The sequence below is a fragment of the Pelobates fuscus genome, chromosome 1 (genome assembly GCF_036172605.1).
Source record: "Pelobates fuscus isolate aPelFus1 chromosome 1, aPelFus1.pri, whole genome shotgun sequence".
Classification (NCBI taxonomy): Eukaryota; Metazoa; Chordata; class Amphibia; order Anura; family Pelobatidae; genus Pelobates; species Pelobates fuscus.
In genome coordinates, this window is record NC_086317.1 from 8527779 (window position 1) to 8671957 (window position 144179).

The 144179-nt window shown below is 45.6% G+C and overlaps 3 protein-coding genes across 3 annotated transcripts in view; 1 reads left to right on the forward strand and 2 right to left on the reverse strand.

Moving 5' to 3' along the window:
• Positions 1 to 11994: 11994 nt before the first annotated feature.
• FSTL1 (follistatin like 1) lies at positions 11995 to 74090 on the reverse strand. The gene is made up of 11 exons (XM_063446117.1): positions 73964 to 74090; positions 70876 to 70932; positions 30772 to 30876; positions 29917 to 30046; positions 27232 to 27267; positions 26927 to 27057; positions 20642 to 20760; positions 20054 to 20166; positions 15254 to 15364; positions 14481 to 14542; positions 11995 to 13991 (listed from the first exon to the last, which is right to left on the reverse strand). The coding sequence occupies exons 1-11, from the start codon at positions 73964 to 73966 to the stop codon at positions 13947 to 13949; spliced, it is 912 nt and encodes a 303-aa protein (XP_063302187.1). The 5' UTR covers positions 73967 to 74090; the 3' UTR covers positions 11995 to 13946.
• Positions 74091 to 97360: 23270 nt separating this feature from the next.
• Positions 97361 to 104038, forward strand: NDUFB4 (NADH:ubiquinone oxidoreductase subunit B4). The gene is made up of 3 exons (XM_063441882.1): positions 97361 to 97595; positions 102431 to 102577; positions 103879 to 104038. The coding sequence occupies exons 1-3, from the start codon at positions 97419 to 97421 to the stop codon at positions 103939 to 103941; spliced, it is 387 nt and encodes a 128-aa protein (XP_063297952.1). The 5' UTR covers positions 97361 to 97418; the 3' UTR covers positions 103942 to 104038.
• A 4567-nt stretch (positions 104039 to 108605) lies between these two features.
• The window catches only part of HGD (homogentisate 1,2-dioxygenase), a 51769-nt gene continuing 16195 nt past the window's right edge, over positions 108606 to 144179 (reverse strand). The window contains exons 5-14 of the mRNA XM_063446119.1: positions 143879 to 143938; positions 143231 to 143322; positions 142618 to 142652; positions 126171 to 126250; positions 124961 to 125060; positions 119061 to 119185; positions 118703 to 118807; positions 115937 to 116063; positions 114820 to 115001; positions 108606 to 108776 (exon numbers count right to left, since the gene is read on the reverse strand). Of these exons, the coding sequence (XP_063302189.1) occupies positions 108633 to 108776; positions 114820 to 115001; positions 115937 to 116063; positions 118703 to 118807; positions 119061 to 119185; positions 124961 to 125060; positions 126171 to 126250; positions 142618 to 142652; positions 143231 to 143322; positions 143879 to 143938 (1050 nt within the window). The 3' untranslated portion in view covers positions 108606 to 108632. The remainder of the gene's footprint in view (positions 108777 to 114819; positions 115002 to 115936; positions 116064 to 118702; positions 118808 to 119060; positions 119186 to 124960; positions 125061 to 126170; positions 126251 to 142617; positions 142653 to 143230; positions 143323 to 143878; positions 143939 to 144179) is intronic.

Genomic DNA, 144179 nt, shown 5'->3' on the forward strand with positions numbered 1-144179 from the left:
TACAGGATATTGTTTTTTAGTTATGCTTGATAAAAAGTCTCTTTTTTTCTTTTGCTGATTTTAGTATTTTTACAGGCGTTACAGTTTCCACAATGGAAAAAAACTTTTTGTTTTTTGGACCAGTCCTCTATAAATGTTTGTTTTTCTTCGCTATTAATAAAACTAGATGTTAAGATTTGCTTTAAATTCCTGGCACCTCTAAAGATGAATTTTGGTTTCTCTCCCAAAAATTCCTTGATATCGTGCTCTTGGTTAAGAATGTGCCAGTTTTTGCCAATAGTCTTTTTTAAAAAGCCAATATTGCTAGAATAGTTAAAAATGAAGGGAATTTGGTTTGACTTTACTATTTCTTTCTTTTCTTTATATTTCAACAGATCAGACCTATTAACAGTATCTATACTTCTAAGGCTTCTCTCAAGTATCTCTTCCTTATAACCCTTTTGCAAAAATTGTTTTTTTAAAAATTGAGATTGTTCATTAAAATCCTTTTGTTCCGTACAGTTACGTTTCAGGCGTAAAAATTGCCCTTTTGGTATGTTCTGTAACCAGGGATCATGGTGACAACTTTTAATATCGATAAAACTATTAATATCAACCTGTTTAAAGAAAGTTTTAGTTTTAACTTGATTGTTCAGAATAAAAATATTAAGATCTAAAAAGTCTATGGAAGTCGAACTGATGTTTTTAGTCAGTCTAATCCCCCAGTTGTTTAAATTGAGGTAGTCGAAAAAAGTAGTAAAATCCCTCTCTGTACCCTTCCATACCATAAAAACATCATCTATATATCTCTTGTAGAGGACCAAGTTTGCCCCAAATTCATGTCCCTGGTATACAAACGTATTCTCCCAAAAGGACATGAATAGATTAGCGTAACTTGGGGCAAACTTGGTCCCCATAGCTGTGCCACGTGTTTGAAGATAAAAATCATTTTGAAACCAGAAGTAGTTGTTAGTTAAAATCATAAAAATCCCGAGTTAAAAAAGCAATGTGTGTTTCTGAAAATTTCTTAGATTCTCTAAGATAAAATTCTACCGCTTCCAGTCCTTTCTGATGCTCGATGATCGTATATAAGCTTGTCACTTCGCATGTGACTAAAAAATATTCCTCTTTCCACTCAAAATCATTTAGAATACCCAAAAGACTCATAGAGTCCTTTAGATAAGCTGGGCAAGATTTAACCAATGGTTGCAAAAAAGAATCTATGTATTGGGATAATTGGGTTAAAACTGAATTTATCCCTGAAACTATGGGTCTTCCAGGTGGGTTTTCCAAACTTTTGTGAATTTTAGGTAGAACATAGATTACCGGAATTCGTGGGTGTTCTACTTTCAGGAAAGAATATTCATTTTTATTTAGCACATTGTTATCAATTCCTTCTTGGAGAAATCTATCGAATTTAGCTATTAGCTCCATAGTAGGATTCTTATTCAATTTCCTGTATGTATTTACATAATTCAATTGTCTTATAATTTCATTTAAATAAATATCCTTATCCATAATAACCACACCTCCGCCTTTATCGGCCGGTTTTATCACAATAGAATTATTTTGTTTCAGATCTTTAATGGCCTGTCTTTCTTTAGCGGTTAAATTCTGTTTACCATGATGTATGACAACAGTTATGTTTGGTCCTTTGTTGTTTTATTCCGTTATGGTTAACTTTGATAATTGAATTTTAGATCTGCACTGGTGGGGCGGGACTGGCGGGGTTCAACCTGACCTCTTACTACGGCCTCGGGATCCCCTCGCGGCCTGCACAGTTAAGTACCTCTTCCAAATTGGCCCCCCCACGTCAAATTATCAACTCCCCCGACCCGCGGTTGCGAGTCGGACACCAGTAGATCCACACACTAGGTGGAGATATCGCCCCTTTTCTGGCCTCTCGGGGCATGGCACCAACAATATGGAGCCACTATATGGCCCCCCCCATCAAACGAACAAACAGATTTATAGGCCTTGACGCTGCACGGGGCTCCATGCCTCAAACGCCATCCTTGAACGGAATTTTTAGGTGGGCGGGGTATGGCTCAGCGGAGGGACCCCGGGGCCGATCACCTTAATAAGCACTGTTGAGATGTATGCAAACTGCCTAATGTTAACGGGGTATGCTGATGGCGTGAGGTGGCAGCACTATCACAGCCAGTACCCAGACGCCCCAACCCGGACGATACCCCTCCTCTGCCCTGCTTACACCTTGGCTCTGGCACTCCGCCACGTGAACTCCCATTCCCCGGACGACTAATAGACGAGATGTACGCCCCACGACGTGGGTCGAGGGAGAGCGGGCACCGTTCTCTTTGGACGAACTTCTCCTACCGGACTTTCTCATCCCCCCGCAACCGACCCACCTGTAGATCAGGTCACCCTCTCACGACCTAGGGTCTTAGTTGCCTAACCCCCCGAAGCCCTTGAAGGGCCTGGGCCCACATACAGGGATAGTACCCCTTCCTCTCCCTCCCCAGCTCCCCTCCTTCACCCCCCCTCCACCCCGAACAGCCATGGCGACCACTTTCACCTCTGCTTCTCTGACCCTATTCTCGCATAATATTCGAGGTCTTAATGCCCCCGAAAAACAGCGACAACTATTGAGAACCTTGTGGTCACACAGAGCCTCGATAGCGTTTCTTCAAGAAACGCACCTCAAAGGCAACGAGGCCCCCCAGATACGGGATAGACGGTACCCACTGGGATTTTACGCCAACAACCCGGAGTCCAAACGCTCAGGCGTGGCTATTATTTTCGCCAATACGATCCCAATCGAGAACACTGCTTCGCAAGCAGATCCACAGGGGAGGTTTTTATTTGTAAAGGGCGTAATTGCAGCGCATAAGTACACATTTGCCACAATCTATTGCCCCAACAAGGGACAACATCGATTCCTGACGAAAACCTTGACACAACTGGAGAGGTTCTGAGAGGGAACCCTGATACTAACCGGCGATCTTAATATCCCGCTGGATACACGGATGGACACATCCGTGGGCACCAGTACCATCCCCGCACATTGCTTAAGGCAAGCCAAACAAGCTTTGGGAAAATCGGGTCTGGTCGACTGTTGGAGGGTGGCGCATCCCGACGCTAAAGACTACACATGCTATTCCGCAGTACACAATAGATATAGCCGGATAGACTACGTCTTCCTTGCCCAAGAATACCTCCCCTTCCTCCTCACATCCAACATTGGGATACAACATGACTCGGACCATGCCCCAGTACTCATCACACTTAAATCTCCGCTCTTCAAACCTCGAGAACGTCATTGGAAACTCAATGAAAGTGTATTGGGGGACACGACCTTCACCACCCAAATAGCACAGACATTGACGCATTATTTTGCTGACAACTACGGCACAGACGTGGCTCCCCTCACGGTTTGGGAGGCACATAAATGTGTGATCAGGGGACATTTTATCAAACTTTGCACCCAACGCAAGAAAGACCACGCCACACAGATCCAGACACTGACACGAACAATAGCGGACTTGGAGACGCAACATAAACAAGACCATACAGACGATACCTACCGCCTTCTCACCGACCAGCGTAGACAGCTCAGGGATTTACTTTCACAGAATCTGTTACACACCATCCGAAAGTCCAATAGACATTTTTACGAATTCTCCAACAAATGCGGGAAAATGTTAGCCCGCTCCCTGACACAGAGGCATAGACAGCAACATGTACATCAGATAGGGGGCAGGTATGGGACGGTGAAACGGGCCCCTCCGGACATCTTACAAGCTTTTAGGCACTTTTACGCAGATCTGTACAATATTGACGCTACCTCACGCCGTACGGACACCTCCCTACACCAGCATAAGATAGAGGCGTTCCTCTCTGAGTACGTGGGGCGAAGGTCCCAGTGGACGTAGCCGAGGACTTGGACCGCCCGATTACTGAGGAGGAACTTGCCGCAGCCCTTAAACAATCTAAGTCCAACAAAGCCCCAGGCCCCGATGGCCTGCCGACCACGTACCTGCGCAAATTCAAAAATATACTGCTGCCACATTTGCTGCAGGGCCTCAACTCCCTGTTGGAAGGTGGCAGGTTCCCTGTAGACACATTACACGCGACGGTGACGGTAATACCCAAGGATGGTAAGGACCCCTCTGACTGCGGGAGTTATAGACCAATATCGCTACTCAATGCAGATTTAAAATTATTCGCCAAGACCATGGCCCTGAGACTCTCCCGCATACTACCCACGTTGATCCACCCGGACCAGGTGGGCTTTGTCCCTGGCAGAGAGGCACGGGACAATACTATCCGAGCCCTCAATCTGATCCACTCCGCCCGGTCGACCAACACAAATTTGGTGCTGGTCTCCACGGACGCAGAAAAGGCCTTCGACCGGGTGGACTGGAAGTACCTAGAAGCAACCCTGCGTCATATGCAGTTCGGACCCAACATCCGCTCATGGATCTTAGCTTTGTATACTAACCCCACGGACGTATCCGGATCAACGGAGCGCTCTCGGCCACATACACCGACACCGACTGGCTCAGCATTCATCATCTCACACAAGGGAACCGACTTAAACCCCTGGCGGACATCTTAGGGGACAAGGTACCCACGGGACTAGACACCTTCCATTACCTACAAATTCAAGCATACTACAAGACTTTCCCAGCCAAACAATGCTTACACAGAGCCGCCACACAGTTTGAAACTCTCTGCTTAGCCTGGTCTTACCCGGATAAAGGGGTCTCTAGGCTATATGCACATCTTCTCGTTAGCGAACACCTGTCACATCCGAGGCTCCTACCTGCACATCTGGTGGAGCGGCCCCGAGATTACTCCCTTTTGGACATCGGTCAGAGACTCCATTCAACAGATCACGGATGTTAATCTGCCGCTCCAACCCCTCTCCATGCTCATACACCACACAGACATGTCGCTTGCAGCCTATAAAAAATCCCTGATAAAACACTTGCTGACGGCAGCCACATCACTGATCCCCACGATGTGGAAGCAGCGGGATGCGCCTACACTCCGGCAGTGGATGGACAGGGTGGGGGATATATATACTATGGAATCCCTTACGGCGGCCCTGCAGGATAGACAAGAAAAATGTACCCGGGTCTGGACGCCATGGCTGTGGCACATATCGGCCGCCGGGGTGGGGGGAGGGAGACAGGCAACCCGTCCCACCCCACCCTCGCCCCCCCTCTTTCCCTCCCCCCCTTCCCTTAGTCCCGACAGACTGACTCCTTAACTCCTCCGTAGAGACCCCCCCCCTGATTTCCACATTGGAAAGTACCGTATTGGGTACGGCCTAAAGCCGCTCTCGACCGACCCGAGCGACGAACTCACAGACCCGTCAGAGGGTCGACACTCTCCCATCCACCGACATGACTTTCTAACATCTAGTGTCCTATTCTAGATCACAGGGACCAGTCATGGATAACCCATTGACGATCTACTTAGCGGTGGCCCTGTAACCTTGCGAAGATGGCACGTAGTATTACTACAGACACACGGAAAGTCCCACATGTTACTGGGGGGAACTAAAGGGGTGAGACGAGAAATCGACTCGGAGTGAGATAGGATGAAAGTTACATGCAGCTACGTAACAGCATAACTTTGTAACACTAAACATTGCACAGAAATCCAGATAGCCTGATATGTCTTACAGTGGTCCTAAACGAGAGTTCTACAACGTCCTACCACCCCGACTGTACTAGGGGTTAACAAAATATGTATTGCAGTTGTGAATATATCGCGCATTCAATATCTTATGCAGTATCCTATTAACTAAAACTCTCTACTCCGGATTATCCTATGTACACCTGTTATAAGCTTGGTGAATTGTACTCATGTCATGTTTTTGCTTGTTATTGTTATAATACCTCTTGCTATGACATCCAAAATAAAATAAAGATTGTCAAAAAAAAAAAAATTCTGTTTATTCTGTATATTTGTTCAAGGGTTTTATCTTGTACAAATCCTCCAAACATGCTTTTTCAAACACCCTCATACTCTGTGTTTTTAAAAATTGGGTATAAAAAGTGGATTTTTTCTTAAAATCCGTATGTTTTGTTATAGACTCTTCTCTGTTGCATACTTCCACTACTTCTTCTTTTTGACTAAAAAATTTTTTAAGACATCACTTTCTGGTAAAACGATTAATGTCAATAAAAGCTTCGAATTTGTTTATTGGGCAGCTTGGTGCATACTTAAAACCCTTACTTAAAATTTTTGTTTGTGTCGGAGATAAATTAACGTTAGAGAAGTTAAAAACCTTTATCTCATTAGTGTCTTTTTCTTTTTCTGACTTATCTCTCCCTCCTCTATTTCCTCTTCTAGTATTCTTTGCCTTTTTGGTGTTTTGAGGGTTTCTCTTCCCCTCCACCCCTGGTCTAAAAAAATTTCCTCATTGTGATCGTCTCTTAATTTTTCAAATCTGTTTCTAGTTGGAATACGAAACAATTTTTCTTCCTCTGTTGTATAATTTCTATTCCCTCGTTGCTCACGTCTTGATTTTGGGTCACATTTAGGTGAAATTCTTTGGAATGTTTTAGGCCTGGTAGATCTGAACATTTGGGGACTTTTTGATCCTCTCTGTACTGCACTCGAATACGTTCTTTCAGTCCTAACTGGAGTTTTGCTTCTCTGTTGGCCATACTGATTATATGGTTTATAGTAATTATTTTGATGAACTTGGGTTTTGTGTGTGTACACTACCACACATAACTACAGAGATCCACACCTTCGGATCCCTTTCGAACTTTAAGATAAATACAGACAAGTGCAAAATTCTAGGGATTTCGGTACCCCCGACCTTGCAAACACGTATTCAACAGAGGCATACTTTCCCTTGGACTCAGACAGGACTGACATATTTGGGGATACGACTAGCCTCGTCACCCAAAAGCTTATACAAACTTAATTACCCCCCCGCCCCCTTATAGATAATATTAAACGAGACCTCCAAAAGTGGGATCTACCCTATTTTTCTTTAATGGGACGGATCAGCATTCTGAAAATGATAGTCCTTCCGAAAATACTATACCTTTTCCAGGCCCTACCTATTCCTCTCTCAGGTGCATTCTTCAAACAGATGCGCACAAGCTTTACTAAATACATCTGGGGCAACAAACCAGCGAGAATAGCCCACACTACACTGACCTCCACCACGGGCAGGGGTGGACTAGGACTGCCCCACCTATACAAATACTACGTAGCAGTATTGCTCACTCGATTAAAAGAATGGACAGACACCAACAGGAAAAAATCATGGTACACCCTAGAACAGAGCTTTATATCAGTCCCCCTACACTCCCTGCCATGGCAAACATGCCAACTCACAGCGCTCACCCCTACACGGCACCCATTAGTACACAACGTCCTCACGATATGGAGAAGATACAAAGACATATGGGGACTGTCACCCGGACTATCGAGACTCTTCCCGATAGCGGACAATCCTGACTTTCAGGGGGGACGAGGAGGACCACTCCTTGCCCGCCTCACGGGATCATCCACCCCAGAGATAACCGAAATGATCTCGGGGGACCCACCTACTGTCAAGATCATAAATAGACCGCACAGACATGATACGCTCATTGATGTGATAGGTAGAGCACGACTTAAAGCCTTCTTAAAACGAAAAGTCATCCCACGTTGGAAACAGAGAGCGGACACACCCTTTGAACATCTCTGGGGCCCAGAGAGTGACCCTAAATGCCCCCTATCTAAAATCTACCACATCCTACAGGGAACTGAGGGGGAACACAAAACTCTGCCATTCCAACAGAAATGGATGAAAGACCTCCGTGTACATATCTCTGACAAAGACTGGTCAGGTATCATGGAAACAGGCATCAAAACTCCGATCAGTGTAGCACACAGGGAGACTTTCTACAAAAGAGTCACCAGATGGTACAGAACTCCAGTTATGTTACACTCAATGTGGCCTTCTATCAGTAGCATATGTTGGAGATGCTCAAATGGTCAGGGCGATATAGAACATATTTGGTGGAGTTGCCGAGACATACAAGGTTTCTGGCTCCTTATACTTTCCGAAATAACTAAAATATTGAAGCCACCGACTCGCCTATCCCCATCCCAGGTCTTATTAGGCTGGCCTCGCACGTTTGCGGATCCCCATAAGCAACAGCTGCTACACCTCCTACTGGGGGAAGCAAATGCGCTTATCCCACTACACTGGCGGAACGCCAACACACCATCCAAAGAGCAGTGGGTACAAAGAGTAGAACGAACCAGAGAAATAGAGGAAATACACTGGTCATCATTGGGGAAAAGGTATAAATATCTCCGGAGGTGGGAGCCCTGGACAGAGTTCTGGAAACGACCCCCAGGTGAATTGGTTATATAGGCGCCCCTAGACAAGACGATCAGAGACCTAGACAAAATGGCAGATCACGGAACCACCTTATAAAATGACAGTACAAAAAGTTTCAAGGACTACCATTATACCAGGTAGAACCAGGCAGGACCCCGCTGGACCCCCCCCCCCTCCCCCTTTGTTACCCTACTACAACTCCCCTTCTACTGGCAAGTTGCCAACCCTTAGTTGTTCACCTACCCCTTAAACGGTATGAGATAGAGACAGTTACACCAGCCAATTGGGTCTTCACAAGAACTTCTAGCAAAACCAAAGTTGAACCCCGACATACTACTATAGTAGCACTAAGAGAACGATAAAAATATGAGCAATTGCACATAATGTTCTGTGACCCTGATATGTAATATTGGAATGTTCCCTCTTCTCTTCTGTATCCCATATACTTGCCTTTATGAAAATAAAGAAAAACGAAAAAAAAAAAAAAAAAAAAGAACGAATAAATGTTCTTCTATCCTGTGCTTCTTGTTATTCCCACTATTAGTATCATTTTTAGCAATGTAGTTATTTGGCATGTGACTAGGTTGCAGATCCTGTGCCAGAATCTTGCCAGTAATCTGCTTTGTTTGTGTGTTCTAAATGTAACTGGGTGAGAGGTTTCATTAAGTAATAATTGCACACGTGGAGGTTTTATAGTTTTTTTTTTTATTTGGTTGTTTATAGAATAAAAAACAAAAAAATACAAATATAAAACCAAATATGGACGTGTAGTATATGCTGAAAAAAAAGCTTTAGAAATACTAATAACGGGGAACAATACGCCGGGAACTTGAGATCCCTAAATTTGGAGTGAGCATTACTGGCAGTGAAGGCATTAATACTGTTGTTTTATTCAGACTGGGGAATTCCATTCATTATCTAAAAATATTGTTATACCTTTTACACAGTAAATCTCCGAATTCTAAACTCCATCATTGTTCCATTTCATTGCACAGTTCAGGACTGCGCCCAACATAGTTTGTAATATTAGATTGATTCATTCCATGATAGTGATAATTCGGGAGCACTGGGCGGCCTGAATTCAAGGTGTCACATTAACAAATCTCTGAGCTCACCTGCGTGCTTCTTAAATGTAGAATTTCTGATGGTGCATGCTGATTGGTTAAAACGGACTGCCTTAGAGGTCGGAAATAGTGGTTGATAGCCATTAACCTCAATACATATTGCACTTAGTTTGCAGCCCAGGCAACTGTGCTCCCTACAGCAGGCATAGGGCCACGACTGTGCAGGCAAACACTGATTTACTGAACCCACTTCATAACAACTTGTATCAAGTGTTCAAGGTATTAATTGGAAAGGCATAAGACGCTTGCAGATACAAGTACTTGCCATCCTGTGCCAGTCACCACCTCTGCCGTCTGCATGTGAAACCTAAACATAGCATTTTCTAATAACAAAAATAATAAAAAGGCAGGGAGGGGGCAGTGTAGATAATAAAATAAAGTCACTATGCATACAATCGCACACCTTAATACTAAAATAATAGACACATAAAAAAAACTAAATAAAAGATACAGATTTGGGCGTTTGCCATTAGTTAAACATAGCACCTTTAACGTGTATTTAAGGGGAATCTAAAAGAACGTAAATTGGGGCTGGTTTGGCGCATTAACTCTTATGCTGTCACATTAACGTGCAGAGACCTATTTTACTGGGGGTTCCTTCTGATGGGTTACATTTAATCAAACATCCAGTAAATTCCTACAGGTACAAACGTTTCTAATGCCTGGCCACAGTTGGTTAACTCTGGGTTAATCTGTCCCCAAGAATTATCGAGAACCGTATAAAACCTAGCGACAGATACTGGACTGCGCACGCTACAGCTTCTTAGATGCCATGAGAACCAGTAACACATTCTGGTGGATAAAACGCCATTTCGCGTTTGTAAACACATCTCTCCGGCACTAACTGGTCCCAATAAAAAATAAAATAACTGACAGAGTTTGGTTTTGTGCAGAGACCCCTCAGATGAGATATATTATCTCTATTCAATATCAAGCATTACTTACAAAGTGTCAATAAAGTGACAATAAGGCAACCAGCAAAGGATCATTCGTCCTAAAGAGGGACCGGTCTAATCTTGTGCAAATAAAATGGGGTCCAGCTACAGCTGAATGGATTTGGTTCTGGTAATGCAATTCACAATACAGCAAGCCAGTCCCAGGGCGTCTGGCATTATCAAATCTCACAATGCATTCTGGGTAAGGCGGTTACACACTGCATACTCAGTAGCAGAAAGCTATTATACAGTAAGTGTCATAATATGGATTCTCAGTGAACAGTGCCACCAATAGGCAATGGAAGGAACTGCTTGGAGATCCCCAGCTGGGTGCCTTATTGTGTGACAAGTCAGGGAGCAGACAGAAACGTGGCTGCATGCCACATGGAAATGATAAGTGATCTAATGGTTTTTGGCAGGGGTTAAAAACCCCCAAAGCCCCTTCCCTCTGGTTGCACCTATGCCCTACAGATTTTAGTTTTCCTTGACATAGATAAAGACAGATTTCCCTGCCGGTCCTATAGGCTAAGTAACGGGGCCTTGTCCTGATGGCCCCGCAGTGCAGGGAATCTGTGCCAACGTTTTAGATGTCCTTGGCACTGCCATGCTTGGATTTCTCCACCGTCTCCTGTTTAAACAAACAAATGACAAAGCAATCAGCACATTAATACACAAATGGAGTTACTGTGTTCACACTACATGTCACGTAATTACGAATGTTCATAGGGAAACCATATGCTGGTTGGCGAGGATCGAACGGCACGGAATACTGCCGTCTATGGAATACAAGGTCAGCAACAAGGTCAACAACGCCAACACACCATCCAAAGAGCAGTGGGTACAAAGAGTAGAACGAACCAGAGAAATAGAGGAAATACACTGGTCATCATTGGGGAAAAGGTATAAATATCTCCGGAGGTGGGAGCCCTGGACAGAGTTCTGGAAACGACCCCCAGGTGAATTGGTTATATAGGCGCCCCTAGACAAGACGATCAGAGACCTAGACAAAATGGCAGATCACGGAACCACCTTATAAAATGACAGTACAAAAAGTTTCAAGGACTACCATTATACCAGGTAGAACCAGGCAGGACCCCGCTGGACCCCCCCCCCCTCCCCCTTTGTTACCCTACTACAACTCCCCTTCTACTGGCAAGTTGCCAACCCTTAGTTGTTCACCTACCCCTTAAACGGTATGAGATAGAGACAGTTACACCAGCCAATTGGGTCTTCACAAGAACTTCTAGCAAAACCAAAGTTGAACCCCGACATACTACTATAGTAGCACTAAGAGAACGATAAAAATATGAGCAATTGCACATAATGTTCTGTGACCCTGATATGTAATATTGGAATGTTCCCTCTTCTCTTCTGTATCCCATATACTTGCCTTTATGAAAATAAAGAAAAACGAAAAAAAAAAAAAAAAAAAAGAACGAATAAATGTTCTTCTATCCTGTGCTTCTTGTTATTCCCACTATTAGTATCATTTTTAGCAATGTAGTTATTTGGCATGTGACTAGGTTGCAGATCCTGTGCCAGAATCTTGCCAGTAATCTGCTTTGTTTGTGTGTTCTAAATGTAACTGGGTGAGAGGTTTCATTAAGTAATAATTGCACACGTGGAGGTTTTATAGTTTTTTTTTTTATTTGGTTGTTTATAGAATAAAAAACAAAAAAATACAAATATAAAACCAAATATGGACGTGTAGTATATGCTGAAAAAAAAGCTTTAGAAATACTAATAACGGGGAACAATACGCCGGGAACTTGAGATCCCTAAATTTGGAGTGAGCATTACTGGCAGTGAAGGCATTAATACTGTTGTTTTATTCAGACTGGGGAATTCCATTCATTATCTAAAAATATTGTTATACCTTTTACACAGTAAATCTCCGAATTCTAAACTCCATCATTGTTCCATTTCATTGCACAGTTCAGGACTGCGCCCAACATAGTTTGTAATATTAGATTGATTCATTCCATGATAGTGATAATTCGGGAGCACTGGGCGGCCTGAATTCAAGGTGTCACATTAACAAATCTCTGAGCTCACCTGCGTGCTTCTTAAATGTAGAATTTCTGATGGTGCATGCTGATTGGTTAAAACGGACTGCCTTAGAGGTCGGAAATAGTGGTTGATAGCCATTAACCTCAATACATATTGCACTTAGTTTGCAGCCCAGGCAACTGTGCTCCCTACAGCAGGCATAGGGCCACGACTGTGCAGGCAAACACTGATTTACTGAACCCACTTCATAACAACTTGTATCAAGTGTTCAAGGTATTAATTGGAAAGGCATAAGACGCTTGCAGATACAAGTACTTGCCATCCTGTGCCAGTCACCACCTCTGCCGTCTGCATGTGAAACCTAAACATAGCATTTTCTAATAACAAAAATAATAAAAAGGCAGGGAGGGGGCAGTGTAGATAATAAAATAAAGTCACTATGCATACAATCGCACACCTTAATACTAAAATAATAGACACATAAAAAAAACTAAATAAAAGATACAGATTTGGGCGTTTGCCATTAGTTAAACATAGCACCTTTAACGTGTATTTAAGGGGAATCTAAAAGAACGTAAATTGGGGCTGGTTTGGCGCATTAACTCTTATGCTGTCACATTAACGTGCAGAGACCTATTTTACTGGGGGTTCTTTCTGATGGGTTACATTTAATCAAACATCCAGTAAATTCCTACAGGTACAAACGTTTCTAATGCCTGGCCACAGTTGGTTAACTCTGGGTTAATCTGTCCCCAAGAATTATCGAGAACCGTATAAAACCTAGCGACAGATACTGGACTGCGCACGCTACAGCTTCTTAGATGCCATGAGAACCAGTAACACATTCTGGTGGATAAAACGCCATTTCGCGTTTGTAAACACATCTCTCCGGCACTAACTGGTCCCAATAAAAAATAAAATAACTGACAGAGTTTGGTTTTGTGCAGAGACCCCTCAGATGAGATATATTATCTCTATTCAATATCAAGCATTACTTACAAAGTGTCAATAAAGTGACAATAAGGCAACCAGCAAAGGATCATTCGTCCTAAAGAGGGACCGGTCTAATCTTGTGCAAATAAAATGGGGTCCAGCTACAGCTGAATGGATTTGGTTCTGGTAATGCAATTCACAATACAGCAAGCCAGTCCCAGGGCGTCTGGCATTATCAAATCTCACAATGCATTCTGGGTAAGGCGGTTACACACTGCATACTCAGTAGCAGAAAGCTATTATACAGTAAGTGTCATAATATGGATTCTCAGTGAACAGTGCCACCAATAGGCAATGGAAGGAACTGCTTGGAGATCCCCAGCTGGGTGCCTTATTGTGTGACAAGTCAGGGAGCAGACAGAAACGTGGCTGCATGCCACATGGAAATGATAAGTGATCTAATGGTTTTTGGCAGGGGTTAAAAACCCCCAAAGCCCCTTCCCTCTGGTTGCACCTATGCCCTACAGATTTTAGTTTTCCTTGACATAGATAAAGACAGATTTCCCTGCCGGTCCTATAGGCTAAGTAACGGGGCCTTGTCCTGATGGCCCCGCAGTGCAGGGAATCTGTGCCAACGTTTTAGATGTCCTTGGCACTGCCATGCTTGGATTTCTCCACCGTCTCCTGTTTAAACAAACAAATGACAAAGCAATCAGCACATTAATACACAAATGGAGTTACTGTGTTCACACTACATGTCACGTAATTACGAATGTTCATAGGGAAACCATATGCTGGTTGGCGAGGATCGAACGGCACGGAATACTGCCGTCTATGGAATACAAGGTCAGCTAAACCTATGGGGTTACCCTAGAGCTCCTACACCCCTCCATTCCCACATACATTACCGGATACAAGGCATTGCTATTCTCTCTCCCAGAGGGGCAGACACAGGAACCCCCACTATGGGTATCAAGGTAAAATCTACGGATCTGATTTCATCTAAGTTTACAAATTTGGTGCTGTTTGTTTTGAATCTGGATGCACACAAATTGTATTCTCATAGCAATTCCAATTACTTGTCAGGTGACACGAATGTAAACAATCTAAATATACTCATTTTGGCCACAATAGCCGAATAGAGCCGGATGGTTATAACGTCACATCTCCTACCTGATGCTTTCTCAGTTCATCCACATATCTGGCCATCTCTTCCTCCGGCTGCATGTCCTTCCCTAGATAGAAATGAGACATTGTTAGAATAACTCACTATATTCACTGATAGCTCACTATATGCACAGATAGCTCACTATATTCACCGATAGCTCACTATATGCACCGTTAGTTCACTATATGCACCGATAGCTCACTATTGTCATAGTCTGATTAGCTCACACTATTCCCAACTCTATAATGCACTAGATAGCTCAATATATTCAAAGGCTCACTATAACTCAGATAATCATCACTATCATTCACTTAATAGATCAGAGTATTCACTGACTCACTAGATAGCTCAGTATATTCACTGACTGTACTTCACTAAGCAGATATATTCACTGACTCATTATACTTCACTAGATAGTTCACTGACACAATATTTCACTAGATAGCTAGCTATATTCACTGACTCACTATATTTTAATAGATAGCTTACTATATTTACTGGCTCAGTAAAGGGTGGCCCATAAGTCCATATATCCTATGTATCCAGTGTTTCTGTGTGCTGGATGGGTAGGGACTTATGGGCCACCCTGTACTGAGCCAGTGAATATAGTGAGCTATCTAGTGAATTATAGTGTAAAATATTCACTGACTCACTATATTTCACTAAATAGCTCACTGTATTCACTGACTCACTATAATTTGCTACATAGTTCACTATCGTCAATGACTGCAGGTTCTCGAGTTTTCAATACATTCTGGCAGCCATCTTGCTATGTTACCTTCACATGCCATGGCGGTGCACACCCAGTTTCCACAGGCACAAACACAGCGGTTACACTGCACCTGGGTCTCTGCGCCATCCTCGTAGGTTTCATCCTCCAAAGCGCACTCTGCGAAAATGAATGGATATAGCACAGTCACAATCAGCATGTGGGGGGCGGTGTTGGGTGGGCTGTACTCATTGCAGCTCTTCACAGAATAAACATTAAACCTGGCACCAACTACAAAATATACAGTGAACCCTGCAGCACCTCCCAGACTACAGATTGAACCCTGCAGATCTCTGTATTATAGACACTAAATCAGACAGCTCCCACTGGACTAGAGATTGAACCCAGCAGATCTCTGTATTATAGACACTAAATCAGACACTCCCATTGGACTAGAGATTGAACCCTGCAGATCTCCGTATTATAGACACTAAATCAGACAGCTCCCATTGGACTAGAGATTGGACCCAGCAGATCTCTGTATTATAGACACTAAATCAGACAGCTCCCACTGGAATAGAGATTGAACTCAGCAGATCTCCGTATTATAGACACTAAATCAGACAGCTCCCATTGGACTAGAGATTGAACCCAGCAGATCTCTATTATAGACACTAAATCAGACAGCTCCCACTGGAATAGAGATTGAACCCAGCAGATCTCCGTATTATAGACACTAAATCAGACAGCTCCCACTGGACTAGAGATTGAACCCAGCAGATCTCCGTATTATAGACACTAAATCAGACAGCTCCCATTGGAATAGAGATTGGACCCAGCAGATCTCCGTATTATAGACACTAAATCAGACAGCTCCCATTGGAATAGAGATTGAACCCTGCAGGTCTCTGTATTATAGACACTAAATCAGACAGCTCCCATTGGACTAGAGATTGGACCCAGCAGATCTCTGTATTATAGACACTAAATCAGACAGCTCCCACTGGAATAGAGATTGGACCCAGCAGATCTCCGTATTATAGACACTAAATCAGACAGCTCCCATTGGAATAGAGATTGGACCCAGCAGATCTCCGTATTATAGACACTAAATCAGACAGCTCCCACTGGAATAGAGATTGGACCCAGCAGATCTCCGTATTATAGACACTAAATCAGACAGCTCCCATTGGAATAGAGATTGAACCCTGCAGGTCTCTGTATTATAGACACTAAATCAAACAGCTCCCACTGGACTAGAGATTGAACCCAGCAGATCTCTGTATTATAGACACTAAATCAGACAGCTCCCACTGGAATAGAGATTGGACCCAGCAGATCTCTGTATTATAGACACTAAATCAGACAGCTCCCACTGGACTAGAGATTGAACCCAGCAGATCTCTGTATTATAGACACTAAATCAGACACTCCCATTGGACTAGAGATTGAACCCTGCAGGTCTCTATAAAAAAACTATGCAAACTGAAGCTCCGTGCACTAATGACTGAACACTGCAACTCTCTGCAGACTAAACAATTTTTTCTGCCACTCTCCAAGTGAATCCTGACACTCTCCATAATGTGTACATTAAATCCTGCAGCTCTCCATAGACTGAATTCTGCAGCTCTCCATAGACTGAATCCTGCAGCTCTCCATAGACTGAATCCTGCAGCTCTCCATAGACTGTACATTGAACCCTGTAGCTCTCTACAGACCAAACCCTGCAGCTCTCCATAGACTGTACACTGAACCCTGCAGCTCTCTATAGACCAAACTCGGAAGCTCTCAATAGACTAAATCCTGCAGCTCTCCATAGACTGAATCCTGCAGCTCTCTATAGACTGAATCCTGCAGCTCTCCATAGACTGAATCCCGTAGCTCTCCATAGACTGTACATTGAACCCTGTAGCTCTCTACAGACAAAACCCTGCAGCTCTCCATAGACTGAATCCTGCAGCTCTCCATAGACTGAATCCCGTAGCTCTCCATAGACTGTACATTGAACCCTGTAGCACTCTACAGACCAAACCCTGCAGCTCTCCATAGACTGTACACTGAACCCTGTAGCTCTCTATAGACCAAACTCGGAAGCTCTCCATAGACTGAATCCTGTAGCTCTCCATAGACTGAATACTGAGCCCTGCAGCTCTCTATAGACCAAACCCGGAAGCTCTCTATAGACTGAATCCTGCAGCTCTCCATAGGCAAAAACCCTGCAGCCCTCTACAGGCGTACACTGAACCCTGCAGCTCTCCATAGATTATACACTAAACCATGCAGATCTCAACAGACTAAAAACATTACTCTGCTACTCTCCATAAACTGTACACTGAACCCTGCAGCTCTCTATAGACTGAACTCTGCATCTCTCCATAGATTGTACATTGAACCCTGCAGCTCTCTATAGACTGAACTCTGCATCTCTCCATAGATTGTACATTAGACTCTGCAGCTCTCTATAGACTGAACTCTCTATTATTAGTTTATTATTTATATAGCACCAGCAAATTCCGTAGCACTTAGACTGAACTCTGCCACTCTCATAGATTGTATATTGAACCCTGTAGCTCTCTACAGACTGAACTCTGCCACTCTCCATAGACTGTACATTAAACCGTACAGCTCTGCATAGACCAAACCGTGCAGCTCTCCATAGACTGCACACTGAACCCTGCAGCACTCTACAGACCAAACCTTGCAGCTCTTTATTGAACCCTGCAGCACCCTATAGACCGAACCCTGTAGCTCTCTACAGACTGAACTCTGCCACTCTCATAGATTGTACACTGAACCCTATAGCTCTCTATAGACCAAATCCGGAAGCTCTCCATAGATTGTACACTGAACCCCATAGCGCTCTATAGACTGAACTCTGCCACTCTCCACAGATTGTACATTAGACCCTGCAGCACTCTATAGACTGAACTCTGCCACTCTCCACAGATTTTACATTAGACCCTGCAGCTCTCTATAGACTGAACTCTGCCACTCTCCATAGATTGCACATTAGACCCTGCAGCACTCTATAGACTGAACTCTGCCACTCTCCACAGATTTTACATTAGACCCTGCAGCTCTCTATAGACTGAACTCTGCCACTCTCCATAGATTGCACATTAGACCCTGCAGCACTCTATAGACTGAACTCTGCCACTCTCCACAGATTGCACATTAGACCCTGCAGCACTCTATAGACTGAACTCTGCCACCCTCCACAGATTTTACATTAGACCCTGCAGCACTCTATAGACTGAACTCTGCCACTCTCCATAGATTGCACATTAGACCCTGCAGCACTCTATAGACTGAACTCTGCCACTCTCCATAGATTTTACATTAGACCCTGCAGCACTCTATAGACTGAACTCTGCCACTCTCCATAGATTGTACATTAGACCCTGCAGCACTCTATAGACTGAACTCTGCCACTCTCCATAGATTGCACATTAGACCCTGCAGCACTCTATAGACTGAACTCTGCCACTCTCCATAGATTGCACATTAGACCCTGCAGCACTCTATAGACTGAACCCTGCCACTCTCCATAGATTGTACATTAGACCCTGCAGCACTCTATAGACTGAACTCTGCCACTCTCCATAGATTGCACATTAGACCCTGCAGCACTCTATAGACTGAACTCTGCCACTCTCCACAGATTGTACATTAGACCCTGCAGCACTCTATAGACTGAACTCTGCCACTCTCCATAGATTGCACATTAGACCCTGCAGCACTCTATAGACTGAACTCTGCCACCCTCCACAGATTTTACATTAGACCCTGCAGCACTCTATAGACTGAACTCTGCCACTCTCCATAGATTGCACATTAGACCCTGCAGCACTCTATAGACTGAACTCTGCCACTCTCCACAGATTGCACATTAGACCCTGCAGCACTCTATAGACTGAACTCTGCCACCCTCCACAGATTTTACATTAGACCCTGCAGCACTCTATAGACTGAACTCTGCCACTCTCCATAGATTGCACATTAGACCCTGCAGCACTCTATAGACTGAACTCTGCCACTCTCCATAGATTTTACATTAGACCCTGCAGCACTCTATAGACTGAACTCTGCCACTCTCCATAGATTGCACATTAGACCCTGCAGCACTCTATAGACTGAACTCTGCCACTCTCCATAGATTGCACATTAGACCCTGCAGCACTCTATAGACTGAACTCTGCCACTCTCCATAGATTGCACATTAGACCCTGCAGCACTCTATAGACTGAACTCTGCCACTCTCCACAGATTGCACATTAGACCCTGCAGCACTCTATAGACTGAACTCTGCCACCCTCCACAGATTTTACATTAGACCCTGCAGCACTCTATAGACTGAACTCTGCCACTCTCCATAGATTGCACATTAGACCCTGCAGCACTCTATAGACTGAACTCTGCCACTCTCCATAGATTTTACATTAGACCCTGCAGCACTCTATAGACTGAACTCTGCCACTCTCCATAGATTGTACATTAGACCCTGCAGCACTCTATAGACTGAACTCTGCCACTCTCCATAGATTTTACATTAGACCCTGCAGCACTCTATAGACTGAACTCTGCCACTCTCCATAGATTGCACATTAGACCCTGCAGCACTCTATAGACTGAACAGTGCCACTCTCCATAGATTGTACATTAGACCCTGCAGCACTCTATAGACTGAACTCTGCCACTCTCCATAGATTGCACATTAGACCCTGCAGCACTCTATAGACTGAACTCTGCCACTCTCCATAGATTGCACATTGCACCCGGCAGCTCTTCGTACAGTAACTCCCCCTTGTTCGGTGTCACAATGAATTTTAAAATGTTACACTATGTAGAAGTACATTTCACAATACATACTTTTCTCAGGAGGGTTGAAGTCAGGGTTCAGGCACTTAACAAACTCATTGAAGTTCAGTTTCCAATCTGCATTCTCATCGGACAGTTCAATAAGAGCCTCAACACACAGACCCCTGAAGGAAGAAGAGAGGGGGATTCTATTATTGGGAAGATCGAGGAAGGAAGACAGAGGTCCAGAATCTACCGTTAGAGGAACTGAGAAACTGAGAGGGGAAAATAATGGGCTCACTATAAGAACTATTAAATGATATACACAAGCGCAATGACACTATATAGAGGTAACATCCAGTGATCAATATCAGCAGCTGCACAGATGAATCATATTATAGTATTTTATGGTCGTTGTGTTTAGATGGATTTGCTGATAAATCGCTTGCAGTAGTTAGATGGTGAAATGACTGCATGAAAATAATGCAGAGGACACAAACGGGGAAGAATACCAAAAACATTTAAAGTGGTAGAGCCCCTGTGTTAGTAATCTATACCAGGCCTTGACAGTTAGATCTATAGTGGAAAATGGAAGGGTTTTATTAGGCAGAGCACAGTACTAGCAATCCAGTGTTCGACCAATTGGACAGCTCAGCCTACCGCAGGATCTTGTTGGTTTCCTCGTCCTTGAAAGTTGTGATGTTGATGGCCGTCTGGTTTTGTTCCAGGAATTTGAGGAATTCAGAGGAGTCGAGACGGGAGTCGCCATCATCGTAACTCTGAGACAAAATTAGAGAGGCTTTAATAATGACAGGATAATAATGTATCCTCACTGTCCCCACTGAGCTGTGGCACTCCCTCCTAACTCAAACATGACCTGTGCACCTCATGCCAAGCTGGAAAGGGGGGAAATTGCCCCACATCTCTAGTATATCAGGGTTGTGGGCCACAGCCTCACACCATTCTTCTGAAAATTCAAATAATAAGAGCCAGTAATATAAGAATGAGACGGCAGGAATATAAGAATGAGACGGCAGGAATATAAGAATGAGGCGGCAGGCAGGAATATAAGAATGAGGCGGCAGGAATATAAGAATGAGGAGGCAGGAATATAAGAATGAGGCGGCAGGAATATAAGAATGAGACGGCAGGAATATAAGAATGAGGCGGCAGGAATATAAGAATGAGGTGGCAGACAGGAATATAAGAATGAGGCGGCAGGAATATAAGAATGAGGTGGCAGACAGGAATATAAGAATGAGACGGCAGGAATATAAGAATGAGGAGGCAGGAATAACGGAATGAGGCTGTCACGTATCCTTTGTATCCATGTGGCAAAAACAGAGATAATTACCTTCCGAAGATCGAGGGTAGTACCGCTTGGCGGTATTCTGCCATGATGCCCAACGTGTGCGGTATGTCGGTGCACGCCAGCCACTGCGGACCCACGCAATTATATAGCCCCACGTCCGTCCACGGTAAAGACGATGTTGACGCGCGGGTGACGTCACGCAAAAGATGCACAAACACGTTTTGGGGTCAAGGGTTAGGTACAGCCAATCGGATCTCCAAGAGGGTTATTTAAACTCACTTATTCCTTAGCTCATTGCCCTTCGTGGTTTCCCTTAGATGATTATCCGAGAGTGTGTTCCTGATCGTGTTTTCTTTTTCCTGGTTTTTGACTTTAGCTTTGTTTTGACTTTCCTGATATATGGTACCCTTGACTTTTGTCTTTTCCTTATCGCTGTGTCTCGTTCTGTGTCCCTGACCTCGGCTAGTTTTCTGACTATTCTCGGGTACGTTAAGTCCGAACATTCTAAGGCCCAGTAAGACGTTACCCTTAGTTCTAGGGTGTGATACTGTTCTGCGTGCTGGATCAATATAATCCTGACATTACGATAGAGCCATGAGCTAAGGAATAAGTGAGTTTAATTAACCCTCTTGCAGATACGATTGGCTGTACCTAGCCCTTGACCCTAAAATGTGTGTGTGCGTCTTTTGCGTGATGTCACCCGCACGTCGACTTTACTGTTGACAGACGTAGGGCTATATAATTGCGTGGGTCATGTGACATGCCGCACAAGTCAAGCATCATGGCAGAAGACCGCCGAGCGGCACTCCCCTCGATCTTCGGAAGGTAATTATCTCAGTTTTGCCACATGGATACGAAGGATATGTGACAGAGTCTGATTTGGTGCAAGAGTGTTGGATGTAAACCTAGTGAACCCCTTAAGGACACAGTTTCAAAAGCTTGTCTTACCCTTAAGGACACAAGTCATTTTTGCAATTTTTATTGTTTGTGTTCAAACGCAATTTGCATCACTGTCATTTATTGCACCAACACATATTACATACCGTTTTTTAGAGGGCAAAAAAGAAGGCTTTAGTTTGATGTCCATATATATACATAGATATATTCTCATTAACTATAAAACAAAAATGCAAAAAAATAGGGGGTGGGGGACGGACAAAAAACGTATTTCCCAGTTTTGGCAATAATAGCGTGTGCATAATATGTCCAGCTCAGGAAAAGTAATTCAAAATAAATTCATTGATGTGTCTTGATTTATAGAGTACATCATATGTGTAGGATTTCAGCTTATTTTGAAAGTTACAGGACACAAAATACAAGGACTAAAATAAAATTTTAATGTGAAACAATTTTATAAGTTGGTCTGTTTGTCTTGTAGGTTTAGTAGCCATCACAGAAAACCAAATTGTCACACAAAAGTATATATTTATATAAAGTAGACATCACAGGCTATTTACCTAAGGTTACTTTGACACTTTTTACGCAGCCATTTCATTGCCAATCCCTGCTAAATATTGGAGTAAAATTGTGTTTTTTTCTTTATTTTGGCATATACACATATAATAAGGTTTTTGTAATGTGTATTTCGTAAAGCTGGTGTGTGCTATCCCCATATTGTTGGTGTGTGCTATCCCCATATTGTTGGTGTGTGCTATCCCCATATTGTTGGTGTGTGCTATCCCTGTACAGAACCCCATATTGTGTTCAGCTACATCTGTTGAGTGCAATGATACCCCTTATATGGCATATATTGTGCCTTAACTTGTCACCATTTTACACCAATTTATGTCAATATTTGTGGTGAGGGGGAAAAAATTAAATTTTTACACACATGTTGCATTTTTGCTTAGTATTTCTTACACTTGATATGTACCACTGTCATAAAATCCCCCAAATTATGCTCAGTTACATCTTCTGAGTAAAACAATATGCCCAATGTATGACCTAGACACTATTTTGTGAAGTTACAGAGCTGTAAAAGAAATGTGACAAGTTCAGGTTTAAGTGTGAATTTTCATGGAGGGTTTGATGCGTCCGTGTCCCACTTTGGAGCACTTCAGCAGGCTACATATTCCAACTACCCCATAAAGCCATACCATTTCTTAAATAAGACATCAAAAGGCATTTTGAGCCTTAGGGTGGGATCATTTTTTCGCTAGTTGTACCAAGTGTAGTAGTAATAAGCATTTTTTCCTGCCTTTTTGGCACACAAAGTGAATTTGCACAGTATATTTTGCAAACCCTATATGTGCTACGATTGTATAATACTTCATATGTTGCTCAGCTTTGTCGTTTGAGTACAGCAATACCCCCGTATGTACCTTTGCCAGGTATATGTGGACATTGAAGGGGCACATTTGAAACACAGCTATTCCAGTTTTTTTAAACTTTGATTTGTTACGCTGTGTCCATGTCCCATTTTGGAGTATTTTAGCAGGCTATATATTCCAACTAACCCATAAAGGCATTCCATTTCTTAAAGGACCACTATAGGCACCCAGACCATTTCAGCTCAATGAAGTGGTCTGGGTGCAAGGTCCTCCTAGTTTTAACCTTGCAGCTGTAAACATAGAAGTTTCAGAGAAACTGCTATGTTTACATTGAGGGTTAATCCAGCCTCTAGTGGCTGTCTCGCTGACAGCCACTAGAGGCCGCTTCTGGGATTCTCAGTGTGAAAATCACTGAGATGAGGCTGGACGTCCATAGGAAAGCATTGAGCTGGAGTAAGGGAACCTAATAACCCTATAGTGCCAGGAAAACAAGTTTGCTTCCCTGGCACTAAAGTGCTCCTTTAAAGAAGACAACCCAGGGTATTTCAAAAGGCATATTTTGAACCTTAGTAAGTGTGTCTATTGAATAATCAATAGTAATAGCAGGACTCTGTGGAGATAGTTATTAAGGCAATATGAGTTCACAAAATAGCAATATTGTGTAACAAATGTCTCAGCTTTTTGTATCTTTTCTTCCCATATGTGGGCAAGAAAAATGAAACAATAGCTGAATAAAATTAATCTAGTAAAGGTTTAACCACATATGTTTAACCAGTACACTGAAAAAATAAATGAATTTTGGGAAAGATATGTATTATCCCACTGTAGTAGAAAAACTGTGTCAATTATATGTGCAGCCGACAGATTGCTTCAAGTAAAAAAAAAATTTATTAGCAATAAATCACTGTCAATAACTAACACATAAAATATAAAAGACAATAAAAGTTCCCAAGTTTGGAGAGCAGCTTCTGTCAAATTAAAGTTTTGAGTGTCCAAAAGATGTTAAAAATTTCTCTCACCGGCCGGATGAAATCAGATCTGGACCTCTTCGTGTTGCAGACAGACTTGCTGACAGCCGTGTGTGTTCCACTGCAGCTCAGATTTGTGTTCCAGCTCACTCTCCTGCTCACTCTCTTGGGAATCAGAATAGAATGCCGCCTTACGCGTTTCGTGATCGTAGTATCACTTCATCAGAGGATGAAGTGATACTACGATCACGAAACGCGTAAGGCGGCATTCTATTCTGATTCCCAAGAGAGTGAGCAGGAGAGTGAGCTGGAACACAAATCTGAGCTGCAGTGGAACACACACGGCTGTCAGCAAGTCTGTCTGCAACACGAAGAGGTCCAGATCTGATTTCATCCGGCCGGTGAGAGAAATTTTCAACATCTTTTGGACACTCAAAACTTTAATTTGACAGAAGCTGCTCTCCAAACTTGGGAACTTTTATTGTCTTTTATATTTTATGTGTTAGTTATTGACAGTGATTTATTGCTAATAATTTTTTTTTTTTACTTGAAGCAATCTGTCGGCTGCACATATAATTGACACAGTTTTTCTACTACAGTGGGATAATACATATCTTTCCCAAAATTCATTTATTTTTTCAGTGTACTGGTTAAACATATGTGGTTAAACCTTTACTAGATTAATTTTATTCAGCTATTGTTTCATTTTTCTTGCCCACATATGGGAAGAAAAGATACAAAAAGCTGAGACATTTGTTACACAATATTGCTATTTTGTGAACTCATATTGCCTTAATAACTATCTCCACAGAGTCCTGCTATTACTATTGATTATTCAATAGACACACTTACTATTTACACTTTTAACCTCAGGTGGCGGTTATTCTCGCAGTGATTCAGTGGTTATGGTACACATATCCGGTCTCATCGTTTAAAATTTGAGAGTTATTCACCAGTGTAAGCTGGAGTTTATCTATTAAGTTACTTTTGAAAATTATATTTTGAACCTTAGCATGGTATACTTTTTCCGCTAGATTAGTGATAAGTGTAGTGGTAATAAGCACTTTTTCTGCCTTTTTGACACACAAAGTGAGTTTGCACAGTATATTTTATCTTATGTGTGCTACGGCTGTATAATATTTCATATGTTGCTCAGCTATGTCGTCTGTTAAAGGGGCACATTTGAGATGCAGCCATTCAGTTTTTTTCTGACTTTGAAGTTTTAAGCTGTGTCCATGTTCCATTTTGGAGTAGTTTAGCTGGTTGGTTATTCAAACTTCCCCACAAACACATACTATTTATTAAAGAATATACCCCGGGGTAATTCAAAAGGCATATTTTGAACCTTAGCTTGGGATAATTTTTTTTGCTAGTTTGTTCCAGGTGTAGTGGTAACGAGCATTTTTTTATGTTTTTTTTTACTTTTTACAAACTTTTTTTTTTACTTTTTAAAACTTGTTTTTAAACTTTTTTTGTTTACTTATTCGTTTTTTTTTTTACTTTTCTAAACTTTCTACAGTAAGCAGCACTAACATAAATTCCCCAATTTCCCATAACTCCCACCCATCCCCGTTCGCTAAATATATCATTTTGAACTTTTAAAATTAATTAATAAAATAAGTTTAACCCCTGAGGGTAAAAAAAAAATAAAAGTTAACCCTCAAAGGTTAAAAAAAAAATCAGATCACAGTAAAATAGTAGTCAGTGATCAAATGGCAGTGAATGGGTTAAATGCAAGGACAAGCATGATGGAAAATGTTCGGCTAGTGTCGGGAAGGGGTTAATGCTTTACATAGAGCAGCATTGGAATGGTGGAGAATGCTGATTGCAGCACGTGCAATATGAAAAGCATCTGAGGAGTGCAGACTCCAAGCCATTACAAGTCCTGTGTACAAGGTGTGCGCACTCAAAGCTATTACAGGTCCCGTATACAAGGTGTGCGCACTCAAAGCTATTACAGGTCCTGTGTAGAAGGTGTGCGCACTCCAACCCATTACAGGTCCTGTGTATAAGGTGTGCGCACTCTAACCCATTACAGGTCCCGTGTACAAGATGTGCGCACTCCAACCATTACAGGTCCTGTGTACAAGGTGTGCGCACTCTGAGCCATTACAGGTCCTGTGTACAAGGTGTGCGGATTCCAAGCCATTACAAGTCCTGTGTACAAGGTGTGCGCACTCTGAGCCATTACAGGTCCTGTGTACAAGGTGTGCGCACTCTGAGCCATTACAGGTCCTGTGTACAAGGTGTGCGCACTCTGAGCCATTACAGGTCCTGTGTACAAGGTGTGCGCACTCTGAGCCATTACAGGTCCTGTGTACAAGGTGTGCGCACTCTGAGCCATTACAGGTCCTGTGTACAAGGTGTGCGCACTCTGAGCCATTACATATCTCACCTTAAAGTACTTCTCTAGAATCTCGCTGTAGTTGCTGCCTTTGGAGAACCAGCCATCTGGTGTAGTCTTTGTTTCCAGCCACTGGATGACGCGTCTGCGCAGCTCATCACGATCAGCTTGGTAGCACACAACTGCAGAGACAAAGAAATACATGACCCTTCTACCAAATAAATTCCGTATTCTGTATTACAGTCACGAGTTACAGAATAGACAGATAGGAGAATGCAAATAATGCTAATCTGGGTGATATAGAATTACTGAATTACAATAAGTTCTTCTCTAAAGTATCCCATATGATCCCATACCTGGGCTGTTGGTTGTGGTGACGTCTGATGACTTCTCTGCAAAGCATAAAAAAGAACAACATTGATTAGTGTACAAATGATTAATTCAGCGCTGTATGTCTTGGCTGCAATGCTGCTGAAAGTCCGTTACTTTAATACAATGTGCTATGGGAAATAAACAATAAATCATTGTGTTAGAAATTAGATTTATTGCTAAAATTAAACGAGTAACGGAAAGAACCCCCAAATCATATATCAGTAATGTATTAGGTTAATCTAATTCATATATGATATACTATAACTGCTGCATGTACGGGGCATTTTAATGTATCTTGCTAGAACTGTCTGATGTGTTTATTTGATTTTTGTTAGGTGTATCGTGCAGACACATTTATAAGTCCATGAGGCAGATTTTTAAAGGCACAAGTATGAGATTAGGGCTCGACAAATTTGCTTGGAATCTAGAAGCCAGCAAGAAATGTTAGGAGCCAGAGAAATCAATGGCAAAAATACAATTCTTAAAGGAACACTATAGTCACCGGAATCACTACAGCTTAATGCAGTTCTTCTGAAGTCTATATCCTGTCTCTGAAACCTTTTCAATGTAAACACTGACTTTTCAGACAAAAGGAAATGTTTACATTGCTGCCTTGTAACACCTCTATCGACAGTCACTCAGACAGCCTCTAGAGGTGCTTCCTGGGTCAGTGCTTCACAATGTGCAGCACCTATGTTAATGTTCCCTATAGAGATGCATTGATTCAATGCATCTATATGAGAAGTTAAACTGGCGCAGTGGCATTTTGCCATCCATGCGCAATAGTCTTCCAATGCTTTCCTATGGGGAAGCATTGGATTGGCTGAGATCGTCAAGATTGATCATCTCAGCCATGGAGGTGGGGCCAGCCGCAGTGTCATCAGCACGGTGTGGGGGAAAAAGTAAAAAAAAAACTTTCCCATGTGATTGAAGGGAAGACACGCTCACAGACACACACACACACACTCACAGACATACAGACACACACACTCACAGACATACAGAGACACACACACACACACAAACACACTCAAAGACATACAGACACACACACAAACACACTCACAGACATACAGACACACTCACTCACAAGTAATTACTTTATTTAAATACACCCAGCCTCCCTAACTTTAGAGAGCTTGAGTGGATATGCTTTCGCTGGGGTCCAGTGGGGCTGCTGTCATCTCCCTACTCAGCTCCCTCTCGCGGACTGTTTAATGAGCCTAGGGCTGGAGTGACGTCATAACCCAGCTCCCGGCATTACCACAAGCCGCGCGAGGGAGCAGGGCAGGGAGATTACAGTTCCCTCACCGCGGCATTAAGTCATCCACCCGCCTCCCTCTGCTCTCCATTACCCGGCCGCCCCCTCCGTCAGCCGCCCTCCTCCCTCAGCTCTCCATGGGCTGGCCGCCCCTCTCCCTCCCTCAGCAATTAATGTGCCGGCCGCCCCACTCCCTCTGTCAGCAGCTTGCCTCCCTCTCAGAGCTCTCCACAGCCTCCCTCCTTCCGCAGTACATGAGCCGGCCTCCCTCCCTTACCTCTCAATGAGCCGGCCGTCCAGCCGTCTCCCTCAGTCAGCAGCCTGCCTCAGCCCTCCGTGATCCGACTGCCCGCCTCTGCGGCAGCCGGTCACCTCGGGAGCTGAACAGGCTCACAAATCCCATGGCGACCTAGCACCTGGGATTTGTCGAGCCCTGTATTAGATCATTTTGTTAGCCTACATATTAAAGGGACACTATAGTCACCAGAAAAACTACAGCTTAATGTATAGTATACAGCTTATTGCATTTGTTCTGGTGAGTAGAATCATTCCCTTCAGCGTTTTTGCAGTAAACACTGTTTGTTTCAGAGAAAGGGCAGTGTTTACATTACAGCCTAGGGATAACTCCACTGGCCACTCCTCAGATGGCTACTAGAGGTGCTTCCTGGGGCAGTGCTGCACAGTGTGACTGACATTTAGTGTCTTCACCCTCTGCATGCAGACACTGAACTTTCCTCATAGAGATTCATTCATTCAATGCATCTCTATGAGGGAATGCTTATTGGTCAGGATGGTGTTTGGCTCGGCCCCCTGGTCCACCTCCTTGGGGGAGATCATCAGTATGGACTATCTCAGCCAATCAAATGCTTTCCTATGGGAAGCATTGTAATTGGCTGAGATCATCATTTCTAATAATGTCAGTCAAGGAGGCAGATCAGGGGCAGAGCCAGCAGCAGACAGGAATAAAGGTAAGGGGACTAGTTTGTGTTTTTTTTAACACTATAGGGTCAGGAATACATGCTTGTGTGACCCTATAGTGTTCCTTAAATATTGATATACATTATTATATAATCTGCTTTTATTAGTGTGAGATAGTGCAAGGTAGCACAACATACTTTAATCAGTACATGTATGATATTATTGTTAGTGGCTGATCTATTAAAGTGCTATGTAACCTAGAAAAACGGGTGGACTACAATTCCCATGATCCGAGATATAGTATATTTATAAACAGATTCTGCTATCGAATGTAAGCTCTTGTGAACAGAACGCTCCACTCATTTTTTTTTATCAAGATCTAAAATGTTCTCTGCAGAATTTTTTTTTACAGGAAAGGACGAACAATAGAATCGTGAGAGGACATGCAGTTGATGCAAGGGAACGATTAGATGATGGGTGTTAGCCCTACCTTTGCAGTGCCCGTCATAGTCCACTTGTATCTTGGAGCCAGTGAGGCAGGCGTCGCGGTGTAACTCACAGTGGTTCAGATATGTCTTGCCGTTACTGCCGCACACTGGGCGTTTGTGGGATTTACATTTCTGGGGAAGAGTACAGAGGAATAATTAGGGTCTGCCATTCCCTCCACATCCATTACTCTATCAATGTAGCCAGTGAGACCTTTCTCCTGGGCAGAACTGGGGTGTAGCCTCCCTGAAATCCCATGAGTTCTGGTAATCTCTATTCTAGAAAAAACTATGAAAGGGTTTTTTTACAGTAAGATGTTCTTCTACCAGATTCTGTAAAGATGTTAAAATGTCTGGACTGGATTTTTTTATATACCGTATATTAGAATATTGAAGGATACAATGGGGCAACAACCTGTTTATAAAGGATAACTGGCTACCATGGATTCAATAGGATTTTCTCCCTTTTTTGTGGCAAAATCCCACTTCTTATAGCTGAGTGAATGGATCCCCTACTCGAGGCTGATTGGATGGGTCCACTGCTTATGGCTGATCGGATGGATCCCCACTGTTTGAGGCTGATCGTATGGATCCCCGCTGTTCGAGGCTGATTGGATGGTACCTTCAGTTCATGGCTGATTGAATGGATCCCCCTTTTAAAGCAGATTGGATGGACCCCCGTTCGAGGCTGATTGGATGGATCCCCCATTCGAGGCTGATTGGATGGATCCCACCATTTGAAGCTGATTGGGTGGATCCCGTATTCAAGGCTGATTGATGGGTCCCCCTGTTCTAGTCTGATTATCATCACAGAGCCATATGTAGTCATGTAAAGAGTGTAATTTCACTGTTAATCTCACCTCAATACATAAACAGGTTGGGTCGCCTTTTTCTGTCACCGCACACTCCCTGCCCGCTCCGCAGAATACATTGGCGCAAACCTTCGACTTGCTCTTGGGCTCTTCCTATCGAGAGAAAAAAATTGGTTAGTCCACACTCGCAATTCCACCATCCAATTACTGTATGATCATACGTAGGATAGGACAATCTATCGATCACTGTATCCAGTCACTGTATGATCATACCTGGGATAGGACAATCTATCGATCACTGTATCCGGTCACTGTATGATCATACCTGGGAAAGGACAATCTATCAATCACTGGATCCAGTCACTGTATGATCAGACCTGGGATAGGACAATCTATCGATCACTGTATCCAGTCACTGTATGATCATACCTGGGATAGGACAATCTATCGATCACTGTATCCAGTCACTGTATGATCAGACCTGGGATAGGACAATCTATCGATCACTGTATCCAGTCACTGTATGATCATACCTGGGATAGGACAATCTATCGATCACTGTATCCAGTCACTGTATGATCAGACCTGGGATAGGACAATCTATCGATCACTGTATCCAGTCACTGTATGATCATACCTGGGATAGGACAATCTATCGATCACTGTATCCAGTCACTGTATGATCATACCTGGGATAGGACAATCTATCGATCACTGTATCCAGTCACTGTATGATCATACCTGGGATAGGACAATCTATCGATCACTGTATCCAGTCACTGTATGATCAGACCTGGGATAGGACAATCTATCGATCACTGTATCCAGTCACTGTATGATAGGACAATCTATTGATCATTAAAGCTTTTATTAAAGGAAATCAGACCCTGCAAGCGTAGATAGTGGCCCACTTAGCTTATGCTGCTTATTTGCAACACCAGAGATGGACACCAGGTGGCAGTACAGATCAAATAAAATCTCTCCAACATGACAATTATCTGTCCCTGTGCTTTACCCCCCTCTCCCCATGGAGCAATGATCAGGCCGGATACACTAATACACTAATATGGTTGTTCCCCTGCTGTCCTGACCCAGAATGACCTTCTTTTTACTAGCCGTCCCAAGTTATACCATATTGCAGGGCCTCTAACCCCTCACCCCACCGTAAAGGCAGCATTAATAAAAAAGCCGGTTTCAGAATGCTGAATGTTCATGTAAATAATATAACAGACAAACACAGTTTAATTATTATTTATAAAGCGCCTACAAAGTCTGTAGCGCTGTACAATAGGTAGACTAACAGACAAGTATTTGCAACAAGACGAGCTGGACACACAGGGACAGAGGGCGCTGCTCAAAGAGGTTACAATCTAGAGGGAGTGGGTAAAGTGACCTAAGTGGTAATAAAACGTATAAACCATTCTGTGTGAATTACCCTTACTGAATGGATTCAGGACAATTCACAGTTTAATGATGATTCCCTAAACAGATAATTATGGTGAACTAACATTAGCAATATCTGGGTTGAACGAAAGGGGTTGGGAACAGAGCAGAACAGATTAATTATTCTGATTCAGCTACCCGGCCTACATTATAAAACAGAACTGTTTAAATCTGCGTTCACCACAATTCATTCTTTATGAAATAAACCCCACGATGACTTGGAAGGTGATATAGTGTCCCTCTCAGTGTGAAGTCCGAATTAGAAGGAATTCCTGAACATTCTATCTCTGTCTATCTCTGCACCATACATGTTAACTAAAGCACCATCAAATAAAAGTGATCCCCCAGCACCCCAATTAGGGAAGGCATCCCCCACATATTGAATACGGATTTCCTCTTTGTAAAAATAGGATTTAATTCCCCCCACCCGAAAAAACAAAACAAAAGTGGAAGAATTCTGATGGTATCACACTATCTGTAAGGATTTTTAAATGAGGCCGAATCCAGCAAACGCCCCACCTCTGGCTGCATGGAAAGCTCATTATGATAAGATTTAAATCGAAAATGCTAATTACTTATAATGAAGGGTAAGTTCCAATGGCGGCAAGATAACCATGGACCCAGGATACTGCCTGGTCTAAAGTCATGGCAAACAACGCCAAATCTCCACGCGGTCTACATTTCTACTGCCTTCATACCACAGGGGCTACGTGTCTACTGCCATCATACCAAGAGGGCTACGTGTCTACAGCCATCATACCACGCGGTATACGTGTCTACTGTCGTCATACCAAGAGGGCTACGTGTCTACAGCCATCATACCACGCGGGATACGTGTCTACTGTCGTCATACCAAGAGGGCTACGTGTCTACAGCCATCATACCACGCGGGATACGTGTCTACTGTCGTCATACCAAGAGGGCTACGTGTCTACAGCCATCATACCACGCGGGCTACGTGTCTACTGCCATCATACCAAGAGGGCTACGTGTCTACAGCCATCATACCACGCGGGATACGTGTCTACTGTCGTCATACCAAGAGGGCTACGTGTCTACAGCCATCATACCACGCGGGCTACGTGTCTACTGTCGTCATACCACTGGGGCTATGTGTCTACTGCCGTCATACCACAGGGGCTACGTGTCTACGGCCATCATACCAAGGGGGCTACGTGTCTATTGCCGTCATACCACTGGGGCTACGTGTCTACTGCCGTCATACCACGCGGGCTACGTGTCTACTGTCGTCATACCACGGGGGCTACGTGTCTATTGCCGTCATACCACTGGGGCTACGTGTCTACTGCCATCATACCAAGAGGGCTACGTGTCTACTGCCGTCATACCACGGGTGCTAAGTGTCTACTGCCGTCATACCACGCGGGCTACGTGGGGGCTACGTGTCTACTGCCGTCATACCACAGGGGCTACGTGTCTACGGCCATCATACCACGGGGGCTACGTGTCTACTGCCGTCATATCACGGGGGCTACGTGTCTACTGCCGTCATATCACGGGGGCTACGTGTCTACTGCCGTCATATCACGGGGGCTACATGTCTACTGCCATCATACCAAGAGGGCTACGTGTCTACTGCCGTCACATGATTTTTATTTACTCTGTTTGCAACTCCCTTGTGAATTGTTATCGTGAATTCACAATTTACAGTTTAGTAAATACACCGATTACTTCTTGTTTCTATGAATAATAAATAAACGGTGTTAGCTCCAGTCTCAGCGTTGTCATGGCAACATAGGACTCTAACATTGGAAAAAGCCCTGAAATTCAAGGCAAACTATGCGTCTCCTATTGAATCAATTCTGTTTAACCCCATGCAGCCTGCGCGGCCTCATCCTCCATGTTCTCTGGATATATCACGTGTTGGATGGAAACCAGACCCTGGCATGAATTACTAAACACAGATATCATGAAAACATGGGATATTATTCATAAACCGCTATTAGCAGTCAAACATTTACCAACTTCACTTCTATAAGAAGCCAATCAGCTGAGATTAATTATGTTTCCGGTTACCCCCAGATGTGTGAGAAACTGCAAACAATATAACTGGCTAATTACATTAATTACTATAGGAGTCTGCATTAAGAGAAGGGCGTAGTAATATTCCTCCGCTCCTCTTAATTCAACTGAGTCAGAATAATATATCACTCGTCAGAAAACTAAGGAACATTATACGGGGTATATTATATTATACAGGTACACTATACGGGATATATTATATTATACAGGTACACTATACGGGATATATTATATTATACAGGTACACTATACGGGATATATTATATTATACAGGTACACTATATGGGATATATTATATTATACAGGTACACTATACGGGATATATTATATTATACAGGTACACTATACGGGATATATTATACTATACAGGTACACTATACGGGATATATTATACTATACAGGTACACTATACAGGATATATTATATTATACAGGTACACTATACGGGATATATTATATTATACAGGTACACTATATGGGATATATTATACTATACAGGTACACTATACGGGGTATATTATATTATACAGGTACACTATACGGGATATATTATACTATACAGGTACACTATACGGGATATATTATATTATACAGGTACACTATACAGGATATATTATATTATACAGGTACACTATACAGGATATATTATATTATACAGGTACACTATACGGGATATATTATACTATACAGGTACACTATACGGGATATATTATATTATACAAGTACACTATACGGGATATATTATATTATACAGGTACACTATACAGGATATATTATATTATACAGGTACACTATAAGAGATATATTATACTATACAGGTACACTATACGGGATATATTATACTATACAGGTACACTATACGGGATATATTATATTATACAGGTACACTATACAGGATATATTATATTATACAGGTACACTATACGGGATATATTATACTATACAGGTACACTATACGGGGTATATTATATTATACAGGTACACTATACGGGATATATTATATTATACAGGTACACTATATATGATATATTATACTATACAGGTACACTATACGGGATATATTATATTATACAGATACACTATATGGGATATATTATATTATACAGGTACACTATACGGGATATATTATATTATACAGGTACACTATACGGGATATATTATATTATACAGGTACACTATACGGGATATATTATATTATACAGGTACACTATATGGGATATATTATATTATACAGGTACACTATACGGGATATATTATATTATACAGGTACACTATACGGGATATATTATATTATACAGGTACACTATATGGGATATATTATATTATACAGGTACACTATACGGGATATATTATATTATACAGGTACACTATACGGGATATATTATATTATACAGGTACACTATACAGGATATATTATATTATACAGGTACACTATACGGGATATATTATATTATACAGGTACACTATACGGGATATATTATATTATACAGGTACACTATACGGGATATATTATATTATACAGGTACACTATACGGGATATATTATATTATACAGGTACACTATACGGGATATATTATATTATACAGGTACACTATACGGGATATATTATATTATACAGGTACACTATACAGGATATATTATACTATACAGGTACACTATACGGGATATATTATATTATACAGGTACACTATATGGGATATATTATACTATACAGGTACACTATACGGATTATATTATACTATACAGGTACACTATACGGGGTATATTATATTATACAGGTACACTATACGGAATATATTATACTATACAGGTACACTATACGGGGTATATTATATTATACAGGTACACTATACGGGGTATATTATATTATACAGGTACACTATACGGGATATATTATACTATACAGGTACACTATACGGGGTATATTATATTATACAGGTACACTATACGGGATATATTATATTATACAGGTACACTATACGGGATATATATTATACAGGTACACTATATGGGATATATTATATTATACAGGTACACTATAAGGGATATTTAATATTATACAGGTACACTATACGGGGTATATTATAATATACAGGTACACTATAAGGGATATATTATATTATACAGGTACACTATACGGGATATATTATATTATACAGGTACACTATATGGGATATATTATATTATACAGGTACACTATACGGGATATATTATATTATACAGGTACACTATACGGGATATATTATATTATACAGGTACACTATACGGGATATATTATATTATACAGGTACACTATATGGGATATATTATATTATACAGGTACACTATACAGGATATATTATATTATACAGGTACACTATACGGGGTATATTATATTATACAGGTACACTATACGGGATATAATATATTATACAGGTACACTATACGGGATATATTATATTATACAGGTACACTATACGGCAGTGATCCCCAACCCCCGGGCCGCGGACCGGTACCGGTCCGTGGATCAAACGGTACCGGGCCGCCCAGGGGTGTTCGAGCCTGCCGGCTAATGCAGGGCTGGCATTGCCCAAGTGCCAGCCCTGCAATGTGCCTGCGGACCGGAGGGGAGATCCGAGATCTCCCTCCCCGGTCTGCAGGCACTGTGCTGACAGCCGGCAGCGGAGGGAATGAGAGAGGACCCGGGAGCTCTTGCCTGCAGCTCCTCCGGGTCCTCCTCTCGCGAAATTTGGAGCGTTGCCGCGGTAACCACGGCAACGCTCCAAATCTCGCGAGAGTGAACTCTAACCCTGTAACTGGGCTAGAGTTCACCTCACCACCACCGGACCACCAGGGAATCCCCACCGGACCACCAGGGACTAAGAAATGTCCCCCCTCCTCCCAGTAAAGGTAAGAGGGGGGAGAGGAGGGAGGGGGGACATGAATATTTTAAGTTCAATTAAATAAATTAAAAAAAAAATCCTCCCTACCCTTCTTACCCCCCATACACACACTGCCCCACAAACACTGCCCCATACACACACTACACACACTGCCCCACAAACACTGCCCATACACACACTACACACATTGCCCCATCCACACACTACACACACTGCCCCACAAACACTGCCCCATACACACACTACACACACTGCCCCACAAACACTGCCCCATACACACACTACACACACTGCCCCACAAACACTGCACCATACACACACTACACTCATTGCCCCATACACACACTACACACACTGCCCCACAAACACTGCCCCATACACACACTACACACATTGCCCCATACACACACTACATACACTGCCCCATACACACACTACACACATTGCCCCATACACACACTGCCCCACAAACACTGCCCACATACACACACTTCCCCGCAAACACTGACCCATACACACACTACACACACTGCCCCACAAACACTGCCCCCCATACACACACCGCCCCAAACACACACACACTGCAACTCTCACACACACTGCCACCCTCACATACACACTGCACCGCTCACACACACATACACACAATTTTGAGTCTATGTCTTTATGTGACTGTGTTTGTGATTTTCTGACTATGTATGTGTCTGCGTGTTTTTTAATATATGTGACTGTTTTTTTTTTGTCTTATTAAATCAAAACAAGCGGGCCACGGAAAAATTATCAAACGTTTGCCGGTCCGCGGCGATAAAAAGGTTGGGGAGCACTGCTATACGGGATATATTATATTATACAGGTACACTATACGGGATATATTATATTATACAGGTACACTATATGGGATATATTATATTATACAGGTACACTATACGGGATATATTATACTATACAGGTACACTATATATGATATATTACACTATATGGGATATATTATATTGTATATGCCGATACATTGTATACAGATACAGATACACTATATATGATATATGATGATACTATACAGGTACACTATACGGGATATATTATATTATACAGGTACACTATACGGGATATATTATACATGTACACTATATGGGATATATTATATTATACAGGTACACTATATGGGATATATTATATTATACAGGTACACTATACAGGATATATTATATTATACAGGTACACTATATGGGATATATTATATTATACAGGTACACTATACGGGATATATTATACTATACAGGTACACTATACGGGATATATTATACTATACAGGTACACTATACAGGATATATTATATTATACAGGTACACTATACGGGATATATTATATTATACAGGTACACTATATGGGATATATTATACTATACAGGTACACTATACGGGGTATATTATATTATACAGGTACACTATACGGGATATATTATACTATACAGGTACACTATACGGGATATATTATATTATACAGGTACACTATACAGGATATATTATATTATACAGGTACACTATACGGGATATATTATACTATACAGGTACACTATACGGGATATATTATATTATACAAGTACACTATACGGGATATATTATATTATACAGGTACACTATACAGGATATATTATATTATACAGGTACACTATAAGAGATATATTATACTATACAGGTACACTATACGGGATATATTATACTATACAGGTACACTATACGGGATATATTATATTATACAGGTACACTATACAGGATATATTATATTATACAGGTACACTATACGGGATATATTATACTATACAGGTACACTATACGGGATATATTATACTATACAGGTACACTATATGGGATATATTATATTATACAGGTACACTATACGGGGTATATTATATTATACAGGTACACTATACGGGATATATTATATTATACAGGTACACTATATATGATATATTATACTATACAGGTACACTATACGGGATATATTATATTATACAGATAGACTATACGGGATATATTATATTATACAGATACACTATACGGGATATATTATATTATACAGGTACACTATACGGGATATATTATATTATACAGGTACACTATACGGGATATATTATACTATACAGGTACACTATATGGGATATATTATACTATACAGGTACACTATACGGGGTATATTATATTATACAGGTACACTATACGGGATATATTATATTATACAGGTACACTATATGGGATATATTATATTATACAGGTACACTATACGGGATATATTATATTATACAGGTACACTATACGGGATATATTATATTATACAGGTACACTATATGGGATATATTATATTATACAGGTACACTATACGGGATATATTATATTATACAGGTACACTATACGGGATATATTATATTATACAGGTACACTATACAGGATATATTATATTATACAGGTACACTATACGGGATATATTATATTATACAGGTACACTATACGGGATATATTATATTATACAGGTACACTATACGGGATATATTATATTATACAGGTACACTATACGGGATATATTATATTATACAGGTACACTATACGGGATATATTATATTATACAGGTACACTATACGGGATATATTATATTATACAGGTACACTATACAGGATATATTATACTATACAGGTACACTATACGGGATATATTATATTATACAGGTACACTATACGGGATATATTATACTATACAGGTACACTATACGGGGTATATTATATTATACAGGTACACTATACGGAATATATTATACTATACAGGTACACTATACGGGGTATATTATATTATACAGGTACACTATACGGGGTATATTATATTATACAGGTACACTATACGGAATATATTATACTATACAGGTACACTATACGGGGTATATTATATTATACAGGTACACTATACGGGATATATTATACTATACAGGTACACAATACGGGGTATATTATATTATACAGGTACACTATACGGGATATATTATATTATACAGGTACACTATATGGGATATATTATATTATACAGGTACACTATAAGGGATATTTAATATTATACAGGTACACTATACGGGGTATATTATAATATACAGGTACACTATAAGGGATATATTATATTATACAGGTACACTATACGGGATATATTATATTATACAGGTACACTATATGGGATATATTATATTATACAGGTACACTATACGGGATATATTATATTATACAGGTACACTATACAGGATATATTATATTATACAGGTACACTATACAGGATATATTATATTATACAGGTACACTATACGGGATATATTATATTATACAGGTACACTATACGGGATATATTATATTATACAGGTACACTATACGGGATATATTATATTATACAGGTACACTATACGGGATATATTATATTATACAGGTACACTATACGGGATATATTATATTTTACAGGTACACTATACGGGATATATTATATTATACAGGTACACTATACAGGATATATTATACTATACAGGTACACTATACGGGATATATTATATTATACAGGTACACTATACGGGATATATTATACTATACAGGTACACTATACGGGGTATATTATATTATACAGGTACACTATACGGAATATATTATACTATACAGGTACACTATACGGGGTATATTATATTATACAGGTACACTATACGGGGTATATTATATTATACAGGTACACTATACGGAATATATTATACTATACAGGTACACTATACGGGGTATATTATATTATACAGGTACACTATACGGGATATATTATACTATACAGGTACACAATACGGGGTATATTATATTATACAGGTACACTATACGGGATATATTATATTATACAGGTACACTATATGGGATATATTATATTATACAGGTACACTATAAGGGATATTTAATATTATACAGGTACACTATACGGGGTATATTATAATATACAGGTACACTATAAGGGATATATTATATTATACAGGTACACTATACGGGATATATTATATTATACAGGTACACTATATGGGATATATTATATTATACAGGTACACTATACGGGATATATTATATTATACAGGTACACTATACGGGATATATTATATTATACAGGTACACTATATGGGATATATTATATTATACAGGTACACTATACAGGATATATTATATTATACAGGTACACTATACGGGGTATATTATATTATACAGGTACACTATACGGGATATAATATATTATACAGGTACACTATACGGGATATATTATATTATACAGGTACACTATACGGGATATATTATATTATACAGGTACACTATACGGGATATATTATATTATACAGGTACACTATATGGGATATATTATATTATACAGGTACACTATACGGGATATATTATACTATACAGGTACACTATATATGATATATTACACTATATGGGATATATTATATTGTATATGCCGATACATTGTATACAGATACAGATACACTATATATGATATATGATGATACTATACAGGTACACTATACGGGATATATTATATTATACAGGTACACTATACGGGATATATTATACAGGTACACTATATGGGATATATTATATTATACAGGTACACTATATATGATATATTACACTATATGGGATATATTATATTGTATATGTCGATACATTGTATACAGATACAGATACACTATATATGATATATGATGATACTATACAGGTACACTATATGGGATATATTATATTATACAGGTACACTATACGGGGTATATTATACTATACAGGTACACTATACGGGGTATATTATACTATACAGGTACACTATATGGGATATATTATATTGTATATGCCGATACATTGTATACAGATACACTATATATGATGGGATATAGTACACTATATGGGATATATAATTGCATCGTGCAGATAGATTGTAAGCTGGTTTGAGCAGCCTTTGTCTCTGTTACATTCTGTATGTCAGTTACTTGTTGTCAAATATCCCCATTCTATAACTGTACAGCGCTGTAGTCTATGTTGGCGCTATATTAATTGTAATAATCCTCATTCTGGGTTTATATCACCCCACAGTCCGGCAGCGAATCGCGCATGGAAAGGGTTAAGGAGTAAGGACACCGTAATTGGATTTATAATGAATTCCAGCTGCAGTCACACAGCTGGAGCTGCTGATTACGGACCAATGAGAGCGCAGCTTAACCAGGATCTGACCAATAAGAGGTCGCCAAGTATTGCAACTCGGCAGACCTTAAAGGGGCCCCAGCATTGAGTCAGGGGCAGGCACTACGCATGTTAAGCCAGCATGTGCTCAGTAGAAACGATTAGACATGAATACATAGATATACTATCACACGTGACATAACCCGTGATTTGTGGGAGTTGTAGTTCAACTGTTTTCTGCTGAAACTGTCCAGGAATCAGTGTGCGTTTTATTGTCTTCCAGTGAAAGCATGGCTGGCTCAGTGTAATGGGCATTGCAGGGCACAGACAACAGTCTGCCAACAAACTGAAAGGCTACTCAGGCATTGCTAAAATAATATAACCTTAGAAAATATTATAACCTTAGAAAATAATATAACCATAGAAAATATTATAGCCTTAGAAAATATTATGACAATTTAAAAAAAAATCATGAACTTTTATTCTTCAACCCAGTTGTTAAGTGGATGAGCCCAGTGTGATCCAGGGGGGCTGATTGCCAAACACTGCAGGGAGACTTGTTTTTACAGCTGGTGGGTCGGGGGGGGGGGGGGGGTAAATGTCCCAGCCCAGGCGATGGCAGATTGAAGCCAGACACTGGGACACGATGACGCCATCACACACAGTGAAGGCCATTATCTGCCACTTTCACAGAGCGCCCAATATGATGTCACAAAAACTTTCCGACCCCTATAAGAGCTCCTTGACAGAGGGCGTTTTAACCTGACCGGTAGTGAGGTCTGGGCTTTGTACGCCAAACAGAAATATATATATATATACAGAGAAATATACATGCACAGGAAATATACATTCACAGGGAATATACACACACAGAGATTATACATACACAGGGAATATACATACACAGGGAATATACATACACAGGGAATATACACACACAGAGAATATACATACACAGGGAATATACATACCCAGGGAATATACATACACAGAGAAATATACATACACAGGGAAGATACATACACAGGGAATGTACATACACAGGGAATATACATACACAGAGAAATATACATACACAGGGAATATACATACACAGGGAATATACATACCCAGGGAATATACATACCCAGGGAATATACATACACAGAGAAATATACATACACAGGGAATATACATACACAGAGAATATACATACCCAGGGAATATACATACACAGAAAAATATACATACACAGGGAATATACATACACAGGGAATGTACATACACAGGGAATATACATACACAGGGAATATACATACACAGAGAAATATACATACCCATGGAATATACATACACAGGGAATATACATACACAGGGAATATACATACACAGAGAAATATACATACCCAGGGAATATACATACACAGAGAAATATACATACCCGGGGAATATACATACACAGGGAATATACATACACAGGGAATATACATACACAGAGAAATATACATACCCAGGGAATATACATACACAGAGAAATATACATACACAGAGAATATACATACACAGGGAATATACATACCCAGGGAATATACATACCCAGGGAATATACATATACAGGGAATATACATACACAGGGAATATACATACACAGGGAAATATACATACACAGGGAATATACATACCCAGGGAATATACATACCCAGGGAATATACATACACAGAGAAATATACATACACAGGGAATATACATACACAGAGAAATATACATACACAGGGAAATATACATACACAGGGAATATACATACACAGAGAAATATACATACACAGGGAAATATACATACACAGAGAAATATACATACACAGGGAAATATACATACACAGGGAAATATACATACACAGGGAATATACATATACAGGGAACATACATACACAGAGAATGTACATACACAGGGAATATACATACACAGAGAATATACATACACAGAGAAATATACATACCCAGGGAATATACATACACAGAGAATATACATACACAGGGAAATATACATACACAGGGAATATACATACACAGAGAATATACATATACAGGGAACATACATACACAGAGAATGTACATACACAGGGAATATACATACACAGGGAATATACATACACAGAGAATATACATACACAGAGAATGGACCCGACTCAACAAACACCGAACTGCAGTAAACATAAAAAAAAAAAAAAAACTACAAACAAACAAAAAGCAAACGGTGTTAACATGGGGAAAAAAAATCTCCATCTCAGTAAAGGTCACAGCTCGAACTTTGTAACCAGTATCCAATTCACTACAATGTGATGTTCATTAATAAAATCAAAAATCTGAAAATGCACAGATCTAGACAAAAAAAAATTAACAATGTCCAAAAAGCTTTAAAACTGGCCTGCAAAAGCCATAGGCACAAAGGCCATAGGCACACTCCGGGCACCATATCATCGGAATAAAGTTGTTATGGTGTGAGGAGGGCTCAGCGCTGGCTTAGGAGAAACACATTTGCTGGAATGCTTGTGCCAGTTTTATGTGAATGCGTCATGTCCCCCGCCTGTTATACATTGCGCCCTTTTTTAGAGCTTCTTTGATTTTTTGATCTTTACTTTTTCCAGACAATTTCACCATTGATTGCATTCACATAAGAAAAAATATCAATTATTACTAGGAAAAAAATACGTGGTTTTAATGTCCTGTCACAGAAACGTTATCATGGTGGCGGTGGTGAATACGTGGCAAAGAAAAGGTGCAATATTGCGCCTCTCTCTTTACAAGAAATATTTTGGTGCAAATAACAAAATAAATAGACGCAAATAGTGAAAGCACCAGAACACCAGCATAAAACCCGATCAGAACACTTTTTATACATTATCCCATTTCTAAAGTGACAGATAATCTGCCAAATAAACTGCAAACTCTGCACTTTTTATCTAACTTGTAACATTTCTCAGTTCCACGTGAACAATCCCACGTGTGTCCGCAAAGCTCCCAGAGTTCCATGTTTAGAGCTATGGCTGTTTGGATGTCAGGCTTTCATTTATTCCTGTAAATCGTATTAGCTGCATCCTGCCGTTAAACGTGGCGTTTTGGGCCCAACTGTGGATTGGGATTTTACTAAACTGCCCGATATTAGGTCTTTTTGATCATTTGTGTCATTAATCTCAGTAATTACTTTATTAATGGTTTTAGCGCACTGTTAGCGATTTCTACCTATGAACCAAGCCAGCGCCATGCTGACGCGCCTCGGAGGGTCATAATAGTTGTTGGTGGTTCAGTTGACATTGGTTCCTAAAATTGAAGACACACATTGGTCCAAAAAGCCAAGAACTGACTAGAAAAATACTCCTAACAGAACCTTTTGAAATCCTAACAATATAAATTTGCATGTCAAGCACGGCATTCTGGGAGTGGCGTGGAATGCAATCTATTGGAGTGTTTGAAGCGCACAGCGCAGACTATTTTTGCTAACAAGGCATTATGTCGAGGGGTTTCTGCACTATTGGAAAGCCCAGCCAGTCCCCAGAGGATATAGAGCACACCATACCAAAACCACTTCCAAAAACTGGCATTTATAGCTGTCTAGACAGAGTGGATGGGGTGGGGGGAGAGGGGCCAGGCCGAGGAAGTAGCAATTAAACCTACATTTTCCCAGATAACCTACAGACGCCGTTAACTCTTTCACTGCCAAGAGTGAGCTCTGCAATCCAGTCGCAGCCTGTATAAAGAGCCGTTCATGGAGCAATCGCTATGGAAACGATGGAATGTCCCTGCTGATATACAGAACACGGTGCAATCTTTATACAGACCAGGCTGCCCCCACTATTTGTTATGTTATTACGTAAAACATCGGCTGCATTTGAGTTTTTATACAGGAGTAGATTAAGGACCGTCCGCTTCCATAGAGCAGGGCGAAGGCAGGGGATGCACGCATAGTGAGGAATATTATCAGGATTATTCTCTAAATATTATCAGGATTATTCTCTAAATATTATCAGGATTATTCTCTAAATATTATCAGGATTATTCTCTAAATATTATCAGGATTATTCTCTAAATATTATCAGGATTATTCTCTAAATATTATCAGGATTATTTCAAATTTAAGGTCAAAATAGCCAAACTCTGAGCCAGCTATACTTTCAGATTAGCTAGTCTGGCCTTAAATGTAAAATTCACTTTGAATCCCCTTTAAATTCTCACTTTCGTAAATAAGACCATTAGTTAAATAATACACAAAGCTCTACTATACAATTCTCAGTTTATCTACCGGGGCACCACATGCAGAGCTCTCGTTAGACACCCGGCCACTGCAGCTGGGAAGCAGTTCCCTGTAACTAACACTCTGCAGGAAGTGACTCACTGTGATTCCCCCTTCACATTCCTTCCCTCACAACATTTGGTTTTAGTTAAAATTCCTCAAACTGTAAAACAGCAGTTGGCACGCCAGCCAGGTTAACCCTTTCACTGCTGGTCCGCGGTCTGACACACAATGCGCCGTTATGGAGTTAATTCAGATTCCTTGGATTACATTATACAACATCACACATATAAACAAGTACTGTGAAATAAACAGGAAATAAAGCACAGCTTGGGATATTTGGGATACGTTGTTGCGCAGACAGAGTTCAGTTTACTATCCCCCCCCTTGTTCAGTCATTATTTCACTCTCCCACATATTGGCAGACGGGGGAAGAAGAAGACAGGAAAGATTTTAAACTTTTTTCGCGTTTTAGCAGCCACCTCGCTGTCTAATTTGGAACGTTTCATGAAGCCATTTTGCCGTAAACTCTAGAAGCCCAGAGAATCCATGAATTCAGAATATATTTTATCGATTTGTTATGTTATCGAGAAAACAAGTCAGAAAATTATTAAAAATACACGTCGTCCCTGGACTGCTATTTCCCAATATTTGTTTACGTTGCGCACGGTCTCACTGTGTAAGAGGTTTTGTGCACATTTCGGAAACGCTCCTCTCGTGGCTGCACTAAGCCCTTTGTACAGCAATGTAACTTGTGCCATGCTTTAGGATTTTATACGTTACAAGGCCAATCTCAGTCTGCCCATCTCTGATTAGGGTTTAACATAAAGCGCTACGGAATCTGTTGGCGCTATATAAAGGACAATAATAATAATAATAACCATTATCTTTAAATCCTAAAATACTTTTCACAATCAACACATATTATCTACTATTTAATCCTGTGTCTACCTATAAAAATATTGAAAAAAACATCTGAATTTAGAAAGGTTAGAACAAAACATTACGACAAATTGAAAAAAGAATTGTAAAAAAAATCCTCATACTCTCCCTTGCTCACAACTAAAGTATTTTAGCCTAAATGTCGCCATTGGATTTTTAATTCACAGCAATTTGGTGTTATTATTACTATTATTTATAAGGCACCAACAAGTGCTGCAGCGCTGTACAATGGGTCAGATTCTGCAGTTATTAATTTATCATCTTACTCCTTTCTTGGTGATCAGAGGGTTAAAGCCCGAGGATATGACAAATCCTATTGTGGAATGTCTTTGTTTGTTGAAAGGATCAGAAATTCCAGGCTGGGAGGCTTGCAGTAACATGTCCCCCCCTTCCCAATCCCTTATTTACTGCTTCCTAATTCTAGCTACTGACAGAGGAGAAAAGGTGTCCTGGTCACACTGTAATACTGTACACAAATCAGAGAGAGTTGAGAATGAAGCCATGGCCGGTACCTTGCGTCCAAACACCGCCTTGCATGATGTATACTGAATAAGTAACTATCCCCCAAGAGCTGACTCTCTAATTGTGATACACTACCTGTGACTAAAAGTCACTGATATATTCTGCAGGAGGCACGAAGGGTAAAATTACTTTTAACTTTGGTGACAAAGCACCTGCAATCCATTAATAGACTGAGAGCGTGTGTCTGATATAACCAGTTCTCAAGTTAAGCTTTTTTTACATTTTCTTGGTATGTGAGGTTAGATTTGACTGATTTTGCCCCCCCTCCCGCAGCCCGTAGGCCGGTGGGGTATATTATTTACACTAACCAGGATCAGCCCCTATAAATATGAGCCATTGAAGCGTCCCATCCATACCAACACAGAAGGATTCTGGGTATGGCGACTCTCAGTGCAGACATTGAAGTGGGAGCGATGGGAGTGATGTCAGAGCGGCAGAATGTGTGTGTACAGCCAGCACACAGAGCCTAATCTCTGTAGCCAAAACATCTACTCAGCTGCAATGGGGGGAGAGGCCGGGACTGGGTAAACTGAGATCGGGTCAAATATAAGAGCATTAAAGGAACCATCAACATTATTTAGTCTGTAGTGTCTCTGTAGGTAGACTGGTAAGTAGTCCTGTTTCTGTGTATTACGAGGAGTCAACGGGTAAGTATCTCTATTTCTGTGTATTAGGAGTAGGGGCGAGGTAAGTATCCCTGCTTCTGTGTTTTACAAGGAGGGGAGAGGTAGGTCTTCCTTTGTAAATGTAGTAGAAGAAGGTGAAAGGTAGGTATCCTGATGTCTGTGTGATGTGGAATTATTAAAAATCTCTATTGTACTTGTATTGAATTATTGTACTAACTCCATTTTAACTTTATACTGTGACTTCATCCTCCATTTTGTCCTCCTAACCTGACTTCTTCAATCCTCCATTTTGTCCCCATGACTTAACTTGTTCATTTTAAACTACATTACGTGACTGAACTTCTCAACCCAATTAATACAGTAGACAAAGACCGTGTTTCCTTCAAGGACAAGTACCAGGAGGTGCTGGCTACTCCTTAAGACTTGCCGGCTACTCCTTAAGAGCTTGTAAGATAGTACAGTTTGAAGGCCACAGAACACAGTAGTAATGAAATGTTCTATTCATAAGAGACCTTGCACCTGGACATAAAGCCTGATATCATTGACCGTGTAAAATGACGCTTAGGACCCCCTTGTCCCCCACCCGTGTCCAGAATAATCCCACCTCTGATGGGTGGGCACGGGACTAACCTCTTAATTTTACTAACCAATAGGTAAGACACTAACTCCGTCACTTAACAATTAATCCAATTGATGATGTTTATTTGCTGATATTCTAATAATCAATGATGACGCAAAATGCCTCTTAAAAGGGCCTGCGCGCCCGCTTTTACTTCACTTGCCAATAAACTTTCTCGAAGTTATTTTAACCTGAACCTCGTGTGTCAGACTTAATTACTTCAGCGTATATACGCAATTTAATTTTATTGATTTGGACAGGAACAGATAGACTTTAAACATTTTGGTTTACTTTCAAAAAGTACCATAACAACTTGGCGCCCAACGTGGGGCATCGGGCTATGTCCGGCCGGTGAGCCGTCCTAAGGAAGACAAGGGTGGACGGAGGAATCCAGGGGGAAGGAAGGGAGATTGATCACCTCCAGATACACGGTAGAGACTTCTGCAGAGCCACCGGTACGTTCCGGCCCCTTTGATTGACCCGTCCACGTGTCTGTGACTGCTTCCCGGGAGGACATCAAAGACAGGTAATATCTTGCCCGGTGTCTCGTTACTCACTTGTTTACCTGCATTTTAGTCTATCTGTTGCCTGGGTGTGTTTGAATTGTTTGCTTGTTTCCCCATTTTGAGATAAAGGGGGGGTGGACCTGCAGGGGTTTTGCCTGGGGTTCTGTCTTGCTTGTTTTCCCCTTTTTGGGATAAAGGGGGGTGGACCTGAGGGGATTTGCCTGGGTCTTCGGTTTGTCTGTTTATCTGTTTGTATTTTACCTCTTTTGGGATAAAGGGGGGTGGACCTGAGGGGATTTGCCTAGGTCTTCTGTTGCCTGTTTTACTCCTTTTAGGAACCACTGTGCTGTGGTTGTAGGGAAAAAGGGGGGTTGACCTGTGGATGTGTTCCTGGGGGTCATCTTTTCCTGTTTAACTCTTTTAGGAGCCTCGTGGCTGGGGCTGTAGGGAAAAAGAGGTGTGTTGGATCTGTGGAGATTGTGTAGACTCATAGTTTCCTGGGGATCCTTCTTGTGTCACTTTGATAGCCTAGCTAGCTTCTCTGTGCACGTTACTCTGCTTGCAGAGTGGTGGTACCCTCCAGCTTTGAGCGCTGAGCTGGAGCCATTCCAATTTTTATTTTGTGGTGTGTGAATTCGGGCAGGCATTGCTGTCTTCATCACCACGGAGTAGTGGGACTTATAAAGTGGGTCTTTATAGGGGCACTACAAGGGTGAGGGTAGCGCAGACACTACGAGTGGGCTGCTGTGACGAGGGAGGCATATGGATTTCGGACCGGTGTTAGCTGTTATCCTTGGCCGTTGGTAGTAAGATACTACGGGATTGAGGGAGGTGACTTTGGAGTAAGCACACGAGTAAAGGAAAGGAATTATTGTTGATTTCATTTGAATTGTGATGCATGCACTGTATTTCAACTGTATTGTTGTCTTGTTTGTTTAATAGGAGTCTCATGAACTCCTGTGTCTGTCTCTAAGGATTTTCCTTGCCTTTCATCTTTTCTGTACTTCCTATATTATTATACTATCCACTCCCATTCCTCTTGAAGGAGAAGTGATTGGTCACACACTTCTCACCTCGCTCCAATCCGTGTCTACCACCCCGGGTAGGCGGATTCAGTGACTAGTCTACGTTTTGGGAAGACGCACCTGAGAAAGTTTTACGGTTCTCGGGTGGCAGTCGAGCATTGTAGACGTTCTTGTTCCGTTTTCCTTCTCTCTCCCTATATCTAGGACGCTGGTATAGGGGTAAAGGGATTATGGGGCAGGATTTAAGCAAGCCCAATAAGGGCTGGTTAGCATGTGATTTGGTAGAAAACAGAGAGGGTGAGGAGATGGTTAAAGGTGTTGTAAAGATTGCAAAAGTATGTAAAATTACTGTACCAACGGGTGGAAGATTGCAACCAGAAAGTTGGCGTAAGTTACTGGCAGAAATGAAAGGCAAGCTTACAGATAATGGTTTATTAAAGACTGCTGAAGCATGGTACAGAGTAGCGAAGGCTATTCAGCTAGAAGGTTGGGTTGAGGAAGAAATAAATCACAAGGGTGTGAAATTGTTTGTGTATCATCAGAATTGCGTTGCTGGGGTCTACCCTCAGCCAGCGCCCCAAAGTGGCGCCCAGGGGACGTCTATCCCCAAGGTTCAGTCAGCAGTAGGTGATAGCCAGCTGACTATGTTCCCCGCTCCCAATCCTCCTAACACTCATCCCGCCACCTCCCCTGTTTGCCCGGTCCTGAATTCTGATGGATCTTTCTTTTCCCCCTCCCCGTCCCTAACATTCCCATCATCCTCGTCCATCCCTACGCTACCTGCTGTACCTCCCCCTAACATTTCATCTGCCATTCCTTCCCTACGCTCCCTCTCCGTTCATGACCCCCTCCCCTCCTCATCCGCCCAACTAACCACCTCTTCCACCCTCGCCCCGACTCCTCCCCCTCCCATCTCCACCCCAGTCCAATACCCCACCTCCTTCCACTCCCCAGCCTGGCCCTACCCCTTCCCGTATCCCATGACTCTGCCCTATCCCGGATATCCACTACCCCTTCCCCAAGCCACTCCCCAGGTCCCGGTCATGCCCAGTCCGACACAGTCTGCCCCGGATGTGCCCTCTTCCAACATGGCCGCCGCTTCTTCCCTTAACCCTAATGTAGCACCTTCTCCGGCCACCAATATGGCGGCCCCCAGCTCGGCCCTGATGCCGGTAATCCCCGGTGACTACCTATCCCCAGGTTATGACTCACTAGCCACCCCTGCATCTGGGGCTCGTTCCCAACCACCGATCCTTTCACCTCATTCGGGCCCTGCACCACGCAAAAGAGCCAATATCATAGAATTCGATGATGACGAGATGGACAGGGTGTCCCATGTCTCATCGGAGCTTGCCGCGGGAGCCCCAACTCACCGTTCTATCGATGACCCTTTTGGCCACAAGGGTCGGGGAGAACAGGCCCCTTCTAAATATGTTGCCTTTAACCCCACTCAAGCTAGCGCATTAATGAAATCGCTCCCCGACCCAGAAAAACAGCCTATGCCTTTTTACCGAGGGATAGTTCAAATTCAAAAGACTTATTCCGCCGCATGGCGTGATCTACTCAGCATTTGTGCTATTAAAGCAGGGGATGCCTATTGGCCAAGTATGGCCCGTCACCTCAGTACAGATCTGCTTTCCAGTGATGTTGATTACCCCTCCGGGGTAACCTTTTGCACCCAATTAAGAGAATGGGCTAAGGACAAACTTGCAGATCAGGCTGCTGGCCTTACTGATGTTGTTCAAGAAAAAGGAGAATCAGTGGAAAAGTTTCATGCAAGACTGTATCAAATGTTCACAGATTTGGGGTTTGATCTTACTGACAAAATTCATTCACAAATGCTGTCAGGTGCGTTTGTCCAAGGCGTTAAAGACTCTATACGCAAGGGAATTATTGCTGCACGCCCTGAATATAAGGTTGTCCCCCTGGATACCCTGCTTTTAGTCGCTAGGGGCCTAGAATCTGCCCAGACCCCCAAAAGGCCAAGCTCTGCTCCTCTTATGGTTTCACGCAGTATCCCTGTTCCCAGGGGCACCAGACCAGAGGATGGCTTCTGCTTTAATTGCAAAGCTAAAGGTCATTTTAAAAGTGATTGCCCGGAACCCAAAAGAGAGATAAGAAAGCCATCCAGACCTGCCCCGGTCACTAAGACCGAAAAAGGGGTCCCAATAGTTGAGGAACCCGATGAATAGGAAACTGGCAAGCCTGTGTCTGTAACCCCTGTAATGGCAGTGTCTACAGGGGATAAGGGGGGGCCACTTGCCACAGTGACTTTGCCCATTGAAGGCCACCCCACCACATTTCTAGTTGACACAGGTGCAGCCCGTAGTGTTCTACGAGAACAAGACTTGCCAGACCCATCTTTTCTGTCAAATATTGATGTCTCTTGTGTTGGAGTGGATGGCCAACCGAGACATAGCCCCCTAACAACTCCACTACGAGTTGGTTCTAGCCTGCTCGCTCGCTTTGTAGTATCCTCCACATGCCCAATTAACCTGTTAGGTGCTGATGTTCTCTCACGCCTGCAAGCATCCATCACCTTTACCCCGGATGGGCAGGTAGAAATGTTTACACCTCTGTCTGTATCAGACACTTCAGCCCTATGCTCTTTGCCTCTGATGCTGCATTTAGAAAAGCCCCGTGAGGAGACAGCAGAATTAAGGTCCAATTTCCCAGAGGAATTAAAAACACAGGTGCCCGCAAAGTTATGGTCCTCAGGCCCAGAGGACATAGGTCACCTAAATGTTCCCCCTGTGGTGGTAAAGCTTATTCCAGGAGCTAAGTTACCAAGAAAACCACAATATCCATTAAAACCAGCACAGTCAGCTGCAATTTCTGTCCACATTAAGGCACTCTTGGAGAAGGGTGCCCTTGTCAAATGTAAATCTGAATGCAACACCCCGTTATTTCCTGTGAAGAAGAAAACTCCGAAGGGTGAGCCAGAGAAGTACAGGATGGTTCAGGATCTCCGTGCTGTTAATGAAGCTACAGTCCTGGACACCCCTCTTGTACCGAATCCCCATACTCTGCTCTCTGGAGTCCCACCATCTGCAAAATTCTTCACAGTTATTGACCTAGCAAATGCTTTTTTCAGTGTCCCACTGGACCCATCCTGCCAATATCTGTTTGCTTTCACTCATGAGATGCAACAGTATACCTGGACTGTCATGCCCCAAGGGGCACAAAATTCACCAAGTCAATTTGCAAAGGCCATGGCCACCATCCTTGACCCATGGCAAGCCGAGCACCCAGAAGTTGTTCTGCTTCAGTATGTGGATGATTTGCTGCTCTGTGGAGATGACATACCCGTTACCGAAGAGTGCTCAATTAGTCTGCTTTGTTATTTGGCAGAACAAGGATGCAAAGCTTCGCTCATCAAGCTACAGTTCTGCCAACCTTCAGTAATTTTCCTTGGACACTGCCTATCTCGAGGTACCAGACATCTTACTCGGGACCGGGTAAGAGCTGTGCTGGATATTCCGCCTCCAAGGACTTCTAAGTCTCTTCATGCCTTCCTAGGCCTCATTTCCTACTGCAGAGCATGGATCCCAGAAGCCTCTCTGCTCATGCAACCTCTCTATGACGCACTTAAGTCTGACCCTTTCTGTTTAACTAAAGAAGCTATGGACAATTTTACTGCTCTCAAACGAGCCATTGCTTCTGCTCCTGCCTTGGGCCTCCCTGACTACTCCAAAACTTTCAAATTGTTTGTCTCTGAAAGACAAGGCCACGCAACAGGAGTGCTCACCCAAACTAATGACTTAAGAGGCCGCCAGAGGCCTATTGGATATTTCTCATGTCAACTGGACATTGTGGCCAGAGGGACTCCTTCCTGTCTCAGGGCTGTTTTTGCTGCGAGAGAACTCATAGAGAAGACCTCAGACCTGGTCCTTGGCCACCCTCTGGTTGTTTTGGCCCCTCATGACATCTCTGCCATCATCAACCAAGTCCAGCTCAAGCACGTGTCTCCAGCCAGGCACCTGCGCTTACAGTGTCATCTTCTTTTGCCTGACAACATTTCCATCCAAAGATGTCAGGTGCTTAATCCGTCCACTCTTCTTCCACTCCCTGAGGGGGGTATCTATTATGGATTTATCACGGATGAAACCTACATTCACCTGCTCTGTGGATGTATCAAGAAAGTCATGCATCCACATTTGACATTTTATGAAGGTGAAAAACCTCTCTGTGAAGGCCCAGATCACGCCTTCTGCACCACGTGGTACAAACCAAACATTACCCCTGAACCTTGCTATGAAGATGAGCTTTACCACCGGACCGATGTAAAGCTTACTGCACAAGACTTCTATTGTGACTCTGACGGCAATAGTATGGTCTTGATCCAGCTACCTCAACAACTTAACTACCTTTACCGTCATTGGGATACTGCTATCCCACATATTCCTGTTACCAAGTTGAAGACAAGGTCATGGAATGATCTTGGGCCCATGGCAAAACTATGGGCCACCATGACTGAAGAACAGCTACAGGAAAATGGTATTGTCAAATACCCAACAACTGACCTTCTAGAAGCATGGCCACGCCATTTCCTGGAAAAGGAATTTCAAGATCTGGTCATAAAGAATGATTATGACCCAGAAACACCTCATGACTGTTTTGAACAGATGAAAATGGAAACAGTGCACTTACCAACTGTGCATGAGAATCCATTACCAGATCCGGATTTTACCCTGTTTGTGGACGGATCGAGATATGCCGATGAAGGAGGAACATATCATACAGGATATGCCGTAACCACAACAGATGAAGTTATTAAATCATCATCCTTACCACCAGCAATGTCTGCACAAGAAGCTGAATTACAGGCTCTGACTTCAGCCTGCAAAATTTCCGAAGGAAAACGTGCCAACATCTATACAGATTCAAGATATGCTCTAGGCGTGGCACATGACTTCGGCCTAATTTGGAAGACTAGAGGATTTCTTACCACCGCCGGTACACCAGTCAAACACAGCACTGCAATCAAGGAGCTAATGGATGCCCTCCTACTCCCCAAAGAAGTGGCCGTTTTGAAAGTAAAGGCCCATGGGAAATTGGATACAGATGAAGCAAAGGGCAACCATTTGGCTGATCAGGCTGCTAAGTTAGCGGCCAGGGATTTGCAGGAAGTGGACGAAGAAGTGTCCGGACAAGAAGAAGAAGTCCCTATTTTTGCCCTGCAAACTCTTCCTACTGATTTGCGAATTTTACAAGAACAGCAAGCTGCAGTTACTCCTGAAGAAGTCCAGAAATGGAAAAAGAAAGGAGCTGTCCAAAAGGACGGAATATATTACAACAACTTCAAATTTTGTCTTCCCAGAAATTTGTATCCAGCAGTTGTCCAATGGGCACATGGGCCTGCACACCTGTCAAAAGAATTGATGGCCGCCCTCATACAGAAGTATTATGAAGCACCTGGAATCACAACATTGATCAATAGCTTCTGCAAGGCCTGTGTCATTTGTGCAAAATGCAATCCAGGAAGACCAGTTAAAGTACCTGCGAAACACCTGGCAAAGCCCATGTACCCCTTCCAGCGGATTCAAATTGACCACATCCAAATGCCCAAGAGTGGGCCCCATGAATATGCACTAGTAATAGTGGACATGTTCTCAGGCTGGCCAGAAGCCTACCCAGTGGCCAATATCACTGCAAAAACAACCGCAAAGCGCCTACTTACAGATATTGTATGTAGATTCGGACTCCCAGAAGTTATTGAGAGTGATCAAGGCCCAGCCTTTACAGCAACTGTGACTAAAGAAATTTGGACTGCTCTAGGGGTGACTCTAGCCTTCCACACCCCTTACCACCCACAAAGTAGTGGTAAAGTGGAGCGCATGAATGGCACCCTAAAAACTAGAATGTTAAAAATGTCACAAGAAACAAAGATGCCCTGGCCAGAAAGCCTACCAATAGCTCTATTTAGTGTTAGGCACACACCTAGAGGGAAGCATTCACTGTCCCCATATGAGGTTCTATTTGGGACAGCACCCAGACTAGGTTGTTATTATCCGCAGCAGTTGCAACTCCAATCAGATGTTTTAGTAGACTATGTAACTGAACTTGCAAATGTCCTAAACAAAATACATGCCCAAGTTTTCTCTTCAATTCCAGATCCCGAATTGGATACAGGTTCCCATAACCTACTTCCCGGAGATTGGGTCCTGGTCAAGAAGTTTGTGCGGAAAAATACCCTGGAACCAAGATTTGACGGTCCATTCCAAGTTCTCCTGATTACCGCAACCTCCGTCAAATTGGCCGGTAGGCCAAATTGGATCCACGCTTCCCACTGCAAGAAATCTCCTGCCCCAGAGGAAGCGAATATCGCACAAACATGTATCTCTGGTACATCTTCTCCTTAATTAGCCTTATGAAGGCCCAGCAAGTAGCCATTACCAAAGACATTAGTGGGTACACCTTCTGGTATAATTCATCATGCACCCAGGTGGCTACTTATACCTTTGACTACTGTGATATTGTAGAATGCCCATTTCCCACACCACAAATCCAGAGCATCTATAGAGATATCCCTCATTCGAAAGACCCATATGTTTGTGTAGTTGACAAACAATGGGGGCACAATTGTGATCACTGGGGGGCGGCAGGATGGAATGCCGGGCCTGCCTGGGGTTACAAACCAAAAAGTGCCGTAGCTAAAGTAGATGATCATGGTAGATCGCTTCTCCAGAGAATGACTTTGAGAAAGCCTGGGGGGAGCACACCAATGAAATTAATCCTTAACATTGAGCGCCCAAGCCCAACAGATGCAGACCAGTATGTGATGGGAATGTACTGGAAAAAGGGTTCCTACCAGAAATTAGGGCATTTCTACCTCAAAGATATGTGCAACTCTTCTGAGTGGCAAGGGGCCACCCATATGGTCCCTAACCCATTAAAACCCCATATCCAGACCTTTCAGGACATGATGGCCATTGCTAACCCCACTTTTGAAGATACCATGGCCGCTGAAACAGGTTTTAATGATGTAAATTTATGGTTAGAATGGATGAAATATAATGCTAATAAGCATAATAGAACCGCATGTTATGTGTGTGGAGGTGCCCGGCCTCACCTGGGTACCGTACCTTTAATCCTACCCGTAGATATAGAAGAATGTGTTTTAAGCCTTTTTGCCTATCACTATAATTTTAACAGGTCCATATGTATTACATGGACAAAAGAGTATCCTCTCCTAGCCAACGATGTCAAACCCCCTGATGGTATTACCGTATATAAAGGTAATTACACTTGCTATGCCATGTACGATGGTATTGGTAAATTTGTGGGTAACTTTTCCAAAGGTTATTGTGCTACATACAGAACTGTTCCTGTACGCTTGCTGCAACACCATACTAGGTCACTAGGAGACATTTACTGGTTGTGTGGTGATTTACAGCTGAGATCCAGAATGGACACAGAATGGTGGGGAGAGTGTACTTTGACTAAGGCCATCATGCCTATACATATTATTTCTGACACACACCTCAACACCCATGAGTTCAGCCACACTAAGGTTAAACGTGACGCCCCAGTGAAAGGAAGTTTTGATCCTCATGTATATATTGATGCCATTGGAGTGCCCAGGGGGGTGCCCAATGAGTTTAAAGCTAGGGATGAAGTTGCTGCAGGATTTGAATCAATTTTTACCATAGTTACCGCAAACAAGAATCTAAATTGGATAAATTACATTTATTATAATCAACAGCGTTTTGTCAATTACACCAGAGACGCCCTCCAGGGGTTGGCCGAACAGTTACAGGCCACATCCCAAATGACTTTTCAGAATAGGATGGCCCTAGATATGATCTTAGCCGAAAAAGGAGGGGTTTGTAAGATTTTGCCCGACACTATGACATGTTGTACCTACATCCCAGAAAACACAGGCCCTAATGGTAAAGTCACACTAGCTATAGAAAAATTAAATGACCTGTCTGAAGAGTTAAAAAGGAATTCTGGGATAAAAGATCCCTGGGAAAGATGGTTTGGTTGGATGACAGGATGGCAAAAGGCTTTAATGCAGATTGGTATGGCTATACTAATTTTTCTTTTTATTTTTGCTCTTCTCTTTTGTTGTGTCCTCCCATGTCTGAGAAAATCCCTCATGAAGACTGTTGACCAAGCGGCACCCGCTTTTACCCATCTCGAAGTTGATGACCAAGAATTTCAAGACATCAACTCACCCTGTCTGCCGCTGCAACTTATCCCCTTTGTTGATAAAGTGCAGGAATTCTAGGAAGGGACTAGATTAGGGACAGCATCTGTCAGTGAATGGTAAAGGCCCCATGTGGAGAAGTGGTGGGTTAGCTGCCATGGGATACCCTTGGGTGTGAAGCGTTCGAGAGCCATACTGACGGATGGTTAGCCTATTAGGGTCAGATCTAGGGACAGCCTTGCACTTTGCATTAACATCTAGCTAGCGGCCACGGGGTTTTTGTGCCTTTGGGTTAACACGTCTTCTGATACTAACATAATAAAGTTTTATCTCTTAGAATCTAACATTTCATAGGGGGGACTGATGTGGAATTATTAAAAATCTCTATTGTACTTGTATTGAATTATTGTACTAACTCCATTTTAACTTTATACTGTGACTTCATCCTCCATTTTGTCCTCCTAACCTGACTTCTTCAATCCTCCATTTTGTCCCCATGACTTAACTTGTTCATTTTAAACTACATTACGTGACTGAACTTCTCAACCCAATTAATACAGTAGACAAAGACCGTGTTTCCTTCAAGGACAAGTACCAGGAGGTGCTGGCTACTCCTTAAGACTTGCCGGCTACTCCTTAAGAGCTTGTAAGATAGTACAGTTTGAAGGCCACAGAACACAGTAGTAATGAAATGTTCTATTCATAAGAGACCTTGCACCTGGACATAAAGCCTGATATCATTGACCGTGTAAAATGACGCTTAGGACCCCCTTGTCCCCCACCCGTGTCCAGAATAATCCCACCTCTGATGGGTGGGCACGGGACTAACCTCTTAATTTTACTAACCAATAGGTAAGACACTAACTCCGTCACTTAACAATTAATCCAATTGATGATGTTTATTTGCTGATATTCTAATAATCAATGATGACGCAAAATGCCTCTTAAAAGGGCCTGCGCGCCCGCTTTTACTTCACTTGCCAATAAACTTTCTCGAAGTTATTTTAACCTGAACCTCGTGTGTCAGACTTAATTACTTCAGCGTATATACGCAATTTAATTTTATTGATTTGGACAGGAACAGATAGACTTTAAACATTTTGGTTTACTTTCAAAAAGTACCATAACATGTGTATTAGGAGGAGGGGAGAGGTAGGTGCCCTGATGTCTGTGTATTAGGAGGAGGGGAGAGGTAGGTGTCCTGATGTCTGTGTATTAGAAGGAGGGGAGAGGTAGGTGTCCTGATGTCTGTGTATTAGGAGGAGGGGAGAGGTAGGTGTCCTGATGTCTGTGTATTAGGAGGAGGGGAGAGGTAGGTGTCCTGATGTCTGTGTATTAGGAGGAGGTGAGAGGTAGGTGTCCTGATGTCTGTGTATTAGGAGGAGGGGAGAGGTAGGTGTCCTGATGTCTGTGTATTAGGAGGAGGGGAGAGGTAGGTGTCCTGGTGTCTGTGTATTAGGAGGAGGGGAGAGGTACGTGTCCTGATGTCTGTGTATTAGAAGGAGGGGAGAGTTAGGTGTCCTGATGTCTGTGTATTAGGAGGAGGTGAGAGGTAGGTGTCCTGATGTCTGTGTATTAGGAGGAGGTGAGAGGTAGGTGTCCTGATGTCTGTGTATTAGGAGGAGGTGAGAGGTAGGTGTCCTGGTGTCTGTGTATTAGGAGGAGCTGAGAGGTAGGTGTCCTGATGTCTGTGTATTAGGAGGAGGGGAGAGGTACGAGTCCTGATGTCTGTGTATTAGGAGGAGGGGAGAGGTAGGTGTCCTGGTGTCTGTGTATTAGGAGGAGGGGAGAGGTAGGTGTCCTGATGTCTGTGTATTAGGAGGAGGGGAGAGGTAGGTATCCTGATGTCTGTGTATTAGGAGGAGGGGAGAGGTAGGTGTCCTGGTGTCTGTGTATTAGGAGGAGCTGAGAGGTAGGTGTCCTGATGTCTGTGTATTAGGAGGAGGGGAGAGGTACGAGTCCTGATGTCTGTGTATTAGGAGGAGGGGAGAGGTAGGTGTCCTGGTGTCTGTGTATTAGGAGGAGGGGAGAGGTAGGTATCCTGATGTCTGTGTATTAGGAGGAGGGGAGAGGTAGGTGTCCTGGTGTCTGTGTATTAGAAGGAGGGGAGAGGTAGGTGTCCTGATGTCTGTGTATTAGAAGGAGGGGAGAGGTAGGTGTCCTGATGTCTGTGTATTAGAAGGAGGGGAGAGGTAGGTGTCCTGATGTCTGTGTATTAGGAGGAGGGGAGAGGTAGGTGTCCTGGTGTCTGTGTATTAGGAGGAGGGGAGAGGTAGGTGTCCTGGTGTCTGTGTATTAGGAGGAGGGGAGAGGTAGGTGTCCTGGTGTCTGTGATTTAGAAGGAGGGGAGAGGTAGGTGCCCTGATGTCTGTGTATTAGAAGGAGGGGAGAGGTAGGTGTCCTGGTGTCTGTGATTTAGAAGGAGGGGAGAGGTAGGTGTCCTGATGTCTGTGTATTAGAAGGAGGGGAGAGGTAGGTGTCCTGATGTCTGTGTATTAGAAGGAGGGGAAAGGTAGGTGTCCTGATGTCTGTGTATTAGGAGGAGGGGAGAGGTAGGTGTCCTGGTGTCTGTGTATTAGGAGGAGGGGAGAGGTAGGTGTCCTGGTGTCTGTGTATTAGAAGGAGGGGAGAGGTAGGTGTCCTGATGTCTGTGTATTAGGAGGAGGGGAGAGGTAGGTGTCCTGGTGTCTGTGTATTAGGAGGAGGGGAGAGGTAGGTGTCCTGATGTCTGTGTATTAGAAGGAGGGGAGAGGTAGGTGTCCTGATGTCTGTGTATTAGGAGGAGGGGAGAGGTAGGTGTCCTGGTGTCTGTGTATTAGGAGGAGGGGAGAGGTAGGTGTCCAGATGTCTGTGTATTAGAAGGAGGGGAGAGGTAGGTGTCCTGATGTCTGTGTATTAGGAGGAGGGGAGAGGTAGGTGTCCTGGTGTCTGTGTATTAGGAGGAGGGGAGAGGTAGGTGTCCTGGTGTCTGTGTATTAGGAGGAGGGGAGAGGTAGGTGTCCTGGTGTCTGTGTATTAGGAGGAGGAGAGAGGTAGGTGTCCTGGTGTCTGTGTATTAGGAGGAGGGGAGAGGTACGTGTCCTGATGTCTGTGTATTAGGAGGAGGGGAGAGGTAGGTGTCCTGGTGTCTGTGTATTAGGAGGAGGGGAGAGGTAGGTGTCCTGGTGTCTGTGTATTAGGAGGAGGGGAGAGGTAGGTGTCCTGATGTCTGTGTATTAGGAGGAGGGGAGAGGTAGGTGTCCTGATGTCTGTGTATTAGAAGGAGGGGAGAGGTAGGTGTCCTGATGTCTGTGTATTAGGAGAATGTTATTATTATTATGCTTCTTGATTTTCGACATGTTAGTGAATAAGCCCCTCGGCAGTGCTTGTGGCTGGGCTAATCAGGAGCAGCACTGATTGGCTGTGATAGCTAAACCACTTCCTGGTTTCACTGGGCTGAGGATAGCCTGCCAGGAATGGGCAAATTGACAGAGCTAGAGAATGCGTGGGGCCTGCTTGTTCCACATATCACAGACACAGGTAATGGGAGCAGGACCCCAACACTAAATAAAAACTGTATTCTGATTGGCTGGGATAAACTAATGGCCGCCCCCTGCATGGAAACATGGAAAAGTTAGGAAAATTCCTTCGGGATTCTTGTTTAGATTTCTGTATATATAACAAAATCTGTAAATGTTATTTATGAATGTTGAATGTAATCATTGCTAATTGATCATATTTTATATAAAATTTTATTGTTAATCATATTCTAATAATCATTTGGGGGATATTTACTCTATATAAATGCAACTCACCCTATTACTGCATAACCCTGGCACCCTGCGACCCTGTATAACCCTGGCACTCAGCGACTCTATATAACCCTGGCACCCAGCGACCCTGTATAACCCTGGCACTCAGCGACTCTATATAACCCTGGCACCCAGCGACCCTGTATAACCCTGGCACTCAGCGACTCTATATAACCCTGGCACCCAGCGACCCTGTATAACCCTGGCACCCAGCGACCCTGTATAACCCTGGCACTCAGCGACTCTGTATAACCCTGGCACTCAGCGACTCTATATAACCCTGGCACCCAGCGACCCTGTATAACCCTGGCACTCAGCGACTCTATATAACCCTGGCACCCAGCAACCCTGTGTGGGCCTAGCACCCAATTACTGCATAACCCTGGCACCCAGGGACCCTGTATAACCCTGGCACTCAGCGACTCTATATAACCCTGGCACCCAGCGACCCTGTATAACCCTGGCACTCAGCGACTCTATATAACCCTGGCACCCAGCGACCCTGTATATCCCTGGCACCCAGCGACCCTGTATAACCCTGGCACCCAGGGACCCTGTATAACCCTGGCACCCAGCGACCCTGTGTGGGCCTAGCACCCAATTACTGCATAACCCTGGCACCCAGGGACCCTGTATATCCTGGCACTCAGTGACTCTATATAACCCTGGCACTCAGTGACTCTATATAACCCTGGCACTCAGTGACTCTATATAACCCTGGCACCCAGCGACCCTGTATAACCCTGGCACCCAGCGACCCTGTGTGGGCCTAGCACCCAATTACTGCATAACCCTGGCACCCAGGGACCCTGTATAACCCTGGCACTCAGCGACTCTATATAACCCTGGCACCCAGCGACCCTGTATAACCCTGGCACCCAGCGACCCTGTGTAAGCCTGGCACCCAATTACTGCATAACCCTGGCACTCAGGGACCCTGTATAACCCTGGCACCCAGCGACCCTGTGTAAGCCTGGCACCCAGTTACTGCATAACCCTGGATTTTCTTCCCATTTTAAATAATATTCTCTGTTTATAGCATGAGATAAATCACAGACATCTCCTCGCTAATTAGTGAGTAATTAAGAGCAATTAACAGCACTGTTCTGGTCGCTGATCTGTTCAGACGTGTGACATCAATAGGAGTCTATCACTTATTATTATAGAACATACATGCGCAGGTACAATAATTCAATCAGACTTGCAAAATAAATGCAGAGAACATGCATCAATCACAAATATTCTGTATAATCCTATCTATGGGCAGCCTTATATAACACATAGGGTTCTGGTTAAAGCGGAATTATTCAGCAAAGATCTATTTCAAATAAATAATTTAGCAATTGGTTTCCATGGTAACTGCTTCCCATTTAGAGCTCTTTAACAGGACAGTTTATATTTTAAACACAACCTGTACAGCGAGCTATCACCTACTGAATAATAATCTTTTTTGTTCCTATTCGTTTCGCTGTCCAGCTGTGATTTATCATTTTTCATACTGTTTAGAATTTCTCTCATGTCTCTAGATTAATTGGATCCCAAATTCAGTAACTTCGGAAGGAAGCTGTACCCGTTTCACACTAAGGGCCGTTAACCTGCAATGTTCCAATCAATCCATTCTAAACAAGACAACGGTACGCCGAGCCTGGATGGAGAGCACTCTCCATAGATACGAAGTGTTAAATTAATGAAAATTAGATATTCACTTAGCGCTATGTGAAAAAGGGGGAGGGGGTTTTATCCTCATTATTCATTGAGTCAGTTTCACAGAATCACAATGAATTGTTTGTTATAATCCACCTCGCTGTAATAAGGTGGCGTCCATTCACAGAAGCCCAGTCAGGGTCTGAAAATATCTCCAATATTAATTGCACTGATAGGACCTACGTACTAAACACTAGAGACAAGGCAAGGAGGGGGTTCGTTTGATATTCAGCAGGCCTTGTCATTAGGCAGATAATGTTTGGTATCTTTATTTAACACAAATTGCGTGCTATCGTTAAAGCGCTATTTTTACCAAGGCCTGGCAGAGCTCACGCGTTTAGGGACAAGTTTTCCTGGACACTTGGTTCTGACAGGCAGAACATGAAAACTTGTGCCCTGTACTATGTAGAATTAATGTACTGCGGGGGGAGGAGGGTATCAATTGGTTAATCAAAGCACTGCACTGGGATCCACACTGTATTAATAAACATATTTCCTTTCTGCAGCATATGATTGCTATGTACCAACTGGCAGCATTTTAATGTACTGCCTGTCACCATGTGCGAGTGACATTTGTTCAGGAAAAGATGGCGGCTGTGATAACATAACAGGGGTCAAATCATTCATTCCTGGGCTATAGGAAGACCCCACACAGAGCAATGTTCCTCACAATGAGTGCGGAGACCAGCTGTGTTTGCACACTATACACAGGTACATGTTAAAACACACTGTTTGCTGATTACACAGGATGCAATGCAGCTGTCTGCTATTCCAGCTGGGTGAGTAAGGGTTAACCCACGGCCAAGCTCACAGTCCAGCTATACGACAAGCCATGTTTACAGCGCTTTGCGCCATGCTGATACCGCATTACACATCTGGTGCGCCCAAGCACCGCACCCATCCAGCTGAACGCAGAGCAGGCCAGTAACTGCGTCATTGGGCAGGGCCTGTCCAAAACCCTCCTGGGAGGATTAGAATCTGGTACCGCACCCGGAGAAGCTCTCCAGCAGGCCTCTGATGATATCTACAGTGATCAATAACATTTGTACCAGAGGACTGGGGAAACTGTATCATTTATACAGCACCAACATATTCTGCAGCGCTGTACAACGTTTCACATATATAGCCCTGGACTGCAGAGCTTTCACTCTGTCCTGCACAATCAATCAGAAAGATGTCTTATTGAAAGATGGTGAAGGTGAGGAGAAGGAATGTCATTTTTTGGGTTGTTACACTCACTCGCTGCTCCCTTCCCCCGTGTTACATGTGTCACGCCAGCTGTGTCCACACACAATAAACCCATCCAGATGTTTCAGGCGGAGGTTGAATGAGAGAGGGGTCTGGGAATTGGGGTAAATAATGGGCGTTACTCTGCCCTGGGGTGAGGGAGGGAGGGAGGGAAAGAATGCCACAGACGGGGCAGGAGGGCAAATGCATCCTATAATTAACCCATTGATGGTTAGGAGACAGATCATCCACAGGACACGTAAATATATTCATTAAACTAATATCCACAATAGCAAAGAAATGACAAGGAATTCACAAAATGACAAAACAGAAATATCTCTAACTGTGACTATGACCTCAATTTTACGAGTTTATCTGGTTTAAAACAAATAAATAAGAAAGAAACTAATTCAACCCTGGGAAATTCTGGGGGAAAAGGGAATCATGACGGAATATTTCCGTCATGTGTCCTTAAGGGGTTAATAAAAAAAAATAAAGACAAGAATTCGTTATCAACGGCAACAGACGCAGTAATGTTGTACAGCGCTACAGTATACGGAGATACACATCTAATAATAAATTGGGAGAGCTTTCACTCCAAGTCCTGGGATATCACCTGCTTTTATTCAGCAGCAGGACTGAGCAGAATTCAGATTAACAGCTACAACTCCCATCCTGCTTTGCCAGCCTTAAGTGGTTTATATACCGCAGCAATTGTATAGTTGCTATAGCACGTCAGCTGCTGTGGACTATGACTCCCATCTCCTTGGTTGGCTTAGCTTCATAAGCGTTCTGATTCGTCCCAGCACGGAACGTGGGAGAGCTGCTTTAAACCTGAATAGTCCATTGAGGCTTATGGTGATGGAAAAACCCCATTTCATATTCAACTTGCTTGCCCCAGAGTTGTGCCCAAGGCAGATAAATTAAAGGGACAGTACACACGTCTTGGGCTAGTCCCCCTCTATTCTGCTGTCTAAGCTAAATGAGCCCTGGGATTGGCATTTCCTGGTTTGGTAAAACCTCACTGTAGAAGCTGCACAACACAACTAAAATGCACCAACTTTAAGTACCCTAATAAAGTTTTACGGGGTCTGCGTGTATTTAATGCATTATCTAATACTTATAAAGCACCAACAAATTCTGCAGCACTGTACAATGGGTACAATGCAGTAATAAAATTAAGCAATTTCAGAACTCTCCACATCAGGAGATCTTACTAACTGCACGTTTAATATTATTTATTATAACCCAGGTTGGAAGAGAATTGTGGTAGTTTTAGTCCAAGAACATGCAGCACAGTGCAGTTTACTGTATCTCCCTGTGTGTTACATTCCATAATGTAATGTGTTTGTTATAGGACCTCACGATCTCCTTCCTGGAGGTCCAAAACGCAGGCCTGGTTTCAATTAGGACCAAATCAGAGCCAAATATTGCAGGGTCTCTGCAGCGAATGGGTTAAGGGATTTTATGGTTCCTACCGCTGGCTCAGTCTCTACAGAATGGGAGGGATCCACAAGGAAGGGTTAGTGAAGTCAAGGACATTATTGTTTCCTTTAAGAAAGAGATCTAGATTATACCTAGTGCTCCCTGTAATACAGATCAGAACATGATAGTTACTGTTCCCTGTAATACAGATCTAGAACATGATAGTTACTGTTCCCTGTAATACAGATCAGAACATGATAGTTACTGTTCCCTGTAATACAGATCTAGAACATGATAGTTACTGTTCCCTGTAATACAGATCTAGAACATGATAGTTACTGTTCCCTGTAATACAGATCAGAACATGATAGTTACTGTTCCCTGTAATACAGATCTAGAACATGATAGTTACTGTTCCCTGTAATACACATCTAGAACATTATAGTTACTGTTCCCTATAATACAGCTCTAGAACATGATAGTTACTGTTCCCTGTAATACAGATCTAGAACATGATAGTTACTGTTCCCTGTAATACAGATCAGAACATGATAGTTACTGTTCCCTGTAATACAGATCAGAACATGATAGTTACTGTTCCCTGTAATACAGATCTAGAACATGATAGTTACTGTTCCCTGTAATACAGATCTAGAACATGATAGTTACTGTTCCCTGTAATACAGATCTAGAACATGATAGTTACTGTTCCCTGTAATACAGATCAGAACATGATAGTTACTGTTCCCTGTAATACACATCTAGAACATTATAGTTACTGTTCCCTGTAATACAGCTCTAGAACATGATAGTTACTGTTCCCTGTAATACAGATCTAGAACATGATAGTTACTGTTCCCTGTAATACAGAGCAGAACATGATAGTTACTGTTCCCTGTAATACAGATCAGAACATGATAGTTACTGTTCCCTGTAATACAGATCTAGAACATGATAGTTACTGTTCCCTGTAATACAGATCAGAACATGATAGTTACTGTTCCCTGTAATACAGATCTAGAACATGATAGTTACTGGTCCCTGTAATACAGATCTAGAACATTATAGTTACTGTTCCCTGTAATACAGATCTAGAACATGATAGTTACTGTTCCCTGTAATACAGATCTAGAACATGATAGTTACTGTTCCCTGTAATACAGATCTAGAACATGATAGTTAATGTTCCCTGTAATACAGATCAGAACATGATAGTTACTGTTCCCTGTAATACAGATCTAGAACATGATAGTTACTGTTCCCTGTAATGCCGATCTAGAACATGATAGTTACTGTTCCCTGTAATATAGATCAGAACATGATAGTTACTGTTCCCTGTAATACAGATCAGAACGTGATGGTTACTGTTCCCTGTAATACATATCTAGAACATGATAGTTACTGTTCCCTGTAATACAGATCTAGAACATGATAGTTAATGTTCCCTGTAATACAGATCTAGAACATGATAGTTACTGTTCCCTGTAAGTCAGATCTAGAACATGATAGTTACTGTTCCCTGTAATAGAGATCAGAACATGATAGTTACTGTTCCCTGTAAGACATATCTAGAACATTATAGTTACTGTTCCCTGTAAGTCAGATCAGAACATGATAGTTACTGTTCCCTGTAATACAGATCAGAACATGATAGTTACTGTTCCCTGTAAGTCAGATCAGAACATGATAGTTACTGTTCCCTGTAATACAGATCTAGAACATGATAGTTACTGTTCCCTGTAATACAGATCAGAACATGATAGTTACTGTTCCCTGTAATACAGATCTAGAACATGATAGTTACTGTTCCCTGTAAGTCAGATCAGAACATGATAGTTACTGTTCCCTGTAATACAGATCAGAACATGATAGTTACTGTTCCCTGTAATACAGATCTAGAACATGATAGTTACTGTTCCCTGTAATACAGATCAGAACATGATAGTTACTGTTCCCTGTAATACAGATCAGAACATGATAGTTACTGTTCCCTGTAATACAGATCTAGAACATGATAGTTACTGTTCCCTGTAATACAGATCTAGAACATGATAGTTACTGTTCCCTGTAATACAGATCTAGAACATGATAGTTACTGTTCCCTGTAATACAGATCAGAACATGATAGTTACTGTTCCCTGTAATACAGATCTAGAGCAGTTGTGTTTTCTGGAGCCTGTACTGGAGCAGTTACAATGTCTCACTATAAGGAGGAACTTTGTATATAATTATTACTGTGAAAATGTACTAATTGCTATGAATTATTAAATATATACAGGCTTTGGGGCCTCCAGTGATCACAGGGTGTTTGTAACTGAAGTTCTAAAACAAATCTCCAGAACTGGGGGAAATACTAAACTTATTAAATCCCAACAGCGCAGACAGAATCATTTTATAAAACATGTTGGAATATTAAATTGAGTTAATTGATCAACATGTTTAATGGCTAAAACACATGGACTAATTATACGAATAATATAGAGATCTGGGCCCCAGCACCCCTGCCAGGAATTCAGAGAGCATATCACAGCATGCAAAGAGTTAATTATTGGTTATTCTGTTACCCTGAGAGAAGTGTCCACCCCCACAGAAATTAAAACCTCTCCTCACAAGAGCAAGCCAAGAGTTAACATCACCCCCTGTACGGCATGCCAAGAGTTAACATCACCCCCTGTACGGCATGCCAAGAGTTAACATCAGCCCCCTGTATGGCATGCCAAGAGTTAACATCACCCCCCTGTACAGCATGCCAAGAGTTAACATCACCCCCTGTATGGCATGCCAAGAGTTAACATCACCCCCCTGTACAGCATGCCAAGAGTTAACATCACCCCCTGTATGGCATGCCAAGAGTTAACATCACCCCCAGGAATGAAGACCCCCTGTACAGCATATAAAGAGTTAATCTTACTTCCTCCCCCAGGTATGCAGTCCCCTTATAATTTGCCATATAAAGAGTTAATCTCACTTCATCCCCCCAGGTATGCAGTCCCTCCCCCCATATCATAGCAAGTAAAAAGTTAACCTCCTCCCCTCAGATATAAACACCCCTTATCACAGCAAATAAACAGTTAAGCCCCCAGGAATGTAGACACCCCCCCCCCCCCCATATATAAATAGTTCATCCCGTGCCCCCAGGAATTTAGACCCCCCTTATCCCAGCAAGTATTTAGTTAATCCCCCCAAAATGCAGGCCCCCATATCCCAGCAAGTAAAGAGTTAACCCCCTACCCCCAGGAATGTAGACCCCCCCCCAATACCCCAGCAAGTAAAGAGTTAACCCCCTACCCCCAGGAATGTAGACCCCCCAATACCCCAGCAAGTAAAGAGTTAACCCCCTACCCCCAGGAATGTAGACCCCCCATATCCCAGCAAGTAAAGAGTTAACCCCCTACCCCCAGGAATGTAGACCCCCCAATACCCCAGCAAGTAAAGAGTTAACCCCCCTACCCCCAGGAATGTAGACCCCCCAATACCCCAGCAAGTAAAGAGTTAACCCCCTACCCCCAGGAATGTAGACCCCCCACATCCCAGCAAGTAAAGAGTTAACCCCCTACCCCCAGGAATGTAGACCCCCCCCAATACCCCAGCAAGTAAAGAGTTAACCCCCTACCCCCAGGAATGTAGGACCCCCCCATATCCCAGGAAGTAAAGAGTTAATCCCCCAGGAATGTAGACCCCCTATATAAAGAGTTAATCCCCCAGGAATGTAGCCCCTGGTCAGACAGGGGGCTGTATGACTCCCAATGAATCCCAGTACATACCGGGGCCTGGCTACAGGACAGGGCCAGCACAGCCAGCAACGGGAGACTCCTCAGGAGCTGGGGGGGAGAGAAGACATAAATCAGGGCACAGGGAGAGGGAATCTGGGTCCCCCCTAGGAGGGGTAGAGGCAAAATCAGACAGGAAGGTACAGATAACCAGGAGGCAATCAGTCAGTATATAGAGGCTGGGGGGCAGTCAGTATATAGAGGCTGGGGGGAGGGAGGGGGGGGCAGTCAGTATATAAAGGCTGGGGGGAGGGGGGGCAGTCAGCATATAGAGGCTGGGGGGCAGTCAGTATATAGAGGCTGGGGGGAGGGGGGGGGGGGAGTCAGTATATAGAGGCTGGGGGGTAGTCAGCATATAGAGGCTGGGGGGCAGTCAGTATATAGAAGCCGGGGCGGGCAGTCAGTATATAGAGGCTGGGGGCAGTCAGTATATAGAGGCTGGGGGGCAGTCAGTATATAGAGGCTGGAGGGCAGTCAGTATATAGAGGCTGGGGGGCAGTCAGTATATAGAGGCTGGGGGGAGGGGGGGGGGGCAGTCAGTATATAAAGGCTGGGGGGAGGGGGGGGCAGTCAGTATATAGAGGCTGGGGGGCAGTCAGCATATAGAGGCTGGGGGACAGTCAGTATATAGAAGCCGGGGCGGGCAGTCAGTATATAGAGGCTGGGGGCAGTCAGTATATAGAGGCTGGGGGGCAGTCAGTATATAGAGGCTGGGGGGCAGTCAGTATATAGAGGCTGGGGGGCAGTCAGTATATAGAAGCTGGGGGGCAGTCAGTATATAGAGGCTGGGGGGGCAGTCAGAGGCTGGGGGGGCAGTCAGTATATAGAGGCTGGGGGCAGTCAGTATATAGAGGCTGGGGGGCAGTCAGTATATAGAGGCTGGGGGGCAGTCAGTATATAGAGGCTGGGGGGCAGTCAGTATTTTGAAGCTGGGGGGCAGTCAGTATATAGAGGCTGGGGGCAGTCAGTATATAGAGGCTGGTGGGGGGAGGGCAGTCAGTATATAGAGGCTGGGGGCAGTCAGTATATAGAGGTTGGGGGCAGTCAGTATATAGAAGCTGGGGGCAGTCAGTATATAGAGGCTGGGGGGGCAGTCAGTATATAGAAGCTGGGGGCAGTCAGTATATAGAGGCTGGGGGGCAGTCAGTATATAGAGGCTGGGGGGCAGTCAGTATATAGAAGCTGGGGGGCAGTCAGTATATAGAAGCTGGGGGGCAGTCAGTATATAGAGGCTGGGGGTAGTCAGTAAATAGAGGCTGGGGGGCAGTCAGTATATAGAGGCTGGGGGGCAGTCAGTATATAGCAGTTCGGGGGGCAGTCAGTATATAGAAGCTAGGGGCAGTCAGTATATAGAGGCTGGGGGGCAGTCAGTATATAGAAGCTGGGGGGCAGTCAGAGGCTGGGGGGGCAGTCAGAGGCTGGGGGGCAGTCAGTATATAGAGGCAGGGGGCAGTCAGTATATAGAAGCTGGGGGGGCAGTCAGTATATAGAGGCTGGGGGGCAGTCAGTATATAGAGGCTGAGGGGGCAGTCAGTATATAGAAGCTGGGGGGACAGTCAGTATATAGAGGCTGGGGGCAGTCAGTATATAGAGGCTGGGGGCAGTCAGTATATAGAGGCTGGGGGGCAGTCAGTATATAGAGGCTGGAGGCGCAGTCAGTATATAGAGGCTGGGGGGGCAGTCAGTATACAGAGGCTGGGGGGAAGTTAGTATATAGAGGCTGGGGGGCAGTCAGTATATAGAGGCTGGGGGCGCATTTAGTATATAGAGGCTGGGGGGCAGTCAGTATATAGAAGCTGGGGGGCAGTCAGTATATAGAGGCTGGGGGGCAGTTAGTATATAGAGGCTGGGGGGGCAGTCAGTATATAGAGGCTGGGGGGGCAGTCAGTATATAGAGGCTGGGGGGCAGTCAGTATATAGAGGCTGGGGGCGCAGTCAGTATATAGAGGCTAGGGGGCAGTCAGTATATAGAAGCTGGGGGGCAGTCAGTATATAGAGGCTGGGGGGCAGTTAGTATATAGAGGCTGGGGGGGGCAGTCAGTATATAGAGGCTGGGGGGGCAGTCAGTATATAGAGGCTGGGGGGGCAGTCAGTATATAGAAGCTGGGGGGCAGTAAGTATATAGAAGCTGGGTGGGCAGTCAGTATATAGAGGCTGGGGGGCAGTCAGTATATAGAAGCTGGGGGGCAGTTAGTATATAGAGGCTGGGGGGGCAGTCAGTATATAGAGGCTGGGGGCCAGTCAGTATATAGAGGCTGGGGGCGCAGTCAGTATATAGAAGCTGGGTGGGCAGTCAGTATATAGAGGCTGGGGGGCAGTCAGTACATAGCAGTTCCGGGGGCAGTCAGTATAAAGAGGCTGGGGGGACAGTCAGTATATAGAGGCTAGGGGGCAGTCAGTATATAGAAGCTGGGGGGCAGTCAGTATATAGAGGCTGGGGGGCAGTTAGTATATAGAGGCTGGGGGGGCAGTCAGTATATAGAGGCTGGGGGGCAGTCAGTATATAGAGGCTGGGGCGCAGTCAGTATATAGAGGCTGGGGGGCAGTCAGTATATAGAAGCTGGGGGGCAGTCAGTATATAGAGGCTGGGGGGCAGTTAGTATATAGAGGCTGGCGGGGCAGTCAGTATATAGAGGCTGGGGGGGCAGTCAGTATATAGAGGCTGGGGCGCAGTCAGTATATAGAGGCTGGGGGGCAGTTAGTATATAGAGGCTGGGGGGGCAGTCAGTATATAGAGGCTGGGGGGGCAGTCAGTATATAGAGGCTGGGGCGCAGTCAGTATATAGAAGCTAGGGGGCAGTCAGTATATAGAAGCTGGGGGGCAGTCAGTATATAGAGGCTGGGGGGGCAGTCAGTATATAGAAGCTGTGGGGCAGTCAGTATATAGAGGCTGGGGGGCAGTCAGTACATAGCAGTTCCGGGGGCAGTCAGTATATAGAGGCTGGGGGGACAGTCAGTATAAAGAGGCTGGGGGGGACAGTCAGTATATAGATATAGATGGGGTGGGCAGTCAGTATATAGATATAGATGGGGTGGGCAGTCAGTATATAGATATAGATGGGGGGGGGGGGAGCAGTCTCACCATTTTGGATGCAGGAGGTTGCTGTATGGATGCAGACAGAGATCTGATGTCCTTTCCTTCTGAACAGTTTGTGTCCAGCTGGGTTCTGGTGCTGAAACTGTATCCTAAATCCTCAGCCCATCCCACCCTTTCCAGCCCCTCCTAGCCCTCTATCCCTTCTCTTTCAGCCCCTCCTAGCCCTCCTTCCCTCCTTCTTCAGCCCCTCCTAGCCCTCTATTCTAAACAAACCCCCCTCTTCCCCCCTCTTCCCCCCTCTTCATGTTTCGCACATGTTTCGCACCCTTCCCAGTCATTCCTTTTCCTGCACCCCTATCCATGCTTTCTCCCCCTATACCCTCTATCCCTGCTCTCTCCCCCTGCACCTCTATATCTGCTCTTTCCTTAGTCCTGCACCCTCTATCCCTGCTCTCTCCTCCTGCACCCCCTGCCCCATATCCCTGTTCTCTATCCCTGCACCCCCTATACCTGCTCTCTCCCTCTGCACACCCTATACCTGCTCTCTCCTCCTGCACCCCCTATCCCTGCAGGGGGAGCCCTGCACCCCCTATCCCTGCTCTCTCCCCCTGCACCCCCTTTCCCTGCTCTCTACCCCTGCACACCCTATATCTGCTCTCTCCTCAGTCCTGCACCCCCTATCCCTGCTCCCTCCTCCTGCACCCCCTGCCCCCTATCCCTGTTCTCTATCCCTGCACCCCCTATAGCTGCTATCTCCCCCTGCACACCCTATAACTGCTCTCTTCTCCTGCACTCCCTATCCCTGCTCTCTCCCCCTGCACCCCCTATCCCTGCTCTCTCTTCTCCTGCACCCCCATCCCTGCTCTCTCCCCCTGCACCCCCTATCCCTGCTCTCTCCTCCTGTACCTCTATACCTGCTCTCTCTTCCTGCACCCCCTATCCCTGCCCTCTCCCCCTGCACCTCTATATCTGCTCTCTCCACCTGCACCCCTATCCCTGTTCTCTCCCCCTGCACCTCTATATCTGCTCTCTCCACCTGCACCCCTATCCCTGCTCTCTCCTCCTGTACCTCTATACCTGCTCTCTCCCCCTGCACCCCTATCCCTGCTCTCTCCTCCTGTACCTCTATACCTGCTCTCTCTTCCTGCACCCTTATCCCTGCTCTCTCCCCCTGCACCTCTATATCTGCTCTCTCCCCCTGCACCCCCTATCCCTGCCCTCTCCCCCTGCACCTCTATATCTGCTCTCTCCTCAGTCCTGCACCCCCTATCTTTGTTCTCTCCTCCTGCCCCCTATCCCTGCTCTCTATCCCTGCACCCCTTACCCCCTGCTCTCCTCCTGCACCCCTATCCCTGTTCTCTATCCCTGCACCCCTATACCTGCTCTCTCCCCCTGCACCCCTTACCCCCTGCTCTCATCCTGCACCCCTATCCCTGTTCTCTATCCCTGCACCCCCTATCCCTGCTCTCTATCCCTGCACCCCCTATTCCTTTTCTCTCCTCCTGCACCCCCTATTCCAGTTCTCTCTTCCTGCACCCCCTATTCCTGTTCTCTCCCCCTGCACCCTATCCCTGCTCTCTCCCCCTGCACCCCTATCCCTGCTCTCTCTCCTCCTGCACCCCATATTCCTGTTCTCTCCTCCTGCCCCCCCCCATCCCTGCTCTCTATCCATGCACCCCCTATTCCTGTTCTCTCCTCCTGCACCCCTATTCCTGCCCTCTCCCCCTGCACCTCTATATCTGCTCTCTCCTCAGTCCTGCACCCCTATCTTTGTTCTCTCCTCCTGCCCCCTATCCCTGCTCTCTCCCCCTGCACCCCTATCCCTGCTCTCTCCCCCTGCACCCCTATCCCTGCTCTCTATCCCTGCTCTCTCCTCCTTCTCGCTCAGTTATTATTATTACTTGCTCCTGTAGTTTTCCTGGTGCCAGCGTTCTTCCATTTTACATTTCCTGGTATAGTTTGTTGCAATGTCCCACTAATCAGACAGGTCTCTCATCTGTGATAATTAGGGGTCTTGTGTGGCACAGCAGGGTCCCCCCAGGCAGCATATTTGGGGGGCAGATAATGTTGGTTGTTTTTTTACCAGAAAAGATGTTTCCTTATCAGCTCACATGAAAACTAAACACCAGTTTACCAATAAGGGAGAGTTTAACTGATAATATTATGTATTTTATTAATCTCGGTCTGTTTCTCTCATTTGAGACCCAGGTTTGAGGGACACTTACTGCCCCCTATTTTCTAGTGAGTTTTCTCCAGTTTGAGCAACACACGTGTTCAAAGGGGTAAGAAACCCAAATCATTGTTTCCTTCGGTGGGCCGAGGAGGCCTGACACGCTTCCCAAAGTAGGGCAAACTAGAACGTTCTTTAATCTTCTAAAATGGTAAATCAAGACTGGAGAACGGCCTCAGTCAGGACAAATAAAAAACACGGTAACCTTGACCCAGACCTGATTCATTATTATTGCCTTACACAAATATGTCTGCCGCTGGGTGCTACATGCGCCATGTTCTGCATATTACTCCAATGAGACTCCAGAAGCACTGTTTTTACATTGTAAGTGGTTATGGTAAAGTAGAGGCCACGGCTTGGTGTGGATTCCGAGAGACCTGCGTATTGGAAGTAGTAGTATCTGCTAAAACAGAGCTAGACTCTAATACAGAGAGCAGCCGCCATTTACAGCCTAAATAGCAAACCTCTGTCTGATCGTAAGCTCCCTTGGTTAATGCACCAACCATTGTAATTCCCAGCTACCAGCCCCGCCTTTCATAATTCCAAATGTCAATAAAATGGCTACCATTGAGTTGGGTAATAATTTAATATTCTCCCACGACACACTAGGGACAGAACAAAATGGTAGACAGACCGTGACAGGACAAAGCAGTAACATCCTGCGAATTCCCAAAACGTCAAACTCCAAATATCTGCTAAACACGAACGGGTGTCAGGATTCCATTGCTTAACGTGTTCGGCACTCTAAGGGTTAATGGCAAAACAGCAGAATTCAGAGAAAATCCCAGAATATCTAATGGGACACCGTGTACATAGAGATCTTTATTTTATTAAATTGTTGGCACATTGTTTCATCGTTTATTCCACAGACATATTTTCCCTCGGTAAGTGGAGGGTTAATGGCATTCCGAAGGGCCCCCTCCCAAAATGTCTGGAAGGAGGGAAGCAGTCTGTGTAATTGTTGGCCTGGGGCCAAATCTCAATCTGGCCTTCCCAGGCCTACATTAACAAACGAACAAAGCTGCCCAGTTTATGATGCACAAACATTAAATAAATAAAATGACTCCATTTCCCGCAGGTCCAGCTAAGGCGCACAGTGCGGGCACTGCCATCCCAGCGTTGTAGGGTCCAGGTCTGTCTGCCCATCAGATAACACAGAGAAGGATGGTCGGAACAAGGGGTCGTGCTCTCAGAGGGTGGCACAGCGCCCTTAATCGGTTTTACTAACATTTATGTAGTGAATACATGGAAAAGGCTGCCAGCAGGGGTGGTAAAGGCAACCGTCTCATTATGTAATGATAATTTAACCCAGCCTCGTTATCTATGAAATGTCCTATAACAGACCGCCATGGTGCTGTACACAGGCCCCCCCATCGCAGAGTGTGGCCCCTGCATGCGCCTGTGCACAGGGGTATTTCCGATTGTTATTGCCCTAGCTATATCCATGTACCCCTCCCCCTACACCGCCATTTACACATACCTAAATGGAATTAGTAAACGTAATACCCATAGTCACATCGTATGATTAAATGAAATGTGTGTGTGTGTATTCTATTAGTACACACTGCGCACTCCCTATAACACACACATACTGACAGGCTCAAACTGGTTTTTAAAAGGTCCTCTATGGCCGGTGACGTAATGACGATCTTTTTGCTCATTTATTGGCTGAGAATGTCAGCTGACCGCTCTAGGCCAAAGAATGACAGTTTCCGACCTGGGTCTCTAGTACCGGACTGGCTAATGACATTCCAATAACGCTTCCAGTGGTGAAGGTATACTTCTGGCAGTAAAGGAGTTAAAGGGACACTAGAATCACCAAAACAACTTTAGCTTGATGGAGCAGTTTTGGTGTATAGAACATGCCCCTGCAGCCTCACTGCTCAATTCTCTGCTGTTTAGGAGTTAAATCACTTTGTTTATGCAGACCTAGTCACACCTCCCTGCATGTGACTTGCACAACCTTCCATAAACACTTCCTGTAAAGAGAGATCTAATGTTTACATGTCCTTTTTTGAAAATTCTGTTTAATTTATGATTTCTTATCTCCTGCTCTGTTAATAGCCTGCTAGACCATGCAGGAGACTCCTGCATGCAGGGGCGGACTGACTGGTCGGGCACTTCGGACATGGTCCGAGGGCCCGGCCGGGAGGGGGGCCCGCCATCAGGGGGCCCGGCCGCCCCTTTAAATGCTGCAGCCGCCTGAGCGCTCTCTTAAGAGCCTCAGGCGGCTGCAGCTTCTCACCTCCACTCCCCTGTAGCTTCTGCGTGGTCCGCGGTGCCCGGCCGGAGTGATAGGAAGGTGCTCAGTGTGCACCTTCCTGTCAGTCCGGTCGGGTACAGGAAACAGAAACTTCTGTTCCGCGCGGAACAGAAGTTTCTGTTTCCTGTACCCGGCTGGACTGACAGGAAGGTGCACACTCAGTGTGCACCTTCCTATCACTCCGGCCGGGCACCGCGGACCGCACAGCAGCTCGGCCACGCTACAGGGGGGGGGGATCAGAGGGAGAGGGGGGGAATGAACAGAGGGAGGGGGGGTTGGGGATCAGAATGAACAGAGGGAGGGGGGGGAATGAACAGAGGGAGGGGGGGTTGGGGATCAGAATGAACAGAGGGAGGGGGGGGAATGAACAGAGGGAGGGAGGGTTGGGGATCAGAATGAACAGAGGGAGGGGGGGGAATGAACAGAGGGAGGGGGGGGTTGGGGATCAGAATGAACAGAGGGGGGGGGAATGAACAGAGGGAGGGGGGGGAATGAACGAACAGAGAGGGGGGGAATGAACAGAGAGGGGGGGATGAACAGAGAGGGGGGAATGAACAGAGAGGGGGGGAATGAACAGAGAGGGGGGAATGAACAGAGAGAGGGGGGAATGAACAGAGAGAGGGGGGGAATGAACAGAGAGAGGGGGGGAATGAACAGAGAGAGGGGGGAATGAACAGAGAGAGGGGGAATGAACAGAGGGGGGAATGAACAGAGAGGGAGGAGGGGTAAGAAGAGAGAGGGGGGGTAAGAAGAGAAAGGGAGGGGGTAAGAAGAGACAGGGAAGGGGGGAGAAGAGAAAGGGAAGGGGGGAGAAGAGAAAGGGAGGGGGTGAGAAGAGAAAGGGAGGGGGTAAGAAGAGGGGGAGGGGGGGAGTAAGAGGAGGGGGAGGGGGGGAGTAAGAGGAGGGCAATTGCTCCCTCCCCTGTCCGCAGGCACCGTGCGGGCAGCCGGCAGGGGAGGGAGGAAGAGAGGACCCGGGAGCTCAGCCTGCAGCTCCTCTGGGTCCTTGCGCGAGCACAGATCGTTGCCGCGGTTACCACGGCAACGTTACGGCTCTTGCGAGAGTAAACTAGCCCTGGAGCTACAGGCTAGAGTTCACTCTCAACACTGTGACCACCAGGGATTCCTGGTGGTCGCAGTGGTGAGAGTGAACTCTAGCCCCATAAACACACTGCCCCCCCCACACCATACACATTCACACACTGCCCCCCATACACCCACACACACCATACACATTGCCTCACACACACATACACTGCCCACCCATACACACACAGCCCCCCATACTAACATTGCCACACACATACACAGCCCCCTCATACACACATTGCCCCACACACCCTACACATTCACACACTACACCCCCTCACACACACTGAACCTTTCACACACACGGCACCCCTTACACATTGCACCACTGCTCCTATACCCTACTACAGCTTCATATCCTAGCAGACCCCAGGTAAGTTGTCAAACTGTTCTTAAACGGTTTGACTACTTACTCTGAAAGGGGGGTCCGGCCCTCCTGGCACCATAACGACTACACAGAGCAGTAGTGGTTATTGTGCATGGATTATTTCTTTAAATAATCTACAAGTGCCCCAGTAGCCAGCAAGCCAGCCAGCCCACAGGCCGGCCAGCCAGCCAGCCAGCCAGCCCACAGGCCACCAGTTAGGCTTACAGCCAGCAAGCCCACAGCCTGCCAACCGCAGCCAGCAAGCCACAGCCAGCAAGCCAACAGCCTGCCAGCCACAGCCAGCAAGCCAACAGCCTGCCAGCCGCAGCCAGCAAGCCAACAGCCTGCCAGCCGCAGCCAGCAAGCCCACAGCCTTCCAGCAAGCCCACAGACTGCCAGCCAGCAACAGTAATTAAGGTAAGAGGAGCTAACTTGGCCTAGGTATCAGTGAGCTATGTTGTGTTGCTATATTGTGAATAGGAACCAGAGTGTTGGAGAGACCCCCCTCCAGGCCCTATTAGACTCCATTGTAGTCTCTAATGGGACCTGGAGGAAATTCTTTCTAACACACTCTCTAAAGGACACTGAGATAGCCTCTGCTAGAATGCTCCCCCCCTCCATGGCCTATTAGCCCTCAATTGTAGTCTCTACTGGGGCCTGGAGGCGACTGTTTCCAGCAGGGACACTGAGATGGCCTCTGTTAGAAAGACCCCCTTCCAAGCCTATTAGACTCCATTGTAGTCTCTAATGGGGCCTGGAGGGGATTCTTTCTAACACACTCTCTAAAGGACACTGAGATAGCCTCTGCTAGAAAGACCCCCCTCCATGGCCCACTAGCCCTCAATTGTAGTCTCTACTGGGGCCTCGAAGGGATTATTGCACTTTTGTTCCTTGTGTCTAAAGATTGTGTAGGGTGTGGCTGGAGGCGGGACATGAGTGGCGCTTGCTGCGGAGTATGGGTGGGGCCTGTAAGGGGGCCCTTGATTTATTTTGCCTGGGGGCCCTGAGGGTTCTCAGTCCGCCCCTGCCTGCATGTAATTAAAAGTCAATTTACAGAGCATGAAACAAAAACTTTTAAAGTAAGTTAACATCTGTCAGTCACAGCCACGGTAGACATGATCTCTACACCAAAACTACTTTATTTATAATAATAACAAAGTATTTAATCAGGAAAGGTACATTAAGATTACTCTGGTTTTCAAGTACATCCTAGGGATGTTACCTTAGCTCAACATCCAGGGGTTGTTACTATCACCCAATTTTAAAGGTAATCCTTTTATCTACCTCGGAAGAATGAAGGGCTGAGTCAACCCTGCCAGGATTTGAACCTGCAACCCAAGGGTTGAACAGAGTTGACTGATGATGCATTAGCCGGCCTCAAGCTAAAGTTATTTAAGTGACTATAGTGTCACTTTAAACTCATATTGAAACATTGCACATACAGATTCCAGGCACCATAACCATTTCAAATCACTGATGGTGCTTGAAATAACCCTTTAATGTCTCTGGGATTTATCTGGTGAACTTATAACCAGGGACAAACCCAATGTGGGTTTAATTATGCCCTAAATTCCCGGTGGAGACTCTGAGACGAGGAGGAGAAAGCCTTGCTAATTACCTAGAAGAAATGGACGACCTTCCATCTAGAGAGTTTAAAAGCAATCCCCAGCCCTTTTTCTTAATTTTCTAAAAGATAAACTAAATGGCTGTAATTGTAGCCAAATGATCCATTTGCCTAACAGGTGTACCTTCAGTGTGGACGTGTTGGCCAAAAATCTGACAGTTTGAGTAAATTCTAATTAGAAGCATTTGAAGAAGACTTGCGTTTGTAGAGAAGCCATCAGTCTGTTCTACATCATGTAGATCATTATGGAAATATAAGGATCTGAGATGATCATTACACACTGTCCATGATTCTCGAGTTAACACATCACGTTAGACTGTGAAGACCTTTAACTATTTGCCCAATAGCTACGAAAACACCTCTCAGACGCAGGAACTCTGACCGCTACATAATGTGACGGTCTTTCAATCTGTCCCACTCCTTGTCTTCTTCAGATATGAGGCTTAGTCGTTATATACAACCTTCTGACTGTGTAATGTCAGACAGACAGAGCTTTATAGGGGGGGGAACGGGCAGCAGATCTCATAACGGGAAACAGAGTTGAAGAAGGTGAAGCAGGGGAAAGGTGAGGACAATGGAAGATTGAAAGGAGATTGAAGTGAGGACAATGGAAAAACAAACCGCAGAATGAGGACAAGAGGAACTCTGTTTAATAGCCGTGGTCTAGCTGGAGAATTAATGGGGACGATCTGACAGCCTTTATACTGTTTATATTATACCGTAACTGCAAAATAGGCACAAAAGTTACATGGAAATGGTGGCAGACGATATATACTCTAAATAATAACTACAAGTGTCCAAAGGTGTGACGCTGTATGAAAAACTAAACCTAATATCTGGAGGGTCAATAAAGGAGACAGATCTAGTCTTTCCATGGGCGTCACATTATAATTCATACAATCCCTGTAGCTGGGGATTGGACTGATTCTCTAAAACAGCAACATTCTGTTAACGTGATGAAGTTATCTTGGCTGGAAGTCAAAACATGTCTTGAAGTACAAGTACTCTGGATTCAGACTCCACCCAACACTGTGTTCCTGAGTCATCGACCTTTAGAGAGGGAACGCTCAGATTTCATGATTTATCCCAGTTATAGAGAGACGCAGTCCCAGGGTTATCAAAAACATGTAAAACTTCTCAATATCCAAACACTGCTCCGAGATACGGCCCGATTAATTCCAACAGAGTGCAATAATCTGAGGATCAATGCTAGTAACTATATGGGACTCTCAATGCAAAGACATGTGTTTGTTCACACCAGGACCATAAAACACTCACCTTGGTAGACCATAAAATACTCACCTTGGTAGACCATAAAATACCCACCTTGGTGGACCAAAAAAAATACACACCTTGGTAGACCATAAAATACCCACAATGGTGGACCATAAAATACCAACATTGGTGGACCATAAAATACCCACCTTGGTGGACCAAAAAAAATACACACCTTGGTAGACTATAAATTCAGACCTTGATGGAACATAAATACAGACCCTGGCAGACCATAAAATACCCACCTTGGTGGACCATAAAATACCCACCTTGGTGGCCAGATACAGCTCAGTGAGACATCAGGTATACACCTTGTAGAAATCTCACACAGCTTGCCTATCGCTATCCAGGAGAAAAAGTGTGAGCCATACTGGCTGCTTGCCTCAACTAGCCAGTCCTAAACAAGCCGTCCTTATATATTTACATTTCATGCTCTTATATATTTACATTTCATGGCCAAAAGGTTAGTCTTCTAAGCACCAATAAAAAGATCCAGCACCATTAGAATATACAGGGCACTCCTAAAAAGTTCTAGCACCCCTACAATATACAGGGCACCCCTAAATAGATTCAACACCCCTAGAATATACAGGGCACCCCTAAAAAGATCCAGAACCCCTAGAATATACAAAGCACCCCTAAAAAGATCCAGCACCCCTAGAATATACAGGGCACCCCTAAATAGATCCAACACCCCTAGAATATAAAGGGCACCCCTAAAAATATCCAGCACCCCAGAATATACAAAGCACCCCTAAAAAGATCCAGCATCCCTAGAATATACAAAGCACCCCTAAAAAGATCCAGCACCCCTAGAATATACAAAGCACCCCTAATAAAGATCCAGCACCCCTAAAATATACAGAGCACTCCTAAAAAGATCCAGAACCCCTAGAATATACAGAACACCCCTAAAAAGATCCAGCACCACTAGAATATACAAAGCACCCCTAAAAAGGGATCCAGCACCCCTAGTTTAGATCTAGCACCCCTAGAGTATATAGAGCACCCCTAGATTAGCTCCAGCACCCCTAGAGTATAAAGAGCACCCCTAGATTAGATCCAGTACCTTTACCAATGACAGAAGTTCCCCAGGAAGGATCCAGCGTAATGTAATAAATTACTCTCTGTAGCGGAGTGTAGTATTAGAATCCACGATCTCCGCTGGTATCACAGGTAAATCCACAGTCAGCGCTGAAAAGTAAGGCAATATCCCAATCCTCCCAATAACTGGACGAAACACAGTTTGGGAGTCAACTACTGGCTTTATTCACAGCTGCATATTTATACAGTTCCCCATGCAAGGGGTTTTCTTACAGAGGTTCCAGGGGTTTTATCCCAGCATGCAGTATAATTCTCCCAGCAGACCCTGCTGCACGAGAGGGATACTCCCACTAAAATGGACGATTAAGTAGATTATCCCCTCGTGCAGCAAAACCGACAATTTACATTAAAATACAGTTTTTACGCTTTATTCGGTATTTTGACTTGACCGAACGTTCGGTAGATAGCTGGGATCGGAGCGCATCTTTTGAGAGAATACCGCTCAGCTCCCAGCTGAAATAACCGAACGCCGCACCAAATAAATTTATATATGGAAGTTCCCCTCAATCTGTCGATTGTATTTAGGGGAACGTTCCTACCGAACACCGGACTCCCGAACGGCCTGGAAGGGCAGCGGTGTTCGTGTCGTCGAGTAGCCGTTTTCAGTTCCAGGCGCTCGACGACAAAACACCGCTGAAGAATGGCGAATCCAAGATGGCCGACCGCCGCATGGTCGGTAGTCGAACGACAGCCACCTAGGAGAGCCTCTAATTACCGATTGCAACAAGCGCCACACGCCTCTAAGTGTGTGGTCTATCAGGGGAGCCCGGATTCGTTTGACGAACAGCCCGGATAGTCGCTGTTCGTCGAACGAAGTGTTCTGCATGCTGGTAGCTTACGGCTGCCAGCATGCGAACCACCATAATACGGTATACATACAGCATAATATACACAGCACACAATACAGCCTACAGACAACCTTCTACAGTGCAGTCCAGAAGTGGCTAGGTTTGCCACAATGCTCCCCCACAACCAAGCCGGCATACACAGTCTGATCCCAACGGATACGCTTGGGGATGTCCGGGAGAGTACTCACAGATCACTTTTCAAGTTCAGTTTGTCTAGATAACCCGTTGGCGTTACCGTTTTGTTTCCCTGGGCGGTAATGTATGGTAAAGTCGAAGGGCTGCAGCGCCAAACTCCAGCGCAGCAGCCTGGCATTGTCCCCAGCCACACGGTTCAGCCACACCAACGGGTTGTGATCTGTGAGTAGGGAAAAAGGTTGTCCATACAAATACGGCTGTAACTTTTTGAGGGCCCACACCACGGCCAGGCATTCTTTTTCAATGGCGGCGTAGCTTACTTCACGGGGCAACAACTTTCGGCTGAAGTAAGCTACAGGATGTTCTCCGCCATCGGCTCCAACTTGGCTCAGCACGGCTCCCAATCCAAACATTGAAGCGTCTGTGTGGACAAGAAATCGTTTAGTTGGATCAGGAGCAGTAAGTACAGGAGCATTAGTTAAAGCAGTCTTGAGTTGTTGAAATGCCTGTTCACACTCTGGGGCCCAGACGACCTGTCGGGGAAGGTTCTTGCGGGTCAAGTCAGTCAGGAGTTGGGCCAGGGCACTGTAATTGGGCACGAACTTCCTATAGTACCCTGCAGTACCTAGGAATGCCAACACTTGGGTTTTGGTCCTGGGGGTGGGCCATTTGGCTACGGCTTCAATTTTAGCTGGCTCTGGTTTCTGCTGCCCACACCCCACCCGGTGGCCCAAGTACTGCACCTCTGCCATCCCTATATGACACTTGCTGGGTTTCAGGGTTAGTCCTGCCTCTCCAATACGATCTAGGATGGCTCCTATATGTTGTAGGTGTTCCTCCCAGGTCTGGCTAAATATGGCAATGTCGTCTAAGTACGCACATGCATAATCTTGGAAGCCGTCCAGTAGCCGATCTACCATCCGCTGAAAGGTCGCCGGAGCGTTTTTCATCCCGAATGGCATGACCCGAAATTGGTACAGGCCAAACGGGGTGACAAAGGCCGACTTGGGGATGGCATCATCGGCTAGTGGGATTTGCCAGTATCCCTTACATAAATCTATGGTAGTGAAAAACTGGCCGCGGGCCATCTTATCTAGCAGCTTGTCTATCCGGGGCATCGGGTAGGCATCAGACACTGTCTTGTCATTGAGCCTCCGGTAGTCGACGCAGAAGCGCGTCGTGCCGTCCTTCTTAGGCACCAGCACTACCGGTGATGTCCAGGGGCTATCAGAAGGTTTGATAACCCCTAGCTGCAACATTTCGTCTAGCTCAGTCTTCTTATGTGTCTTGACTGATTCAGGGACACGATATGGGGCCTGTCGCATAGGTAGCTGTCCCGGGGTTTCGACTCGGTGGGTGGCTAGTGGAGTGTATCCAGGCAAATTGGAGAAGGTAGCCCCTTTAGCTACGATCAGCTCTTGTACCTGGGCACGCTCCTGAGGACTTAGCCGCTCCCCCAGCTCAACCCCCCGGGACGGCTCTATCTGTTCTTCGGGTTCTAATAGGTCAGGGAGGGGAAGGTTCTCCTGATCCTCCGAGGCCGAGGCGCATATCGACGCCACGTCCTCTATTCTCTCATGGTAGGGTTTGAGCATGTTTACATGGAGCATGCGTCTCTTCCCTACCCCTGAGCAGGGGCCAATCACATAGGTGGTGTCACATCTCTGTTCCACCACCTGGTATGGGCCTTGCCAGATGGCCTGCAGCTTGTCTGTGCGAACGGGTTTTAAAATCAAAACCTTCTGTCCCACTTGAAAGCTGCGGTCCCTGGCTCCCCTATCGTACCAGCGGCGCTGGCGCTGCTGGGCCGCCTGGAGGTTCGTGCGTACAGTCTGAGTCAGCGCCTCCAGACGGTCCCGGAACTCCAATACATAAGATACGATAGGGGTTCCTCCTGGGCTATCCTCTCCCTCCCAATGTTCCCTAATGAGGTCTAACGGCCCCCGTACCCTCCTACCGAACAGTAATTCGAAAGGGGAAAACCCTGTCGATTCTTGGGGTACCTCCCTATATGCGAAGAGCAGGTGGGGTAAAAACCGCTCCCAGTCCTTGTGGGCTTCTCCAAACGTACGGAGCATTTGCTTCAGTGTACTGTTAAACCTTTCGCATAGCCCATTGGACTGGGGGTGATAGGCTGAATTTACTATGGGCTTAATGCCACATATTCTCCATAACTGCGTGACCTCGGCGGTAAATTGGGTGCCCCTATCGGAGATTATTTCTTGGGGAAACCCTACCCGGGAAAATATCTTCATTAAAGTCTCGGCCACTGTCTCTGCATGGATATTAGTGAGGGCTATGGCCTCGGGGTATCGGGTGGCATAGTCCACTACCGTTAGGATGAACCGTTTCCCAGAGGGACTGGGTTTAGGTAAAGGTCCCACTATGTCAACGGCCACCCTACTGAAGGGTTCGGAAATAATAGGGAGGGGACATAATTTAGCCTTGTGCCGGTCACCCCTCTTGCCTACTCGCTGGCATATATCACAGGACGTGCAGTATTGTCTCACATCTTTAGAAATCCCTGGCCAGAAAAATGCATGGGTTAACCTATATCGGGTACGGGTCATCCCTAGATGTCCAGACAAGGGGATATCGTGAGCAATCCTAAGTAGCTCTGGGCGGTATTTCTGGGGTACCACTAACTGTTTGGTGGTCACTGTAACTGACCCTCCTACTTCCCGTTCAGCAATGCGGTAAAGTAGCCCTTTTTCCCAAGTGTACCGCTCCCCCTCTAGCCCCCCCCTGGTCAGTGCGTACCCTGTCCCTGTACACCTGTAGTGTGGGATCGGACTTCACCTCAGTTTCAAACTGAGCTGGGGTATCCCAGGACATGCGTGTCGGGTGGGGGTCTTGGTCTCTTACCTGAGCCTCAGAGTGTGTTGGTGGAGCCGTGGTGCGAGCCTGTTGCCGTGTGGTGACGGGATGGGCTTCCTGGTAGGGAGCCTGTGGGACAAAAGCAGAAGTCATCTGGCCCAAATCATTCCCTAGTACGACATCCGCAGGTAAATTCTGCATCAATTCCACTTCTACTGTCCCCTCTCCCACACCCCAATTCAAGTGTACTTTAGCAGTGGGTAGTCGGTATACTGCCCCCCCTGCCACTCGTACTGCCACAGATCCGCCAGTGTGGGCTACATCAGAGACCAAATGGGGTGCTACCAGGGTTAAGGTAGCTCCCGAATCTCGCAGCCCCTGAACCTCTTTCCCCTCTAGGGTTACCAGCTGTCGGTGATGCTGCCGGTTGTCAGTGGCCCGGACGGACATTACTTAATGTAAAATGCCCAGGGGTTCCTCTGCGTGAACACTCCACAGTTCTTGTGCGGCCGGTTCCCTTTGATAGTGATGGGCCGCAGCTCTGGGTGCTGGGTTTGGGCGCCCTTGATTCCAGACGGGCTTGCCACGATTTTGGGTACATTCGCGGGCCATATGCCCCCACTGTTTGCAGGAGTGGCATTGGATGTTGGCACGCCCGTTATACCTGGAGGGTGGGGGTAGGTTCCCTTGGGAAGGGCGAAACGGGGAGGTTGTGTGGGTTGAAGGGGTTATAGTGCTGGGTAGTCCCGTGGGTCTAGGGTAACTTTTGACGATAGGTCCCTGGTGTCTCCGTGCATCAAAGTGTTGGTCGGCCAACTTAGCTGCTTCAGTTAGGGTGAGGGGTTTCCTGTCCCGCACCCATTCTTGTGTTTCTGGGGACAATCCCTTAAAAAACTGCTCCAACAACATCAACTGATGTAATCCTTCCATGGTGGTGGCTTGGCTGGCCTGTATCCACCCTTGGGAGGCCTGGTCTAGTTTGGGGGCCCATTCAGCGTGAGAATCTCTCTCTGGTTTGCGCAGGTTTCGGAACTTGCGCCGGTATGCCTCTGGGGTAATGGCATACCTCGCTAATATCGCTTGCTTCACCTTCTCATAGTCCTTGCTGTCCTCACTGGGCACAGCGCGGTATGCTTCGGCTGCCAGACCTGCTAGCTTGCCTGCCAGCAGTGGCACCCATACTGCCCGCTCTAGGTCATGCAAATCACATAGTCTCTCAAAGTCCTGCAAGTACCCATCAATTTCATCCTTCTCCTCGCAAAATGCTTTGAAGGCATGGTAAGGAATTTTGGGTTTTACCTGGTTGTAGAGGGACCCGGTTGCGGACTCGAGACAAGGTATGCTGTGGGCTGTGTGCCTTTACGTACTCCTGTACATTCGCCATTACCAGGTTCATCATGGCCTCCGATATAGGCTGAGTCAAAAATTCCAGCCTGGTCCTCATTTCCCTCTGGTAGAGGGTTTCTTACATGACTGCTGGGGGTGTAGCGCTGCGGGCTCGGTCTCCCTCCATCAGCTCGCCAATTAGTACAGCCTTGGGTTTGCTGCTGGCTATCTTACCCCTGGCTTCCAATAATTCCTTTAACGTTTGTCTCTTTAGCTTAGAATAATCTGTCTCCATTCACTTCGGTAGTCAGTTCTTTCGCTGTCTTCTGCTTGCCATTCCCTTTTCTTATTCAACAGGTATAATTGCCCGAATTGCGCTTTTTTCGGCTGTAAGGTTGGATCCCGTCGCTTGCCACCAATTGTAGCGGAGTGTAGTATTAGAATCCACGATCTCCGCTGGTATCACAGGTAAATCCACAGTCAGCGCTGAAAAGTAAGGCAATATCCCAATCCTCCCAATAACTGGACGAAACACAGTTTGGAAGTCAACTAACTGGCTTTATTCACAGACTTCCATATTTATACAGTTCCCCATGCAAGGGGTTTTCTTACAGAGGTTCCAGGGGTTTTATCCCAGCATGCAGTATAAATCTCCCAGCAGACCCTGCTGCACGAGAGGGATACTCCCACTAAAATGGACGATTAAGTAGATTATCCCCTCGTGCAGCAAAACCGACAATTTACATTAAAATACAGTTTTTACGCTTTATTCGGTATTTTGACACCGGACTCCTGAACGGCCTGGAAGGGCAGCGGTGTTCGTGTCGTCGAGTAGCCGTTTTCAGTTCCAGGCGCTCAACGGCAAAACACCGCTGAAGAATGGCGAATCCAAGATGGCCGACCGCCGCATGGTCGGTAGTCGAACCACGGCCACCTAGGAGAGCCTCTAATTACCGATTGCAACCACACGCCTCTAAGTGTGTGGTCTATCAGGGGAGCCCGGATTCGTTTGACGAACAGCCCGGATAGTCGCTGTTCGTCGAACGAAGTGTTCTGCATGCTGGTAGCTTACGGCTGCCAGCATGCGAACCACCATAATACGGTATACATACAGCATAATATACACAGCACACAATACAGCCTACAGACAACCTTCTACACTGCAGTCCAGAAGTGGCTAGGTTTGCCACACTCTCTGAATATGTTAGAAACATTCTGTAATTCAGAGAAATGGCACAGTGACCGTCCTGAGTCCAGCTCTGACCGTGTCCTAATAAATCTGTAATATCTTCTGTATCACGCCAAGGACAGCGAACAGGATGGACGGAGCACGCAGTGAATTTCAAACAGCTTCTAAATATTCCATTAAATAGAAACCGCAGCTTTTACAAAACATGACAGAATGTGGAAATAAAGCAATAACAGAAAACTAACTCACTGAGAGTAATTATATTATTATTACAGGGAGTGCAGAATTATTAGGCAAATGAGTATTTTGACCACATCATCCTCTTTATGCATGTTGTCTTACTCCAAGCTGTATAGGCTCGAAAGCCTACTACCAATTAAGCATATTAGGTGATGTGCATCTCTGTAATGAGAAGGGGGTGTGCATAATTATTAGGCAACTTCCTTTCCTTTGGCAAAATGGGTCAAAAGAAGGACTTGACAGGCTCAGAAAAGTCAAAAATAGTGAGATATCTTGCAGAGGGATGCAGCACTCTTAAAATTGCAAAGCTTCTGAAGCGTGATCATCGAACAATCAAGCGTTTTATTCAAAATAGTCAACAGGGTCGCAAGAAGCGTGTGGAAAAACCAAGGCGCAAAATAACTGCCCATGAACTGAGAAAAGTCAAGCGTGCAGCTGCCAAGATGCCACTTGCCACCAGTTTGGCCATATTTCAGAGCTGCAACATCACTGGAGTGCCCAAAAGCACAAGGTGTGCAATACTCAGAGACATGGCCAAGGTAAGAAAGGCTGAAAGACAACCACCACTGAACAAGACACACAAGCTGAAACGTCAAGACTGGGCCAAGAAATATCTCAAGACTGATTTTTCTAAGGTTTTATGGACTGATGAAATGAGTGAGTCTTGATGGGCCAGATGGATGGGCCCGTGGCTGGATTGGTAAAGGGCAGAGAGCTCCAGTCCGACTCAGACGCCAGCAAGGTGGAGGTGGAGTACTGGTTTGGGCTGGTATCATCAAAGATGAGCTTGTGGGGCCTTTTCGGGTTGAGGATGGAGTCAAGCTCAACTCCCAGTCCTACTGCCAGTTTCTGGAAGACACCTTCTTCAAGCAGTGGTACAGGAAGAAGTCTGCATCCTTCAAGAAAAACATGATTTTCATGCCGGACAATGCTCCATCACACGCGTCCAAGTACTCCACAGCGTGGCTGGCAAGAAAGGGTATAAAAGAAGAGAATCTAATGACATGGCCTCCTTGTTCACCTGATCTGAACCCCATTGAGAACCTGTGGTCCATCATCAAATGTGAGATTTACAAGGAGGGAAAACAGTACACCTCTCTGAACAGTGTCTGGGAGGCTGTGGTTGCTTCTGCACGCAATGTTGATGGTGAACAGATCAAAACACTGACAGAATCCATGGATGGCAGGCTTTTGAGTGTCCTTGCAAAGAAAGGTGGCTATATTGGTCACTGATTTGTTTTTGTATTGTTTTTGAATGTCAGAAATGTATATTTGTGAATGTTGAGATGTTATATTGGTTTCACTGGTAAAAATAAATAATTGAAATGGGTATATATTGGTTTTTTGTTAAGTTGCCTAATAATTATGCACAGTAATAGTCACCTGCACACACAGATATCCCCCTAAAATAGCTATAACTAAAAACAAACTAAAAACTACTTCCAAAAATATTCAGCTTTGATATTAATGAGTTTTTTGGGTTCATTGAGAACATGGTTGTTGTTCAATAATAAAATTAATCCTCAAAAATACAACTTGCCTAATAATTCTGCACTCCCTGTATTATTATTATTATTATTATTTATATAGCGCCAGATATGAGAAGGTAGCTAAATGGATCAGGAAAATGCCAATATGGCTAAACTACAACCTTTTGATTGCTGGCAGTTAAAGCAACTCTCCGAGTACCATAACCACCACAGCATGTTGTAGTGCTTATGGTGCCAGTAGTTCCCTGATGTCCCCCAGTGTTAGTAGACAAACTGTTTAGTAATGGATTGCTACCATGGTCCGCCAAGCGCTGTGCCGGCCTTAGCTTATTGGCTGAGAGCGATCAGCTGACACTCTGGGCCAGTGAGCTGGTCTTGAACTGCAGGGATTTGCTCAGTAGAACTAATGGAAGCTCCTAGAAGGAGCTCTGGGCAGTGCCCATGGAACCCCAGGTAAGAAGTCAGACTGATAACAAGCTTGCTGTAGTGGTTATGGTGCTTGGAGTGTTCCTGCATTTTTAAAACCCGTTTCTGCAGTCATATGCCCCGTGGGGCAGTGTTATATTAAATCTCTGTAACCCACGTGGCGCAATGTCCTATTAAATCACTGTAACCCACGTGGCGCAGTGTCCTATTAAATCAATGTAACCCACGTGGCGCAGTGTCCTATTAAATCTCTGTAACCCACGTGGGGCAGTGTAGCCCTGTCTGCAGTGCCCACTATGAAAGGAATGAGCCAGCGTGGAGGTAAATACTTTTTATAATTTTGTGTAGGTTTGTGCTATAAGGCTGTGTAGCTAAGTGTGTTCTTTAATGTTGTGCAGGTAAGTGTGTTATAACTCTGTGTCCCTGTATCTCGGGCGCCCTCTGGCTGCCGGCTCTGGTATCGCTGTATCTCGTGCTCCCTCTGGTGGTCGGCTGTGGTATCGGTGCATCTCGGGCTCCCTCGGTTGGCCGTCTCTGGTATCGCTGTATCTCGGGCGCCCACTGATGGCCAGCTCTGGTATCGCTGTATCTCGGGCGCTCTCTGGCGGCCTGCTCTGGTATCGCTGTATCTCGGGCGCTCTCTGGTGGCTGGCTTTGGTATCGCAGTATCTCGGGCGCTCTGGTGGCCGGCTCTGGTATCGCTGTATCTCGGGCGCCCTCTGGTGGTTGGCTGTGGTATCGGTGCATCTCGCGCTCCCTCGGTTGGCCGTCTCTGGTATCGCTGTACTTCGGGCGCCCTCTGATGGCCAGCTCTGGTATCGCTGTATCTCGGGCGCTCTCTGGTGGCCACCTCTGGTATCGCTGTATCTCGGGCGCCCTCTGGTGGCCGGCTCTGGTATCGCTGTATCTCGGGCTCCCTCTGGTGTCCCGTTCTGGTATCGCTGTATCTCGGGCTCCCTCTGGTAGCCGGCTCTGGTATCGCTGTATCTCGGGCTCCCTCTGGTGGCCGGCTCTGGTATCGCTGTATCTCGGGCTCCCTCTGGTGGCCGGCTCTGGTATCGCTGTATCTCAGGCGCCCTCTGGTGGCCGGCTCTGGTATCGCTGTATCTCAGGCGCCCTCTGGTATCCGGTTCTGGTATCGCTGTATCTCGGGCTCCCTCTGGTGGCCGTCTCTGGTATCGCTGTATCTCGGGCTCCCTCTGGTGGCCGCCTCTGGTATCGCTGTATCTCGGGCGCCCTCTGGTGGCCGGCTCTGGTATCGCTGTATCTCGGGCTCCCTCTGGTGTCCCGTTCTGGTATCGCTGTATCTCGGGCGCCCTCTGGTGGTCGGCTGTGGTATCGGTGCATCTCGGGCTCCCTCGGTTGGCCGTCTCTGGTATCGCTGTATCTCGGGCGCCCACTGATGGCCAGCTCTGGTATCGCTGTATCTCGGGCGCTCTCTGGCGGCCTGCTCTGGTATCGCTGTATCTCGGGCGCTCTGATGAAATGAGTGAGTCTTGATGGGCCAGATGGATGGGCCCGTGGCTGGATTGGTAAAGGGCAGAGAGCTCCAGTCCGACTCAGACGCCAGCAAGGTGGAGGTGGAGTACTGGTTTGGGCTGGTATCATCAAAGATGAGCTTGTGGGGCCTTTTCGGGTTGAGGATGGAGTCAAGCTCAACTCCCAGTCCTACTGCCAGTTTCTGGAAGACACCTTCTTCAAGCAGTGGTACAGGAAGAAGTCTGCATCCTTCAAGAAAAACATGATTTTCATGCCGGACAATGCTCCATCACACGCGTCCAAGTACTCCACAGCGTGGCTGGCAAGAAAGGGTATAAAAGAAGAGAATCTAATGACATGGCCTCCTTGTTCACCTGATCTGAACCCCATTGAGAACCTGTGGTCCATCATCAAATGTGAGATTTACAAGGAGGGAAAACAGTACACCTCTCTGAACAGTGTCTGGGAGGCTGTGGTTGCTTCTGCACGCAATGTTGATGGTGAACAGATCAAAACACTGACAGAATCCATGGATGGCAGGCTTTTGAGTGTCCTTGCAAAGAAAGGTGGCTATATTGGTCACTGATTTGTTTTTGTATTGTTTTTGAATGTCAGAAATGTATATTTGTGAATGTTGAGATGTTATATTGGTTTCACTGGTAAAAATAAATAATTGAAATGGGTATATATTTGTTTTTTGTTAAGTTGCCTAATAATTATGCACAGTAATAGTCACCTGCACACACAGATATCCCCCTAAAATAGCTATAACTAAAAACAAACTAAAAACTACTTCCAAAAATATTCAGCTTTGATATTAATGAGTTTTTTGGGTTCATTGAGAACATGGTTGTTGTTCAATAATAAAATTAATCCTCAAAAATACAACTTGCCTAATAATTCTGCACTCCCTGTATTATTATTATTATTATTATTTATATAGCGCCAGATATGAGAAGGTAGCTAAATGGATCAGGAAAATGCCAATATGGCTAAACTACAACCTTTTGATTGCTGGCAGTTAAAGCAACTCTCCGAGTACCATAACCACCACAGCATGTTGTAGTGCTTATGGTGCCAGTAGTTCCCTGATGTCCCCCAGTGTTAGTAGACAAACTGTTTAGTAATGGATTGCTACCATGGTCCGCCAAGCGCTGTGCCGGCCTTAGCTTATTGGCTGAGAGCGATCAGCTGACACTCTGGGCCAGTGAGCTGGTCTTGAACTGCAGGGATTTGCTCAGTAGAACTAATGGAAGCTCCTAGAAGGAGCTCTGGGCAGTGCCCATGGAACCCCAGGTAAGAAGTCAGACTGATAACAAGCTTGCTGTAGTGGTTATGGTGCTTGGAGTGTTCCTGCATTTTTAAAACCCGTTTCTGCAGTCATATGCCCCGTGGGGCAGTGTTATATTAAATCTCTGTAACCCACGTGGCGCAATGTCCTATTAAATCACTGTAACCCACGTGGCGCAGTGTCCTATTAAATCAATGTAACCCACGTGGCGCAGTGTCCTATTAAATCTCTGTAACCCACGTGGGGCAGTGTAGCCCTGTCTGCAGTGCCCACTATGAAAGGAATGAGCCAGCGTGGAGGTAAATACTTTTTATAATTTTGTGTAGGTTTGTGCTATAAGGCTGTGTAGCTAAGTGTGTTCTTTAATGTTGTGCAGGTAAGTGTGTTATAACTCTGTGTCCCTGTATCTCGGGCGCCCTCTGGCTGCCGGCTCTGGTATCGCTGTATCTCGTGCTCCCTCTGGTGGTCGGCTGTGGTATCGGTGCATCTCGGGCTCCCTCGGTTGGCCGTCTCTGGTATCGCTGTATCTCGGGCGCCCACTGATGGCCAGCTCTGGTATCGCTGTATCTCGGGCGCTCTCTGGCGGCCTGCTCTGGTATCGCTGTATCTCGGGCGCTCTCTGGTGGCTGGCTTTGGTATCGCAGTATCTCGGGCGCTCTGGTGGCCGGCTCTGGTATCGCTGTATCTCGGGCGCCCTCTGGTGGTTGGCTGTGGTATCGGTGCATCTCGCGCTCCCTCGGTTGGCCGTCTCTGGTATCGCTGTACTTCGGGCGCCCTCTGATGGCCAGCTCTGGTATCGCTGTATCTCGGGCGCTCTCTGGTGGCCACCTCTGGTATCGCTGTATCTCGGGCGCCCTCTGGTGGCCGGCTCTGGTATCGCTGTATCTCGGGCTCCCTCTGGTGTCCCGTTCTGGTATCGCTGTATCTCGGGCTCCCTCTGGTAGCCGGCTCTGGTATCGCTGTATCTCGGGCTCCCTCTGGTGGCCGGCTCTGGTATCGCTGTATCTCGGGCTCCCTCTGGTGGCCGGCTCTGGTATCGCTGTATCTCAGGCGCCCTCTGGTGGCCGGCTCTGGTATCGCTGTATCTCAGGCGCCCTCTGGTATCCGGTTCTGGTATCGCTGTATCTCGGGCTCCCTCTGGTGGCCGTCTCTGGTATCGCTGTATCTCGGGCTCCCTCTGGTGGCCGCCTCTGGTATCGCTGTATCTCGGGCGCCCTCTGGTGGCCGGCTCTGGTATCGCTGTATCTCGGGCTCCCTCTGGTGTCCCGTTCTGGTATCGCTGTATCTCGGGCGCCCTCTGGTGGTCGGCTGTGGTATCGGTGCATCTCGGGCTCCCTCGGTTGGCCGTCTCTGGTATCGCTGTATCTCGGGCGCCCACTGATGGCCAGCTCTGGTATCGCTGTATCTCGGGCGCTCTCTGGCGGCCTGCTCTGGTATCGCTGTATCTCGGGCGCTCTCTGGTGGCCGGCTCTGGTATCGCTGTATCTCGGGCTCCCTCTGGTGGCCGGCTCTGGTATCGCTGTATCTCAGGCGCCCTCTGGTGGCCGGCTCTGGTATCGCTGTATCTCAGGCGCCCACTGATGGCCAGCTCTGGTATCGCTGTATCTCGGGCGCTCTCTGGCGGCCTGCTCTGGTATCGCTGTATCTCGGGCGCTCTCTGGTGGCCGGCTCTGGTATCGCTGTATCTCGGGCTCCCTCTGGTGGCCGGCTCTGGTATCGCTGTATCTCAGGCGCCCTCTGGTGGCCGGCTCCGGTATCGCTGTATCTCGGGCGCTCTCTGGTGGCCGGCTCTGGTATCGCTGTATCTCGGGCTCCCTCTGGTGGCCGTCTCTGGTATCGCTGTATCTCGGGCGCTCTCTGGTGGCCGGCTCTGGTATCGCTGTATCTCGGGCTCCCTCTGGTGGCCGTCTCTGGTATCGCTGTATCTCGGGCGCTCTCTGGTGGCCAGCTCTGGTATCGCTGTACCTCGGGCGCCCTCTGGTGGCCAGCTCTGGTATCGCTGTATCTCGGGCTCCCTCTGGTGGCCACCTCTGGTATCGCTGTATCTCGGGCTCCCTCTGGTGGCCGGCTCCGGTATCGCTGTGTCTCGGGCGCTCTCTGGTGGCCGGCTCTGGTATCGCTGTATCTCGGGCGCTCTCTGGTGGCCGGCTCCGGTATCGCTGTATCTCGGGCGCTCTCTGGTGGCCAGATCTGGTATCGCTGTATCTCGGGCTCCCTCTGGTGGCCGGCTCTGGTATCGCTCTGTGTCCGTGTCTGCGCCGGAAGTTGCCAATAAAGCTGCAGCGGTGCCCGAGGTGTCCTTGTGTCATGGCGGATTACCGGGAGGCCCCGCTGGCCAGCCGGCCGGACAGTCTGGATCCCCGGCAGTATTACCAGCTGAACCCCGAGCACAGACGGGCTGAGGAGGAGCGGCTGGCACTGAGAGCCCAACTAAAGAGGAAATACCAAGTGCAGCTCAATAACCCCCACAGGAGGGCGCTGGTGGTAAGAGACAGGGGGGGGGAGAGAGACAGGGGGGGAGAGAGAGACAGGGGGAGAGAGAGAGACAGGGGGGGAGAGAGAGAGAGAGACAGGGGGAGAGAGAGACAGGGGGGAGAGAGAGAGAGACAGGGGGGAGAGAGAGAGACAGGGGGGAGAGAGAGAGAGACAGGGGGAGAGAGAGAGACAGGGGGGAGAGAGAGAGACAGGGGGGGAAGAGAGAGACAGGGGGAGAGAGAGAGACAGGGGGAGACAGGGAGAGAGAGACAGGCGGAGAGAGAGACAGGGGGGGGAGAGAGAGAGACAGGCGGAGAGAGAGACAGGGGGGAGAGAGAGAGTCAGGGGGGAGAGAGAGAGACAGGGGGGAGAGAGAGACAGGGGGGAGAGAGAGACAGGCGGAGAGAGAGACAGGGGGGGAGAGAGACAGGGGGGAGAGAGACAGGGGGGGAGAGAGACAGGGGGGAGAGAGAGACAGGGGGGAGAGAGAGACAGGGGGGAGAGAGAGACAGGGGGGAGAGAGAGACAGGGGGGAGAGAGAGAGACAGGGGGGAGAGAGAGAGACAGGGGGGAGAGAGAGAGACGGGGGGAGAGAGAGACGGGGGCAGAGAGAGAGACGGGGGCAGAGAGAGAGACGGGGGGAGAGAGAGACGGGGGGAGAGAGAGACGGGGGGGAGAGAGAGACGGGGGGAGAGAGAGACGGGGGGGAGAGAGAGACGGGGGGGAGAGAGAGACGGGGGGAGAGAGAGACGGGGGGGAGAGAGAGACGGGGGGGAGAGAGAGACGGGGGGGGAGAGAGAGACGGGGGGGGAGAGAGAGACGGGGGGGAGAGAGAGAGACAGGGGGGAGAGAGAGAGACGGGGGGGAGAGAGAGACGGGGGGGAGAGAGAGACGGGGGGAGAGAGAGACGGGGGGGAGAGAGAGAGACGGGGGGGAGAGAGAGAGACAGGGGGGAGAGAGAGAGACAGGGGGGAGAGAGAGAGACAGGGGGGAGAGAGAGACGGGGAGAGAGAGAGACGGGGGGAGAGGGAGAGACGGGGGGAGAGGGAGAGACGGGGGGAGAGGGAGAGACGGGGGGAGAGGGAGAGACGGGGGGAGAGGGAGAGACAGGGGGAGAGGGAGAGACAGGGGGAGAGGGAGAGACAGGGGGAGAGGGAGAGACAGGGGGAGAGGGAGAGACAGGGGGAGAGGGAGAGAGAGAGACAGGGGGAGAGGGAGAGAGAGAGACAGGGGGAGAGGGAGAGAGAGAGACAGGGGGAGAGGGAGAGAGAGAGACAGGGGGAGAGGGAGAGAGAGAGACAGGGGGAGAGGGAGAGAGGGAGACAGGGAGAGAGAGAGAGAGACGGGGGGAGAGAGAGACGGGGGGGAGAGAGAGACGGGGGGAGAGAGAGACGGGGGGGAGAGAGAGACGGGGGGGAGAGAGAGACGGGGGGGAGAGAGAGACGGGGGGGAGAGAGAGACGGGGGGGAGAGAGAGACGGGGGGAGAGAGAGACGGGGGGGAGAGAGAGACGGGGGGGGAGAGAGACGGGGGGGGAGAGAGACGGGGGGGAGAGAGACGGGGGGGAGAGAGACGGGGGGGAGAGAGACGGGGGGGAGAGAGACAGGGGGGAGAGAGAGGCAGGGGGGAGAGAGAGGCAGGGGGGAGAGAGAGGCAGGGGGGAGAGAGAGACGGGGGGGGGAGAGAGAGACGGGGGGGGGAGAGAGAGACGGGGGGGGAGAGAGAGACGGGGGGGAGAGAGAGACGGGGGGGGAGAGAGAGACGGGGGGGGAGAGAGAGACGGGGGGGGAGAGAGAGACGGGGGGGGAGAGAGAGATGGGGGGGGAGAGAGAGACGGGGGGGGAGAGAGAGACGGGGGGGGAGAGAGAGACAGGGGGAGAGAGAGAGAGACAGGGGGGGAGAGAGAGAGAGAGACAGGGGGAGAGAGAGACAGGGGGAGAGAGAGACAGGGGGAGAGAGAGACAGGGGGGAGAGAGAGAGAGACAGGGGGGAGAGAGAGAGACAGGGGGAGAGGGAGAGACAGGGAGAGAGAGACAGGCGGAGAGAGAGACAGGGGGGGGAGAGAGAGAGACAGGCGGAGAGAGAGACGGGGAGAGAGAGAGACGGGGGAGAGAGAGACGGGGGGGAGAGAGAGACGGGGGGGAGAGAGAGACGGGGGGAGAGAGAGACAGGGGGGGAGAGAGACAGGGGGGGAGAGAGGCAGGGGGAGAGAGAGAGGCAGGGGGAGAGGGAGAGAGGGAGACAGGGGGAGAGGGAGAGAGGGAGACAGGGAGAGAGAGAGAGAGACGGGGGGAGAGAGAGACGGGGGGGAGAGAGAGACGGGGGGGAGAGAGAGACGGGGGGGGGAGAGAGACGGGGGGGGAGAGAGAGGCAGGGGGAGAGAGAGAGGCAGGGGGAGAGAGAGAGACAGGGGGGAGAGAGAGAGACGGGGGGAGAGAGAGACGGGGGGGAGAGAGAGACAGGGGGAGAGAGAGAGGCAGGGGGGAGAGAGAGAGACGGGGGGAGAGAGAGACGGGGGGGAGAGAGAGACAGGGGGGAGAGAGAGAGACAGGGGGGAGAGAGAGAGACAGGGGGGAGAGAGAGAGACAGGGGGGAGAGAGAGAGACAGGGGGGAGAGAGAGAGACAGGGGGAGAGGGAGAGACAGGGGGAGAGGGAGAGGGAGAGACAGGGGGAGAGGGAGAGACAGGGGGAGAGGGAGAGACAGGGGGAGAGGGAGAGACAGGGGGAGGGGGAGAGGGAGAGAGAGACAGGGGGAGAGGGAGAGAGAGAGACAGGGGGAGAGGGAGAGAGAGAGACAGGGGGAGAGGGAGAGAGAGAGAGAGAGAGACAGGGGGAGAGGGAGAGAGGGAGACAGGGGGAGAGGGAGAGACAGGGGGAGAGGGAGAGACAGGGGGAGAGGGAGAGACAGGGGGAGAGGGAGAGACAGGGGGAGAGGGAGAGACAGGGGGAGAGGGAGAGACAGGGGGAGAGGGAGAGACAGGGGGAGAGGGAGAGAGAGAGACAGGGGGAGAGGGGGAGAGAGAGACGGGGGGGGAGAGAGAGACGGGGGGGGAGAGAGAGACGGGGGGGGAGAGAGAGACGGGGGGAGAGAGAGACGGGGGGGGAGAGAGAGACGGGGGGGAGAGAGAGACGGGGGGGAGAGAGAGACGGGGGGGAGAGAGAGACGGGGGGGGAGAGAGAGACGGGGGGAGAGAGAGACGGGGGGAGAGAGAGACGGGGGGGAGAGAGAGACGGGGGGAGAGAGAGACGGGGGAGAGAGAGACGGGGGGGAGAGAGAGAGAGGCAGGGGGGAGAGAGAGGCAGGGGGGAGAGAGAGGCAGGGGGGAGAGAGAGGCAGGGGGGAGAGAGAGGCAGGGGGAGAAAGAGAGGCAGGGGGAGAAAGAGAGGCAGGGGGAGAAAGAGAGGCAGGGGGGAGAGAGAGAGAGACAGGGGGAGAGGGAGAGGGAGAGACAGGGGGAGAGGGAGAGGGAGAGACAGGGGGAGAGGGAGAGACAGGGGGAGAGGGAGAGACAGGGGGAGAGGGAGAGACAGGGGGAGAGGGAGAGACAGGGGGAGAGACAGAGACAGGGGGAGAGGGGGAGAGGGAGAGACAGGGGGAGAGGGAGAGACAGGGGGAGAGGGAGAGACAGGGGGAGAGGGAGAGACAGGGGGAGAGGGAGAGAGAGAGACGGGGGGAGAGAGAGAGACGGGGGGAGAGAGAGAGACGGGGGAGAGAGAGAGACGGGGGGAGAGAGAGAGACGGGGGAGAGAGAGAGACGGGGGAGAGAGAGAGACGGGAGAGAGAGAGAGACGGGGGAGAGAGAGAGAGACGGGGGGAGAGAGAGAGAGACGGGGGGAGAGAGAGAGAGACGGGGGGAGAGAGAGAGAGACGGGGGAGAGAGAGAGACGGGGGAGAGAGAGAGACGGGGGAGAGAGAGAGACAGGGGGAGAGAGAGAGACAGGGGGAGAGAGAGACAGGGGGGAGAGAGAGACACAGGGGGGAGAGAGAGACACAGGGGGGAGAGAGAGAGACGGGGGGAGAGAGAGAGACGGGGGAGAGAGAGAGACGGGGGGAGAGAGAGACGGGGGGAGAGAGAGACGGGGGGAGAGAGACGGGGGGAGAGAGAGACGGGGGGAGAGAGAGAGACGGGGGGAGAGAGAGAGACGGGGGGAGAGAGAGAGAGACAGGGGGGAGAGAGAGAGACAGGGGGAGAGAGAGAGACAGGGGGAGAGAGAGAGAGACGGGGGGAGAGGGAGGGAGAGACGGGGGGAGAGGGAGGGAGAGAGAGAGAGACGGGGGGAGAGAGAGAGACGGGGGGAGAGAGAGAGACGGGGGAGAGAGAGAGACGGGGGAGAGAGAGAGACTATTCTATTAACAGAGCAGAGGATAAGAAATTTGAATATAAACAGAATTTGCTATAAAGGAAGTGTAAGCATTAGATGACTCTTTACAGGAAGTGTTAAGGAAGGCTGTGCAAGTCCCATGCAGGGAGGTGTGACTAGGTCTGCATGCATAAACAGAGTGATTTTAACTCCTAAATGGCAGAGAATTAAGCAGTGAGACTGCAGGGGCATGATCTATACACCAAAACTGCTTCATTAAGCTAAAGTTGTTTTGGTGACTATAGTGTCCCTATAAATAGCCTTGTAGAATTTAAAACTTTAATTTTGTGTGCGCTGTTCCTTACTCTGTGTTCTGTATACATTGAATGCTGTCAGGTTGTACTCATAGTGCTATAAAGCAGGTGTTGTCCCGAGGACACTGGATAGTATGGGTGTGCCTCCTGGTAGTTCCTCTCTTTCTCCGTTGAGAATGTGTGGTGAGGTATTGACATATGTTTCATTGGTCATTTTCTGGTGTTTAGGAAGACCCAGCCTTGGACCGTTGGATGTTTGCTCGAAACCGAAACATATATCCCAACTTCAGGCCCACTCCGAAGACCTCTCTGATGGGCCTGCTCTGGGGAGTGGGGCCACTCTTCTTCTGGTACTACGTATTTAAAACAGACCGGGTAAGCAACCTGCTTGTGGTGGGACGATTGTCTTAAATGGAAAGTCCATACAAAACATTCATATGGACTAGTTCTCGTCCAGCATGTGCTATACTCATTGCCTCCTTTCTCCGCAAATTACACCCATTACTAAATATAGTGAGCAGCCATACAGCTTTAGATGTGCTGTTTAGATACAGTAAATGTACAACAATCCCCGTGTAGTCTTAGTACAACCATACTTCAAACCTTACCCTGGCTGTAACCACATCCCGATCTTTATTCAACAAATCAATGACCTTAATGCTTAATGCGTTTAAAGCTATCACTGTGAGTTAGAGTAGGGCTCAATGTCCACTATTAAATGACTAAGGAAATTCTCACTTGGTAAATGTTCATTTGTAATGTTTAATGTTACCTAGGCTAGGATTGGAAATTCTAAGCCCTGTGTTAAATTACTCTAAGCCACATACACACTTCACCACCCGTTACCATGGTACCGTCCCACACAGTGAAAGACCCCCCAAACTTGAGCTGTAGTGGTTTTGGTGCCAAGATTGACCCATCACCATCTATCAGTAAGTTATCAAATCATCAATGGTTCGACACTAACCTAGATCATCTGGACACCTCTGGTCCAGCCTCCATGTTGGCTTTATCAAAAGTGCAACTTTACTTTTTACAACTGGTATAGCCGTTCTCTCCAAACATGGTCCGAATCGACATCACTGCAGACAGGGAACTTACACGTTGGAGCTGTCACTAAAGGGGTGTGGACTGTTGGACAGCTTACAGTGGATCAGCTCCAGGAGATTGCTGGCACCATAACCACTAACGCAGGCTGTAGTGGTCGTCGCTTGGGGAGCTTGTACTGCAATCATTCCTGAATAGTAGGTTGCAAAAGAACCCAATATCAGCTCAAATATTTTTTTAAATATCTGGATCATTCTGGTAGTGTTTTCCTCCTTGATACTTTCCCATGATCATCATTATGATTCACTGGTTACCTTGAGATGATCAGATAATCTGCTGTTCTTTGTATTTAGGAGAACACTCCTATAACGCTAACAGTAGTGTTTTTTTTTTAATGTGTTCACTATCTGGCTGGCCACAAATTGGTGGAAGCCAAAGCCTTTAGCGATGGCCCCTTCCAGCATTCCAAGCTCCTGCGTAATATCTCTTGATCAGTTCTTTACAAAGCTGTCATGTAAACAGGTTCCTGTGTAAAAGAACCCCAGCTCACACCTCAAAATGCCTGTTTGTGACCATTTTCTTGTTGAATTTCCAATATTCATTGTAATTTCTTTTCTCTTCACTCATAGGACCGCAGAGAGAAACTAATCCAAGAGGGGAAAATAGATCGGACGTTCAAAATAGCTTACTGATTCCTTGTGGCCAAACGTATCTCTCTGCCCCCCTCCCTGAGCCATCAGGATTGTATAAAATGTGATAAACCAATAAAATACTATGTTATCAAATGTCTCTCACTCGTTGAGTTGCTTCTTGCTAATCAAACATAGCTTTATTATACAAAATAAAAATACTTGGACTCTTACATACATTTGTAATCAATATTATTCAACCCCCATTGAAAATCCGATATTTTTGTAAAAAATTTACAGACTTTCAGCTGTTTTGCAATGAACAAATCAAACAAAATCAATTGAAATAGCCCAACACAATATACTACACATGGTTTCCCTAAATTCAATTGAAAATGCAATTTATAATGACGTATTCAGTCTGTTTATGGAAAGTATTTTTAGTACTTAGGAGAACACCCTTTTACTGGTGTGACCTGCTGCTAATGAGATGAAGAGCCAGACACCGGCTTCTGGAAGTGTTCCTGAGGAATCCCATGAACAATAGACTCTGCTGCAATCCCCTTCTTCAAACCCCACCTGAGATTTTCTATGGGGTTCAAATCAGGTGACTGATGGCCATTGTAGAATATTCCAGAACTTCTTCTGCAACCAAACCTTGGTGGAATTTGAGGTATGCTTGAGGTCATTGTCTTGTTGGAAGGTCCAATGACGCCCAAGCTTCAGCTTCCTCACAGACAGCTTTGAATCTAGGAGCCAGCTAAATAAAAGTTAGGAGCCAGATATTTTTTTTCTTTCTTAAAGGGACACTATAGTCACCAGGACCAGTAAGTCTTAATGTATTGGTTCTGGTGTTTATAGCCTGTCACTGAAGGCTTTTCAATGTAAACACTGCCTTTTCAGAGAAAAGGTGGTGTTTACATTGCTTCCTATTGACCACTATAGTGACAGTCACTCAGACTGTCCTTAGTGGTGCTTCCTGTGTCAGTGCTGCACAGTGCGCAGCACCTACATTCAGCATCTCCACGCTCTGCATGGAGGCGCTGGATGTTCCCCATAGAGATGCATTGATTTACTACATCTTTATGAGGAGATGCTGATTGGTGCAGCGTTTTGCAGCCAATCCTATGGGAAAACATTGGATTGGCTGAGATCATCAAGCTTCATAATTTTGGACGCAGGGCAGAGTCGAGGGAAGACCAGCACGGTGTGGGAACAAATGGTGAGTAAAAGCACCGTTCCCTTGAAAACGGAAGGGGTCAGGTCATCTACACAGACATACGTAGACACACATTATTGTTTGTTTAAATAGTTGTGGGGTCTAGTGGGCAACCGGCAGTGGGATTATGAAGGTGGGCGGCGAGGGAGCTTTGATGTTCCTGTACTGCTCCCTCGTACGCAGCTTAGTGAGGCCAGGGCCGGAATGATGTCATATTACGGCCAGACTAAGAGGTGCGCGAGGGAGCAGAGCAGGAACATCAAAGCTCCCTCGCCGTGCCCCTACTATTTGCGCACCCAGCCGCCTGCCTCGGAGGTAATGGGCTCACACAGCCTACGTGCCAGGGCAAAATTCCTAGGCCATGGCGACCTGAGATTTGTCGGTCCCTGTCCTAATATTTTAAACCATCTTGCCTTCCACACGCTGCAGGTTTCCAATGCCAGGTGATCAAAAGCAGCCTCTGAGCATCATAGAGCCATCACCATGCTTAACTGTAGGCAGTGTTCTTTTCAGCGTATGCTTCATCCTTCCTTTGCGCCAATATACTCAAAATCATATAAATAAGTTACAGACGTTTTGGGATTAGACTTTTATTGTGCTTCTGGGTAGTGGTGTACTTCTTGAAGTTCTAGCATGGAAACTTTTTGTTCCTTAACCCCTTAAGGACACATGACGTGTGTGACACGTCATGATTCCATTTTATTCCAGAAGTTTGGTCCTTAAGGGGTTAAAGGCCTTCCTGTGCTCACTGAAACCTCACTGCCTGTTGCCACCAAGTCTTGCCGCAGGTTTTTACAGTCACTCAAGGGTTTTTCATAACCTGTTTTTTCAGAAATCTAGTTGCAGCCATTGATAACTTTTGCACTGCTTTCAATTGTGTCTCTAGGGACATTCAGTACCTTCGCTATCTTTTTGTATCCTGTTTCTTGCTTCTAAAGGGGTGATGATTAACTTCCCTTCCCTTTGCCGACCATTCTTTTGACTTAGCCATATCTCTAACATGCAGTCAAACGTGACACTCAACAAACCCCTAGCCAGTTCAGGTAGTTAAAGTGTTCCAACTCAAGCACACCTGCTGCAACTAATGAAGCCCTTGATTAGTTTAATCTGGTGTGCTTGAAGAAACACATGTTTTGCTTTTTTTAATCGTGTCCTGTCTGTACATTTTGACAATCATCCTGATTCTCATGGGGGGATTGAATAATTTTGATTATAACTGTATACATACACATATGGGACTTGCAGGGTTCCTGTGCTTCTACAAATTTTAATTTGGTAAATGTTGTGTGTGCATAGCATTGTTACTTGATAAAAGCTTCCAGTCAAATGTTGCATCACAGCTACTTGAAACCAGAAACTTTATTTAATAAATGTTGTGAAGCAATGACCATGAAATAGCATGTTTTTTTTTTCTCCAATTTTTCAGACTCGATACTTTTAGTTGGAATTGAAATCCTTTGTTTATTCTACTCAAATCCTAGTCTAGTAAACTGGTCTTTGAGTTTTAATGTTTCTCTGCCTTTACTCACATCTATAAACAATTGGAATTTTTCATTATGGGGTAAGTGCAATTCTACATATTCCTAATCACAAGGCATTTGCAAATGTTAAATTGTTACTCCAGCAAAAAACAAACCAACACAAAAATCGGTTTGACACTCCACAAGGCCTTCCAGAAAGCAAGATCCTTCTTTGGTGATGGTACTCCTCTTGGGAGGGGTGTCAGGGAGGACGTAGGGGGTTCAGCATTCTTAAGACAGACCTAATATTAGCCAGCCTGGAACTCTTATTGATGGAGTTATACCTTCCCAGGAAAGGGCTATATCTCTGTGTGGGCAGCGTTTCTTAGTAAAATGCACATATAGACTCCAAGTACTATCGCCACTTAATCACTGAAGTGGTAATGGTGCCGGAGTAACCCTTTAATTTGTGTAAAATGGAAACCAAAAGCAAATGATTCCGTTTAACATGCACAGTGTAGTGCTGGTGCCATTTAGCTCAGCTTGTATTTCAGGGGCGGTTAATTACCAGTTTTGGAGAATTGTGAACTGAACGGGCTTGTTCTTTTGAGACAGATTGCACTTCTTTGAGTTTCGTAAAATCAGTAGCTGCTCTTAGCCATATCATTTAAAGCTACATGTAATTAGCATGATTTTGGAATGGCCTTATATTTCAGACCTCATATTAGTATCTTTCGTTTACCCAGTCTATAATCATTTATCTCCCTGTGGCAGCTCGGGGTAAAGTTGACGTCTAATCCTTTGGCAGAGTTTTGTTAAGTTGCACATTCCATTTGCTAGTGAGCCCATGTCCCCTGCGAAAGAGACCAGCCAATCATGTTACGTACACTAGTAGCAGCATTATTGGTTAATATGACTCCTATTCAAAGTGGACGCTACCTCCAGCAGAGAGAGCGCATACTAGAATCACTCCGTATTGGAAGACCCTAAAATTGTTTGCATTTACTGAATCAGTGGGAAGCAGGAAATGACTCCTATTTATGTATTGCTTAGTAGACCCAGATTCTGTGACTCCATTTTAAGTTTCTCCCATTCTTTCCTGTCGCTTCCCCTTTCTCTGATTCCTAGGAGTCTGTGAATAGGTTGTAATTCTATCTCTGGTCACTTTTATATCCTTAAGTATCTTCTCCATGTTCCATCGCCCTCCTCTGTATTACAACCGCCCCTCCCCCCCATTTATTTCAGAGAAAAGGCAAGGTTTCAGAGAAAAGCCAGGAAGGCGCAAGTAAAAAAAAAAAAAAGCGAGTAAAACCCCCCCTTTTACAGCGATATAAGGAGGGCCGTGACCTAAATAGTTGATTTAACACTATTGTGTCAAACATAGTTCTATTCCTCACATATATATAGTGTTCTTTTAATTTACCGATTGGTCATGCACGCTTTCTTATACTTGCATGATAAAAACAATATAATGCATTTTAACGTGTCTCGGGGACCTGATTGAACTGCAAATTAAAAGTTATTGTACGGTCTAGACCAGCGTTTCCCAAACCAGTCCTCAAGACCCACTAACAGTCCAGGTTTTGTCTGTATCTATATTGGAATAAAACAGGGAAATACATAAATCCTGGACTGTTGGTGGGCCATGAGGACTTGTTAGGGAACCACTGGTCTAGACTCGATAGCATCCAGGCTGTAACAAGTCCAAGTTGGCTGTATGTACTAAGCTGGAACACAGCAATGGTGGCAGACACTGATCTGGATGGCAGACACTGCCTCCTGGTGGAGTAATTGGAGAAATCCACAATGGGAAATTGGTCTCTTATGTCACAATTGGATCTGAATAAATGTCAACAATAATAATATAATGAAGCTTTAGTTTAGGTCATAACAAGTAGAAACCACGATTACAAGCCACATTGTGTAACATTGTTAGGGAGAAGCACACAAACTATGTCCTACAGGTAATGGAAGTTTGAGTAGATCGGGGTATTTTCTGAAAGCTTGGGCTGAAATGATGGCCGAGAGAGAACTCAAGACAAATAATGTATGAGAGCGACATGTTGTAATGGGCTTCACAAACAGGTCTGCTTTTGGTCCGGGTGGAAATGGCTCTTGAGTGTTTCCCAGCAATGGTGGTAATCCTTGTCCAAACGGTTACAGGTCTGTAGTCCCCACTTGGTCACAGCCATACTCAGTGAAGACTCAAACATGAAGGCCTGCGAAGACAGGAATATAAAAGGATGAGGGAGAAAGGAAATAAAGTGAGGCCTAGAAAGTCATGGACTCTCCAGAAATAATACACAAAAGGGGCAAAGTCAGATATAATGGGGGCTCACTAATAATACGTAAAACGTTAAGTGAATATTTATTACAGTGAACTCCTGGGCTAACTCCTTATTGCTGGCCTCCAACCTGTCCTAGCATCGTGGGACAGTCCTGATTTTGGCTCCTGTCCCACCATCCAAGACTTGTTCACTGGTATCCCAGTGTTGTTGGGAGGTCTGTTATTGAAGTTTTTTGTTGTAGAAGAGTAGAATCTCCATAAAACTCACAGTATTGTGCGGTGTGTATGAGTATCGCAGAGCTCGTCCATAAAACTCACAGCATTGTGCGGTGTGCAGTGGCGGCTCTAGACTTGGCGAGGCCTTAGGCGAAACTCATACATGAGGCCCCCACTAACACCATTATTGGAAAAAAATGGCAGTTGACTTGTGTGTGTGTGTGTGTGTGTATAAGAAGCTGTAGATATATTGAAGGGGAAGCTTGCAGCACTGGATATAGAGAACTAGTCTATGTATACATTGTTGCTTTGTCTACCTCTGTGTGCCTGAGAGTGTGTGTCTGGCAGTGAGTATCTTTGTATATGTATGTATGTTTCTCTGAGCATGTGTATGTTTGTGTACTGCCTGTGGCCTTTGGCATTAAGTTCATGGCGACGCTATGTTCTATGACATTGTGTAGAATGATTGCCTTTAGGGGTTACAGGGTGAGTAAAGGAGTAACTGTGGCAGGGTGAGTGTAAAAGAGCAGGAGGGTGCCAGAGTGCGGAGAGAGGTGCTTGTTTGTTTAGAGGGAGAGACAGTGTGAGTGGAGGTAGGTGACAGTGTGTGTGGAGCGAGGTGACATAGTGTGAGAGGGTTACATTCGTGTAAGGGGTGTGGGGGGGCGACATAGTGTGAGGGGGGGGCGACATAGTGTGAGGGGGGGGCGACATAGTGTGAGGGGGGGGCGACATAGTGTGAGGGGGGGGCGACATAGTGTGAGGGGGGGGCGACATAGGGTGAGGGGGGGGGCGACATAGGGTGAGGGGGGGGGCGACATAGGGTGAGGGGGGGGGCGACATAGGGTGAGGGGGGGGCGACATAGGGTGAGGGGGGGGCGACATAGGGTGAGGGGGGGGGCGACATAGGGTGAGGGCGACATAGGGTGAGGGGGGGGGCGACATAGGGTGAGGGGGGGGCGACATAGGGTGAGGGGGGGCGACTGGGTGAGGGGGGCGACTGGGTGAGGGGGGCGACTGGGTGAGGGGGGCGACTGGGTGAGGGGGGGGCGACAGGGTGAGGGGGGGGCGACAGGGTGAGGGGGGGGCGACAGGGTGAGGGGGGGGCGACAGGGTGAGGGGGGGGCGACAGGGTGAGGGGGGGGCGACAGGGTGAGGGGGGGCGACAGGGTGAGGGGGGGCGACAGGGTGAGGGGGGGGCGACAGGGTGAGGGGGGGCGACAGGGTGAGGGGGGGGCGACAGGGTGAGGGGGGGGCGACAGGGTGAGGGGGGGGGCGACAGGGTGAGGGGGGGGGCGACAGGGTGAGGGGGGGGCGACAGGGTGAGGGGGGGGCGACAGGGTGAGGGGGGGGCGACAGGGTGAGGGGGGGGCGACAGGGTGAGGGGGGGGCGACAGGGTGAGGGGGGGGCGACAGGGTGAGGGGGGGGCGACAGGGTGAGGGGGGGGCGACAGGGTGAGGGGGGGGCGACAGGGTGAGGGGGGGGCGACAGGGTGAGGGGGGGGCGACAGGGTGAGGGGGGGGCGACAGGGTGAGGGGGGGCGACAGGGTGAGGGGGGGCGACAGGGTGAGGGGGGGCGACAGGGTGAGGGGGGGCGACAGGGTGAGGGGGGGCGACAGGGTGAGGGGGGGGCGACAGGGTGAGGGGGGCGCGACAGGGTGAGGGGGGCGCGACAGGGTGAGGGGGGGCGACAGGGTGAGGGGGGGCGACAGGGTGAGGGGGGCGACAGGGTGAGGGGGGGCGACAGGGTGAGGGGGGGCGACAGGGTGAGGGGGGGCGACAGGGTGAGAGGGGGGTGACTGTGTGTGGGGAGTGACAGGGTGAGAGGGGGTGACGGTGTGTGGGGAGTGACAGGGTAAGGTGACAGAGTAAGGTGGGTGACAGTGTGGGGGTCACAGGGTGGGTGACAGGGTGAGGGGGTGAGAGGTGAGGTGGCAGAGTGAGAGGGGGTGACAGGTGAGGTGGCAGGGTGAGAGGGGCGACAGGTGGGGTGGCAGGGTGAGAGGGGGTGACAGGTGGGGTGGCAGGGTGAGAGGGGGTGACAGGTGGGGTGGCAGGGTGAGAGGGGGTGACAGGTGGGGTGGCAGGGTCAGATGTGGGGTGAGTGGGGAGGCAGGGTGAGAGGGGGTGACAGGGTGAGAGGGGGCGACAGGGTGAGAGGGGGCGACAGGGTGAGAGGGGGCGACAGGGTGAGAGGGGGCGACAGGGTGAGAGGGGGCGACAGGTGGGGTAGCAGGGTGAGTGTCAGGGTCAGATGTGGGGTGAGAGGAGAGGAAGGGTGAGGGGGTGACAGGTGGGGTGGCAGGGTTAGAGGGGGTGACAGTATGAGGTGGGGTGACAGTGTGTGGGGAGTGACAGGGTGGGTGACAGTGTGTGGGTCACAGGGGGGTGGCAGGGTGAGGTGAGAGGGGGGTGACAGGTGGGGTGGCAGTGTGACAGGGACTGACAGGTGGGGTGGCAGCATGAGAGGGGGGTGACAGGGTGAGAGGGGGGGTGACAGGTGGGGTGGCAGGGTGAGGAGGGAGTGACAGGGTGAAGTGGCTGCGAGAGGGGGGTGACAGGGTGAAGGGGGTGACAGGGTGAAGGGGGATGAGGAGGGGTGACAGAGTGAAGTGGCAGGGTGAGGGGGGTGACAGGTGGGGTGGCAGGGTGAGATAGGGTGAGGAGGGAGTGACAGGGTGAAGTGGCTGGGAGAGGGGGGTGACAGGGTGAAGGGGGATGAGGAGGGCTGACAGAGTGAAGTGGCAGGGTGAGGGGGGTGACAGGGTGAGATAGGGTGAGGGGGGAATGGCAGGGTGAGGGGGGGTGACAGGGTGAGGAGGGGGTGACAGGGTGAGATAGGATGAGGGGGGTGACAGGGTGAGGGGGGTGACAGGGTGAAGTGACAGGGTGAAGTGGAAGGGTGAGGGGGGGTGACAGGGTGAGATGGCAGGGTGAGGGGGGCTGACAGGGTGAGATGGAGTGAGGGGGTGTGACAGGGTGAGATAGGGTGAGGGGGGGTGACAGGGTGAGATAGGGTGAGGGGGTGACCGGTGGGATGGCAGGGTGAGGGGGGTCAAAATGTACCTTTTTCCCTGGTGGTCCGGTGTCCTGGATGGCTCCCTGGTGGTCCAGTGGGCTTTCCGGTCTGCAGCTCCGCCGGATGCAGAGCTGCAGACCACATGGGGAAATGTCTTGCGATCTCCATTCAGAGCGTTGCCGTGCTAACCCGCGGCAACGCTCTGATTGGCTGGAGATCACGAGACCTCAGTCTGCAGCTCACACCCGGCGGAGCTGCAGACTGAGGCTGGCTCTCTCCCCGGGCGGACTGAAAGGAGGGGCCTCGCACCTGGCGGCACAAAGGGCAAGCCGCCGGGCCCCGTCCTGTGTCAGGTCCTCGGTCATAGACCGAGAACCCGACATGTCAGTCTGCCCTCAGGCGATTTAGGTGGCCGCGAGGCCCCTGACTGCGCAAGGCCTTAGGCGGTCGCCTAAATCGCCTAATTAGAGAGCCGCCTCTGGCGGTGTGAATGAGTGTATCACAGAGCTAGTCGATAAAACTCACAGTATTGTGCGGTGTGTATGAGTGTATCACAGAGCTAGTCGATAAAACTCACAGTATTGTGCGGTGTGTATGAGTGTATCACAGAGCTAGTCGATAAAACTCACAGTATTGTGCGGTGTGTATGAGTGTATCACAGAGCTAGTCGATAAAACTCACAGTATTGTGCGGTGTGTATGAGTGTATCACAGAGCTCGTCAATAAAACTCACAGTGTTGTGCGGTGTGTATGAGTGTATCACAGAGCTAGTCGATAAAACTCACAGTATTGTGCGGTGTGCATGAGTGTATCACAGAGCTAGTCGATAAAACTCACAGTATTGTGCGGTGTGTATGAGTGTATCACAGAGCTCGTCCATAAAACTCACAGTATTGTGCGGTGTGTATGAGTGTATCACAGAGCTCGTCAATAAAACTCACAGTGTTGTGCGGTGTGTATGAGTGTATCACAGAGCTCGTCAATAAAACTCACAGTATTGTGCGGTGTGTATGAGGGTATCACAGAGCTCCTCAGTAATGTGCAGTGTGTATCAAATAGATCAACAGTAATAAAAAAAATGATTTGAGCAGGGGTGACCACATAAAGTAACCATTGGGGTGGGGGAGGCAAACCCAATGGCTATACTTTGATTCATTAAACGAGTGCCAGAACCACAAGGTAGCATTTAGTAATCTCCAGTCCCCAGAGGTACAGACCACCAGCTCCCAACACCATACCACTTAACATTTCAAAAGAACACTTTAATTTTAGTGGTGTGAATGGGGGTTCGGCCAGGGCTGTTCTGATAAATTTTAGGTGACCAATAACACTTTATGCAACTAAAATGTAATTTATAACAAGAACAATGTATCTTACTTACACAGACTGATTTCTACACACATTTATTGTAGTTTACAGACACATTACTGGGAGTATTATTGCTGTGGAGCTCTGTTATACACTCAGACAGATTGCTGGGAGTATTATTGCTGTGGGGCTCTGTTATACATTCAGACACATTACTGGGAGTATTATTGCTGTGGAGCTCTGTTATACACCGACACATTACTGGGAGTATTATTGCTGTGGAGCTCTGTTATACACTCAGTGACATTACTGGGAGTATTATTGCTGTGGAGCTCTGTTATACAATCACACACATTAACAATATGGAGCTCCTAGAAAAGAGAGACATTAGGATAAAATAGAGGGGCAGAGGGATTGAAGCCCAAAATATGGACACTTGAAATGTATGCGACACTATTGTGATTTCATGGACAGATGCTGCAGAAATTAAATAGCATTTTTGGAAGAGGGCACGTACAGGGGAAGGGCAGTGTGTTCCCCTTAGCAATGCTACTACTCGGGAGAGAGGGAAATAAATAATGTATCAAAATACAATCACACAGAGGAAAGAACAAGCAAAATAAAATAACCAAAATAAAGACCTGGCAACAACCAAATATCCCCCATAAAGAAAGGACACACTAAATGTCTGATTAAAGACCCAGCAATATAGAACAATCCCAAATAATGGCCTGGCCTCAAAGAACAAGCCCACATAAAGGCTCATGTTCAGCAAATAGCCGGTATCAAAACTTGAGAGATACGGAGGCAAGTCAAATGAAGCTGTCACAAGTTTCAAATAATTAAAATTAAAGGAACGCTCTGGGCACAATAACAACTTAATGGGAAAGAAAATGTTATGGTACGAGGAGGTTCCCGGGCGCAGTTTAAAAACAGCTTGCTGAAGTGCTTTATGTGTGAAGTGCATGCCCTCAATTTTTCTTTTTACATAAATAAAAGAGTTCAATAGAAATTTTCACTTTTATAAATTAGCCTTGTTACACCCCCCTGGCTGTCAGTCAGATAACTTGTCCTGTTACTTCCTGGTTTGGTTAGCTCAGTGGAGACTAAACTCAAGAGGCAGCAATTGCCCAGAGCTCCTGCCTTGCAACGACTTCTCATTGAGCTGCACTGGGAAGTCTCTGATTGGACAATCACAGAAAGCCTGGGCGGGGTTAGAAGGCCAAATCTAGGACTGGTTATGTAAAAATATGACAAACAAAAGCCTGGTGGAATAAAGATTTCACATTTAAGGATAACGTTTACATTATACTTTATTTCCATAATCTCCTTACACTGGATGTGTGGATTCATTTTGTAATAGATCCTAAAAATAGAAATCCAAGTTAACTAAAAAGGAATTCTCAAAATAATTTGCCAAATGCCACTCACCATGGTCCCTTCGCCCACTCTCTCAGGCTTCAATTTAACTGTGCTAGCTTTCTCGAAGCATTCCATGTCCGGCCCATGCGGGGTCATTGCGCTGTGCAGGGTGCTGCCCCCCGGCTCGAACCCCTCTTCCTTGGCTTCATAGTGACCTTTTATGAGCCCCATAAATTCACTCATACAGTTTCCTGGGGGAGGAAAGTGCAGTAATATAAACCGTCCACCGATACATCACACCTTTTATATCCCAATTCCATTAGGGAAACCCATCCATACTCTGTTTCCTATTATTTGCAATCATGGATTTCAAATGGCTATTTCTATGGTTTTCTTTTATTAGGTTTTATTAGGTCACAATAATAGTTTATAAGCCTTCTGGGATAAAATCACTTTACATTTATCTGATATCTTGATGAAGCTGAACTTACTCAACAACCTTAGAAGTAGTCCTTGAGAAGGCCTGAGACATCAGGAGTCACCTGAACTCTATTATTTTTTTAAATTTGTATTAAATAAAAAATGCAGATAGGTCCAATTACGAAGGTGAGAATTCAAAGTGAATTTAAAGGGTTACTCCAACCATTTTTATGATAATGCCCCATTGAGCATGTACAGCTTGTCGTAGTCATCGCCCCCCCGCCCCTGGAATTCATCACCGGGTAACGTTCCAAATTCACACTGAAAAACTCCTTCCTTCTCTGTGGTTCAATGTTAATATAGAGAGGCAGGGGTGCTCCCAGAGCTTCCTGTATGGGTTGACGCTCACCGCGTCCGATGTCACTAGCACTGAATTGGCAGAGTTCTGGGCTGCCCAAGCCATGTGTGCTGTGATGTAACTAGCCATTGGAACAAGAAGGGCAAATATCTCTCTGTACCTGCAGCGGTTTAAGCAGAAAATAGAAAAATTCTCCAAGTCATTTCTGTTTATATTTTGGCTAATTCAGCTCTTTTGGCCAAATCTTTGAGGGCTATTCCCTAAAGTGAGAATTGCCAGGAATTCAGAGGTTGATTTGCTCTCCTGTCTCTGCCGGCTATCACAAAGTGGTGTTTTATGCAGATAAATGACTGTTTCAGTGTGAACTTTATACAATATGTGATTGTGAAGAGCGTGAGGAGTACTTACTGTGGTAATAAGGAGGCCGGAATGTGTTATTCGCTACTCCCCAACGTGGAGGGAAGATAGCAAAGTCAGCAATGGCTACACCAGGGCGCATGGACTTTGCTGTGAGCACCGTGAAGATTGAGGGGTCCTACACAGACAGGAACACGTTACAGACCCTATGTTTTGCCTGTTGGCATTCACAGTGTTTTTAAGGTTCTTTTTATCCAGATTCTGGTGGAAATGGAGTCCTGAATCTTTGAGGAGCTATGTCTATGGATTTTTCATGCCCAGGCTCTCAGTTATCATGACCTCATGAGGGATATTAGTTATACTTTAAAAACTGTATACAAGACATACCAGTTATCCTTTAAAGGACCACTCTAGGTCTCTAGCTTAATGAAGTGGTCTGGGTGCCAGGTCCAGCTAGGGTTAACCCATTTTTTTTTTTTTTTATAAACATAGCAGTTTCTCTGAAACTGCTATGTTTATCAATGGGTTAAGCCTTCCCCCCAAATCCTCTAGTGGCTGTCTCATTGACAGCCGCTAGAGGCGCTTGCGTGATTCTCATTGTGAAAATCACAGTGAGAGCACGCAAGCGTCCATAGGAAAGCATTGATAATGCTTTCCTATGCGACCGGCTGAATGTGCACGCAGCTCTTGTCGCGCGTGCGCATTCAGCCAACGGGGCAGAACGGAGGAGGATCGGAGGCAGAGAGCTCCCCGCCAAGCGCTGGAAAAAGGTAAGTTTTACCCCTTTTCCCCTTTCCAGAGCCGGGCGGGAGGGGGACCCTGAGGGTGGGGGCACCCTCGGGGCACTATAGTGCCAGGAAAACGAGTATGTTTTCCTGACACTATAGTGGTTCTTTAACAATGGGCTGGAAAGTAACCCTGGTACAGGGCCGATTATGAGAGTCAGGCAGTGCAGCCATAGAATCTGGGGATCGCTTTCTGGGGGTTGATTGCACAGGGCCTGGCAGTGCAGCCATAGACTCTGGGGATTACTCTCTGGGGGCTGGTTACACAGGGCCTGGCAGTGCAGCCATAGAATCTGGGGATCGCTTTCTGGGGGTGGATTACACAGGGCCTGGCAGTGCAGCCATAGAATCTGGGGATTACTCTCGGAGGGTTGATTATCAGAGCCAGGCAGTGCGGCCATAGAATCTGGGGATTACTCTCTGGGGGTTGATTACACAGGGCCTGGCAGTGCAGCCATAGAATCTGGGGATCACTCTCGGGTGGCTGGTTACACAGGGCCTGGCAGTGCGGCCATAGAATCTGGGGATCACTCTCTGGGGGTGGATTACACAGGGCCAGGCAGTGCAGCCATAGAATCTGGGGATCACTCTCTGGGAGTGGATTACACAGGGCCAGGCAGTGCAGCCATATAATCTGGGGATCACTCTCTGGGAGTGGATTACACAGGGCCAGGCAGTGCAGCCATAGAATCTGGGGATCACTCTCTGGGGGTGGATTACACAGGGCCAGGCAGTGCAGCCATAGAATCTGGGGATCACTCTCTGGGAGTGGATTACACAGGGCCAGGCAGTGCAGCCATAGAATCTGGGGATCACTCTCTGGGAGTGGATTACACAGGGCCAGGCAGTGCAGCCATAGAATCTGGGGATCACTCTCTGGGAGTGGATTACACAGGGCCAGGCAGTGCAGCCATAGAATCTGGGGATCACTCTCGGGTGGCTGGTTACACAGGGCCTGGCAGTGCGGCCATAGAATCTGGGGATCACTCTCTGGGGGTGGATTACACAGGGCCAGGCAGTGCAGCCATATAATCTGGGGATCACTCTCTGGGAGTGGATTACACAGGGCCAGGCAGTGCAGCCATAGAATCTGGGGATCACTCTCTGGGAGTGGATTACACAGGGCCTGGCAGTGCAGCCATAGAATCTGGGGATCACTCTCTGGGGGCTGGTCACACAGGGCCTGGCAGTGCAGCCATAGAATCTGGGGATCACTCTCTGGGAGTGGATTACACAGGGCCAGGCAGTGCAGCCATAGAATCTGGGGATCACTCTCTGGGAGTGGATTACACAGGGCCTGGCAGTGCGGCCATAGAATCTGGGGATCACTCTCTGGGAGTGGATTACACAGGGCCTGGCAGTGCGGCCATAGAATCTGGGGATTACTCTCTGGGGGCTGGTCACACAGGGCCTGGCAGTGCAGCCATAGAATCTGGGGATCACTCTCTGGGGGCTGGTCACACAGGGCCTGGCAGTGCAGCCATAGAATCTGGGGATCACTCTCTGGGGGCTGGTCACACAGGGCCTGGCAGTGCAGCCATAGAATCTGGGGATCACTCTCTGGGAGTGGATTACACAGGGCCAGGCAGTGCAGCCATAGAATCTGGGGATCACTCTCTGGGAGTGGATTACACAGGGCCTGGCAGTGCGGCCATAGAATCTGGGGATCACTCTCTGGGAGTGGATTACACAGGGCCTGGCAGTGCAGCCATAGAATCTGGGGATCACTCTCTGGGGGCTGGTCACACAGGGCCTGGCAGTGCAGCCATAGAATCTGGGGATTACTCTCGGAGGGTTGATTATCCGAGCCAGGCAGTGCGGCCATAGAATCTGGGGATCACTCTCTGGGGTCTGTTTACACAGAGCCAGGCAGTGCAGCCATAGAATCTGGGGATTAGTCTCGGGGGGCTGATTACACAGGGCCTGGCAGTACGGCCATAGAATCTGGGGCTGACGGCTGTCCTGGGCTAATCACTCCAGTCCAGCCAGGGGCACAACAATAGCTAGGATTCTGGTGATTTGGCAAACTTACCGCATGATCAAACGCCACACAGTTAATCACCATGAAGTTATCCAGATTATACTTGTAAGGAGCGTAGTTTCCATGCCAGGCAACCACGTTAAATGGGGAGAAATCCTGCAAATAGACACAGGAGGAAATATGGTTTAGAATTACTATCTGCGTATAACAGATAGGAGTTATAATATATATACTATGAATGAATCAGAGTAATACAGAGAGCAGGAGGGAGGCTGTAATCAGGGTATTTAACTTGGTACTGGATGCATGGCTCTCCACAGCTCTGCACAGACACTATAACTACATCAGTCTGATAACCAACATGGCATGTTACCTGGAGACAAATCTAATATTTAACATGGCATCTTACCTGAAGGGCTACAAACAGCTTGCCCTGGTATTTGCTGATCACAGAGTAGCCACTGGGTACAGTCCTTTCTTCATACCACGCCACAGGGGTAAGGAAATCCCGGGGATTAGCCAGCCCGTTGGCCCCTTGGAGAGAACAGAATATTGGCCAAGCATTACCCACAGTATTCATCATTTTATCATAAAAGCCAATAATAAGGTAGAGGTTTAATGCAAAGACAGTGAGCCAGTCACCCATTCTTGAACATCTGGTCGGATTTCTGGGTAAAATGGCCCAATGACTGATGTGGAGGCTTAATAGGAAAAGTGATAATGTATTTACAGTACAATGACATGGTCATAGCGTATTACTATTCTTTGTAAAACGTACCCAGTCACATTAGGGAAAGTAGCCATGTTTGCAAACTAAGTTTCCATTTGTGTGAGTTTTACAATATACCAATGAACAGCCTAAAAAGGTTGGTACTCTAAAGATTCTAAAGATAAAGAAAACAAACACAAACAATGTATTTTGTTATTTCTGTGGGAGGGGTGGCAGTGGGAGGGGCTGGAGTTAGACAGGGCTGTCTCTTCTCCAAGGGGAAACAAATGGAGAAATCTTCACAAAAAAATAAAATAAAAAGTTGTTAAAAAAAAAAAAAAAAAAATTAAAAATAATATCAGGAAGTATTACTTTACTGAGAGGGTAGTGGATGCATGGAATAGCCTTCCAGCTGAAGTGGTAGAGGTTAACACAGTAAAGGAGTTTAAGCATGCGTGGGATAGGCATAAGGCTATCCTAACTATAAGATAAGGCCAGGGACTAATGAAAGTATTTAGAAAATTGGGCAGACTAGATGGGCCGAATGGTTCTTATCTGCCGTCACATTCTATGTTTATGTTTCTAACTACCTACTGGTTCTGTAGCGGGACTGCCGCTAAACTGTTAATTTCCCTGTTGTGTGTGTACTGTGTCAGGGTATTTATATCGGCAGACATTTTGTGCAATGATAGAAATTAAAATGTATATTGTCAGAGTCACTCTGAACAGAGCAGACTCCATTTTGTTATTTTCAAACTAACAAAAGACACAAGATTTCTATCCCTTCTGTAAAACTAACCACTTTGCCAGAGCTAAAGGAATACTTAGTATATACAACCTAGAGATAAGACATGAGAACGGGGGGGGGGGGGACAGAAATTCTAAACCCAGACATTTGTGACAGAGAAGATTAAATAATTAAATTTTACTTTCGATATTGTATAAGGTCCCATTGTAAGTAAACTGTCATATTAGAAATTATAGCAGGAATTGCAGACACTAAGTCTGGACAAAACTTAAAGAAACCCTTTGAAATGACAGAAAACTTAAGTTATGGCAACTATAAAGATAAAGCAAAATGATGTCAAAATAGCCACCAGGAAAAGTTAACTCTTTCCTGGATAGTTATGTTTAGTGGGACGAGACTGCCCTCTATAGACCAAATACTCACATTGCTCTCTGGGAGGTAACCACACCTTCAGTTTTCCTATTGGTCTATCACCTAAGGAATTTTCCCTTTAAAAAGTGAAGACAAAGGGAAGAGAGAGGTAGAGGAGGTATGCAAAGAAGTGAGCAGTCGGGGGCAATGCAGAGAGGCCTATGACAGATATCCACTCTAGGACACTCAAATTCCTACACACCTCCATGCAGAGAGACATCCAAACAAGTTCCTCAGACTACCTACCAATCTGATGAAAATATCTACTCAACTGGTAATTATACTGGTTTCATTTAATTAATTTAAATTAATATTTTCTAGTAGCATGATATATGACTGGATAAATCACGATCAGATTTCGATATTTAGAAATCTTAGTTACTAAAGAAGTACATTATTGAACTTTCTATTCTGCAGATAGAAATTAATCATTATGTATTTATGTGACATATCACATGTTAGCATATCGTGATATTTATCCAGCTGTATTGATTTGCTCTAAAATAAGATAAAAATCTGTTTAGACAAGTTAAAAATTCTACTTATATAACATGGTAGATTCTCTTATTGGATGGTTCCAGGAAATGACTAATGAGCTGGTATAAATGTTATTTCACTTAAAATTACATGAGAATAGATCTTATTTACCTAGGAGGTCTAGCCAGCATTGAAAGGGTTATTCTGTTAGCTAAGTTTTATTGCTCTAAGCTGCAAGCTCTGTGTCTGTGTGTAAGTTTCACTTTGTTTCTCTGTGAAAGACAGTCATAAATCTTCTTGACAATTGCTATGTTAACCACTGGAAGATGTTTAAACACTGCCATTTGTATTGCATACTGATTTTATACTGAATATTCATTGATTATTGTCACGCATGTTACTTATTATTATTAGTTATATTGTCACAATAAATTGTATCTATTTTTATAACAAATTGTGATTTTATTTATATGAAATATATTTCACTTACACGATAACGATCTTTGGGATCTGAGAATTGAATTAGTGGGCAATTCTTAACTGTTTACTATTATTATCCCATAAATATCCCCACAACTGTCTGCGGGGCAGGGGTTCTCCCTCCCTTTTGTGTATTTCCCTAAAATGTTGTTTTAGAACGTTTGCACCTCATAACGAGGTGTTAAAACCGCAAACGAAGCCTCAGAGCGTGCCTCCCCTGGGTGGCAGCCCGTTCATTAGACGAACGCCATCCAGGGGGAGCATTGGTAGATTGCTCCCACCTCATTCGGTTCCCGAATGAGGACCTTCCCAGTGCCCTTTTGAATGTTCGCGCCAATCAATTAGAACGTTGGCAACTCGCAACATAAGTGTGAAACCGCAAGGGAAGTAATTAATGAGTGCTTCCCTGGGTGGCCGCCATTCGTATAGACGAACGTCGGCCAGAGGGTGCATTTGTGTCCTGAATGGAGATGCTTCCCTTGCCTGGTTTCACCCAGGGACCCTGCAAATGGAGGCTGTTCGTGGAGGTTACCGTTCTGGGGGTTCCTGAGATTGGTGGGGACAATGGCGGTTTGGCGGGCTTTCTGTAGCTGGGATCAGTTATACGACACCTGGGAGGGGTGGGACCCTGGGAGGGGACATTGTATTTATGTGTGATCCACCCCTTGCATGGGGAAAAGTATAAAGCAGAGTGTGGCCAATAAAATTGCTCTTGTACCCCTGGAACTGGAAGTCAATACAGTTGAAGAGAAATAAATCTTAATGGGTAATTTTATACTAGACAAGGCATAGGTGGTAGACAGGAGGGTCAACATGAGCTATTCTTCCATAAAGAATTAGCCTCAACCTTAGTGTTGCTCCTAGTATTATTTGTTTGTGTCCAGTTACTGGGGGGAAATGGGTCTCTTCATTCATTAATAGTGGAGGTAACCAGCCGGGTTACCCAGGGTCCGCTACAGGTTCCCTCCTAATAACATGCATACACAGGCTCGCATTTGCTTTGCTTACAAAATGTAGCCAAATATAGGACGATACAAGTCCTCATCTCTTCCCCCTTAACCACCATTGAAGTTAAATACTCCATCGTGGCTCCTTTAATCTCCTTACATCAGTTCAGAATGAATTTACAGCAGGCTGTATAGGTCAAACTTCACGGCTGCATTCTATCATGCTGGGGAGAAATCAATAGAGTACACTGCAGGGATACCATGATAACGGTAATAACTGCCTGTAATGAACTGTACAGTGTAAGTGCACTTAATGTATGTGAATCTTAGTAACTTTATTTTTACATTTCAATGGTATTTTTAGGAAGCTGTATTCCTAAAATTGGCATCCGCTTCCATATAAATATACAGATTGCAGGATAGCTAACAATTTGTAATGAGCATGGTATGTGACAAGCGTTTCTTCACCAAGAGCCCTCTCCCACTACAGATCAGATCAGGGCTGAGTGCTCACTGGACTATTTTGTGACACATGAGGACACAATAAAAAAAAAACTATTCTGCTCAGAATTGCAGAGGATGTGTTGTCTCTGTACATCCACCAATATGTCTGGAGGGAACTTATTTTAAGATTTGCTCTCCATGCCATTATGGGAGATTAAAGTTTGGTCGGTATGTCCTGTCAGGGTATTTATATCGGCAGACATTTTGTGCTATGATAGAAGTACAAAGTGTATATTCTGAAGTCAATCTAAATAGACCAGACTCCATTTTGTATCTTCAAGTTAACAAAGAGACACAAAATTTCTATCCTTTCTCTAAAACTGACCGCTTTGCCCGAGCTGAATGGAATGTGTAGTATATATAAACAACCAAATAGATAAGAGACTGTCTAGGTACTAATGGAATATAATAAATTCTATTCCCAGACTTAGGTGACAGAGGAGATTAAATAATTAAATTTTACTTTCGATATTGTACAACGTCCCATTATAGTTTAAGGTGAAACTTAGTTCACAAAATGTCAATTTTAGGAATTATAGCAGAATTTGCAGACGCATAGTCTGAAGAAATCCTCTTGATCTGACAGAAAAAATAAGTTATAGGCCACATAGAGAACGTAAATGACGTCAAAAATAGCCACCAGGAAAAGTTAACTCTTTCCTGGATAGGTATGTGTAGTGGAACAATGCTGCCATCTAGAGTCCAAATATTAAATTGGTTACCTAGAAGGGAACCACACCCCACATTTGTGATTGGCTATCACTTAGAGGAATTTCCCCTTTAAAAAGTTAAGACAAGGGAAGAGTCGGAAATTCAAAGATTGAAGAGAGAGACATTAAAACACTCTCGGGGGATTCAGAGAGATCCAGGCAGAATCGGGCGATCAGAGTAACCAAGAAACTCTTACACTCCATGCAGAGAAAGAGACCCATGACACTTAGCTACCTGAGAACATCTGATGAGAAAATATCTACTTAACTGGTAAATATACTAGCATTTAATTAATTAATTTAAATTAAATTAAATTAATAGCATGATATATGACTGGATAAATCATGATTAGATTTCATATTTAGAAATCTTAATTATTAAAGAATATATATATGGTTATAGCATCCTATCTGCAGCTGGGATTAATATAGCCATTAATGTATTTGTGTGATTAATATCACGTTAGCATATCATGACCATTTATGCTGCTGTATGATTTGCTCTAAAATAAGATAAAATATCTGTTTAGACAAATTAATAAAATATCAGCTAATATAACATAGTAGATTTCTCTCATTGGATAAAATCAAGGAAATGGTTGATGACTGGTAAAATGTTATTTTAATTAAAATCACACAAGAGTAGATCTTAACTACATAGGAGGTCTAGCCAGCATTGCAAGGGTTATTTCTAAACTGCTAGCTAAGTTTTTTTTTGTTATTGCTTCACGCTGCACGCTGAAGAGTTCTCTCCCCTCTGTGAAACATTCCCTCTGTGAAGCCCATCGTAAATCAATCTTGACACCTAATGCTTTAGATTCTAAACTACGTCTTAGTCATCAGGAAATGTTTGTTTTAAATTACCATATTGTATTGCATATTGTTATACTGAAATTCCATTGATTATTATCATGCATGTTACTCATCATTATTATTTAAATTGTTAAGAAATAAAAATTATATTTTTATAACAATTTGTGATATTAATTATGTGATATAAATTTCATTTAACACGATAACGATTAGGGATCTGAGAATTGAAACTCGTGGGCAATTCTCTCTGTTTACAATTATTATCCCATAAATATCCCCACAGTCCCACCTACTTCACTTCCTGCTACACTACCAGAATTAAAGCCTCCAGTTTTACTCATTCTCCCTGCTGGAGGTGAAGGAGAGGGGCTCAGGGTAATTATGTGGGTTTATGGCTAGTAAGACATCAGTGGAGTCCCAAAATGTTACTTTCATTGGCCCCTCTATTCCTTGTTCGCTCTGTGCACGGATGCAATAATATGACCAGCAACTGGTGCTGGTAACACTTACCAATCGGCCCCAGGTCTGGCAACTCGAAGTGGACTCCATACACCTCCAGAACATAGCCTCGGGTCTCCCCAAAAACCTCCACACTAAAACGCATTCCTTGCTGTCAGAGAGAAATACAAGTCTCCATTCACATATACCATCATCGGACACACACACACTTTAATAATCTATGAGATTCCCATATTAACATTCAAGCTATACAAGCGCACACATGATCTACAGGATATCATTAAAAAAAAAGCTAGTTAACTCCTAAATGTCAACAGTTATAAAAGATTAGAAAATGAATAAAACACAAAAAATGTATTTCCAGTGAGCGGCTTTCTTTCTTCACAGTATTCACCTGTAATAAAAGGAGAACAACGTTTCAATCCTAATGGGGCTTCCGCAGGATCCTGTAAGAGTAAAAAATGAGCCCAGGGCCGAATCAAGTATATTACAGGGGCCGACAGGGACATCATCTGACTTGGACTTTCACAGCCAGGACCCCCGTAATGCAAGGGACACAGATTTAAGAAATAATGCAGCTGGGAACAGAAAGTTGGAGGGCTCCTTATACGCACAGTCACACCCTTCTTCCATGCTACATGGAGGGCGTATAAAGGGAAACTGTAAGTACAGAGGGCGACTGCATGTACAAGCCAGGGCGTATAAAACGCGACTGGGAGTACAGAGGGCTGCTGGGAGTATAAGGAAGGCATTATTAAGGGAGACTGTGAGTAAAAGCCAGGGCGTAGAAAATGTGACTGAGTATAGAGGGTAACTGGTATATAAAACCAGGCATGTAAAGGGTAACTGGTATATAAACCAGGCGTATAACGGGTAACTGGGAGTTTATTGTGTGACTGGTATATAAGCCAGGGTATGTAAAGGGTAACTGGGAGTATATTGGTTGACTGGTATATAAACCAGGCGTAGAACGGGTAACTGGGAGTTTATTGGGTGACTGGTATATAAGCCAGGGTTTGTAAAGGGTAACTGGGAGTAAAGAGGGCGATTGGTATATAGAAAAAGGCACATACAGGGAGATGGGTATAGAAGCAATGAAGGGCATGTGGAAGGGATGACCATGGATAAACTGTAGGATAATGGGGGCTGTGATGGACCGGGACAATATGGGAAGATGAGAGATTGAATGAGAGAATGAACACGTTCATGGAGTGCAAAATCCAGGTTTAATCACATTAATCTCTCTGGCATTCCTCGTTACCTGTATCACACAGATCTCATTGGGTTCCACCAAAATCTTCCCAAACTCGGTAAGGATGAGAAGGTTTCCTTTCTGAGGCACTGTGGGAAGGAGACAGGGAGTTAGGTGGTACACACCTAAAATCAAAATGTTCCTATTTTTCTGTTTGAAACATTGGGAAGTATGTAAATAATCTGGGTAGCAAATTAGGGAACTATTAGCTAAACATCACCCAGTAAGACATGGGTTCTATAAATCAATACATTCTAATAATAAACCTATAACATAGTTATATAAATCAATATATTCTAATAATAAACCTATAACATGGGTTCTATAAATCAATATATTCTAATAATAAACCTATAACATGGGTTCTATAAATCAATATATTCTAATAATAAACCTATAACATGGGTTCTATAATCAATATATTCTAATAATAAACCTATAACAGGGTTCTATAAATCAATATATCATAATAATAAACCTATGACATGGGTTATATATATCAATATATTATAATAATTAGACATGTGCAATTCGTTTCGGTCTGAAAATGAATTCGTACGAATTTCGGGCAATTCGGACATTCGGGTACTTCCGAATGCCCGAAATTAATACTAATAAGGGGAGGGACCTAATGTCCTCCCCCCAGAGCCGTGGGTGGGGTCCCTAAATTGGAATAAGGGGGGACCTAATGTCCTCCACCCTGAGCGGTGGGTGGGGGCCCTAAATTGGAATAAGGGGGGAGACCTAACGTCCTCCCCCCTGGCCCCCACCCCTGAGCGGTGGGTGGGGACCTAACGTCCTCCCCCCTGGCCCCCATCCCTGAGCGATGGGTGGGGACCTAACGTCCTCCCCCCTGGCCCCCACCCCTGAGCGGCGGGTGGGGGACCTAAATACCAATAGGGGGGGGACCTATTGTCTTCCGCCCCCACCCATGAGCGGCAGGTAGGGGACCTAAAAAAAAAAAATTTTTTTTTTTTCATCCCCCCCAGGTGACTAGGGGTTCCCAAACCAGTAGTCACCCCCTCCCCCCCCCAAAAAAAAATAATTAAACCCCTACCTACCCCCTCACCCTAAAAATAATGAGGGGGGGGACCTTTAACTAAGTACCTGTAAAAAAAATAAAACTTACCATTCGATGTTTTCTTTGTTCTAAAATCTTTTTTCAGACCCAAAAAAGGCCAAATAGAAATCCATAATAACAGACGCAATAAAAAAAAAAAAAAAAGCCTTGCCCCGCCCTGCAATTAGGCTCAGAGCACTCTGATTGGTGGGTTTAACCATCCAATCAAAGTGCTCTGACAGGTAAATGAAGAGACTGACCGGTAAGTCTCTACATTTACCTGTCACAGCACTCTGATTGGTTGGTTTGAAATCCTCCAATCAGAGTGCTCTGTGTCATTTTACACAGCGTGGGAAAATTCCAAAGAACTTTCCCACGCTGTGTAAAATGTCACAGAGCACTCTGGTTGGTGGATTTCAAACCAACCAGAGTGCTGTGACAGGTAGGGGGGTTAATTTTTGTTGTTGTGGGGGGAGGGGGTGACTAGGGGTTTGGGAACCCCAATTAACCTGGAGTGCGGGGGGGGGGGGGGGGGGGAGTAACAGGGGTGGGGGCCAGAGGGGAGGACATTTGGTCCCCCCCTTATTAGTATTTAGGGCCCCCACCCACCGCTCAGTGGGTGGGGGCCGGGGGGGGGGGGGGGGATGACATTAGGTCCCCCCCCTTATTAGTATTTAGAGCCCCCACCCACCGCTCAGGGGGTGGGGGCCAGGGGGGAGGACATTAGGTCCCCCCCCCCCATTAGTATTTAGGGCCCCCACACACCGCTCAGTGTGTGGGGGCCATTAGACCCCCCCCCCCCTTATTTTACTGTAGGGCCCCCACCCGCCACTCAGGGGTGGGGTCCAGGGGGGAGGACTTTAGGTCCCCCCCTTATTAGTATTTAGGGCCCCCACCCGCCGCTCAGGGACCCTTTTTTTTTTTTAAACAGCCTTAAGCTGCTCACTGTTTACTAGACATGCCCGTACTCGCGGTATAGCGACTAGGGGCAAAATTTACTAATACCAAGTAATTTTTACTTGGTATTAGTAAATTTGGCTGAAATACCAATTTAGGTCTATCAGCCATTTGGTAGATAACTCCCTAATTCCCACGTTATGAGGGAGTTATCTACCAAATGGCTGAAAGAGAAGTCCCGAAGTGCCAAAGTTGCCGAAGTCCCGAATTGCTTAAGTCCCGAATTTCGGAATGCTTAACAGAACTGAAAATGTTCCCTATGCACATGCCTAATAATAATAGTAATAAACCTATAACATAGGCTATATAAATCAATACATTCTAATAATAAACCTATAACATGGGCTATATAAATCAATACATTCTAATAATAAACCTATAACATGGGCTATATAAATCAATATATTCTAATAATAAACCTATAACATGGGCTATATAAATCAATACATTCTAATAATAAACCTATAACATGGGCTATATAAATCAATACATTCTAATAATAAACCTATAACATGGTTATATAAATCAATATATTATAATAAACTTATAACATGGGTTATATAAATCAATACATTATAATAATAAACCTATAACATGGTTATATAAATCAATACATTATAATAATAAACCTATAACATGGTTATATAAATCAATATATTATAATAAACCTATAACATGGTTATATAAATCAATATATTATAATAAACTTATAACATGGGTTATACACTGCTCAAAAAAATAAAGGGAACACTCAACACAATGTAACTCCAAGTCAATCACACTTCTGTGAAATCAAACTGTTCACTTAGAAAGCAACACTGAGTGACAATCAATTTCACATGCTGTTGTGCAAATGGGATAGACAACAGGTGGAAATTATAGCCAATTAGCAAGACACCCCCAATAAAGGAGTGGTTCTGCAGGTGGTGACCACAGACCACTTCTCAGTTCCTATGCTTCCTGGCTGATATTTTGGTCACTTTTGAATGCTGGCGCAGTGGCGGATCCAGAGCCTGATCTCGGGAGGGGCACTTGTAGATTATTTAAAAAAAATAATCCTGGCACAATAACCACTACAGCTCAGTGTAGTAGTTATGGTGCCAGTAGTGCCAGGATCCCACCCCAGAGTAAGTAGTCATACCGTTTAAGAACAGTTTGACAACTTACCTGGGGTCTGCTGGGATATAGGGCATAGGAGAAGTGGTGTGTGTTAGGGGTGAAGTGTGTGTGAAAGGTGCAGTGTGTGTGTGTGAGCGGTAAAGTGAGTGTGAGTGCGTAAGGGTGACAGTGTGTGTATGGGGGCACTGTATGTATGTGTGGGGCAGTGTGTGTATGGGGGGGTCGTGTGTGTGTGTTTGGGGCAATGTGTGTATGGGGGCAGCAGTTTGTGTAGGGCACTGTGTGTGTATGGGTGTGCAGTGTGCGGGGCAGTATGTGTATGGGGCAGTGTTTGTGGGGCAGTGTTTGTGGGGCAGTGTGTGCATGGGGACAGTGTTTGTGGGACAGTGTGTGTATGGGGTCAGTGTGTGTATGGGGTCAGTGTGTGTATGGGGTCAGTGTGTGTATGGGGTCAGTGTGTGTAGTGTTTGTTTGTGGGGCAATGTTTGTGGGTCAGTGTGTGTAAGGGGGAAGTGTGTGTAGTGTGTATGGGGCAGTGTTTGTGGGGCAGTGTGTGTATGGGGACAGTGTGTATATGGGGACAGTGTGTGTATGGGGACAGTGTGTGTATGGGGACAGTGTGTGTATGGGGACAGTGTGTGTATGGGGACAGTGTGTGTATGGGGACAGTGTGTGTATGGGGACAGTGTGTGTATGGGGACAGTGTGTGTATGGGGACAGTGTGTGTATGGGGACAGTGTGTGTATGGGGACAGTGTGTGTATGGGGACAGTGTGTGTATGGGGACAGTGTGTGTATGGGGTATGTGTGTATGGGGTATGTGTGTATGGGGACAGTGTGTGTATGTGGGGCAGTGTGTGTAGTGTGTGTATGGGGTCAGTGTGTGTATGGGGTCAGTGTGTGTATGGGGTCAGTGTGTGTAGTGTTTGTATGTGGGGCAGTGTTTGTGGGTCAGTGTGTGTAAGGGGGAAGTGTGTGTAGTGTGTATGGGGCAGTGTGTGTATGGGGACAGTGTGTGTAGTGTGTGTATGGGGTCAGTGTGTGTATGGGGTCAGTGTGTGTATGGGGTCAGTGTGTGTATGGGGTCAGTGTGTGTATGGGGTCAGTGTGTGTATGGGGTCAGTGTGTGTATGGGGTCAGTGTGTGTATGGGGTCAGTGTGTGTATGGGGTCAGTGTGTGTAGTGTTTGTATGTGGGGCAGTGTTTGTGGGTCAGTGTGTGTAAGGGGGAAGTGTGTGTAGTGTGTATGGGGCAGTGTGTGTATGGGGACAGTGTGTGTATGGGGACAGTGTGTGTATGGGGACAGTGTGTGTATGGGGACAGTGTGTGTATGTGGGGCAGTGTGTGTAGTGTGTGTATGGGGTCAGTGTGTGTATGGGGTCAGTGTGTGTATGGGGTCAGTGTGTGTATGGGGTCAGTGTGTGTATGGGGTCAGTGTGTGTAGTGTTTGTATGTGGGGCAGTGTTTGTGGGTCAGTGTGTGTAAGGGGGAAGTGTGTGTAGTGTGTATGGGGCAGTGTGTGTATGGGGACAGTGTGTGTATGGGGACAGTGTGTGTATGGGGACAGTGTGTGTATGGGGACAGTGTGTGTATGGGGACAGTGTGTGTATGGGGTATGTGTGTATGGGGTCAGTGTGTGTAGTGTGTGTATGGGGGCAGTGTGTGTATGGGGTCAGTGTGTGTCTACAACTCACACAAGTGGCTCAGGTAGTGCAGCTCATCCAGGATGGCACATCAATGCGAGCTGTGGCAAGAAGGTTTGTTGTGTCCGTCAGCGTAGTGTCCAGAGCATGGAGGCGCTACAAGGAGACAGACAAGAACATCAGGAGACGTGGAGGAGGCCGTAGGTTGGTAACAACCCAGCAGCAGGAGAGATACCTCCACCTTTGTGCTAGGAGGAACAGGAGGAGCATTGCCAGAGCCCTGCAAAATGACCTCCAGCAGGCAACAAATGTGCATGTGTCTGCTCAAAAGATCAGAAACAGACTTCATGAAAGTGGTATGAGGGCCCGACGTTCACAGGTGGGGGTTGTGCTTACAGCCCAAAACCGTGCAGGACGTTTGGCATTTGCCAGAGAACACCAAGATTGGCAAATTCGCCACTGGCGCCCTGTGCTCTTCACAGATGAAAGCAGGTTCACATTGAGCATGTAACAGACGTGACAGAGTCTGTAAACACCGTGGAGAACGTTCTGCTGCCTGCAACATCCTCCAGCATGACCGGTATGGCAGTGGGTCAGTAATGGTGTGGGGTGGCATTTCTTTGGGGGGCCGCACAGCCCTCCATGTGCTCACCAGAGGTAGCCTGACTGCCATTAGGTACCCAGATGAGATCCTCAGACCCCTTGTGAGACGATATGCTGGTGCAGTTGGCCCTGGGTTCCTCCTAATGCAAGACAATGCTAGACCTCATGTGGCTTGAGTGTGTCAGCAGTTCCTGCAAGACTAAGGCATTGAAGCTATGGACTGGCCCGCTCGTTCCCCCAACCTGAATCCAAATGAGCACATCTGGGACATCATGTCTCGCTCCATCCAACAACGTTATGTTGCACCACAGACTTCCAGGAGTTGGCAGATGATTTAGTTCAGGTCTGGGAGGAGATCCCTCAGGAGACCATCCGCCACCTCATCAGGAGCATGCACAGGCGTTGTAGGGAGGTCATACAGGCATGTGGAGGCCACGCACACACACACACACACACAACTGAGCCTCATTTTGACTTGTTTTAAGGACATTACATCAAAGTTGGATCAGCCTGTAGTGTGTTTTTCAACTTTAATTTTGAGTGTCACTCCAAATCCAGACCTCCATGGATTGAAACATTTGATTTCCATTTTTAATTTTTGTGTGATTTTGTTGTCAGCACTTTCCACTATGTAAAGAACAAAGTATTTCAGAAGAATATTTAATTAATTCAGATATGGGATGTGTTATTTTTGTGTTCCCTTTATTTTTTTGAGCAGTGTATATATCAATATATTATAATAAAACCTATAACATGGGTTATATAAATCAATATATTATAATAAAACCTATAACATGGGTTATATAAATCAATATATTATAATAATCTTCTGACAGCTGCGTTCTCGCGAGACTGTGGCGTACATCTTGGTTCTCCCAGTCTGCGGTGGCTTTAAGTAGATGGGCGGCCATCTTGGTGCTCCCAGTCTGCGGTGGCTTTAAGTAGATGGGCGGCCATCTTGGAGCTCCCAGTCTGCGGTGGCTTTAAGTAGATGGGCGGCCATCTTGGAGCTCCCAGTCTGCGGTGGATTTAAGTAGATGGGCGGCCATCTTTCTACTCCCAGGATTGTGGCCGTTAAACTTCCACTTTGTCGGGAAGCTTTGTAATGCCACCCTACACGTGGCTATAGCGCGATCTGGCCGCTTGTTGTGCCCACTGTCCGTTTCGCGTGTTTTTTCCAGCAGTTTGCCCATTTGCCGCGGCGGCCATTTTGTTCGGCTGTTCCCGCGCTTTTTCTGAGGAAACTTTGATGGAGGCGGAACCGTGAGCTCAGTGTCAGCCTGGCTTCCAGCTCTGTGGGTGAGACCACACTTACTGCCTTTGTTATAGGTGGGGGATTATACTTTATTATTCGATTATATATTGTTATAGGCTCCTTCACTGAGTACTAACCTCTATAGGTAAGTGAACCCCATTTTTTTTTTTAATTCTTTATTTTTGGTGCATTAGAGTTGACAAGCAGACCTGTGGTGCCACGACAGCAGACACAGGCGAGATAATGCATACACAGTCATGACAATATACAATTGCACATTTTTTTTGTTATGTAACAGAGTGCATTGCGAGTAAACATTGCAAGTAAGATAACTATCGGCAATTGTGGGACAGATTAATAACGCGTGTCTAAGTTGCAGATTATATGCATTGCCGATAAAATAATATCACGCATGAGTAGTATAGATGCACTTTACAGGTTGTTATTTCAAGCTAGGGTAATGCGAGTGGTCTATTACTGGCCACTGGAATACAAGCTAAGCTGTGGTTCATGAGAGTGATATTAGACAGGCTGAACCCCAGTAGCCAGCGTCTGCTATACATAATCCACTGAGATTCCCCTGGCCCATACTGCTCATAATAAAGCATGCAAGGGCAAGTGGGTAGGTCAGTCGCTGCATAGGCTCGCTTTAAGATTAATTACTCGAGCTTTTCCAAAGGGCACACCAAACAGGACCTTGGATTGTATATCAAATAGGCAGAATATCATAGGAGTGCTTAAATTAATGTAATTTAAGTGGGCAACAGGCCTAACCAAAACATAACTTATGAGCATTTCGGGTGACGGTGGAAAGTAGCATTTAAGTCCAGTAGCTTAATTCAACGTGCACCAGGAGAAGCCTGGCTGTCAGCTGATCCCCGTGTGTGGCAGTCCCTTCAGACTGTGTGGCAGTCCATGCCATGTTTTATCGGGCACTTTTATGGGTCCCACATCCGTCTGCATATCGGGTCTGTGTGGATCCTGTGCTATCTCACGTCGGCTGGGTATGGGTGTGCTGTGTGAGAGGCATGTGGAACTGTGTAGTCCTGTTATGTTGCGCTCAACCTTTCAGCGAGCTGGGTAGGGTTTGGTAGGTTGCGGTCGTGGTAGAGGGGCATTAGATATGCAGGGTCATGGCAGTGGTTAACGGTAGGGGCTGGCAACAGGTAATCAGTCCTGGGCCTGGGTCGGTATGCTCACCCCACCCCGATAATCGGGAAATGATTGGCGCAGTCCATCGGGGGTATCCGGCCCGTACACCGCGTAGCAATCCTCCAGACTTTGTGAGGGGTCCGCATTGAGTGGCCACAGACTTGGGGGCACTTATCCGGGTCCAAGTCTTCCCCATGTGGTGTGCGGCAGAGGCTCCGGATGTCTTTTCGCCGCTTGTGGCGGGTGGTTTTCTGTCGTGGTGGCCCATGTGCTGGGTATTTCCCAGTTTTGGGGGGGGACTGTCTGCTTATATTCTTTGCCTGTTGGGTGCGAGTGCCCTGAGGGCGTAACCGTGTTACTTGCACTTTTCCCCCTCGTGGACTACCCCTGCTCCGTGCTTGGGTAGCCTCGATTCGAGCCTCCAGCTGTGCCCAGAAGCGGGCAAAGAGCTCATCCAGACGCTGTTCCAGGCTTGTGTGTGTCGCTTGGTGGATCAATCAGTTTTGGCTTGGGGTGTCCGTCCGCCATTTTGGTGAGGCGCATGGCTGTCTAGGCCCTCTCAGCGGGCGCCGCTTGTGGGTTTCGAGGGTGAGTGGGGCAGCCAGTGGGTACCGGGATAACCCCCACCGGTCCAAAGGCGGGGGGGTAAAGAGATCAGATCCTGTTGCAGCCTGTTCTTGCAGCTAGGCCGCAATCCGCGTGGTGTCTAACTCAACCGGAGCTTCAGGCTGCCGTTAGCGGAGTAGGTCAGTGTCCCCTCCAGTGTCCCTTTTCCGGGATATGAGTCGGCTTGGTGCGTATTTTAACGGTATTAGTCGAGTTTCAGCCTTTGTGTTGCAGGAGCTCTGCAGGCATGCGACCGCTCGGCTTGGCGGCTCAGCTCCGCCCCCCCCCCCCCCCCCCCGACTGAGTTTTTTGTATATGGCTCCAGATATGCTGATGAGAAGGATAATTTCCACACTGGATATGCTGTGGTCTCTGCACACAAGGTAATTAAAGCTGAACCACTCGCCCCTCACTGCTCTGCACAGGAGGCTGAGCTGAAGGCACTCACCGAAGCGTGCAAACTGGCCTCCAGTGAACCCCATTATTAATTACTTCTATAGGTAAGTGAACCCCATTATTAATACAGGCTCCCTCACTGAGTACTGACCTATAGGTAAGTGAACCCCATTATTAATACAGGCTCCCTCACTGAGTACTGACCTCTATAGTTAAGTGAACCCCATTATTAATTTAAGGTCCCTCGCGGAGTACTAACCTCTACAGGGCCCTTCGCGGAGTTTCTGTTTAATGTAGTCATAGAGTGGGCCCCTGTTATGTCTCTACCTGACTGTCATCTGCTCACTGTTTTGCCTGTATTTGGGGACTCCCTAGCTGCTGCTACTTTGCGTCACCCTCTATTGGTGACTAAACGTATACTGTATTTGGTTTGAAGTGTTTAATATAGATTTGAATATGGTTTAACATTTTATAAATACGGTTCTTTGATTTTTTTTCCCCCACACTGTCATGGACCAAGCAACACAGGTTAACATGTCCGAGGAGTTTAAAGCTCGGCTCTTCTCTGCAATCTGTGAAATGCTTCCACATGCTTTGGCGGCTCTGCCTTCTCAGACACCTGCCACAAGGCTATCTGATGAGGAGAAACCCTCTGCTGCCGCCAGCCCTAAATGTGAACCTTCACTAGATGAGGCCCACTCCAGTCAGTTGTCTTCCATGCCCACAAAGCCTGTGAAGGATGCTGCTTCCGAGGACCTCCTCAAAAACATACCAGACAAAGGCTGTAATGCACCCGAATTTGACCCTATGCTGGCTAGTTTCTTGAACAAAGCAGATCAGGACCCACTTTTGGATTTGGAACAGGGCCTTAGCATGGTGCAGGACAACGTTTTTGAGATCTCTGGCATCGCATCCCAGATGTTAGTGCTGGTAGATCAAGCAATTGCTACCAATATTCCACTTGACCTCCATGCGGTGAGAGAGTTGGCACTGCGCACGCTTACCCTTTTGGCCAATGCAAACCTTTTGCTTTCTGTTGAGAGGCGTAAGGCGGCCCGCTTAGACACTAGATTGGCCAACCGCCGCTTCAAGAAGCGTAGACATGCACCAAATGGGATGCCATTTGCAAAGAATTTTAGTAGGAAGTTGAACAGACATGTTTCTGGCTATAGATCACTCAGGAAGGTGAAAAGAATGTCTGCTCTGCGCAGTTTGCCTTCAAGGGATGGTAGACAAAGGGGCTTTGCCATTAGGCGCTCTGTGCGTTTAGGCAATGTGCCTCAATTGTGGAATTTTCCATTCCAACATACCCAAATGTTCCCGCATCTGCCCAGCGCTGTGCAGTTGCAGACCCTCATTCGTCGCCGCAGGTAAATACGGCTATATCTGTTCCAGAGATGGAGGGCCCGGGAGAATGTTAGTTTACAATGGTAAATACTGCTTCATGGTGTTCTTTAAATTAAACATCCAATATTATTTCTAAAACTTATATAATATGACATGTGTCTTTAAAATGTCTAATCATTGTATATCCTGTATATTGAAGAGAAGCAAAACCTAGAATTCAAATACTAAATAAACGGGGATTATTTACTTAAATGAGAATTCAAATTGAAGGTAAAGATTGCTGAACCGGAGACGCTCTAATCTGTGCTTTCAGCTCGGCTATTTTGGCCTTTAATTTTAAATTCACTTTGAATGCACTTTGTATTCTCCTACAGGGTTATTCACTAAAGGGAGAAGTATTGAGGATTGAATTAAAGGAACACTATAGTCACCTAAATTAATAAGTGGCTTAGTTCAGACAGAGTTTATGCTGTCCCTATAGATACAGAGCTGGTCACTGATACATGCCACTGCTTTAGCCAACGTACGTTCTGCAGACTCCGCTATTGACCTACAGACGAAAGATACATTTCACACTAGAAGGCAGTTCTGTAGTCTATTTTCTCTTCTTGGTTAAGGTTTTGTTGATTTGAGTATCATATGTTGGTGTTTAATGTCCTTGTTAGTTATTGTTTCTAACAGGGTTATTCACTGAAGTGATCATTTAGCAAGAATTCAAAGTGAATTTTAAACATTCTCTATTTCATTAAAGGAACACTATAGTCACCTAAATGACTTTAGCTAAATAAAGCAGTTTTAGTGTATAGATCATTCCCCTGCAATTTCACTGCTCAATTCGCTGTCATTTAGGAGTTAAATCACTTTTATTTTAGGAGTTAAATCACTGTTTCTGTTTATGCAGCCCTAGCCACACCTCCCCTGGCTATGATTGACAGAGCCTGCATGAAAAAAAAACTGGTTTCACTTTCAAACAGATGTAATTTACCTTAAATAATTGTATCTCAATCTCTAAATTGAACTTTAATCACATACAGGAGGCTCTTGCAGGGTCTAGCAAGCTATTAACATAGCAGGGGATAAGAAAATCTTAATTAAACAGAACTTGCAATAAAGCAAGCCTAAATAGGGCTCTCTTCACAGGAAGTGTTTATGGAAGGCTGTGCAAGTCACATGCAGGGAGGTGTGACTAGGGTTCATAAACAAAGGGATTTAACTCCTAAATGGCAGAGGATTGAGCAGTGAGGCTGCAGGGGCATGTTCTATACACCAAAACTGCTTCATTAAGCTAAAGTTGTTCAGCTGACTATAGTGTCACTTTAAGTTTAAAAAAAAAAAAAAAAAAAAGTTATGCATTTCTGGCTCTGGGGGTGCTGCAGGAAAAAAGGCTTATGGGCTCCATCTTGTAGACATAGTTGAGAAGAGTGATTTCTGTCCCTTTGGTTGGTTTTAATGCAAAGTGAAGGATTTAAAATTCCACTGAATTAATAAAAAATATATATTTGTAACTGGGAGCCAATGCCTTCTATGCCAAGAAGCACGATCGCGGTCCCACTGGTTCTCGTTGTAGATTACCCCACGGGTGCATGGATTGTGGTTTGAAGCGTTATCCAAGCAGGCCCCCAGCCCAGGAAAGGTATGGGTAGCTGTGAATGCTTGTGTGGGAAGATTGATAAGTCTGCAACTTAGGCTGGATCATCATGGTCTATGTTAGTAAGAACCCGCTTTGGAGCCAGGCTTTTAGTGTGTGTGTATATATATAGGTTTTCCCAGCACCTTCCTTTGCCTCGGTTTCTTCTGCACTTTTGTAGAGCCTCTCAAAGTAGATTGTGGTGCTTTCCGCTTGCAGGAGTTTCCACTTTGGGCCCGTCCTCATCACAAGCCGTGCTGCCCGGTGGCAGAGTGTGTGTTACAGCCGCTCAAATATTCAAGTCGTGTAACTACAAACAGGTTGGTGCTGGATCCAGGATATCCCCCACCGGTCAGGGATCGGCCACTTCCCCCAGTTGCTGGTCACACTAGGCCTCTGAGCAAAGTCAGGTTTGTAAAGTCTTTCAGGCTACTGCTAACCGGGCAGATGATGATGCAGGCTCGGCTAGTATCGGTCTGCAGCTAAATAAGATGTTTTCCGAATCGTTTGGAGATGATTTAGTCAGTTGTCATGAGGCTGAAAGACGTAGCTATAAGCAGACACGTCTGGCCATCTTGCGAGTCAGACCCTGCTCCCCTGAAATAAGCACTTTGATATAACAGGACTAAAGGGGGGCCTCCTAAACCATCTTAAAGCACTTCAGCATGCGTTGGGTGTTTGAAGGGTCTCTTTAATGGAAATTAGGTCTCTCTTCCTGGTACTATGAATCAGCAAGAGAAAATAATTTTCTTTATTTTGTTATGTTGATATTTTCTTCTGTTTTCCATTGTTTGGGAACTTGCATATACTTATGTACTGGCAAACTGTTCTTTGTGCACATGATCTTGACATATGTAGACTTTTTACAATTTGCCCTATCCATATTTTCTAGCTGTCCCTTACTGTGTGCAACATCATATCTCTTGCGCTAGTGCTCTGTTCTTTGGATGAGAGTCAACGTTATATTGCCTATGCTCCAACTCTTTGACTGTTTTCACTGTGCCTGATGGGTTCATTGGCTCATTGCATTGGCCTGGGTCATTTTCGCTTCTAGAACTCATACGTGGGGCAACAGGTGTTTTTTGTATCAAGCAGGAACATAGCAGATATTCTTGCTTTCCCATATTGGTAATAAGAGTCCACCTTTCATACTTTTTACTTCTGTCCTTGTGCTCATGCTATTTTTTTTATTGGAGCATTGATCTGCAATTTTAGTGCAAGGATGCATCAGGTTTTGCAAATCGATTTTAGCGTTGGTGATAGTATAGTTATAATTTTAAAGGGTTAATCCAAGCAACACAAAATTTGCAGTGGTCATGATGCCTGGTGTCCGTATGTGCCGAGTTTCACTACTAAACTTTGAACCTACAAAGTGAAACCCCTCAACTGGCATAAGTGTAAATCCACTTCTGGCATAGTCCTTAGCCAGCCCCGAAGAAGAGTTCTGGTTTGCTGACAAGTCATTTTATAGTTTATACTGCCGGCAGGTGTCCAATGGAGACATGGAGCTGCCTCTGTGTCACCCATGTCCTTCCCTCATTCCACCTCCACTTATCAGCAGAGAAGGATTGCAGCTGGGAGAACTTTGCCTTGTTTTTTTGGTAGGTAGTAACCCTTTAAGACAGAAGATGGATAATTTTCCTTAACTCCATCAGTATTTCTTCAGGATTTCTCTTTGTGCTGTGGTATATCTTTTGTCTTTTAAATATGAACAGTGAGATGGAATATATTTGACTTTTTTTTTTTTTTTAATACAGGATATGACGCCAGTCCATTATGAATATAATCTCACCTATTTTTTTCCTTTGTCTTTGCAGTTTGATCCTTCATTCCACCAACTTCTTCTTGAAATGGAAAATAGCTCTTGTTCTGGTTACTTGTGTTTTGTTCAACTCCACATTGCTCAGGTTTCACAGCTACATCAAAAGCCTTTGTCAGTTATAGAACATCCACCTCATACTGAATGTTATGATGTTTGTAAGAATTTTGTTTTTTTACTGAGATGTCAGTAAAGTAAGAATCAAGCAAGATATTCACCTCCTTTCTTTATTAAAGCTATGATTATATGCTCACCCACTGTCACTGCAATCTAATACAGACCACTATACACTAGAGGGAGAAAAACAGACTGCTGTATCAGACACATAGTAATAAGAGTCAGAATAGTGACACAAATTGGTACCTGGCAGCTCTAAGCAGTAGAGCAAGAAAATAAATATCAGCTGCTCCATTTAATTAACAAGGATAATTTTTTTTCCAACTAAGGACATATGATAAGACATTTGTATTTAAAGGGACACCCAGACTACTGCATCTCACCGCAGTGTCCCTTTCATTTTAGCCCTGCAGCTGCAAACTGTAGTTTCAGAGAAACTGCAATGTTTACATTGTGGGGTTAAGCCTGCCTCTAGTTACATAGTTCAAAAGAGACTTGCGTCCATCAAGTTCAGCCTTCCTCACATATGTTTTTTGCTGTTGATCCAAAAGAAGGCAAAAAAAAACCCAGTTTGAAGTGACAGTCTACCAGAGGCACTCTCTGGAGTTTGACTGACTGGACTTCCTCATGGTTTGCTCGAGGATGCCTAGCGTTTCCTAAAGCCCCATTGGAAATGTATTTATACACTTCATATCGTACTTCCCATTGTGTGGTTTTATTCTGTTAAAAGCAAATTCTACTTACATAACCATTTCAGGGTTATTCATTAAACTGATAATGGTTGGGGTTTCAAAACTAATTTAAAAAAGGACACTATAGTTACCTGAACAACTTTAGCTTAAAGGACCACTCTAGTGCCAGGAAAACACTCGTTTTCCTGGCACTAGAGTGCCCTGAGGGTGCCCCCACCCGCCCGGCTCTGGAAAGGGGTTAAATCTTAACTTTTTCCAGCGCTGGGCAGAGAGCTCTCCTCCTGCTCTCCTCCTCCGATCCTCCTCCCCGTCGGCTGAATGTGCACGCGCGGCAAGAGCTGCGCGCATTCAGCCGGTCACATAGGAAAGCATTCATAATGCTTTCCTATGGACGCTGTCGTGCTCTCACTGTGAAAATCACAGTGAGAAGCACGCAAGCGCCTCTACGGCTGTCAATGAGACAGCCACTAGAGGACATAGGGGGAAGGCTTAACCCATTCATAAACATAGCAGTTTCTCTGAAACTGCTATGTTTATGAAAAAATGGGTTAACCCTAGAAGGACCTGGCACCCAGACCACCTCATTAAGCTGAAGTGGTCTGGGTGCCTAGAGTGGTCCGTTAATGAAGCAGTTTTGGTGTATAGAACATGCCCCTGCAGCCTCACTGCTCAATCCTCTGCCATTTAGGAGTTAAAGCCCTTTGTTTATGAGCCCTAGTCACACCTCCCTGCATGTGACTTGCACAGCCTTCCATAAACACTTCCTGTAAAGAGAGCCCTATTTAGGCTCTCTTTATTGCAAGTTCTGTTTAATTAAGATTTTCTTATCCCCTGCTATGTTAATAGCTTGCTAGACCCTGCAAGAGCCTCCTGTGTGTGAATAAAGTTCAATTTAGAGATTGAGATACAATTATTTAAGGTAAATTACATCTGTTTGAAAGTGAAACCAGTTTTTTTCCCCATGCAGGCTCTGTCAATCATAGCCAGGGGAGGTGTGGCTAGGGCTGCATAAACAGAAACAAAGTGATTTAACTCCTAAATGGCAGTGAAATGATCTATACACTAAAACTGCTTTATTTAGCTAAAGTAATTTAGGTGACTATAGTGTTCCTTTAATGAAATAGAGAATGTTTAAAATTCACTTTGAATTCTTGCTAAATGATCACTTCAGTGAATAACCCTGTTAGAAACAATAACTAACAAGGACATTAAACACCAACATATGATACTCAAATCAACAAAACCTTAACCAAGAAGAGAAAATAGACTACAGAACTGCCTTCTAGTGTGAAATGTATCTTTCGTCTGTAGGTCAATAGCGGAGTCTGTAGAACGTACGATGGCTAAAGCAGTGGCATGTATCAGTGACCAGCTCTGTATCTATAGGGACAGCATAAACTCTGTCTGAACTAAGCCACTTCCTTTTAAATCTGAGCTGGGATTTAGGAAATAAGCTGCAGATAATTGTAGATTTCTATAAATAAGAAATTAAAGCCAATTTTTTTTTTTTTTTAAATTAGTCTGCAGATTCCCTCTCTTTCTATGGTTTCTATTGCTGCTGACTCACTAGGACATTAAAATGGTTACATTGTGACACTACCATGCAGCACCAGGCCCATCTATAAGAAAAACCAGTAACCGCACGTACACTTAGAGTATCCTGGTTTAAAGTGGAACTGTTACCTTCTGAGGCCTTTCCAGATTTTGCAATTATTACTTTGTGGCTTGCAGTGAAGTGCCAGCTGCCTGAACCCTATAGGTCTGTGCTGTATTCCTGAGAGTACAACACATCTATGGAAGAGACTGCAGGAGCCTCCCTCCCCCCCTTGAATTTCAACTAATGATGGATGGAGGCTCTGCCATTTTGTCATGGATAAGAAAAACAAGTTACTACTTTGTCTTAGGATATCTTTAGACTGTGTTTAAATCATACCAGTCTTTATAAGCAGTTGATAAATATTTACTGTTTATGAGATGCAAAGTTTTGGACAATTAACCACAAAGTGCTATATTTTATGTTCTTATAAGAAGGTTTTAAAGAAATGCAAATTAAAAGTAACTCACCAATCAGAAAATCCCCATCAGAGTTATAAAGACACCTAGAGGCAGAAAGTGAATACAGGAGAGATGGTTTAAACACATTAATTGCCATTGCGGTGGTACTAAAAACCTGTTCTAGAAGGCGACAGGAATTTGAAACAAAGAGCAGAGAATGTTTTATATTGGTTTAGTTTATAGATTTGGGCTGATAAATACTATAGCTATTGCGGCACCCAAGAGGAGTGGGAGTTTGGGGGCAGGGCTTATTTCTGTGACATTTTTACAGGAGCCTATTAATATTGAACCGACAACTAATATGCAAAGTTTTAGGTCAAATAAGCCACATTAGAAAGATCTCATTTCAAAGCTCCTGCTCTTTTCTGTGGTGTTAAGCAAAGAAATACACCATGAACATGAGGCCCAAACTGATTAAATACACATTTTGTAATTGGCTGTTCTGTCCCTTTTAATGATACATATTGACACAGAATGTTGCTGGGCTCAGGTTGGCAGGATTAAAAGGCTTCTAAATTGGGGTTATTGGTTCCAGTCCTGTCTCGGCTTCTAATGGGGTGAAAGAAAAAACAAAAAGCATTTGATATCCTGTCAGTCATTGTAACTGGTTAGTCATGTTTACCTGTTAATCATAGAGGTATTGCATGTGTAAATATGGATGCTGATCCCATTGCGTGAGCGAGCATCTCCAGCTCCACAGATTGTCTGCAATCCCTGAAATTAAGACATAATGGGAAACAAGAGAGACACACTGTATGTGAATACAGAACAAATCAGCCAACCAGCTCATATGAGGGGGTGGACACGTACGAACCCTGACTAGGTCTCCTCACTTATGTCTGGGTGGGTTATACAGTGGCTAAATAACATTGCCCATTGTATACCCCCAACCATTCCTACATAAAGGATCTCATTTCAAGGGTTCTGGAGCCTATTTTTGAGCAGGAAAAAAATATTTGATTTAAATGTTATAAATGGGATGATGTAGAATCAGACAGTGTACCAACCAGGGGCTTGGTAAAAACAAAAAAAACAAAAAAACAGAATGAATGTCAGAAAACTCAAAAATTCTCCAACCTGCATTACCTAACCCTCAGGCCATTCTAAACCCTGGATCTTGAGGCCCCAACAGGAAGGAAGCTGAAGGTAAATTACTATAAAAGTTTTATGATGGGACTAATTCTGCCATTAAAGTGGATTCCAGCCCCACCAATCAGAGGAGGAGCAAGAAAGAAACAGTAAAATATATCAAGGGGAACCAGACACATACCGTTACAAAGTCGAGCTTCTTCTCATCAGCTCGGGGAATCTCAAATGGCTTCCATCTGAGCTGCAAAGAGGACATAAAGAGATTACAACATTTACTGAAACAGGACTCTATTGTGGGAGAAACGCCACAGACCAGGAGAAGATACATTTTATGATGAAATCATTACGTACAGAATCTGACTACATACTATATACTGAACACCTCTGTCCCATTAATGTGCACAGACCATTTTATTGGGGGAACGCATCACAGTTTTTCTAGAACGGCCAGCAGCTATTGAAATTTTATTCAGTTTTTTGTT

What these genes read in the sequence shown, in the direction of transcription:
- NDUFB4 (XM_063441882.1), top strand. Translation starts at nt 97,419, where the DNA reads ATGGCGGATTACCGGGAGGCCCCGCTGGCCAGCCGGCCGGACAGTCTG. An exon ending in CCCACAGGAGGGCGCTGGTG is followed by an intron (nt 97,596 to 102,430) that starts GTAAGAGACAGG and finishes TCTGGTGTTTAG; the next exon opens with GAAGACCCAGCCTTGGACCG. An exon ending in ACGTATTTAAAACAGACCGG is followed by an intron (nt 102,578 to 103,878) that starts GTAAGCAACCTG and finishes CTTCACTCATAG; the next exon opens with GACCGCAGAGAGAAACTAAT.
- FSTL1 (XM_063446117.1), bottom strand. An exon ending in CTATGACGGGCACTGCAAAG is followed by an intron (nt 27,268 to 29,916) that starts GTAGGGCTAACA and finishes TATGCTTTGCAG; the next exon opens with AGAAGTCATCAGACGTCACC. An exon ending in ATGAACTGAGAAAGCATCAG is followed by an intron (nt 13,992 to 14,480) that starts GTAGGAGATGTG and finishes TTGTTTAAACAG; the next exon opens with GAGACGGTGGAGAAATCCAA.